At 40.6% G+C, this 144,179-nt stretch overlaps 1 protein-coding gene across 1 annotated transcript; it reads left to right on the top strand.

The window, feature by feature from the left end:
- Positions 1-53,604: 53,604 nt before the first annotated feature.
- Positions 53,605-143,694, top strand: PTCHD1 (patched domain containing 1). The gene is made up of 3 exons (XM_060770103.2): positions 53,605-54,541; positions 94,629-95,289; positions 128,712-143,694. The coding sequence occupies exons 1-3, from the start codon at positions 54,191-54,193 to the stop codon at positions 130,364-130,366; spliced, it is 2,667 nt and encodes an 888-aa protein (XP_060626086.1). The 5' UTR covers positions 53,605-54,190; the 3' UTR covers positions 130,367-143,694.
- The last annotated feature ends 485 nt before the right edge of the window (positions 143,695-144,179 follow it).

Below are 144,179 nucleotides of genomic sequence, written 5' to 3'. Positions count from 1 at the left end.
ATCGTTTGCAATTGCTGTTTAGGATATGCAATGTTAGCTAGGATTGTGTACCTGTTAGATAGGAATGTTAGATATGTTAGATAGGATGTTTAGTTAGGTTAGATAACATGCAGGTTAGGAGGATAGGTAGAATGCCTTTGCCTTAAGTTAGATTGGGTTAGAATAGATAGTTAGGTACAGGAAGGGAGAGTTAGATAAGAAAGAGCTCTCTTTATGAGAAACCCTTTCTTACAGATTTCAATTAGAAATTGAAAATCTTCCAGAAAGAACTTAAGGTGGGGAGGTATGTAATAAAACTACCTTTTTAGCTGGCTAGGCCGAAGCCTGCTTGGCAGTGGCTTGCCTCCTGGCTGTTGTACAGAGGAGGAGGAGGAGTCCGGCTGACTCCTGATTGGGTGTAACAATCAGGGGTGGAGTCAGCTGAATGGAGGGAAAGGAGCTGTCTTGCCTGACAGTAAGAGGAGAAGAGTCTGGGAGTTAGACAGAGAGAGTTGGATTTTGAGGAAGAGAGGGAACTGACAGAAAGGGAAGAGCTTTTAGCTAGTCTCTAGGTTTAAGGTATATGGAGAAGACATTAGGCTAGAGCTTTACTAGAGAGGCTAGTAAAGGAGAGCTGTGTCTTATTGAGCCTAAGAGAGGTTTCAAAGATACCTTATAGCCAGTTGAGAGAGGCAGACTGAGGTCTGTGCTCTGTGTAAAACTGTGTCTAATAATAGAACAGTTGGTTAAAGAGACTCAAGCTGGGAAAGCTATTCTGTCAGGAGAACTGTTTGTGTTCAAGCAACTAAGTTACTGCAACTGCATCAAGATTTTGTACCACTCATTCCAACGAGTTGTTGTTATTCTCAAGTTAAAATAAACTCTTTATTAGTTTACTTTTAACTGGTGTTCGCCTCAATCCATTCGTTTCCCTCAGAACTCACTCTCCCAATACATTTCTGAAGCCCAGTCAGCCATAAAAGTCTCAGTGCTCAAACATTCTTTTACTTATTATACTTCACACCCTTTTTGGTTCCTCAGGCCGGCAATTCTGAGGTGGTGGCAGCTATATTTCTACCAAGTACTTCGGTCACTTAGGGTCAGCCTTTTGTTCCACGCTATATCTAAGGGCATAGGTGGGATAGGTTGTTTCCCCCCTGCCCAGGTATCTCTAAATTTTATTATAGTATGTTATCAAGGACCCCAAGAAAGTCTTAATACCATTCTCTTTTCTGTGTCTATAATATGTATGTCATGTTTAAAATCTGGCCATCATCACTTGCCACAAAATCTATAAGCAGCATTTATAATTGTGCCTAGTCTTTGTTTTACTGATTTCTGTCCTGCATACATTGGTGCCTATACTGAAACATAGAGCTTTTGCTGGTATGTTTCATTTTTGTGTTCAGAAACACAACCTTAATGTGATATATTTCTTTTTTGTTGCGGTGAATTCTACAGTGTTATCTTATGCAGCAGGTTCATCTTGGACCAAAGTGTTCTATCTTTGTGTGGGCGGATAGCTGACTTAGTTGCCAAAGAAAATGTTACACACTCTGTCCCGCCCATGCAGAATACTACTAGTACAATAAATATTTTGAAAAGGATGGGAATGAGTGCTTTAACTGCACTGCAGAGCTGTACAAAGCAATTAATAGCTGCAAAAAAATATTGCTGGAAATGCTTGAGCTTCTGGCTCAAAAATTGACTCTCTCTTTTTCTCAATCTCTGTCTTGCTTGTTCTCATCATGCACACAAAAAAGCTTGTTCTCCAGGTGCAAATATTTATGAACTGAACTTCACCTGCTGTCTCCATGTACCACTACTCTGCCCTACATGAAGTGTTATCTACAAAAGTAAAATGAAGTTGCTGTTGCCTGGCTGCTCCTTGATACGTACTCTGAGATCTTGCTGCAGCTTTCCACCAGTAGCATTTTCCCTGCATAGTGTATAGATTTAATGACCTAAGCCTTTTCCTATGGCAAATAAAATATGCATATTATTTCAGAATTCCTATATCAGATCAATAAGAGCTAGGACTCTCAGCAAGTGAGCCATAGGTCTTCATCAAATATAACTTGATACCCACCATCTGCTAATGGGCTGCTATTAATGACATTGCCCTTACCACCTCATCACAAAGGGCTAAAATAGGTGGCATGTACCAGTTTAGCCCATATCACCAACGGACCCCATTGGCTACCATCAAACAATTCTGGAGGGGCTCTATGGGTGAAGTAGGGCAGAGCCGGTGCATACTGCCACCACAGCAACACGGGAGGCTTCCCGTGTTGCCATTGGACTGCATAGGGGGGAAAATGCACAATCCACACTTTCCCTCATGGGATCACCCTTTACTCAAACCAGATGATGTGGGGCATTCCCCATGCCCCCCAAGTATGTGAAATGATGTCCAGCAATTCCAGCAGCCATGTGACAATGTCATTACTCAATTGTCCGATTTCCCTGCTCACAGTAGGGACTAGGCAAAAAGAAAACCTTTAGAAGGAGAGAAAATTTCTGCCTGATCCAGAATTAACCAATAAAAACTCATACTGTTGTAAAAGCAGGAGGATGTGTCAATGCTTAGCCATGAAAGGAGCTAAGGGAGAGCATACTGGCCATAAGAAGGCTGTCAACTCATCACCATGTGAAGTTCTTGTGATGCCATCAAACAATCATCTTCCATCATATGGCTATGCCAATGATGGGAATTTGATGTTACACTGCATTTTAAATAATTTTGTGCATGAAATAATGTTTGTATAGATTGGGCCATCAGAAAGCAAAGGTGTTACTATCTCAGCAAACCATGTGGACAATTTCAGATTCTGGATTTCAGTGTTCCAGATAATGGATGCTCAACCTGTAATGAAATTCAACATTCCTAGAATCTAGCCTTATTATTTTAGCAATTCTGTTCAGATCCTATGAAAACAGAGAAATAAAAGACATACAATTCTATGAATTCAGCATTTACACTCAAATATAAAATTTTAAAAATGTCAGTGCTCTTGAAGCATCCGTGTTAAAGACAATAAACATGTGCACTAAAAGAAACTTTATTTTAGAATAAATGTTGTTCTTTCTAATCACCATCTCTGTCAGTTGACATAAAAATAGGTACATGAAGATCTTTCTATATTTGGTTGTTGCTCTCAGGAGTTAAGAGTGATGTTTCTCAGCCGGAGACGTTTTGGGAATGTATAAAATACCAAATTGTTTCCTGTTGATAGATTTAGTAAAGCTGAAACAGAAAGCAGTCAGAAAGGGGACATAAACTCATATTTTCCATACATATTATGCTCCAGTACAATACCTATATCTGTGGGACTTGTTTCTATGGTTACACCTATGGAGAGATATGGTCTATCATTAAATAACAAAGTCAGAATCACCTAGGCCATAGTATTTTCAGCTTCAATGTGTGTGTGTGTGTGTGTGAAAGCTGGACAGCAAAGAACACTGATAGTAAGGAAATATACTCATCTGAAATGTGGTGGTGGAGAAGGGTTCTATGGATACCATGGACTGCTCAAAAGAAAAAATCAAGCCTGAATTCACTCTTGAAGCAAAAGTGGCTAAACGGATGCTACTGTATTTTGAACATGACATAAGGTGTTTGGGCTCATTAGAAAATATGATAATGCTTGGTAAAAATAGAAGGCAATAGGAAGATTGAGTCAGAGCCATAAAGCCATGAATTTTCAAGACCTAAGCAGGGCATTTGACAATTAGAGCTCTTGGAGGTCTTATTCATAGGGTTGCAATAAATCAAACAACAACAAGGTTCAGAGCTGACCCCCTTCCCAGCACTTGAGCCCTACATAAACATGGATGCCAGCATGAATGCATTTTTGTTGTTGTTATTGTTGTTGTTGCTGCTGCTGCTGTTGTCATTAACTCTTTCCCTATTTTTGGGGGGGGGGGTGGCAATTTCAGTTGTCTACAATTTGTTTTTAAAATTTATTTTTATAGATCTGCCTTGAAACAGCAATTTTTAGAAATTTATATATAGAAATATATCTACCGTCATATAGATATATTTATTTATTATCATCCTAACAAATTTCAAAGAAGAAAGAAGGCATCTATATTGTATTGTTTCTTTACTTACCCATACATGTGTGATGGAACTTATGTAAAGAGTAGATTGAGAATCATAATCTCTTTTGCATTATGGGATAACACAAAGCACTTTAAAATAATCTGTTAATTAAACTACTAGTATTCCCATGATGCTTGTAAGTAAACAGAATTATTCCAGGTTTACAAGAATATGCAAACAAGAAGTCTAAGGAGACTTTCTCAAGATATTTTTGGGTACCTTAGAAGCTGCAGCCAAAATTAGAAGCATGAGAGCACTCCTATCTTCTGTTATATGAGAGAAGGGAGAGGGGTCACATATCTCTCCAGGAAGGAGATGTTCAAGCTGCCACTACCGCTGGACTCCACACATCTCTCCACTCAATGGTCTAGAACAGTGGTTCTCAACCTGTGGGTATCCAGATGTTTTGGCCTACAAGTCCCAGAAATCCCAGCCAGTTTACCAGCTGTAAGGATTTCTGGGAGTTCAAGACCAAAACATCTGGGGACCTACAGGTTGAGAATCACTGGTCTAGAACAAGCACTCTCGAACTAGGTGCTTTGGCCTCCAACCCCCAAAAGCCCTGGCCAGTTTGTTTAATGGTAAGGAATTCTGGGAGTTGAAGGCTCAAACAAATGGAAAGCTGAAGTTTGAGGATGTCTGGTCTAGAATGATCCTGCTCTTATTTTTGTCTAGAGTAGACCCATTTAACCAAAGGGGTTTACAATAATAGGTCAACTCTAGTTAAAGACTGAAGAAATAAGAAAGTCTTTGCCTACTAGCAAAAGGAGAGCAAATAGGAGAGCCATATAATTGATACTACTTTAACTGCTGTAAATCAATGCTATGGCATCATGGGAGTTGTAGTTTTACAACATCTTTAGCCTTCTCTGCCAAAGAGTTCTGGTAACTCACATATCCCAGTATTGCACTGTAGTATCAAGCTGCATTAATTCCACCATACAGATGCACACCTACGATCTTGTCACAAATGCTGTCGAAGGATCCCTGGATCGCTTTATCCCACTGGTGGTCATGCAAAGAGCGTGGGGACCCACTTCCCCACGCTCCATTCCATTATGGCTTCCCCCCTTTCTCATCACATGGGGGCAAGCCCTTTTTCAGTAGCTTGGCCCATCTTTCCTTATGGAAAGACAGGAAGCCTGCTGTTGTCTAGGGTAGCAGCAGCACTCCAGCCACAGAACCACCCCAGAAGTAGTTGGCTGGAGTGTGATGGGAGCCATCAAGCTTTGTGGCCGAAGTCCCAAAATGCCATAAAGCCATGTAAAATAAGGTATATGTGAATAGGTCCTTAGTCTTACTCTGCCCAGTAGATGTTCCAAAGCCTTCCAACAGTCATCAAAAAAAGTTCTGCCCTGTCTCCTCACCAAATAAGCCAGGTGGAGTAGAAAGAAAGACTTCCATTGAAATTTGTAAGACTCCACAGATATCTTTGGGAGATACAGACTTTCAGATAGTCTGAATCTAGGGTGCTGCCTGGTAAATCCAGATTGGTTGTATTAGTCCAGGAGATTCTGCTTTGCTACATAACTAAGGTAATTATGCAATTAAGTAGCTTTTTTTAGTGTCAGGAGCGACTTGAGAAACTGCAAGTCACTTCTGGTGTGAGAGAATTGGCAGTATGCAAGAACATTGTCACAGGACACCCAGATGTTTTACCATCCTGTGGGAGGTTTCTCTCATGTCCCCACATGGGAAGCTGGAACTGACAGATGGGAGCTCACCCCCTCCTCAGATTCAAACCACTGACCTTTCAGTCAGCAGTCCTGCTGGCACAAGGCTTTAACCCACTGTGCCACTGGGGGCTCCAATTAAGTAGCTGATCTAAAATTGTAGTCAGTTCCTGTTCGACAGTGGAATATTTGGAGTGTCTTGGTATCTCCTTCTCTGGAGATTTTCGAACAGAGGCTGGATGGCCACCTATCAGGAGTATTTTGATTGTGTATTCCTGTATGGCAGGGGGGTTGACTGAATGACTTGTGTGGTGTCTTTCAATGCTATGATTCTATGACCCTACAATTTCTTTCATAGTAAGAATTAGTAAAGACATAGGATTAACAGTCACTCACCTTTACAATAAGGAGTTGAATTCATTGCTTTTCACCTTCTTTTGGAAACCCATTGATTATAGTTATATTCCAGTTGTCAAGTACTTGAGGGTTTCCAATACTTCACGTTAATATTCTAAGCAAGCTGAAGAAACATAGATAAGGTACTGTGAAAATCAGGGCAAAAATATGACTTTTCCACAATGAAATGTGGTCACAATTATAAGTTTATCACCTTACCCTGATATAACCCCATCTGTTAGTTCTTTGCAGCATATTTTTCAATGTTAAAAAAAATAGTTTTAAGACTCAAGTAACACAAGAACAACAAAAATTCTACAGGTGAAAAACTTCCTAACAGTATTTTCAGAACACACTTTTTAAAGCAACTTCTCATAGCAATTAAATTTACATCATTAAATTATCTTCACAAAACAATTGTTTGCTGAGCATGTGGTATTTATGAAATACCAAATAACTTTTACATATGGCATTCTAAGCCACAAAATATCAAAACTGTCACTCTAAAGTAGATAAAGGATGCAATGGCTTCCCCACCAGCAAAAAGAGAAACTTATAAATCACAAACATGGCATTTTTTGCTTGTCTGTTTAGCAATATACTGCACCTAATATATAAATGTATGCTCCCAGAGCACCTAACAATATATATTACAATACTTTATTTAATCCAGGCACTCCTATTTTTGAAGCTTTAAATTTAGAAAGAAAAAAAATTCTTCTCATATTTTTCAGAATGTCCTTTGCATGTGTTTTTGTTTGTTTGTTTGTTTTGTGGTGCAATATTTCCTGTGGGGTGAGGAGGAAGTGTGAAGAAACCCAAAAGTCATATCGTCTTCATGAATCTATATTTCTATGTCCATGGACCCAATGGGGAGGCAGTGAAAGCAGGAACTGACACTTAGCTCAGCCAAATGGTAAACAGCCATTTGGCTAAGGCTAAGGACAAAATGGTGGAGGTTGGCAGCCAGTTGGGGTTGGGGACCTTCCTCCTGCTGCTGCTTTTCCTCTTATAGAGGTAAGATAGATTTAAAAAAAAAAAAAAAAAAGAGAATATAGGGCATCACTGAATATAAGGCACAACCCATTTTGAAAGTTCTTCAACTAAAAAAAATGTCTTAGATTCTTAGAACTGCAGTATTAAAATAATGTTATATACTAATTTAGACAAAAACTAAAAGCAGCATCTAAATTTGGTACAAATTACCAAATAACTCTGTTTCACCCAAGGCTTTCCACAAAGTCAAGGTCTATGACATACAGGGTTAGTCAAAATGCATAGGCCAATAAGCCATTGTATATTGAAGCAAATGTAGATACCATCTTCACTGTGAATTCTTAAATTTGCAGTGCATCCCAAATGAGCTTTCAATTGTGTTCAATTTTCTCAGCTGCATTCTCCCCACACCATGGACCCATCCATTTATTGGTTGATGGGCAGGAGAGGGAACAGCATACAAGCATCTAGCTGTTTTCCTATAGTTGGAGGCAGAGTAATGACATCATCCACAGCTGGATGCAGAGCAATGACATTCCTACAGATGCCTGAGCTTTCTCACAAATGCAGCACCTTGGCTTCAGTGTTGCTAAATCAACTACAGATTCAGCCAAAGAATACTGTGTTAAAAACTCCACATTCCAATTCTGTTATATGTGCTTTTATGGGCCCAGAAATGACAACATGCTGAGAAGCAAGCAAACAGCAGCAAATTTTGTCAATTTGCTTACAGCACGTTATTTGTTTTTCAACAAAACGATCGATTGCCAGTTGCAGCCTGAGGTTAAGTGTTCTTTTCTTTGAAGAATAGCAGTTTTGACTGAAATTATATTGTTTAGTTTGTGCAGCTAGAAAAGAACAATGCATAGCACTCTTTCACCAAACCTCATGGTGCCTGCTTGAAATCACACAAAGCAGACACTGCTCAGGCTTGGTAACATGTATGCACACAGGGTATCTATGCTGCCTTTTGTCATGATGTATTGTGAGCCATTCATGGACAGCTACACCCCATGCAGAACATCTAGTTTTTATTCCTCCACATTCATTCACATTTAAAGAGAAATTTGTAGTGAAGTGGAAAAGGATGAGGTTTCATGTGGTGAGAAAGAACAAGACATGCCATTCTTGCAAAAGTTTGTTCCTTGTCAGCTCAAAAGCCCAGAAATATCTCTATTATCTAGCTAAAGCACAGTTAAGTAGTGGAAGAGAAGCGGGTAGTAGAAATAGATAATTTCTTATTCTTAACAGCTTATTTTACTAGTACCATGGAAGCCATTGAATTCCTACTGACTAGAAATGACTAGTTGTTTACAAGTGTGAACTGCTGGCCACTCAACATAGGGAGCAACCCGTGCCACAGGGATGGGCAACTGTGAGGGGATGCAGAAGTTCTTTGCTCTCCCAGAAGTCCTTGGAAACACCCCTGTCTTGGCATTCTCCACCCCACCCCCATTTCATTAATTTTGTTTAAAAGGTCCTCTAGGGAGTGAAGGAACAAATGTTCTATATTTTGCCCTGTGGACCACATTATAATCACGAGTAGCCGTTTGCAACAAAGGGGGGGGGGCGGAATACTGTTCTGCATGACCCTGCAGCTCCCAAAATGGCCCTAATGCCCCCAGACATAGCCTGTAGGTTAAACCACTACTTCTTAGACTCTGGGCCCTGGCCCCAATATAAGTCCCTTTAGCTCAGTGTTGGGGTCTCAAAAAATTAAAGAGTTGCAGACTTTATGCAGCAACAAACAGTAACCAAAATTCCAATATAGTCATCAAAACTGTTGCAATCCAGAGCAGGAAATGAGGCCCTAAGATAACTGTCCACCACACTTGACTGTGAAAAAACAATCCTTTTTATTGAAGAAAAATGGTTACAAAATAAAGGAAAAATGCAAGTCAAAAGCCAAAGCAAAATCAGCAAACATGAATTTAAATGGACAAAAACAAAACCCAAAGCCACACTGTAAAATACTGGAACCTGTTAGCAATCCACTAACCATACTTGATATCCTAGAAATCTTTCAAGACTATGGCCAGGGAAACCGGGAGAACTGCCAAGGTCTTCATCAATCTGAAACTATGCCTGAACTGAGAAAGTCAGCCTGGGGGAAGGCACTTAAAGCCGAAGAATTGGTTCCGTGAACCGCCTCTCTGCTTTGAAGCTGTTGTTTGTATTTCTTTTAATCGGGAAGACCTTCGCAAGCTGAGTGATTTACTTCTGTCTTGCCAGATCTGGCCCCTTCTGTTCTCATTAAAGTTACCAGGTGCAGAAGGGAGTGAAAGGTCATGGCTTCCCTCTGAAACATTCTCATGAACACTGGTACTTTCATTTTCCAATCTACAGAAGTTTCTTCCTCACTAATTTCAGGAGCATTGGCATTTTCCAAATCTACAGAAGTTTCTTCCTCACTAATTTCAGGAGCATTGGCATCAAGAGGTACATTTTCATTAGCATCAGGAGGAACAAACAGAGAATCAGGTTCAAGTTCAAACTCAGGCTGAACCCCAACACAAACTGGCAGTCTGAAGATAGCAAAATTAATTAATTAATTAATTAATTTGCCACATTTATATGCCATCCCTCTCAGCCCAGAGGCGACTTGGAGCAATTCACAATTGGCAACAATTTGATGCCTCAACAATTATAACAAGTAAAACAATCATAAAATACTGTTAAAATCATTAGTATACAATATAAGAATATAAAAAACCATACAAAGCCTTAAAAACATTATCCTGAGAGTCTCCATGTCAATTCATTATTCAATTGTGTCGTCAAGTGGTTCCATGATTTCATATAACTATGCCATATTTGGGAAGGCCTGCTCAAACTCCCAGGTTTAAGTCAGAATCTAAAACACAGAAGTCCAAAGTTCAGTCCAGAGTCAACTACCTGCAACAAGACTGAAACCTTGAGAACCTTTTATCCTATGTTTTCAAGTGTTGCTAATTGTGCAGATCTGCAGGTTGCAGCACACTCTCATCTGTATTCTAAAAAGGATGGAGCACTTAACCCTTCAACAGCCTGCTTTGATGTACTGGCATCTGTTTGCTCCACCTGCTAGAAAGTGGTGTCTACTGCAATAACTAAGCTAGGTTGAAAGAGCTGCTGGGAGCAGCTGGTCACTGCAACACTGGCCCTTCCAACAAAACCTCATCCTCACTATCAGAGCTGACCAGGACAGACTCTGCAGAAAATGCAGAAAAGCCCTAAATAAATAAATAAATAAATAAATAAATCAGACCTTGAAAACCTGGTTGTTCTGGGCTTGCAGTGGAAGAAAAATGTGGTTGCACTCATTTGAGAGTGGGCTATCATTGATACACCTCACTCAGGCAAATTTAGTCCAGCTGGTTCTTTGTAGTTTCAAACACCTTTCAATTGTTAAATGACAACAGCAGAAGCGGCTCCTAGGACTTGAGAATTGTCATATAGTGGGAAAGCAGGGCACTACACACATGGACCTATGCAAAGATTGATGGATTTAGGGTTTTATCTGTGGCCACAAAGGCTTTCACAGCAGCTTACAAATGGTTACTTTGGTAGTTCCCTACCCTCAGGTTTGCAATCTAAAAAAGCCTATATGTTGTTGAGCCATGGCACTTCCCTCCCCAATTATTTATGGACATGAATGAGACTTCAAGCAAGAGATACGGTTGTTCAATTATTTAAAAAATATTTTCCACTCTTTTGACGTTTTGCAGTATCAAAACTGTTGGAAGCTCCAGAAGGGACCCGGTAACAACAAAACCCTTAATAAATGTATAAAAGGATAATTCTTGCATAGCTTGTATTGATTGTGTACTGTATCAATTCCTAAATGTATAAAATTGTATCAAATATATTATGAAGCATCAATTTCCCCCAGGGCCCCCTATTTATAAAACAGAGATGGCCAAACAGGTAAGGAGGTCCCTCCAGCAGTCTCCTAGATCTGATATAAACAGTTCCTTTGTATATAGAGGTGTGACACATAATCCCTTTATCACTAGGGCTGTTTGTATGCTTAAATATGACTATAGGTTCATAGCTCTCATGAAAGAAGAAGCTTAAAAAATATGAATACATTAGCCTTTTTAAAGGGCAGTCAAGTCTTTGGTCACTCAGAATTACCACCTTTTGTTTTCCAGGAATTGTACCTTTGTATTCACAGACCTGGACATTTAAATCAATCGAGGGATCATCGGCATACCCACATCATCTTCTTCTTCCGTTTTGCACCCTCCATGGGGGCATCTCTTTAAACCTACCAAAAATGAGCTGTTCTTCTTCCCACCATCAGAATCCCTCTTCCTGTCTGTAGTGTCAGAGAAACCTCAAGCCAATCCTTGTGTGGATCCTAGAGGAGGCACAGAAAATCTGAATAACTGTCAAAGGTTTATAAAATGTCTTGTATTTTTCAATGATGTTATGCTTGTATATTTTGAGCATTGGTTGGTACCTGCATCCCTTTTGGCCAAACTACAACAAACCTCTGCACTTTGCCTTCAGCCCAAAGTGCTTGTTCTCTGTCCTGGCTGATCTGGTTTAGTGGAAGCTCACCGGGCAGGGACCTTCTTATCCATGGTTCTAGCTAAAATCACTTCAAGGACACAGGAAGAAAGGGGAATGGCAGTGGGGAAGAGGATTGAATTCAGCCAGTTCTTCACTTCCTCCAAGGCCAGAGCAGTGAAAGTAAGTTTCTTCTGGACCTAGGCATGATGGAGCTATGTCTGTCACTTTTTGCCTTCCTGAGTCCAGGGAAATGGCAGTAAAGATGGAAAGAGGACTTTTCATGTTTTTCTGGACCTAGGCATGGTGGGGCTGTAGCTGCCTTTTCTTCACTTCCTGTGAGACCAGGTGAGTGGCAGGAGGGATGGAGAGAGGGCCTTTCGCCTATCTTTTGGACTTGGGCACGAAGGAGCTATGTTTGCCTCTTCTCTCCCTCTGAGGCTAGCATGTAGGATGTAAGATTGCTCCATAGAAAAATGACATAAATAAATATAAATTACTATGTGTTTATTAGTCAAAGTGGGAGTGCATATAGCCAAGTAATTACTCCCACCAATGCAAAATGGTTAAAACACACACAATAAATACAGCCAGGGTTGCATAAATGACTCAGGGATTGCAGTTTCCAGGGTAAATCAATATTAATATTATGATAAAACTTGGATCCTACAGCTTTCTGAATGTATTTGCATGTTTCACTTGGCTGTTTTGCATTAAGCTATCTGTTATGTTTGGCCCTGCTTCACTACAATATTTCTTGCCAATAGGTCTTAGGGGCCAGAGCAAGATTCCTTAAATGCTACTTTACAAAACTGTCTAAAATCAAGTTACTGAAAAGCTGCCAAATAGGAGGATTGTTTGTCCAGCCATTACCACCTGGATAGCAAAGCCATTATGGTATATTGGTCGAGAGTTGGACTAGGGTGTGGGAAATGTAGATTCAAGTTCAGAAGCTCCACTCTCTCAACCTGACATGGCTCTTGAGGTTCCTATGAGAATAAAGTTGGAAAGGGGAGAACAATGCACACCATCTTAGGCTATTTATTTATCGTGTCATCCGCAACCAGAACATTGTATTACATTTCTAACAGAACAAAACAAACAAACAGATTTAAAAAAGCACAGATTTTGGTAGCTGATTAAATGTCCTTTGACCAGTATCTGGCCACTTGGAGTGCCTCTGGTGTTGCCGCAAGAAGGTCCTCCATCGTGCATGTGGCAGGGCTCAGGTTGCATTGCAGCAGGTGGTCAGTGGCCAGAAGCAACCAGAGACCATCTTAGGCTGATTGCAATAAAGCCAAAATGTAAATTAAATTACTAAGTATTCTAAATTGTGTGAAATCAGTCCAATTTGTTCTGTGTTCTCTTAGTGCCCTTCCAGATAGGCCCTATATTCCAGGATCTGATCCCAGGTTTTCTGCTTTAAACTGGATCACATGAGTCCCCACTGATAGATAATCTGAGATAAACAGAAAACCTGGGATCAGATCCTGGGATATAGGGCCTGTCTGGAAGGGGCCTATGTTTCTTCAAGGGAGGAATAGATCTGTCTGAAGACACCAGGAATTAGACCTACAGCCTTTTATGTAAAGGCCTATACTTTGTTTGGGACCATTTTCTTAGGTAGCTACTACCCTCAAAAGATAGTCCCTGGGATATCGGACATTATAGGAGATTTAAAATCTTCCCTTGAAATTGCTTATACTTTCATAAGGAAATTGGCTCACATCAGATACTTTTATCAGGATAACTGCAGCTTTCCTCTATAATGACATGGTGACAGATGGAGGAGAGCTACTTTAAAAAGAAAAAAGTCCACCCAGCATCCCAAGTGTGCTTTCTTCACTGGTGTTTTAGTAGATGTAATCACTTCTCTTTGACGCACTAAAGTTGCATTGTAATGTTTGTTTTTCTTTTGGTCAGCTTACTCAATCTGTTCATGTTAATGATGCAATCAGAGGATCTCCCATCCAATTTTAGCATGGCTGCTGTCAGGAAAACAAGTTAATGGGCTATCTCAGAAATAGACCATGAAACTGCATTTTAGCTACCAAAGGCAGTTGATGAAAGGCACACAAACATATGCTTTATTAAAGATAAGTCATAATGTACTATTTTCTAGTAATCTGAATGAATCATTGAAATGGTTCCATGAATGACCGTTTTGGGGGGGGGGGGGCTAGTAAAGAATCAAGCACTTGTTGTTAGACTATTTTTTTAATGAGTCCTTGGTGAACTATACATCTTCGGGGGGGGGGGGGTGGTATTGTGGCTTGACAAGATGTAGAATCAGGATCTGGGGATATGTGGCCCTCCCGATGTTGAATTGCACCTCTCATTGGCCTTACCTAGCATAGATAAGAGTGAAAGATGTTTCCCACTATGATGTAGAGCTTGACATAGACCTTTAGCTGGTATCCTCAGAATGGCTCTGAGCTTTTTGTGCCAAGTAGAAATGACATAATCACACTGATGTTACACAAAGATTTATACAGTAAACAAATTCTTTGAGTTGCTCTTAGTTTAATATGAGTTATTCCTTAAAATAATTGGGGAAGGAATTAGCCTGTGTATAAGCAACTTCAAGTAGGGATCCTCAAACTTTTTAAGCAGAGGGTTGGTTCATGGTCCCTCAAAGTGTTGGGGGCACTGGACAATAATTTAGAAAAAACTTGGACAAATTCCTATGCACACTGCACATTTCTTGTTGGTATTGCAAAAAAAAATATATTAAAGAATAATACAAAATTTAAAATGAGGAACAATTTTAACCAACATAAATTTACCAGAATTTTAATGCGGAATGTGGGCCTCCTTCTAGCTGAAGAGATAGTCAAGTTAATTAGGATTGTTGTTGTTGTGTGTCTTCAAGTTGTTTCAGGCTTAGAACAATCCTAAGTCTAAAGTTCAGGGCAGGGGTTGAGTAAATGACCTTGGAGGGCCACTTTAAGGTCATGGGCCTTAGTTTGGGGACCCTTGACTTAGAGTGTATTTGGAGTGCTCTAAAGTTGATTTTGAGCACACCTTGACGAAGACCTACATTTCTTCCTCATAATTTAACCAAGTTTGAATAAGAGTGTGGTTGATTGATATTATGTATTCCGGGACCTTTCACATAAGGGACTCTCCACACCAACGAAGTTGGTGGGGGGAGCGATTTGCCCCTCCCCCTGAATGGAGAGAAATGGGAGGTTCCTATGGAACCTCTTGGAAGGAGGGCGGGGGCTGGCTGAGCTCTCGAGCCAGCCTCCTCCCTCAGTCTTTGAAGACTTGGGGGCGAAATAGACATTTGTCCCCAATCCGTGGCATAAATAGCTCAGACATGGAGGTATACGCAAGGCACCCCTTAAGGGTGGGGGCCATTGTGCAACAAACACTCACCTAGAGGTCAGCAAATGGGTGAGGGGACATCACTTGGCACAGAAAGAAGAGAGGCTGATATCAATAATCTGAGACAGGCTTCTCCAGACTTTTACCTTCAGGTGGCCCGGTTGGGGATCCAGGGCACACAGATATTACACACTACATAGCCGAGGACGCTGCCTCGGTTTGCCACCAAGTTCCTAGACACATAGTTTAGTTCAGGTAAAGTTTAAATAGGTAACAATTAATATAGTTCCGGGAGACTTCCGGTTCCGGTTTGTGGCTGGCAGCAAAGAACGCTGCGCTCCTCAGCCAAATTTCAATCTGGGGGAATCCTGAGCCCCCCCCCCCCTCGTCTACCACCCCCAAACTAAGGGGAGAGAGGACCCCAAACCTCAGGCTCCCGATGGAGGGGTGAAGAGCCGAGAAAGGTCCAGAGGAGACGGAGGAGACAGAGGGAAGGCGGAGAGAGAGAAGAGGGACGCCCGCCGCCATTTTACCGCGGCCGTCCTACCTTACCGCCAACTGGCTGCTGGCTGGGCTCTGTCGCATTGCCGCCAGGACCTAAGCTTGGCTGGTTTGGCGGGCTGGCCGGACCACCACCGGACCATTACCGGACCACCACCGCGGTCGCCGGGCCTCCGCCGCCGTCGCCCTTCTTTGGGGGCAGCTGCTAGGCCGGGCCGCCTCCGCTAAGCTGAGCTGCCGCCGCCGGGCTGCTGCCGCTGCCGCCGCCGAGTGGGGCCGAGGAGGCTAAGCCATCGCTGCTGTTTCGGCCAGGCCGCCATTGCCACCGCGGGGAGGCCGAACGCGGAGGGCAGACACCGCGAGGAGGCCGAGGCCGAGGAGGCCAAATCATCGCCGCGGGGGCCTACCACCCGCAGGGACTCCTGCCCCGTTGGGACGCTGCCGCTGCCGCCCTTGGCCATCGCCAGGCCACTGGAGCCGCCGTCGCGGGCCGGACGAAGCTGCCGACGCCCATTGTGGGGGCCAGGCTGCAGCCGAGCCGCCAGGCCGCGGCCGCTATTGGGCTGCCACCGCCAGGTCAGGCCGCTGCCGGACGAGACCCTGCCGCCTTCGGCGGGGCCTCTGTTGAGCCGCTGCCGCCACAGCCGTTGCTCCGTCGCTCCACCGGAACGGGTACGTTGCCACTGTGGGAGCTGGGAGCTGGGTTACCACCAGGCCGCCGCCGCCGGGGCTGCCGCTGCCGCTTCTGCCAGGCCGCTAGGCCGCTGTGGAACTGCAGCTTTTTCCTGCTGAGTCACTGCCGCCCAAGATTAGACTAGCGCAGCCCCGCCGTAGGGATCAAGCCACCGCTGAGCCACGGCCGCCTTTGCAGCTAGACCGCTGCCACCACCCAGACGAGTCTGCTGCCGCCCGGCCATTGCTGGGAGCCGTACAGGCCGCACCACCGCCGGACCATCTGAACGGCTTCCCATCCTTCCATCTGGACAGAGCAACGAGACTGCGGAGGGCCTGTCTGATGGACCCTGTGCAGACCCCTGGATAGACACTCTGTGCTGGCCTCTCTATGTCTGTGCTGGCCTCTCTGTGTAGACCTCAGATTGTGTTGACCTTCTCTTGTGTAGACCTTGTGTAGACCTTATATTGTGTTGGCCTTCCCTGTGTAGACCTCTGTGCAGACCTTTGTGTAGACCTCTGTGGAGACCTTTGTGCTGGCCTTGTATAGACCTCTGTGTAGACCTTTATGCCAGCCCTCTCTGTGCTAGTACAGAGTGTGTAATAGGGTAACCGACCAACTGTGCTGCCCCATTGCCGAGTTGCCATCTCCGGAAGCCCCATCCGCTTCATTCCAACCGTCTAGAGATTCCATCTGGGTCACAACAGTATTAGCTAACTTGTCATCATCTCAGCCCATAAGAGGGTGATTATATACCACCAGCTTGCACATTCCTGGGCTATTATCTGTTGATAATACGATATAGATACGAACTATAGCACTTTATGTAAGAGAGCACTTAAGGCGCCTGCCGCTGCCGCCAACTGCACTAGCACTTTCGCCCCCCCCCCCCCCCCCCCCGTCCCTCTGTGCTGCACTTTAACTACTTTAGCTACCGTCGAACCAATGCATGGGATTCATTGCACTTTAGATCTAGCACTTTACAAATGCGCCTAACGGCACGTAATTGCTAATTATATTATTGTTACTGACGGGGTTGCACCAAGACCTGTGCACTTTCTGAACTGTTCTATTGGTGTGGCCGGAAGATCTGACACCATCTGGTGTTGCTGCTATCCATGTGGTCCCCCATCCCCCTTTGTGTACTATCCCTGTTACTGCTGTATAGTGTAAAGGACAGAGGAGGATGTGGGCTGGAGCATGTAGATAAAAATGAGGGGAGGAGGGGGGAAGAGGAGGAGAAAGGCTACTGGCAAGGATTGAAAAATCAAATAACGAACAAAGCAGGAAGTAAGATCTTGTCTTTAGACTGCGGCATGGAGGGGGGGAGGTGTTCCATTAGCCGAGGGGCCCCCATAGAGGTCGTGGTGGGAAGGAGGAGATGCGGGAAAAGGAGACCCCGAATTCGGCCTAATTCGGACCGCTTATCCATATTAACAATTCCCAATCGGTCTCCTAAGGTAAATTGGTGTAACCAGGTGAGCGGGCCCTCTGGTTTGAAGGTGGTGTTGTTGAACGCCAGATCTGTCAACGGAAAAACAACCTGGATCCAGGACTTAATCCTGGAGGAGCGGGCAGATCTGGCGTGCATCACGGAGACCTGGCTGGATGAAGCGGGGGGCGTAAACCTCTCCCAGCTTTGTCCTCCAGGCTTCTCCGTGCAACACCAACCAAGAGCCGGAGGACGGGGAGGCGGGGTCGCAGTGGTCTATAGAGATTCCATCCATCTGACCAGGAGCCCCATCCCGCAGACCACAAACTTCGAATGCGTCCACCTGAGGGTGGGTGACCGGGACAGAATAGGGATTCTTGTAGTGTACCGTCCACCTCGCTGCACTACAGTCTCCCTGCCTGAGCTAGCGGGGGTGGTCTCGAGCCTGGTGGTGGAGTCCCAACGGCTTCTTGTGCTGGGGGACTTCAACATCCATGCCGAGGCAACCCTCACAGGAGCGGCTCAGGACTTCATGTCTGCCATGGCAACCATGGGGCTGTCCCAACAAATAACTGGCCCCACCCACTGTGCTGGACACACATTGGACTTGGTTTTCTGCCAGGGATGGGAGCAGGGTGGCGGTGTGGAGGAGTTGTCCATCTCTCCGTTGCCATGGACCGACCACTTCCTGATCAGATTTAGGCTCACTGCGCCCCCTAACCTCCGCAAAGGTGGAGGACCCATTAAGATGGTCCGCCCCAGGAGGCTTATGGATCAGAACGGATTCCTGACGGCTCTTGGGGATTTCCCCGCTACCTCGGTAGGTGACCATGTCGAGGCCTTGGTCGCTCTCTGGAATGGGGAGATGACCAGGGCAATTGACAGGATCGCTCCAGAACGTCCCCTCTCAAGTAACCGAGCTAAACCAGCTCCTTGGTTCACTGAGGAGCTGGCAGCGATGAAGCGAAGGAAGAGGGAACTGGAGAGCGTGTGGCGCTCGGACCCAAGCGAGCCAAATCGAGCACGGTTTGTGTCCTTTCTAAGGGCATATGCCGCGGCAATAAAAGCCGCAAAGAAAACTTTCTTTGCGGCCACTATTGTGTCTGCAAAAAACCGTCCAGCGGAGTTGTTTCGGGTTGTCAGAGGTCTTTTAACTCCCCCTACCTCAGGTGGGAGCCCTGACAACTCGGCCACGCGCTGTGAAGCATTTGCTCGGTTCTTTGCAGACAAAGTCGCTTTGATCCGCTCTGGGCTGGACGCCACTTTAAATGCAGTCTCCGTGGATGTGACACAAGCACCTGCTTGTCCTATTTTGATGGATTCTTTTCAGCTTGTGAAACCCGAGGATGTGGACAAGATACTTGGAGGAATGAGGCCTACCACGTCCATCCTAGACCCCTGCCCATCCTGGCTTCTGAAAGAGGCCAGAGGGGGATTGGCTGAGTGGGTAACGGTGGTGGTTAATGCCGCCCTTCGGGAAGGCAAGATTCCAGCGAGCCTAAAACAGGCTATTATAAAGCCGCTGTTGAAGAAACCATCATTGGATCCCACTAAATTTGACAACTTTCGGCCTGTTTCCAATCTTCCCTTTTTGGGCAAAGTCATGGAAAGCGTGGTGGCCTCACAACTCCAGGTATTCTTGAGAGACACGGATTATCTGGATCCGGCGCAGTCTGGTTTCAGACCGGGACATGGTACTGAGACGGTCTTGGTCGCCTTAGTGGATGATCTCCGCCGGGAGCTAGACAGGGGGAGTGTGTCCCTGTTGGTGCTCCTGGATCTCTCAGCGGCCTTCGATACCGTCGACCACGGTATTCTTCTGGGACGCCTTGCAGAGATGGGCCTTGGGGGCACCGCTTTGCGGTGGCTCCAGTCATTTCTGGAGGGTCGTACCCAGAAGGTGTTATTGGGGGACTCCTGTTCAACACCACAGCCTTTGACCTGTGGTGTTCCTCAGGGCTCCATACTGTCCCCCATGCTGTTTAACATCTACATGAAGCCGCTGGGTGAGATCATCCGGAGTTTCGGGGTGCGGTGTCACCTGTACGCAGATGACGTCCAACTCTGTCACTCCTTCCCACCTGCTACTAAGGAGGCTGTCGAAGTCCTGAACCGGTGCCTGGCCGCTGTAACGGTCTGGATGAGGGCGAACAAACTGAAATTAAATCCAGACAAGACAGAGGTACTCCTGGTCAGTCGCAAGGCCGAGCAGGGTATAGGGTTACAGCCTGTGCTGGACGGGGTCGCACTCCCCTTGAAGGCGCAGGTTCGCAGCTTGGGTGTGACCCTGGACTCATCGTTGAGCCTGGATCCCCAGGTTTCAGCGGTGACCAGGGGAGCATTTGCACAGCTTCGGCTCGTGCACCAGCTGCGCCCGTATCTTGGGAAGTCTGACTTGGCCACGGTGGTACACGCTTTGGTCACATCCCGCCTTGACTACTGCAACGCTCTCTACGTGGGGCTGCCCTTGAAGACGGCCCGGAAGCTCCAGCTAGTCCAGCGCGCGGCAGCCATGTTGTTAACCGGAGCGGGACGCAGGGAGCACACAACGCCCTTGCTGTCCCAGCTCCACTGGCTGCCGATTTGCTACCGGGCCCAATTTAAGGTGCTGGTGTTATCCTACAAAGCCCTAAACGGTTCCGGCCCAAAATACCTTGCGAACCGCATCTCGGCCTACGAGCCCACGAGGACCTTAAGATCATCTGGGGAGGCCCTTCTCTCGGTCCCGCCTGCCTCACAGGCACGCCTGGCGGGGACGAGAGAGCGGGCCTTCTCGGTGGTGGCCCCCGGCTATGGAACTCCCTCCCTGCTGAAATCAGACAGGCGCCTTCCCTCATGGCCTTCCGCAAGGGCCTGAAAACCTGGCTCTTTGAAAAGGCCTTCAGCTAGTGCTATGTTTTTTGGAATGATCACCGGAATGGATTATGACGATGAGACTGACTATGACCCCAAACTAGACGAAGTGGATTTTTATATGTTGTGTTATGGTTTTGTGCTACTGTAAATTGTCGTCTTTTTTATGTTCTGTACACCGCCACGAGTCGCCTCCGGGCTGAGAGTGGCGGTTAACAAGTGCAAATAATAAATAAATAAATAAATAAATAATAGTTGCCCAAATTTGAATCCATACCATTGTTGTCTGTCTCGTTATTTCAGGGGTTAAGGGGCAATGCAATTGTGTCACTATGATTCCACATGAACTGTCATGATTCCATCTCATGGAATTCAAGGATTTGTAATTTAAGGAAGGGTATTTGTAATTCTTGCCCATGATTCCATAGGATGTAACTACTGAAATTATTGTGCTATGTCTGTCTAATGCAAACAATTCCCTGATATGTGAGTGTGGCAAATCTCTCTATACAAATTATTTATTGGGGTTTCTTCCAGTGAGAACAACATTTTATAGTTTATTAATCTGGCTTTTGAATGACCCAGTGGTTGTATATCTGACAACTAATAAAACTTACATCATATTGGCTTTCACTGTCCATTAATACTAGAGTTTGTTGTAATATGTTCTATGTTTAGACACCAGTGATGTTATTCCATTCACCTGGGAGTTCTTGACAATGTATTTCATCCACCTTTTATGTATTTGCTATGAAAGCAACACCAATGTACAATAAATCATTTTCATCTGAAAAAGTGCCCAGACTTTGCAATAGGGATACTAGGAGTCAGACTAGATCGCATGTCTCAAACTCAAGGTTCATGGGCCAAATCTGGCCCACCATGTCATTTTATGTGGCCCTCCAGATGCTGAACTACAACTCCTGCGTTTCTCATCATTACACATCATGATTAGAGATGATGGGAGTTGTGATTTTGAAGGCTACTGTTTACTCTATTTAATTGGGATAGTGGAGTCTGAATTCAGATACAAGGTTTGTGGATATGATGTCTGACTTTAAAATGTCCTTTAACCCTTCCCTAATCTCAGAGCCACAAGTGCTGTTGTGTTTCAATTCCCATTTTCCTAGACTGCATGTCATATAAACAAAAGTGATGGGAGTTGTCATTCAGTAACACCTGAGGGCCCAAATTGGGTAAAAACTAAAGAGCACTTGACCACTGTGCAAATATATATAGTTGGCCCTCTGTATCCATGGATTCTCCATCCATTGATTCAATGGCCCTTTGAAGGCAACCATAAAGCTGATCTGGCACACAATAACCATGAGTTTGAAACCCCTGGACTAGATTATACTTTTAACAAGTTTTTAGAAGAAGTGCGCCTTTGCATGTTTGTCATAGCACATTATTTTCATCATCAACGTATCTGACATGCTTTGTTTTCTGATTGGCCATGGGAAGGTTGATACAGACTTCAATTTTAAGTCTGGTTGTTTAGGCATACCTGTTGTTAGGAGGGAAAGGAAAAGTTTTATCTTCTTAAATATTCATTCCCTTAACATCTAATTTGATTCTGAGCCAGAGTCTACAGTGCTGTAAGATCCTGAAAGCAATGAGTTAGTAGCTAAAGGTGGAACGATAAAAGTGCAGAGGTGGGAGAATAAAGTGTTATGAACAGTTTCCCATCCTAAAAGAACTTCATAAATTTGTGGGTATATTTTAGTGAACATTTTGTAATGGTATCTTCTTCTGAGAACTTGAGCACACCTTCAGTATTCTGTAATCAGGGTTTAAGATGAAAATGTGATGTTATTGTGTCTGAATGATAATTTTATTATCTTTCTAAATTCAATAACTCCTAAATTGATTTCTGAAGCCTTGTATATAAAGAAATTTATATCATGTATTATCACCCCTGACACCAGTTTTTGACGCCAAAAAACTTGTCCAGCCCTGGTGAAGGATGTGAGACGAATTAAGGAGTAGAAGTACCTATGATGGCTGCCTTTTCCATACATCCCACCATATCGACAAAAACAGGAAAATTCATCTCCCTACAGACATTTAATTTCCTCTTTTAGTAATGAGCCTTTGAAAGTGATATTGTAAATACGCTTGATAAGAATTTGTTCCTTTTTTAAAAAAAAAACCTGAAATGCCTCTTTGACACATGCAAAGACTCAATGTTCAAAATTATAATTCAAGCTATCAATTGGGATGTGAATAGATGACTAAAATCCACGCAGTGCATACAAAATATTCGACCAATAGCCCTGAAGACTTATTCATTACATTTAAATTGTTGGACTTCTGTTTTGAGCACATTATCTAACCATGCCATAAAAGGTAACACTGAATTTGTGACATTTGTAAATATTAATTGGCCCAAACCCAATTCCTAGTCTCAAGTACAGTGGATCAGTGGGAACCTGGTAAACCAACAAAATCCATAATGTTGGCCCTAAAACTTGTCCTTGACTTGTATGTGAGGTCAATTTATACACAAGCATATTACAGTATGGATAGCAATTGGATTTAGGTCTCCATATTCTAGTATGGTCATCTGTGAATGAAACTGCAATAGATCATAGTGATTTCCACAGCAATGAGAAATGCCTCATTTACATTCCTAGAAGCATATTAGATTACACATCCTCATCCTCAACTGCTACACTTCTAATTGTGGACATGACTGCTTTGTTGCAGAGGAAAGATAACAAGCTATGTAATTTTGAATGAATAACTGTGAGTGTGAGTCACTTGCTGGTGACCCAAGGTAAGCTAGCTATCCACTTTATGAAACAATAAATATTTTAAGAAGTAGATACTGCACAATCAGAATTTTTAAAAACATTACAAAAATATTTACTGCTTTAGACACAATTCCACTCCCATGTGTGCATCCTCTTTTACATACATTTATCATTATCATTCATCCTAAGGATGTCCTGACATCACAAATGAGTGCTGGAACAATTGAGTGATAACCTGCCTATTGAAGCATGACCCACTTCACAAGGTATGAACACCCTTGTTCCGATTTTATGTGTTAATTGTGTGCTGAATGGGACTAAAAGGTGTGAATACTTCACATTCATCATTCACGGGTATTAACTTTATAGCTTTTGCTCTGCTTTCAGCATCTCAGTTGCCTTTAAAAAGCATGTGTCTGGCAAAACCTCATCTGTGCCAAAAATCTGTATTACAGTTCCTTCTATGGATCAGCAGAAGCCTCCAAAAAGTGTCTACTTTGCTCCTCTCCACATAAGATTCCATCAATATGATTATATAGGTTTCTATTTAGCAATACTGTGACATTCTACCAAGTTCAAGATTCTTTTCCTCTAATGAAATAAAGTTAGATTCCAGTTCGGCAACTGCCACAATCTCCACAAAAGGTTGAGCAAACTTGGAGTGCAAGGCTCCCCTTGAATGTATGCCAGGATTACAAAATGGAAAGTAGCCACAGACTTTTGTCTGTCCAAACAATGTGCTATAGGCAGCAGTAGAAAAAGTCATACAGAGTGTATTGTTTGTTTGGAGGAGAAGCATATTGTTTGGGAAAAGAAGGGCATCTGATACAGTGTGTGTACCAACCACTTTCCTCTGCTCTCTTTAAAAAATACTGGTGATAAGAACTGAAGATTAAAAAATAGAGCCCTTTAACATGCCAAATAGTGCTGTGAGTAACAACTCTACCATTTTCACCAGACTTGAGATTGCACGAGTATGCAATATCTCCCAGAATACTTCCAAATGCATAGTACTGCCTTTACTCTCAAAACCCATTTATTGAGTGTTACATTTCCTAACAAAGAAAAGCTTCTACAGCTCTTGCTGTTATGTGCCTTCAAGTCAGCTCTGGCTTATGGTATCTCTATCATGACTTTTTCTCAGGAAGGGTTATTTGGAGAGGGTTGTAATTGCCTTCCTCTAAGCTTAAGACACTGTGGAACTCTTCACACAGATTTCTTTTAACAGCTGCAGCAGAGTTTTGTAAGTTTGGCCATGGAGTCCAATGGCTCCCATTACAACCAGTAAAACTACTTCCAGGGTGGCTCTGTAACCAAACTTGGGGGGGGGGGGGCTCCCACCTCTGAAAATAAGCAGCAGATGATAGGTGATTCCCTGTCTTTTCATTAGGAAAGATGGGTTGAGCCAGATTAGGGAGCCCCCCCCCCCCATTGTGATGAGTCAAGGGGGAAGCCACGATGGTGCCGGTGTGGGGTGAGAGGTCCCTATGGCCCCTCTGTGGGCACTGCCAAGATCGCCACAATCCACGGCATGACTGGCCAATTTCAGTGGCATGTGCAACAAGGTTCTGTGATTTGCCCTAAGTCACTCAGTGGGTTTCCATGACTGAGTGGAGATTCAAATCTGGTCTTCTAAAGTCCTAGTCCACCACGCAAAACACTGCACCACTGGAGATTTTCTCTATCATGATTATGCCACACTCTCTGCCTCAGTGTGTGGTCAAAGCTCCTTCCTTGGAAGCTTTTAAACAGAGGCTAGATGGCTCTCTGTCGGGGGTACTTTAATTGTACTTTTCCTGCATGGCAGGGGGTTGGACTCGATGGCCCATATGGTCTCTTCCAACTCTATGATTCTTTTATTCTACAGTGCCCAAAGGGTTCCAGTCTCCATTTGTTTTGTTTTGTTTTGTTTAATAAAGGTTTTGGTATATTTTTTCAATGCAAAAAGTTTCAAAAGGAGTTTGAGTTTTTTTCTCAGTAGCTTCATTTTGACAATTTTGCTGTTGGTACAGTTATTGGGGTGGGAATGCACCATACTTTCAGAATAAGTAAACAAGACATTCTCATGGGATGTCTGGCTTATCCCAAGAATTGACATTTTACACATACACTTTGTACATCAGACACAACACATCTCTATACCTGAATGCCTGTCATATAATCTAGTTCCCAAATGGTACCACTTCATAAATCTAACAGAATTTTATTTTAGCATCCGGTGTAACTTCTTTCAAGATCTAATGTTTCAGACAGTTGGTATTTTCTCTCTTCTTGAATGTCCCTTTTTCAAATTCCCTTCTGCTGCATTATTTACCATTTTGTTTCCATCATCTCCTGCATGCTTCATATTGTCAGCTTCCTTCTCTCCATTTCCCCATCTCATTGCATTGCCATCTCTGCATGTTCTTAATTAGGTTTGTAAGGTCTCTAGGAACAGGAGATGTCATTATGTGTTTTGTAAAACATTGTGTGCTGTTAAGCAATACGATGAATAAATAACAGGAATCCTTCTTTCCCTCTGGAAAAAAAATCTAGGCCAATTGCCATTTAAAGATTTTCAGTTAATTAATAATCTTACTATTACATAATTAATTGACTTAATAAAATTTTAATGTTACTACCCAAAACTGAATACCTTTCTTTAAAAAATATGGATGAAAGGGAACATATTTCAACACATTAAAATGTAATAAACAAAAGATTCACTATTAGAAGGAACGGCCATCTTTAGCATGACACCTAACAATCTGCTTGCTGAATGTAATTCTACAGCATTCTGTCTCCAGAATTTGACATCAGAGAATCCTGAGATTTGCTATGTGAACAGCATGAAAATACTTCATGTATTGATGTGTTTAACTGAAGTACAGGCAGCCCCCAGGTTACAAACAAGATCTGTGGGTTTGTTCTTAAGTGAATTGGTATGTAAGTCAAAACAGGTATAACTGCACAGAGAGAGACAGAGAGAGAGAGAGATACACACACATGCATACATACATACATACACACACATATTTTGGTTACAATAGGGAAGGGCTAACAGCCCTGCAATGTTTGTTTTGCTGTCTATGCCTCTGCTGAGAAGATTTCACCTCACTTTCTGTCCCTGTGATAATTGGATTTTGAAAAAGTTGGCTTGTTATGGAAACAAGGTTTGGGCATAAAGCTTCAGTGAAATTACCTTTTCCCCATAATAACTCTTTCAGAAGTAAATTTCCCTTCTGAGGGGTAGATTTCTCTCACTTCCTGTTGTCTCACCCCTGTTCTTAACTATGAGTTGTTTGTAAGATGGATATGTGTAACTCAGGGACTGCCTATTATTAAACCGTAAACATTGTTGGTCCAGTCAGGATGTCAGCTATGGTGCATAACAAAGGAGGAAAGGCTTAATGCAAGATTTAAAACTGCATGGAGCTTAATCGTCTAAAAATAGATGGGTTCCACAGGGATGGGTTATTGCAATCAGAAGGTATGGCCAGTGGGCACTATGCCACTATCTACCTTCACTTTGATTGAAAGTGTGGGACAAAGAAATACAATCTGTACCTTCAAGTCCACCCGAAGCAATGCTGTCCATCAATACAGGCCAGAACACAGAATCAATTTCTCATTTGCTGAACTATTTTTTTAAACCATCATTTTTAACACTGGCTTTTGATTCTCCAGTAAGGAGACTGATTTTAATGGGGATTAACTTGATTTAGTGATAAAAACTCACTTATTTATGTGAATATTTTCCGATTTTCACTATACTGAGTTAAGAATGTTGGAGTTATTTTTTCCCCAAGGACTTGCTGCTTGTTAAATCATCTTTTTAATTCTAAAATATCTGAAATGAAACTTGCATGATGTGACATAGCCAGTCCATGAATTAAATAGAGTACATTTTCATAAGGTACTATCTTTAAAAGCATGCAGGCAGATCTTGGTTGTTGATGCAGGCTTCCCATTCATTTGGGAGTTTTTTCCACATTGAAGTTTGGGAGCACAAGATTGTTACTGATGATGTAGAAAATCCTGCTTTAAATAATATTGTATTACTTTGTATCTACACTACAGAATTATATCTGTATCTTGCTACTTCCCCTATATGGTCCCATCGTATGGAAGTTTGGGATTTGTAGTGTGGCAAAGTACTAAAATAAATTTCTACAGGGCTTAACTGACTGCCTTGAAATATATCAACATGCCCCACCAAACAGATAATACCAGGATTCTATCAGATAGACCCATTGGAAGAAAAATGGTATGAAAATGATATAACTGTGTAAATGTATGTTGTCATCGTTTATATGCTTATGTAATGTTTATTTGTTCTGATCTATAAAGCCCCACACCCATTGGGTCCAGATTATCTGAAGGACGCTATATTTTGATATGATCATGCTCTAGTTTTAACATCCTTCAGTCCTTCCACCATCGTAGGAACATTTGTTGAGGATCCAGGACGGAGCCTTCTCAGTGTCTGCTATGACACTCTGTAACTCCCTAGACTGGTGCCCCATCTTGTAATTTCTTCTGTAGACATGCAAAGACATTTCTTGTTTCAACAGACATCTGAGAACTAAGTGTTTTTGTGGGGAGGCCTTTAAAATGTGCTATATTTTCTATATCTGCTGTTTTATTCTTTTTTAATGGACATGTTTTTCATTGCTTTTAATTTTATTGATAGTTTCATTATATTTTAACTTTTGTATAAGATGTGAATTTAGTTGTATCTGTTTTAACTTTTGTAAACTACTTTCAGTCTCAGGGCTGTGGAAAAAGCATAATAATGAGGAGGAGGAGGACCAGCATGGAAGCTGCATCCATGGTATAACGGTTCCATATTTTCAAGCTTTTACAAAATATAACCACTTGCCATGAATAAAGAGTAGATTGCTATGCCTTCTGCAAAGGAAAATAAAGAAAGCCTACAAACATCAGAAGAAAAGTTGTTCAGATATAATTTTGTATGGCTGCAATGAATAATGCAATGCAAAAAAAATCAGTCTGTGTTTACAGACTGGGTAATAGCATTTTGATGGAAGGACTCAGAGCAAACTACTACAATCAGAGTTAGAGATACAGCAAACATACTCTTTGACTATAGATACTGGTGGGAATGATATCATGGCTCAGTAATAAAAAAAAATTCACATTACGGTTCCAGGTCCAAATTCTGACATCTCTCTGACTCACATAAGATGTTATTGCAAAGTTTGCTACTAGTAGCTCTAGTAAATAAATAGATGGTCATTATAGGCAATATTTGTTTTCAGAAACTGCCTGTCTAGCCTTGCTTGAGACAGTTTTGAGCTATTTTTGTCCTGAGCATCCTTGAAAAACAAATCATACCATAAACACGGTAGAGAATTAATGAGGAATTTCAATGCACTGGCAGGGCTTAATAGTTTTTTCCACTTGTGCAATAGATTACACATTTGTTCTTGTGGTCTCTTAGCATGCTGCCTTGTGTCTAGGCAACTGCACCGTCTATAGTGTTTGCACAATTGGTTGTATATCCAGATGCAGAGTTAGACATTCCATTAGGTTCCCCCTTCTCCTTTTCATGTAATCCAAAACTAGGCATGAAGAAACAGAGTATCATTTGTGCTAACTAAATGATAGTGTTCTATGTTGTTCATTGGTTGCTTTCATCCTTAAAAGCAGAGGTTGTTAACCTAAGGCAGGAATGGGCATAATATAGACCTACAAATGTTACTGAACTGCATTTCCCAGTTCATTAATTTAGCCCATTAGTTGTATATATTGTAAGAAATACTAAATACATCCTAAGACCACCATTTTTTTCTGAAAGGAAGCGACAAAAAACATACCCTTGACTTCTGTGGCTGCCTCTTTCTACATTTTGCTTATCCACATCCAAGCTCATGCATGTTAATAGGAAATTTATGGAAATAAATTACCATATTGATACAGTGGATAATGAGGATTAACTATGAATTAATTAAGAAAATTGATACACTAAGGGTGTCTAATGCTGAAGAGTAGAGCCTTGTAATTCAGAAATGGATTGGCTATTAGACCTTTGTCAACTGGCTGGTTGCAAGGAATTATCTAATTAACTTTTTTCTTGTATAAGGAGCAAATGGATGCCATTCACATCAGCAGGCGTTTCGTGAATGACTTTACTGGGCATTGGATCTGACATTCAGGAGCCTGTGTCTTAATTTTCTGAGACAAAGCTACATTAGCATATTTGGAAATAATAGGTTCATTTATTTACAAAAGTAGTAGGGAAGAACCCTTCTATTCCATGTCCACAGGAAGAATTATGGAACAGGCCTGTTGCTGTCTCTGGTGGCTTTTTTCTAAACGCCTTCTGCCACTTTGTCTGTACAAACTCTATTTTTTCTTGTCTTCCCTATTTTGTAACCCCCTGACATCATCATTTAATAAATATATTTTCTGCCTGACATCATCATTTAATAAATATATTTTCTGCAGATACTGCAAAACTCACAATCTCTAGTGTCCAGACTTATATCTTTACTGAACAAGAAGCAGACTCCACTGAACACAGTAGGACTTATTTCCAGGTAAACAAGCTTAAGAAAATGCTACATGCTAGTTTTTTTTAAAAAAAAAAAACAATGTGTAATAGATTACCATTTATGTGATGCCTTTTTGATCATATATATATATATACACACACACACACACATACACTTCTGGTTTTAGCTCTTCTGCTTGGTAACAGAATTTCTGATTTGAGATATTTTAGACACAATTTTTTCATGGTTCATGTGCACTATATCTTGTTGTGTTAGGCAATCAATTCTTCATTGTCCAAGTATGATGGCCTTCCAAGTTCTTAGGAGACACCTGTGCGTGAGTTTTTTTAATGTGTGGAGGTTGGTACACGGAGTATAGAGTCTGGATCGAGGGAAGTCATAATCCCACTCTATTCTGCTTTAGACAGACCTCATCTGAGTAAATACTGTGTTCATTGCAATTCAAAAGGATATTGACAAGCTGGAACATGTCAGAGAAGACTCAAGTGATCAAAGGTTTTGAAACCAAGTCCTATGAGGAATGGCTGAGGGAGCTGGGTATGTTTAGCTTGGAGAAGAGAAGGGTGAGAGGGGACATGATAGGCATGTTTAAATATTTGAAAGGATGTTACATTGAGGAGGGGGCAAGATTGTTTTCTGCTGCTCTGGAGACTAGACATAGAGCAATGGATTCAAACTGCAGGGAGAGAGATTCTTGACAGTAAGAGCTGTTCAACAGTGCTGCTTTGGAATGTGGTCTCCTTCACTAGAGGTTTTTAAGCAAAGGGTGGAAGGCCATCAGTCTTGAGTGCTTCGATTCTGTGTTCCTGCATGGCAAAGGGTAGGACTGGATGGCCCTTCTGGTCTCTTCCAATTGTTTGTTTCTACAATTTATACACAACATTTTTAATAATCCTGTACAAGAAACAAAGTTTGTGTACATTGAACCATCAGAAAGGAAATGTGTCTCTACCTCAGTAACATATGTGGACAATTTGGGATTTGGAGATACTTTGTATTTTGGAATTCCAGATAAGAGATGCTTGACATGTATTACATTTACTAAAGCGAGTTAAGAACTCTTCAATCATCACATTAATACACAGTGATCAAGGGCCTACATCAGTCAGGTAAATTATGACACTGTGCCCATTCAGTTTCGTGTCTTCCCACTTGCATATGTGTTATTCCACTGCTGTCATGCCGTCCAGGTAATGACCACTCCTATTACTGCTGGTGCTGTTGCTTTCTGGTGAGGAAAGAGATCAAAAAGACCATTGAGATGGCTGAGATCTGCTAGTTTTGATAGGGGAAGGAAATGGGAGTGTATTCACAGATTGAGTGCCCTCTCTCTTGTCCCTTCTCCTTGGATACTTAGTTGAAATGCCTCCCTGGTTTCTTCCCTTCCCATCAGCAAATCGCATTAGCAGAAACCCTGTCTAGGGCTTGACAGCTGTGGGTGAATATTGCTCAAATGGATACAGAATAGCAATGTTTACTCCACTCAAAACAGAGATGTATGCTAATATAAGCCACACTTAAATGTCCATCAGCAACTAACAGAATTCCAGCCAATGACTTTCTAAGAGATGATAAAATGAAGTATGATATACCCATACTTACTTGAGTCTAATGCACCATCAAATCTATGTGCACCTCAATTTTCAAAACCCTGAAACCAAAAAAAGTATTTGCTGCCTAATATAATGTGCAGCAACAAAAAGTGTGCTCTTTGCAATTTGGCCAAAAAAGGTGTGCAGTACAGCTGTTGTTGTTCATTCGTTCAGTCGTCTCCGACTCTTCGTGACCTCATGGACCAGCCCACGCCAGAGCTCCCTGTCGGCCGTCACCACCCCCAGCTCCCTCAAGGTCAGTCCAGTCACTTCAAGGATGCCATCCATCCATCTTGCCCTTGGTCGGCCCCTCTTCCTTTTGCCTTCCACTTTCCCCAGCATAATTGTCTTCTCTAGGCTTTGCTGTCTCCTCATGATGTGGCCAAAGTACTTCAACTTTGTCTCTAGTATCTTTCCCTCCAGTGAGCAGTCGGGCTTTATTTCCTGGAGGATGGACTGGTTGGATCTTCTTGCAGTCCAAGGCACTCTCAGCACTTTCCTCCAGCACCACAGCTCAAAAGCATCGATCTTCCTTCGCTCAGCCTTCCCTAAGGTCCAGCTCTCACATCCGTAGGTGACTACAGGGAATACCATGGCTTTGACTAGGCGGATCTTTGTTGCCAGTCTGATGTCTCTACTCTTTACTATTTTATCGAGATTTATCGAGATTTATCCCAAGAAGTAAGCGTCTTCTGATTTCCTGGCCACGGTCTGCATCTGCAGTAATCTTTGCACCTAGAAATACAAAGTCTGTCACGGCCTCCACGGTTTCTCCCTCTATTTTCCAGTTGTCAATCATTCTTGTTGCCATAATCTTGGTTTTTTTGACGTTTAGCTGCGCTTTCTTCTTTCGCCTTGATTAGAAGGCTCCTCAGCTCCTCCTCGCTTTCGGCCATCAGAGTGGTGTCATCTGCATATCTGAGGTTGTTAATGTTTCTTCCAGCAATTTTCACCCCAGCTTTGCATTCATCCAGCCCCGCACATCGCATGATGTGTTCTGCATACAAGTTAAAAAGGTTGAGTGAGAGGATGCAGCCTTGCCGGACGCCTTTCCCAATCTTGAACCAGTCTGTTGTTCCGTGGTCAGTTCTTACTGTTGCTACTTGGTCCTTGTACAGATTCCTCAGGAGAGAGACAAGGTGGCTTGGGATGCCCATCCCACTAAGAACTTGCCACAATTTATTATGATCCACACAGTCAAAGGCTTTAGAATAGTCAATGAAGCAGAAGCAGATGTTTTTCTGAAACTCCCTGCCTTTCTCCATTATCCAGCGGATATTGGCAATTTGGTCTCTCGTTCCTCTACCTTTTCTAAACCCAGCTTGAACATCTGGCAACTCTCGCTCCATGTATTGCTGGAGTCTTCCTTGCAGGATCTTGAGCATTACCTTACTGGCATGAGAAATAAGGGCCACTGTACGGAAGTTTGAGCAGTCTTTCGCATTTCCCTTTTTTGGTATGGGGATATAAGTTGATTTTTTCCAGTCTGATGGCCATTCTTGTGTTTTCCATATTTGCTGGCAAATGGCATGCATCACCTTGACAGCATCATCTTTTAAGATTTTAAACAGTTCAGCTGGGATCCCGTCGTCTCCTGCTGCCTTGTTGTTAGCAATGCTTCTTAAGGCCCATTCAACCTCACTCCTCAGGATGTCTGGTTCTAATTCATTCACCACACTGTCAAAACTATCCTCAATATTATTATCCTTCCTATACAGATCTTCTGTATAGTCTCGCCACCTTCTCTTGATCTCTTCAGCTTCTGTTAGGTCCCTGCCATCTTTGTTTCTTATCATACCAATTTTTGCCTGAAATTTACCTCCAATGTTTCTAATTTTCTGGAAGAGGTCTCGTGTCCTTCCTATTCTGTTGTCTTCTTCCACTTCCATGCATTGCTTATTTAAAAATAGTTCCTTATCTCTTCTGGCAAACCTCTGGAATTGAGCATTTAACTGGGCATATCTCCCCTTATCCCTGTTACCTTTGGCTTTCCTCCTTTCTTGGGCTACTTCCAGTGTCTCAGCAGACAACCATTTTGCCTTCTTGGTTTTCTTTTTCTTTGAGATGTACTTTGTTGCCGCCTCCTGAACAATGTCTCGGACTTCTGTCCATAGTTCTTCTGGGACTCTGTTTACTAAATCTAGTCCTTCAAATCTGTTCTTCATTTCCACTGTATATTCGCTAGGAATGTTAGTGAGATCATATCTAACTGGTCTGTGTATTTTCCCTGATCTCTTTAGTTTTATTCTAAATTGGGCAATAAGAAGTTCGTGATCTGAGCTACAGTCAGCCCCAGGTCTTGTTTTCACCGACTGGATGGATGTCCGCCACCTTTGGCTGCAAAGGATGTAGTCAATCTGATTTCGGTGTTGACCGTCTGGTGAGGTCCATGTGTAAAGCCGTCTTTTAGGTTGTTGGAAGAGAGTATTCGTTATACACAGTGAGTTTTCCTGGCAAAATTCTATCAGCATGCGTCCCGCTTCATTTTGTTCTCCCAGACCATGCTTGCCTGTGATCCCTGTTGTCATTTGCCTTCCCACCTTGGCATTCCAGTCTCCTGTAATGAAAATAATGTCTCTTTTTGGTGTATTATCCAGTAGGTCCTGCAGATCCTCATAGAATTGATCTACTTCTGCTTCTTCAGCAGCTGTGGTTGGGGCGTATATTTGGATCACTGTGATGTTGAAAGGCTTTCCTTGCACTCGAATTGAGATCATTCTGTCATTTTTGGGTTGTATCCAAGCACTGCTTTAGTGAATTTCTTATTAATTATGAAGGCTACTCCATTTCTTCGATGTTCCTCTTGTCCGCAGTAGTAGATCTGGTGGTCATCTGATGTGAAGTGGCCCATTCCAGTCCATTTCAGTTCGCTGACCCCCAGAATGTCTATCTTTAGTCTTGACATCTCGCCAATAACAACATCCAATTTGCCCTGGCTCATAGATCTTACATTCCAGGTTCCTATGGTGTGTTGATCTTTAGAGCCTCGGATTCGTCGTTCACCTCCAGTACCGTCGGCCGCTAGCCTTCCTTTCGGCTTTGAGCTAGCTGCGTCATCACATCTGGGGCTAGTTGAACTTATCCTCTGCTCCTCCCCAGTAGCATTTTGGCCATCTTCCGACCTGGGAGTCCCATCTTCCAATGGCATACCGACATATCTCTGGTTGTACTGGTCCATTTAGTTTTCTTGGCAAGGATACTGGAGTGGTTTGCCATTGCCTTCCCCAGGGATCACGCTTGGTCTGACCTCTCTGCCACAACCGTCCCGTCTTGGGTGTCCCTTCACGGTTTTGCTCATAACATCATTGAGGTGCTCAAGCTCCAGCGCCCCGACAAGGCGGTGATGCTTTGCTGGAGGTACAGCTGTTACCTGCTTGGAATTCCTCTTTTAAAAAACAAAGTGTTAGGTTACCAAAGCTTCCAGCGATGAAAAATAAAATATTGGGTGCATCTATGCTGTAAGATAAATCCACTTTAATTGCCTTGGTTCAATGCTATGGAGTCTTGGGGACTGTAGTTTTACAAGATTTTGAGCCTTCTCTGCTAAAGAATGCTGATGCCTCACCAAACTACAAATCCCAGCATTGCATAGCAAGGAGCCCTGGCCATTTAGAGATGGTGTCCCTCAAAGAGGAGCTCCAGATGCACCTCCTGACACAGCTTCCCTTTTTGGTTTGGCTCAGCACTAAGGTGACTATATTACACGAATTTAATGCTCACTCTTATTTCAGGAAGATGATTTAGCCAAAAAGGGTGAGCATTACATTCAAGTGAATATGTTAAATGTTTGGCCACAAATTATATTAATATATTGACACAGCCATCTAACATCTAAATAATTATTCAATAATGTACCAACATTTTTCACCTTTCCAAAATATTTTCCCAATGCTGTGTCAAAATTTATTCATGGGCAGGTTTGGTTTTGTGGTTCCTTAACAGCAGGATGGTTCCTTCAATAACCCTCATTTGTTCTTTCAATTTTCACACACACAAGCAATGGAGCCTTACATGAATGGGGCATGTACATATATCTGGTGGGCTACATAAGCAGTGTGAGCAGCAGTGAAGAGTTGAAGTGTTCAACATAAATTTATAACCCCCCTGTTTGTTAGAAAAAATGCATTCATTACAGCATAAGTGAGAGCATTTACCCTCCAAGTGTTGTTGAACTAAAAACACACACATCTTGGGAGTTCCATGTTCCTCATCCATGAGTTATACTTCCCTCCTATGAGAATATAATCAGTCAGGGCATTCATTTGAACAAATAATAGTTGTACATCTCTTCTAATTTCCTTTTCTTGCTGAACTGAGCTTCAATATGTTTGTGACACAGCTTATCCACAATTCTGTAACAGTTTAGTGCTGTAGCTGTCCACCTGTGAAAAGGCTCTTGGTATTGATAGTTTGATTAAAGAGATCCCAGGATACCAAACAGATCTACAGTAAGGTTACCCTAAGAGGGAATACGATAGTAAACCAATTACATTTGTAACACACATCTTGAGGATAGTATAAGAGGAAAGCCTCTTTTAGAGGAAAATATCTGATATTTCTTAAAGCTATCTTCTATTACATAAAATTGAGCAGGGAGTGGGAGGACCAAATAATTGGGTACGTTTGGGTTTGGTTCTGTTCAGCATGGAAAAAAACAGAAAGGGAAGAACACAGAAAACACTTAAGACTGTGGTCACAAAACATATTTATTTCTCATTATTTTATCAGATATTCTATAAAACAATAAGGTAGTTTTCAAACCTCAAATACTATGAAATAATCATAAACAGAAATAAAAATAAACAGACAATGTTATAAAATCATTTATGGTAAATGTATAAAAGCAGAAATAATCAAATCTTTAAGGACATAGTCCAAGAAAAGAATAATAACTCCAGTTTTTATTTCAGGAATGAAATGGTTTTTACTCTCTTTGAAATAACAAGCCAAAAGCAAGAGAATCTCTCCTGGAGCTGTTTGAAATTTTGATTGCACAACAAGAACTAAAGGTAAATAAGGAAAAGTACTTAGAAATTGTGTGACAGTGCAAATTCCAAATATAAAACAATCTCAATTTGGTATCCAAAATGTGACTGGTAGTGTGTTCCCTCTGGTATAATAAATAAAAAGAACACAAGCAAAATAATGTGGAAGAGGCAGTACTATTGTTCCAAGTACATCAGCAGACTCTCCTTTTCCTGCCTATTTGTTTGACAGATTGACTACCAACAAATAAGCAATTCCATCAAATTTAAAAGAAGTAATTATAAGTTAACCCATTTGAAAACTTCAGTCAGTTTAGGATGCTAATGCTAAATTTTATTTTGATGTTTTTAGAGTTCATGGCAAATTACTATATTATGAAATGCATTGATTGTTGATTTCCTAGCCCACTGCAAGACACTGGTTAGTTTTTTAGTGTAATTGAGTGAGGATTAAACAACTTCTTGTTAAATCACCATCTCCTGCTGTTTGAGTCTTTGTTGTTGTTTGTCTTCAAGTTATCTCCTACTTATGGTTATTCGAAGGAAAAATTGCTTTGGAGGGTACTTTTGACTTCCTCTGAAGATGAGAGTGGGACTTGCCTAAGATTACCCAGTGTGTTTCCATGATCAAGTGGATATTTGAATCCTGGTCTATAGAGTCCATGTCCAATACACAAACTATATCACACTGACTATTTTGTTTACATTATCTTTAAATTCCACCAGGATATTTTTCAGGTTGTATTTTATTTATTTATTTATTTATTTATTTATTTATGCGCTTGTATACCGCTAATATCTCAGCCTAAGTCGGCGACTCATTGCGGTTTACAACAACTAAAAAGTTAAAAACAATTAAAAGCAGTATTCAATTTAAAACATGAAACACATATACAATACAAATTATTGGGCCACCAATAATAATCCCATGCATCTCGTAACTAAAATCACAATCCAAAATTCGTCGTCCATGATTACCAGTCCTTTAGTCATCAAAATTCGTTGCAACGGATTAACCGAATGCTTGTTTAAACATCCATGTCTTCAGTCTCTTCCGAAACACCATCAGCGAGGAGGCTGATCGTACCTCTATAGGGAGGGTGTTCCAAAGCCGAGGGGCCACCACAGAGAAGGCCCTGTCTCTCGTTCCCACCAGCCGCACTTGTGAAGCCGGCGGGATAGAGAGCAGGGACTCTCCAGAAGATCTTAGGGTCCTGGTGGGCTGATAGGCTGAGATACGTTCGGATAGATAAGTTGGGCCAGAACCGTTTAGGGCTTTAAAGGCCAACGCCAGCACTTTGAATTGAGCCCGGTGGCATATCGGCAGCCAGTGGAGCTGGTGCAGCAGAGGAGTTGTGTGCTCCCTGCGCCCCGCTCCTGTTAGTATCATGGCTGCCGCCCGTTGGACTAATTGGAGCTTCCGGGCTGTCTTCAAAGGCAACCCCACGTAGAGAGCGTTGCAGTAGTCAAGACGGGATGTAACCAGAGCGTGGACTACCGTGGCTAAGTCAGACTTCCCAAGGTACGGTCGCAGTTGGCGCACAAGTTTTAACTGTGCGAATGCTCCCCTGGTCACCGCCGAAACCTGGGGTTCCAGGCTCAGCGATGAGTCCAGGATCACACCCAAACTGCGAACCTGCGTCTTCAGGGGGAGTGCGACCCCATCTAACACAGGCTGTAACCCTATACCCTGTTCGGCCTTGCGACTAACCAGGAGTACCTCTGTCTTGTCTGGATTCAATTTCAATTTGTTCGCCCCCATCCAGACCGTCACAGCGGCCAAGCACCGGTTCAGGACCTCGACAGCCTCCTTAGTAGCAGGTGGAAAGGAGTGACAGAGTTGAACATCATCTGCGTACAGATGACATCGCAATCCGAAACTTCGGATGATCTCGCCCAGCGGCTTCATGTAGAGGAACCCCACAAGACAAAGGTTGTGGGGTTGAACAGGAGTCTCCCAGTAACACCTTCTGAGACCGACCCTCGAGGAATGAGCGAAGCCACTGCAGAACAGTACCTCCAAGACCCATCCCCGCGAGGCGTCCCAGAAGGATACCGTGGTCGACGGTATCGAAGGCCGCTGAGAGGTTGAGCAGCACCAACAGGGACACACTCCCCCTGTTGAGCTCCCGACGCAGATCATCCACTAAGGCGACCAAAGCTGTCTCAGTACCATGCCCCAGCCTAAAGCCAGACTGTGCCGGATCCAGATAATCCGTGTCTACCAAGAATGCCTGGAGTTGTGAGGCCACCACACGTTCTATGACTTTGCCCAAAAAGGGGAGATTGGAAACAGGCCGATAGTTGACGAATTGAGTGGGGTCCAGTGATGGTTTCTTCAACAGCGGTTTTATCACAGCTTGCTTTAAGCTGGCTGGAATTTTGCCCTCCCGAAGGGAGGCATTAACCACCACCTTCACCCACTCGGCCAATCCCCCTCTGGCCTCCTTTAGAAGCCAGGATGGGCAGGGGTCTAGGATGCATGTGGTAGCTCTCATTTCTCCAAGCACCTTGTCCACATCCTCGGATTGAACCAATTGAAATGAATCCATCAAAACCGGACAAGCGGATGCTCGTGTTACATCCTCAGATACTGCCGTTAATATGGTATCCAGTCCAGAGCGGATCAAAGCGACTTTGTCTGCGAAGAACCGAGCAAAGGCTTTGCAGCGAGCTGCCGAGTCATCAGGGCACCCATCCTGAGTGGCGGGTTTTAATAGGCCTCTGACAACTCGGAACAGTTCGGCCGGACGGTTCTTTGCAGACGCAATAGTGGCCGCAAAGAAAGTTTTCTTTGCGGCTTTTATTGCCGCGGCATATGCCCTTAAAAAGGACACAAACCGTGTTTGATTTGGCTCGCTCGGATCCGAATGCCACACGCTCTCTAGTTCCCTCTTCTTTCGCTTCAACGCTGCCAGCTCCTCGGTGAACCAAGGAGCTGGTTTAGCTCGGCTACTTGAGAGGGGACGTTCTGGAGCGATCGTTTCTATTGCCCTAGTCATCTCCCCATTCCAGAGAGCGACCAGAGCATCAACAGGATCACCAACCGAGGTGGCGGGAAATTCCCCAAGAGCCGTCAGGAATCCATCCGGATCCATAAGCCTCCTGGGGCGGACCAATTTAATGGGTCCTCCACCTCTGCGGAGGTTGGGGGGTGCAGTGAGTCTAAAGCTGACCAGGTGGTGGTCGGTCCATGGCAACGGAGAGATGGATAACTCCTCAACACCGCCACCTTCCTCCCATCCCTGGCAGAAAACCAAGTCCAATGTATGTCCCGCACTGTGGGTGGGGCCAGATACCTGTTGGGACAGCCCCATGGTTGCCATGGTAGACATGAAGTCCTGAGCCGCTCCCGATAAGGCGGTCTCGGCATGGACATTGAAGTCCCCCAGCACAAGCAGCCGTTGGGATTCCAACGCCAGGTCTGAGACCACCCCCGCTAGCTCAGTCAGGGAGTCTGTAGTGCAGCGAGGTGGACGGTACACTAACAGAATCCCTAATCTGTCCCGGTCACCCACCCTCAGGTGGACGCATTCAAAATTTGTTGACTGCGGGATGGGGGCCCTGGTCAGAAGAATGGAATCTCTATAGACCACTGCAACTCCGTCTCCCCGCCCTCCGGATCTCGGTTGGTGCTGCACAGAGAAACCTGGTGGGCAAAGCTGGGTTAAATTTACACCTCCCGCTTCGTCCAACCAGGTCTCTGTGATGCACGCCAGATCTGCCCGTTCGTCCAGGATTAAATCCTGGATGAAAGTTGTTTTACCGTTGACAGATCTGGCGTTCAACAGCACCACTTTCAATTCGGAGAGACCGCCATCCTGGTTACACCGACTTACCATATCAGGAGACCGATTTGGGATTACTAATGTTGTTCCACATTCCCTAGGCCGAATTAAAGGTCTCCTTTTCCCGTATCTCCCCCTCCCCACCACGACTTCTATGGGGGCTCCCCGGTTAACTGAACCCTCTCCCTCCTCCATGACGCATTCAGTAGCCAAGATATCTGCCCGTAATTCATTATAGACTGTATGATATGTTATAGTTCCAGAATACCATAGTCCTGCCTTCCGTTCATTTCGTACTCCTATTATATTAAACTCCGGTCTTTCTAATCTACTCCGTTCCCTTTCTCTACCAGAAACAATTAGCAGCAAGATTAACAGATGCCAGGGAAGGGGTAGTGACATGGATAGTAACTATTAACACTGTCAACGGAGTTCTTAAAGTGCAGGAGTTAAAGTGCAGGAGTTCTTAAAGTGCAGATAGATAACTGAATCAGCATACACGATGGTATCAATAATTAAAGTGCAGTAGCTTGGTCAGTTGGCTCTAAAGTGCTCAATTAAAGTGCGTCATGGAGGACTGACTTTAATGCTAGACGGTTTAATCGATTAAAGTGCTGCGGCTCAGTAAAGCTAATATATCACTGAGATAGTAAGTTAAGGTGCTGGTAGAGTAAGTGCTAGAGTCACACAAGATATTTGTCCACTATGCTTACCAACGGTACAACAATTAGTTCTTAAACTCTCCGTTCAGTCAGCACAATGGTCAGCACAGTCAAGGATAGTGGTCAGCACAGTCAGAAATGAACAGCACAGTCACAAGAGGTCAACACAGGTGAAGACGGTCAGCATAATCAAAAGGGATGGTCCACACAGTTAAAGGAGGTCAACACAGACGGATAACGATGGTCAACACAATCTATCCAGAACTGGAAAACACGAGATGCCAGAAGATGGTAATAATCAGGCCAAAAGGTGGTCAACACGATCTTCCAGAGTTGATGGTTACCAAACGAGGTGATGGAGTCTCGTGCGATGGCGGCAGATTGAACCCGGGAGGGCGAGGGGAGCTGGAGCGCTGGGCACCGGCACACCAGAGGTCGGCTCGATGGAAGAGCTCAGCTGAGCGCTAGGCTGGAGGGCGGCAGCCGCTGGGCTGGAGCTGGGACGCCAGGGGGACAGCGGAAAGACAGCAGGAAGCAAGCGCACACTGGCCGGCGCGATGGAAGGCTCCACGATGGAAGGCTCCGTTGAGCGCTAAGCCAGATGGTAGCAGCGGACCGCTGGGCCCAGCAGCCGCTGAGCAGGAGCTGGAGCTGGAGCGCCGGGAGGGCACTTGTGTCTGGAGGCGCTGAAGATCACAGGGCGCTAGAGCGCTGAAGTAGCAAGTTTCTAGTCACTTTTGAATCAGCTGGAAACTGCGGGGCGTCTGCTGGAACCGGGCTGAAGAGCAGGCTCGTATCAGCAACAATGGCGGCCCCAGCAGCCCCGGCTGCAGCACAGGCTGCCCAGCACTGCAGGCCCCTCAGGCATGCACCAGAGCCAACAGCGGCGGGGCGGCGGCCAGGCAAGGCCGCAAAGCGAGGCCGCAAAGCAGGGCAGCGAAGCAGGCTGCCAGGCGAGGTCGCGAAGCGTCAAGCCGTAGCTCAGTGGCAATGGCGGTGGTCCGGTGCTCCAGTCCAAGCCAGGCAGGAATGAAAAAAAGCAGGATGGCACCAGTCCCCCTCTCAAGCGGCCACAATCCCGTCGGCAGCGTCGGCAGCGACGGGGCTGGAAGCAGAGGCGTAGATACAGCTCAGGGGAGTGAGGAGGGAGCGTGCTTGTAAACCCGCAATGGCGGCGAGCCAGCCGCTCAACCTCCTTCTTCCCAGACCTTTTCCGGCTCTTCCTTTTGGCATGATAGTTGATTTTATGTTGTTAGCTTTACTCTAATGTAAGTATCAGCAGTTTGTAGTCTGTCACAATCTGTTCCCGTTTTCGTTTTTTGCACAGAATGGAATTCCTCATCTTTTGTTTCCAATTATGCAATTTCTTTAACTTCTATATTGACCATCACATAGTGTCCATGCATATAATCACCTCTTTGGTTGCTTGAAGAATATGTTTGTGATGTTCTCCTGCTTGATTTCTTGATTCCCAGGCCAAGCTTCTCTACAATCGTTCATTCTGCTCTGTTTCCTATTCTTGCACTCTAGTCACCTATGTGTCCTGTTTTGGTGATTGATCAATCTTGATTCCAGCACACCATCTTTCACTTTCTTCTTCTAGCTCTGTAATTGAAGCATAAACTTGGCTTACAATTATATTGATGAGTTTTCCATAAGGTTTTACTAACAGGAGACAGGGGGCTGGATTGGATGACCCTTGTAGTCTCTTCCAACACTCTTTTTATCGTGTCAGAAGCAGCCTGAGAAACTGCAAGTCACTTCTTGTGTGAGAGAATTGGCCGTCTTCAGATATGTTGTCCAGGGGTCACCTGGATGTGTTACTATCTTATGGGAGGCTTGTCTCATGTCCCCACATGGGAAGATGGAGCTGACAGATGGGAACTCACCCCATCTCACAAATTTGAACCACTGACCTTCAGGGCAGCAGTTCAGCCAGCACAAGGGTTTAACCTATTGCATCACCATGGCTTTTTCCAACTCTATGAGTCTATATTATTCAGTCAGACTTTACATTTAATATTTTGACTGCCTTTACTACATTTCTCCTTGCTATTAATGCCACCCCATTTTTTCTTAGATTTTCATTTCCCGAGTAAAACACTGTGTAATTTTCTGCCTCTGCCCCAAGTATTGCAATGTTTATATGTACTATTTGTTGTTTTATTGTGTCTAACCTCCTCTGCTTTATGCTTTCCAAATTCCATGTTCCCATAATATGTGCTGTGCTGTTTCAGACTTTCCTTTTGACTCTGGCCATTTCAACAGCTGAACATACTTTTTGCTTGAGTTCAGTTGAGTCATCAGCCACAGAGCAACTTCTAGTTGTCTTCTGCTGTACCTCAGCAGTTCACTGAGTGCCATCAGATTGAGAGTTTTATCTTCTGGCACTATCTCTAGTTTCATTTTGAATTGACTCATTATAAGTTTTTTGTGATAAAAGACATTCCTTCTGCACAGTTAGCTGTGGTGTCACTGCTTTTGCCTGCAAGAGAACGCCTGTCAGAGTCACCCTCCACTACAGCTGATGCCAGTAGCTGTTTGGAACATTTAATGTGGTTCCTTGGCAAAAGCCTGTCTGGCATGGGAGATCCTTCCAACAGCAATGTTGCCATCAGCATAATATACTTGTTTCACATGAGCACACGATCTACCACAGCAGAAAGCTAGTACCATTGGAGTATTTAAAGGCTGAAATAGTTGCTGTGGCACTTGCAGAAATTATACATAATTAATAATTACATTTGGCCAATGAGTACACCTTATATATACCCCTGCCTTATTAAACAAAATCGCAAGAGCGGATTGTCTACATAAAAAGGAAGAAGCTGGCAGGTCCTGGCACACTGAATGGATTTCAGAATTCAATACATAGAATTGTAAGGAAGAGGTAAAAATATGAGGAACCATAGGAAACTGATATATTGTCATAGGGAACTTTTTCATTTTCTTGGGAGGGAAATGAAAGACCTCAGTAGCAAAGTAATTCATAGAGTAAGTGAATGAAGGAGGGAGAAAAAGAGATTGAAACAGAAATAATATTGCTAGCCATGCATGCTGAATTAATTCAAGTCATTTAGACTTTTGTGATATTCAACTCAAGTACCTTAAATAGCAGGGAATTCTAAAACCACATTTCTCATGTATGAATTAACAATCAAATTAACCAAAGCTGGAAGCATAATACAGATATTAGAAAATGAAACATCTGTGATATTCATCCTATTTTATTCAACAGAGTATGAAACTGAAGTTATCTTTGCTTTTCTTCTGTGCATTTTATATCTCTGACTTTCAAGTTAATTGCTATATCTTAGTCCATATTCTTATTTTATATTTATCAAACTTATAATCATATATTTATATTCAGAAATTTGAATGTTAATAATTATATTCCAAAAACTGGAAATCTAATTATATTTTCCAAATTCAGCTTCAGCTATCGTTTTAGCTTATTCTTCTTGCTTACTCACTGTAGCTACAGATTATAATATCAATAAAGCTACACACTAGAATGATCTTTTGGTCTTTTATTAAGTAAGCAATACGCAGAGATATGTGGAATGAAATTTCTAAAAGGTTCAGTTATTTTATTATTATTATTTTATTTAGAGCTCTTATAACCCCGTCTTCTCGACCTCGGAAGAGGGACTCAGGCCGGCTAACAGCAGAAAATTCAACACAAATATAGTAAACATAATAGCATCATAATACATTAATACAAAATAGATTAAAATACAGATCATACAATATCATACAATTACAAAAGCCAGGTCATCAGAATAAAATCACAAAATCATCACCATCTGTCGGTGTGGTTAGCAGTTATTGACTCGATCATCATTCTGCAAATGCTATATTCCAAAGCCAGGTTTTTACCAGCTTTCTTAAAGTCAGGAGGGAAGGGGCAGACCTAATCTCCAATGGGAGAGAGTTCCAGAGGCGAGGGGCCACCACCAAGAAGGCCCTGTCCCTTGTCCCCACCAGACGCGATTGCGAACGTGGTGGGACCGAGAGCAGGGCCCCTCCAGAAGATCTTAACAACCTTGATGGTTCATAGGGGAGAATCCGTTCAAACAGGTAAACTACAAATTTAGGGATTTGTAGGTCGACACCAGCACTTTGAATTGTGCTCAGAAGCTAATTGGCAGCCAGTGGAGCTGACACAGCAGAGAAGTAGTATGCTCTCTGTACCCCGCTCCTGTTAGTAATCTGGCTGCCACTCGTTGGACTAGTTGAAGCTTCCGGGCAGTCTTCAGAGGCAACCCCACGTAGAGAGTGTTGCAGTAGTCTATACGGGATGTAACCAGAGCGTGGACCACCAAGTCAGACTTCCCAAGGTACGGGCACAGCTGGTGCACAAGTTTTAATTGTGCAAAAGCTCCCCTAACCACCACCAAGACCTGGGGTTCCAGGTTCAGCAATGAGTCCAGGATCACTCCCAAGCTGCAAACCTGCGCCTTCAGGGGGGAGTGTAACCCCATCAAGCACCGGCTGTAGCCGGGGGGGGGGGGCTTGAGGGGCTTCACCCCCCCCCCCGAAATTTTCATGGTGGATTGCGAAAAGGTCTTACTGGTGCATTATTTAAACTGTTATGTTTATTCATATCATGATCTGATCACCGAAAAACATTCACCCCCCCCCCCCCAAACAAAATCCTGGCTATGAGCCTGGCTGTAGCCCTATGGCCTGTTCGGCCTTTCGACTGACCAGGAGTACCTCTGTCTTGTCTAGATTTAGTTTCAATCTGTTGGCCCTCATCCAGTCCGTTTCAGCGGCCAAGCACCGGTTCAGGACTTGAACAGCCTCCTTAGTAGCAGGTGGAAAGGAGTAACAGAGTTGGACATCATCTGCGTACAGATGACACTGAACCCCAAAACTCCGGATGATCTCTCCCAATTTTGGAAGATTTTCCATGGAAACGGGTTTTATAATTCTTCAATAAAATATAAAAAATATCTACAATCTCAAAGTCTAGTTAAAAAAACACTTGCCAACCCATATTTTGGTATTGCTGAAGAGTCTCTTATCTTTGTCCCATTACCCTCAAAGGTATATCTTGGAGAGGGCCTTCTCAGCAGCTACCCACAGACTCTGGAACTCCCTTCCCAAAGAAGTTAGACGAGCACCCTCCTTGCTTTCTTATCACACACAACTAAAGACTTTTCTGTTTACACAGGCATTTAATGAGTGACTCTATAGCCCCATGTCATCTTAACACTGCATTTGACCTTTCTAATTGTTGTGTTGGAATGTGTGTGCATGTACCAATATACTCATGTATAAGTTGGCCTCATGCATAAATCAAGGGCAGCTTTTGTGACCAACATTATTAATTTTGATGTGATAAGTCGATGGTCATTCCATGAAGAAGGGAAAATACCAATGCTACCTTAAGGGGCCAGCCACCCCATGCCACTATTGCTGCCATTTGCCCAACCAGGTATTCAAAATTTACATTTTTACTTTTGTCTTCTGTTAATTTTTAGCAATGTAATGTTTAATGTAGTAAGCCACTGTGTGTCCTGCTGGGGAAAGAGTGGGATAGAAATCAAGATTATTTTAAAAGATTAAGGTGGCTGAGTGATCATGATACTAATAAAACCCACCATTGTTCAGGATACTATAATTACATTTAATGAGATTTACTTTGCAGTTTATATAGTGTATAGAGCAGTGCAATTAACAGATTTGGAATATATGGAATGACAATGGAACGGCTTGGACTACAACTATGGATGGCATGATTTTAATATTGAATGTAATGTTTTTGAATGTTTAGTATGTTTTTAATTTAACTTTTGGAATTGTATGTGTTTAAAGGGATTGAATAATTGCCTCTATTAAAGCCACCTTGAGTCCCCTTCGGGGTAGAAAAAGGCGTGGTATAAATAGAGTAAATAAATAAATAAATAACCTTCATATCCATGCGACTGGTATCTACAGTTTCATTTATCCACCTCTGACAAAATATGGCCTCTCTGGGCATTTTCTAGGCTCTCCAGGATGAATACAGTTCATTACTACCTATGGTTTCAGGTATTCATGCAAATTCCAGCAAGGTGTCCCCTTGTGGATATAAATGAATTACAGAGTGCTTAGGACTGTAGGATAGGGTGGTCAAAGAGATTTAGATTTCTGAGATAAAGGTCAAGGTGGTAAGCCAACCAGATTGGCAGATAAAATACTATCTTTTGTCCTACCTCAGAATAGTCATATTGTTTAGAAATTTCAGAACAGCCACATATGCTGATTCCCAGGATCCAAAGCAGCTAATGCTGCTTAATGATAAAAATTGTACCCTACCTAATGGTAGGGCCAGTCCTAAAACATGAAAGGTACAGTATAAAATCTTTTTTTGGCATACTGATCCCAAGAAAGTGCAAAAAATGAAGAATGCTGTAGGGAGTGTTCTGAGACTGGAGATTTCATACATGTAAGACCGTCTTATTTGCTGCAATGGGATTCAAAAAGACAAAATATGCCAAAATACTATCTGGTGTCCTTCTATTACATAAAGGAAAATTGGATAAAATCTATACTGCATTTGCTAAAGGCAATAAGAGCTACAATAACAACCTCTGTAAAGATCTGATGTGGAGAAAGGCAGGATAGTTTGCACCTGACTCATTCAGAATTCAATACAGGTTAGCAGTTTCTATGCCAGTGAAAACTGTGAATTCCCTCTTTATTTTAGTTCAAACCTTATGTCAGATGTTGGTTTCAGCACCTCGGATAGCTCCTTTCAAATATTGACTGCCTGATTCTGTTAGAAATAAATCTGATTATCTGCCAGCAAACTAGACTGACCGTTTCTCAATCCCTTTGTCATGATTTAAGCACTAAAATACAAATGCTCGTATAACAGGAAATAGTAAAATGATTTCCATAACTTATGTATCACATTTTAATTTTAAGTATTTACTTCCTTAAGTACGAAATGTGTTTATGCCAAATATCCACGGCTATTTATTTGACCTGCCAGACCACCAGAGTCCAAATAGACTGGGGATTTCCCCCTCGGAAGAACATAGGAAGATGTTTTTGACTAAAGCATATCATTGGTTCATCTAGTTCAGCATTAACAACTCTGCCCATGGACCTTCTGGATTTCACACAGTGGAGGATCTCCAGAGTCCATGTTTTTCTTCTAAGCCTGTGCAAAAACTTCTGCTAATGCTAACAATATCCCCAAGTGCTCTCCCAGCCAAATACTCACCAGGGGACCATTCATGCTACAGAATTATGATGCTATTACTCCACTTTAACTGGTTACATCCTATGGAATCTTAGGATAGGTAATTTTGGGATGGGTGTTTAGATTTCACAACCAAAGTGCTCCATATCAAACTACAAACCCCAAGATCCCATAACATGAAACCATGGCAGTCTAACTGGAATACTCATATCATTCTGCAGAATCAACAGGTCCCAGGTCTGCTCCTTCATAGTTTCTAATGGGATGAGGTGTCTTCAAGGTATACAACCTCCATTTCAAGACAGAAATTATCTGCCATCATAAAACCATTTGTGGAAACTCTGAATACTGAAATAAATGTTGGATGTTTTGTCTGTTTATAATGTGTCATTTTATTTCCTGAGGTGTATGCCTTCTTTGGTTTGTAGTTTCCTTTGCTCTATGTACTTGAGGCAGCAGGAGGGGCTGCAAATCATGTGACTGTTTAGAATGCAGTTGAATAAGGGTGACATTTGAGGAATGACAGTTGAGTCTTGAGTCAGTTTTTCAGTCAGATGTCAGTGTGGGAAGTTAGAAACCAGTTGAGCCTTGAGTCAGCTTGAGTACGGAGGTCTGTTTGCGTACAGCAGCCAGTGTTAGATGTTAGAAAACTGTTGAAGTTTGAGTTCCTTTGAAAGTAGACTGTTATGAAAGAGAACTGTACAGAACCATATAGTTTTGAAGAGATTGTTAAAGACTATTACTTCAAGATACAAACCAAAACATTTTAAAGTTTAACCTGGCAAGAAATGTGCCTGTATATTTAAATACATGAAGTTGTGAGTAAAACAAACATGTTATTTTTAAAGAAATCTACATGAATCTTTGTCTGCTGAGAGCATCAAATACGAACAAGATATGTACGTGCCCAGTGATCACCCATTATCCAATAAACTAAAGAAATACTTCCGAAACTCTGCTACTCAATAGGTTATAATCCTAACAGGTCATAATCCATCTCCCAATAATAAGTTTGTCAAATTATTTTGATTAAAAACAGTTGTTTATTTCTTTCGTGTTGCTTCCCATTTCTCCCATGTTCTTCCTAATGTAAAACTGGAGTTGATTTGATACTTTATATTAGTGCAAGGATCTATCTTGCCTTTATATCAGGGCATGGGAGAGGACTGAAAATGACATCAGCCAGACTGAGTCCAGTCATGGTGTGGAAATTTTGGGGGGAAATGTCTTCTTCATGGGATCCTCTGTTCCTTCTAAATCTAGGTTGAATAGGGTGAGTCACAGCAGCTACTCGTAAACACGTAAAGAAAGCACATTCTAGGCTGGCCAAGTCCTCAGGGCAGGACAAGCTGTCTGGCATCTTTTATATTCATTCAAATATGGCCATTTGACTTCACCACTTTTGAAATCATGTAATGATGGAAAATCTCACTAACCAAAAGGAAAAAATGTCAACTTACTTCTCTCATTTTATTAATGAATATTTCCATTATTATTCGCTATTAAAGATGGCTAAAAATGGTATACTATTAGAGTTCTACATCACATATCTGTTGTGTGCAGGCTTTGGGCTTCTCTCTTCTTCTCACCACCCACCCATTCCTCTTTTATTAAAACAGAATTTTGCCAGTTGAAATCAGGTACATTTTCCCAAGAGGACAGAGCAAAAGATGGAATCCAACTGCACCAGCCTGAAAACAGTTGGGTGCCAGAAGCAAAAAAAGGACAAAGTTGTTTCTTCTACCATTTCAAGTACAGAAGCCAACCAGAAAGGCAGCAGACAAGTTTGCAGGATGTAGGGAACCCATTGTGTGATCTTGGGGAAGGCAAGCTCTCTCAGCCTTGGAGGAAGGCAAAAGCAGACCTCACAATAAACCTTGCCAAGATCACCCTGTGATGGGTTTGCTTCAGAGTAGCCATACATCTGAAATGTCTTGAAGGCACATGTGGAGGAGGATGAAGGAAAAGATGAAGAGGAGGATAAAGAAGGGGGGAGAAGGGGGAGAAGAAGAAAAGAAAGGGAAAAGGGGAGGAAAAGAAAACTAGGAGAAGGGGAAAGAAGAAGAGAAGGAAAAAATGAAAAAGAGGGAGAAAGAAGGGGAAGGGAAAAGAGGAAGGGAAGGGAAGAAGAGGGAGGGGAATGGAGAGGAAGAAGGAAGGGGGAAGAAAAGAAGGAGGAGTAAGAAGAAGAAAAAGATGGGGAGATGAAGAAGGAGAGAAGAAGAAAGGAGGAGAAGGGAAAAGAGGAAGGGAAGGGAAGAAGAGAGAGGGGGAAAGAGAGGAAGAATAGAAGAGGAGGAGGAAAAGAAGGATGGGGAGATGAAGAAGGGGGAGGAGAAAGGAGGAGAAAGAAGAGGAGGAGGAGAAGGAAGAAAAAAGGAAAAAAATATGAGGAGGAAAATTAAGACTAGGAGGTAGAAGAGGAGGGTGGAAAGAAAAAGAATAAAAAGAAAAAAGAGGGAGAGGGGGAAAGAAGAAGAGGAAAAGGGGAAAGAGTAAGAAAAGGAAAGAAGAGAGAGGGGAAGAAAGAGGGGAAGAAGAAGAGGAAGAAGAAGAAGAGGAGAGGAGGAGGCAGAAAAGAAGGACGGAGGAGAGGAAGGGGAGTGGAGAAGAAAGGAGGAATAGGTAAACAAGTAAAGAAAATGTGGAGAAAAAAGAAGACTAGGAGGAGGTAGAAGAGGAGAAGAAAAGAAGGAAAAGGAAAGAGAGAGACGGGCGAAGAAGAGAAGGGAAAAGAGGAAGAAAATGAAAGGGCAGAAGAGAGGAGGATAAAGGGAGAGAGAAAGAAGAGGAAGAGGAAGAAGAAAAGAAAGACAGAGAAGAGGAACGGGGAGAAGGAGGAAGATGATGTTAAAAAAGTAAGGAAATGAGGAGGAAAAGAAGACTAGGAGGAGGTAGAAGAGGAGGAGGAGAAGGAAAAGGAAAAAGAGAGGGGGGAAAGAACAGAAGGGAAAAAAGGAAGAAAAGGAAAGGGAAGAAGAGAAGGGGATGAAGGGAGAGAGGAAGAAGAGGAGGAAGAGAAGAAAGATGGAGAAGAGGAAGAAGAGGGGGAGGGAGAAGAAGGACGAAGGGAGGAGGAGACAGGTGTGACAGTGAGGAGTCTCTCTTGCACTGAAGACAGCCTCCCCTCTCACTGAAGAGAGCCTCCCTTCTCCTCCCCTTCCCTGGCTCTCTTAGTGAGAAGGACCCTGGAGAGGAGAGGAGGCTTGGGGAGCTGCGGCCAGACGTGCTTTTCCAGCCCGTCTCCCACCTCCAGTTGCCCTTCCTTTGCGGCGGGCCATGCCACCCTGTTGTGCTCCCAAGAGGTTTCTTCCCCGCTCCGCTCCCCCCGCCCTTCCTCTCCTCCTCAAGGTCTCCTTGCCTCCACCGCCCAGGTGTCAAAAGATCGGGTCCTTGTGCCTGTCTCCCGGGCGCCCTTTTCCCATCGGGGCCAAACAGGTGTCTGCCTGGGAGAGGGGAGGGGGGGAGAGAAGGGGTTGGAGGTGCGCTGCGGGCAAAGGGTTAAGGGCGCCCGCTTCCGCGCGGTTTCCCGTCCTCAATGGGCATGTGCGAGGAGGCATCCGCACATGCCCATTCAGGCTGGAGCCTGGGCAGTTTCTCTCCTCCTCGCACCGCCGGGAGAGCAAGAGCATCGAAGCAGCATCGTACGGAGAGAAGGAGAGACAAAAAAGGAAGGAAGGAAGGCAGGAGGCAGACGGAGTCAAGCGAGCGCGAGACAGAGGGAGGAGGGAAATCGCCGAGGCGTCTCTCCAGCCCCGCCATGGCTTGAGCGCGAGGAAGAGGCGCGCGCCCGCCCGCAGCCCGGCCCCCCAGGACACCCTCGACGTCGGGTCTGGGCGCGGAGCGAGACGCCTTGGGAAGGAGGCTGCAAACTTTGCCATGCGCCAGGTGTCCACCCGCCTCCCGCCGCTCCCTTCTCCCTCTCGGCCCTGGGCAACGCCTCCTCCGCCGGCATGGATCTGACTTGAAGTAGGATCGGATCGGGGCCAGAGATTTTCTGGGGGGGAAAAGAAACCCCAATCACAACTCCAGTCAGCCACCGAGGAGGAAGGAAGGAAGGAAGGAAGGAAGGAAGGAAGGATCCTTGCCCTAGTGATTAATCACTGGCCATTGGGAGAGACTTCCACCTAAGTTGCAGGTAACGGATTTCCCGGTTCGCTTTCCGTGGGGAGGTTGGATCCAGCTCAAACTGACAGCGAGCCTTCTGGATCCCACAGAAGAGCGGCGGCGGGGGGGGGGGGTGATGGGCCGAGGAAAGGGCGCCACTCCTCCTCGCCGCTAGCCCGCCGCGCGCCCCAAGGCGCCAGAAAGAGAGAGAGAGAGGACCCGCGCGGAGGGGAGGGCCCGGGTGCCCCCCCCCCTCCAGCCCTTCCTCCCGCTCTGCAGGTGCGCCACCCGGATCTCCTCCTGGGCGGGTCCGCCGCCTCCCTCCTCTCGCCACCGAATAGCAGCAGGTTCCTCATCCTGAGGCAGCCACAGTCCCCGATTCAGCGCTCTTGCGATCTCTCTCCATACATGTGTGAATGGTGGCTTAACCCGTTTCTCCCTCCTCCATTCCTTCCCTCCGAGTCGCATTAGTCAGCAAGCGTGCCTCGCCCCCTCCTCACACACCTCCACTTCCTTCCCTTCGGCTGCTTTTTTTAACAACCCCCCCCCCCCCCATTTCCACACACTCCCCCTTCCAAGGGCAGCGCCAATCACAATACCCGCTAGCTTCCTCAGACACTTCCACCTTTCTCCTTTGGGCTGTATTATTGAAAACCTCCAAATTTCCACTCCTTCCATTAACCCCCCCCCCCAAATAGGTGCCACCCTCACACACTTCCACCTTTTTCCTTTGGGCTGTATTTTTTAAATCTCCAAATTCCCGCTCCTTCCATTACAAAAATACAACCCAGGTAGGTTCCCCGCACATTCCACTCCCTTCCCTTGGACTGGCATCTTTAAAAAAAATCCCCAAATTTCTCCACACTACTCCTTCCAAGAGCAGCCATCATATTAAAAAAAAAAACCCCAAACAGGTGCCACCCTCAACACAAGCTTGGATCCCCGCATACTCCTCCTCCTTCCAAGAGTAGCCAGCCTCAAATAAAACCCCCAAATAGATGTCACCAGCTCGATTCCCCCTCACACTTCCACCTCCCTCTCTTGAACCGCTTTAAAAAAAAAACCCAAATTTTCACACAAGAGCAGCCACTCTATTTAAATAACCAAATAGGCACCACCTTCAACACAAGCTTGGTTCCCCTCACAATCTCTTTCCTTCCCTTGGACTGGCTTTTTTAAAAAAGCCCAAACAAACCGAAATTTCTCCATCCTACTCCTTCCAAGAGCAGCCACCATATATATATATATTTAAAAAAAAACCCAAATAGGTATCACTCTGAAGGCGAGCTTGATTCCCCTCACAATCCACTCCTTTCTCTTGGACTGGCTTTAAAAATTCCCCAATTTTTTCCACACTATTCCTTCCATGAGCAGTCATCATTTAAAAAAAAACTCAGATAGGTGTCACTCTCAATTCAAGCTCACAATCCACCCCCTTCCCTTGGACTGGGTTTTTTAAAAACCCGAATTTCTCCACCAACTTGCCCCCCCCCCCACACACACACACACACGACTCCTTCCAGGAGCAGCCAGCCTAAAACAACCCCCCACCCCCAAAAATAGGTGTCGCCAGCTTGATTGCCCCTCACCCTTAAACCTCCCTCCCTTGGACTGCTTTGAGAGGGAAATTTTGACACAAGAGGAGCAGCTACCATAAGAAGAAGGCCAGCCCCATTGAGGGCTTGGGCGCCCCTCGGTTCCCCCTTGGCTCCTCCTCTTTCCTCCTCCTCCTCCTCCTCCTCCTCCTCGCGCGCCTGCTTTCCCCCCTCCCCTGCTCCTTCCCCTCCTCCTCCTCCTCCTCCTCCTCCTCGCTTTCCTCCCTTTCTCCCTCGAGAGTCTTTGTTGCTGTTTAAAGTCAGACAATGAGGCGCGGGGAAACTCCCCTCATGAGCCGCCGGAGGGGAGGCGGCGCCGCGCTGTAGCGCCCACCACAAAGGAGGAAGGAGGGAGGGAGGGCGAGGGAGAGGGAGGGGAAGCTTGGCGGCCGGCTGGCTCTCCCTCTGCCGCCCTCCGGCCCCTCCATGCTGTGGGCCGCTCTCCTCCCGGAGCGCCCGGCCGGAGCCTTCCTCCCTCCTCCTCCTCCTCCTCTTCCTCCTCCTCCTGCTCCTCCGCCCGGCCCCCCCGGAGCTGCTGCTGCGCCTGCCCTAGAATGTTGCGGCAGGTCCTGCACAGGGGGCTGAGATCGTCGTTCGCCAGACTCGGGCACTTCGTGGCCAGCCACCCGGTCTTCTTCGCCTCGGCGCCCGTCCTGCTCTCCATCTTGCTGGGCGCCAGCTTCAGCCGCTACCGGGTGGAGGGCAGCGTGGAGCACCTGCTGGCCCCCAAGCACAGCCTGGCCAGGATCGAGCGCAACCTGGTCAACAGCCTCTTCCCGGTCAACCGCTCCAAGCACCGGCTCTACTCCGACCTGCAGACGCCCGGCCGCTACGGGAGGGTCGTCGTCACCTCCTTCGTCAAGGCCAACATGCTGGACCAGCACCACGCCGACCTGATCCTCAAGGTAAGGAAGACGGCCACGGGATCGGGGCCCTTCCCGGCCTTGCCTGCCTCCTCTTCTCAGCCAGAGCACCCTCCTCTCTCCGTCTCGCATCCTTTCCTGTGTGCCTCGCTTGGTGGGTGTTTCTTTGAGTTTCCAAGTCACATCCCTGCAACAGTTGGGTTGACTACCGGTTGCAGAGCAGAGCAGACCTTCCCTTGGCTTTAGGGACGTTTCAACCTGGGAAGGGGGGATTTTGTGAATGAAGGAAGCCTGCTGTCTAAACACACACACACAGGTCCTCCTCTTTCTCCCCTCCCCTGCTCAAGTTGAGTCATGACAACTAGTTTGCCTGAATGGCCCTGGAATCTGAACTTCCAAACAGGAGGCAATTTGTTGTCAAAGGTCTTCATGACTTGAATCAATAGGGTGCTGTGAATTTTCAGGGCTACGTGGCCATTTTCCAGAAGCATCCTCTCCTGACGTTTTGCCCACATCTGTGGCAGGCATCCTCAGAGGTTGAGGGGTCTGTTGACGATTTGTCATGGGTTTCCACACGGGAAGCAAAAGAAATCACACCAAATTTTGATCTCCTCTGTATTTTGTTTGAGATACATTGCTTTGCATTTTGACCATTGACTCAACCCCTTCCCCTCCCTCTACTTCTTTTACCCACACACACAAGTGCGCACAAGACATACTATTTCAAATCAAAGGCACCACTCCAAATCCAAAGGAAGGAAGGATAAACATTTGAATGGCATGACTTGGTGGATGTTTACTGTAATACAATGCTAGAAATTTTATAAAGACTTGTCTTTTTTGGGCAATGTGAGAGGTATTGCTTATTCCAGTATGTTGTTGGTTTTCCTTTTTTTTTGGTTTTTTTCTAGGGAAACCTTCTGTTTTAATATAAGTGATACCATAATTTGTAAAGTAGAACCATAGGAAAACTATATTGGTGGGTTGCTGTGAGTTTTCCAGGCTGAATGGGCATGTTCCAGAAGCATTCTCCCCAGATGTTTCACCCACATCTATGGCAGGCATCTACAGAGGTTGTGAGGTCTGTTGGAAACTAGGCAAGGCCATTCAACGCTAATCAGAGTGTCCAATTGCTACATTAACAATTGCATCCAGCAGGCAAGAGTTCTTTCTCCCCCTCTGGACATTCCACAGATATATAAACCCCACTTGCCTAGTTTCCAACAGATCCCCTCAACCTCTAAGGATGCCTGCCATAGGTGTGGATGAAACATCAGGAAAGAATGCTTCTGGAACATGGCCACACAGCCCAGAAAACTCACAGGAACCCAATGATTCCGGCCATGAAAGCTTTCAACAACACAAATATATTGGTGGGTTGAAAAGAAGGAGCAAATTTGTTAAAGGGGGAATAAATGAATTTCTGAATCTTGGACAAATGTTTTAGAGGAGTGGCTAGGAGCCACAACACACATGCTTGATATCACTAGACAACTGCACTGCATGTTTATGTTGCTTCCTTTGGAAAGTACCAGACAATGTCTTGGGGGCTGGTGAAGTGGGACCTTGATAAGCCTTCGAAACATACTGCAAAGTAATCTTCAGTGTCCTGACGGTTGCTGTCTCTCAAATGTATATTCATACAGGTCCTATCATTTGTTTTAAAACACCCCTTGCCAAGAATTCCATGAGCCATTTAAAAAAAAACAATCTGTGGTGTTAGCAATTATGACTCTAACATCCAGTGTTTTTATGTGTGTGAATATTTGCCTGTTGGCACAGAAACATCAACAAGATGTAGTTGCTCTCTTCCCATTGAGAAATTTCTGGCAAATAAGAAAATCTCCAAAATATTATGTCCTTTCTGAAATACATTTATTTAGAAATGGGCGTAGAACTACAATGGATTTTCTACTGGTGTGCTATGTCTGGAAATCTTAGTTTATTACTAAGGAGACCCCTAATTCTGGATGTTTTCCCAAGTAAAAGAAAATGTAAATAAGTATGTATTGGTGCCATACAGAATTACTTGTTCTGGTAGAAGGCATGATCATTCTATAAATATTCTATAGAGTCTAATTTTTATATGTTAAAATTTAGCCACTGACCATTTATTGTGCATTTGATAAGATGTTGGTAAACCAGAGTCCATTATCGTTTTGAGACCATGAATTCTTGCAATTAGCCTGAAGTCCTCAAGCATAACAATGCTCTCTGTTGCTATGTGGAAGTCTTCTAGTCAAACAAGCACCTCTGTTTAAATTGTTTTCCTTTGGGAAGTGCATTATTTTGGAGTAAATGTGTGGTAAAGTCTTTGAAAGAGGCTGGAAGTCTGCATTATTCAAGCAGAGGCGGAAAATGCAGTTCTTGACATGTGGTGGTGTGGTGTTGCATTATGCAAGTAGCAGGTGGAGGGAAGATGCAGGTACTAAAGCTGTAATCGTAAAACCACTTCCTAAGGAATAAGCCATATCTAACATGGTGGGACTTTCTTCCAAGTATGCATCTGTGGGCCTTTCTTCAATGTGTACAGCCATATTACAAAAAAGGAGTGTTTCACTCTCTAGCCCACAGGCAACAGTGCCAAAGGGGATCCTAATGGCCAGGAAAAAAATCACTTTTACTAGATCTGAACATCCTTTCTATCTGGAATTGTTCTTTCTCCCCACTTTTTCTCCTGTACTTTCTCTATTTCCCCAAAAATTGCAATGACACCAATGATGCAACCGATAAATTGAAGGTATCTATCATCGCATTGTCTTAAGGAATTGAGTGGTTCCATCTACTCATTGAAAGATCTGCTAAGTGGAAATTCTCCCTCATTGTTGTAAGTATGACAAGAGGTTCACCTTTCCATCCGTTTAGATTTAAATCAATTGTGGTTTGATGAGAAGAAGAAACCAAATGCTCTGGGATTCTAAATTGTTTAGTTTCAGCACTGTTTTCTGACAATGCTTTTGTTTATTTCTTTCATGATTAATGTTAATGAATCCTACCTGGTGGAGAAAAGTAAAATAACACACATGGAGATAGAGTTAGCAATTGAAGGTTCCCTAGTACCAGTAGGTATCTCACATAAGTGTTACATCAACTGCTTGCTCTCTACCGTCAAGTACGTCATGTAGTGTCTAGCATACTGTATTGGCTTCTTGCATGAGCAACTCTAGATTGAAAATGTTCTAGATCTGGCTGATCTTGGAAGTAAAACAGTGTCAGCGGTGGTTAGCGCTTGGATAGGAGACTGCCAAAAAATACCAGGTGCTGTGGGCTATATTTTAGGGCAATGAACTGGCAAAACCACATAAGAAAACCCTTTTAAAAGTAATACATTTTTTATTTTAAAATTGCAGTACACCCACAATATACATTACAAACATGTACACATATGCATACATAGACAACCCGACACCCACAATGCAATTACCCTTCAATCCACCCCCAGTGCAACCCACCACCTTGGCTTCTGTCACTGATCCTCATAGGTTGACAGGTGACACAGATGCACAAAAGCTGAATCCAGTTTGGACATTGCTGATTTTCCCTTAATAGAATACCTTAAAGGATTTCTGTTTACTTAAAACTTTTACAATATGGAAGTGAAAAAAATATAATGCACTTTTAAATTTCGTTATCTACATGGCAATCTCATCTAATTTTAAATTTTATTACAAGCCTATAGCTATACTTCAAACTCCCACATGGAAGTAAATTTGGGTAACTGCAATAGCTCCTGCTTTGCAAACTGAATTCCCTTTTTTAAACAAGCAAAATAATGGGAAAAGAAACTGCTACTTACCCTGAGTTACTAAGTTACCTTTTCTCTTGGCAGAGAGTAATCTAATAATGAAAAGAGATGGTTTTTTAAATGCCGACGCTAATAATATTTTCACAAGAAAAGTAGGAATATCACTGGACTTCGGTACCACAGCTTTGCAATGGAAAAATACTCTAACTTGTGACTCTTGAGTAAAATACAATTGGTCTTCCATTAATATTTTGTAACAGGAAACCTAATAAAACTTAAAATTGGGAGGGAGGACTATTATAAAGAGATGTTCTGTATAATATCATACGACCAGCACAATTCTCTGTGGTGATTTCAATGAGGCATAGGGTTTCTTTGGCCACATTAACTCTTCAAATAATTCTGAAAAGGCTTTGTAAAGCTACCATATTCCTTCTAGCTCAACCAGACACATAATCAGTCTTACGCTATTCAGAAAGGTGGTGGCTGTCTTGATAAATTCATAATGGTCTGGTGGGATTACATGTTTTTGATTTCTTATTTGGCTAGAGGCAAGTCAAACTCATGGGGGGAAAGGAGCCAAGACTGAAGTCTTGCCTATAGGAATATTATTTCATGTGGGTAGGCTGATAATACCAAAAAATAAAATGCACGGGGGCTTAATTTCTACCATGTTTACAAGCTAAATGGGTTTCACTGAATAGCAGTAAGAGAAACATGTCATTTTAGCATTGGAAATAGCCTGAAGCACAGAAAAGGCAGGGAAGTCACGCTTGCATAAAATTTCTTATATGAATATGGGGCACTAGCCATCTCTCTCACAGTCTGAGTGGAAGGCCAAGACACAGAGGAGAATGTAAACATCAACCCCAATAACTTGCACTGGTGTCAAAAGGCTACGAAGGATGAAATGTTAAAGATTGCATTGATAGTTAATAGCTTTTATCTACAAATTTCTCTTTGACTCTTTGCAAAAAAAAAAAACCCCAAAACTTAAGTTGGCAGTTTTGTATAGTACATTGATTTGCTTTTTGACCAACCTCAGTTAAAATATTTCAATTGATAAATGATTTATTTAGAACTTAAAATAACTTTTTAAAAGATTATATAGTCTTCAAAATTCTGAATATAATCAACTATAATCATGCTGTATTCTGTCTTAATCTAGAAAAGATATTCAGCCTTCAAGACGGTCAACACTGCTAAACATTCCAACATGGTTGAATTCTAGTTTCATTCCACTTCAAGACAGTATAGGTTTTGTATGATATAATCAAACCAGAAAGCTGACTTTGGTCTTATAGCCAAATTTTCTATGGTAAAGCCATTTGTATTATCTTAAACATAAAAGTAGATATGGCTATAAATACTGTATAAAATGATTACATTGTGTTGCATCCAGTGCTTGGAAATAATTTTTAAAAATTCAGCTTTACTTGTTGAATGATTGATTGATTGATTGATTGATTGGCATAGTGACACATTTGTTGCTGTACTTTAACTGTTACTTGCAAGCATCACACTAGTGAAACATTTATAACATGGTATTTTTAAATTGCTTATTGATCTAATCCTTGAAAAAAAAACACTTTAAAATACAAGATTCTCCCCAAATCACCCCAAATATGCCTCCTAAATCCAATATTTTTAAAGTAATAAATACATGTTACTTGTTATATTAAAAAGTAACAACATTTTCAGTTACACTGTTTTGTAAAATAGATGTTTTATTATAATAGTATAATTAAACTTTATTTGTATAGCGTCCTATCTCCTCAAAGGGACTCAGGACGGTTTCCAACATATATTATTATCCCAAAAAAGAGTATGTTAAGTGGTCTCATCATTAATTGTAACATATATAGCACGTTTCAAGTACTAATTCTGGTCATAACAAACTTGATCATAATAAACTCAACTATTTTATTTATTTATACCCCATTTTATCTCTCCCAAAGGAGACTCAACTCCCATTGATGCAAATGTGTCTCATCAATATGGAGATTGGATTTAGATCCAACCCAGCATTACATGACATTTTGCCAGTATGGGAGGAAACACAGCGAAAATAGATGATACAACATATCATTAAAATATATAATTCAACAATTAAAAGAAAAATTCCATTCATGTCACCTATTGCCACTCTACTGACTTTTTGTTGGCCACTTCACAAATCAAGGGCCCTTCCAGACAGGCCCTATATCCCAGGATCTGATTCCAGGTTTTCTGTTTATCCCGGGTTATCTGGCATTGCGGACTCATATAATCCAGTTTAAAGCAGAAAGCCTGGGATCATATCCTAAGATATAGGGCCTGTCTGAAAGGGCCCATAGTCATCAATATTTAATTCATCACTGATTGGATTTCTACCTCTAAAAGGCAGGCATAGCCAAATCTTGGCCCTAAGACTGCCATGTAGCCTTCAGCCTGATATTATATATCCCTCTGCTTAACCTCAAAATTCCTTTGCAAGATGTTTATTCAGACCATTGCAAGAACAATCTGTCCCTTTTCTAGTAGCCCACTAAGTCTTGTGGGGAAGAGAGCAGAGGAGAAATGGGTAGTTGAGAGAGGGATTGGCTCACATTCCTTTGACTTATTCTCTTCCTACCACCCTTTAGCCACATGTTGTCTCCAACAAATTAGCCCTAACGCGGTGGCGCAATGCGTTAAACTCTTATGCTGGCAGGACTGAAGACCAAAAGGTCGAAGGTTCAAATCTGTGGAAAGCACAAGTGAGCTCACTCTCTCAGCTCCAGCTCCCCATAAAGATGGTAAAACATCAAAATATCCGGGTGTCCCCTGGGCAACATCCTTGCAGATGGCCAGTTCTCTCACACCAGAAGCGACTTGAGAACAAGTCGCTCCTGACATGAAAAAAACCCCTATGGGAAGATAGTCTTAGAGAGAGGAAATTTTCCCACACTAGTAAGGATGGATTGAGGCTATTTCAGGTGCTGAATACTCATACTTTTTGGTTTTGATTTTAAGGTATTAATTTTTTTATTTAAAGTTCCATACAAATTAGCTACCCACATGTAAATTGGATTTAAAATTAGCTACATTAAAAAATAATTTCCTTATTACATATTATTACATTTCTTACATGTCCTCCCCTTATTATTAACACCTAAAATATCCTACTCACCTTTGATTAATTGTTATTAAATTTCTGTCTAGATATAGATGAAGTTTCAATGTACTTCAGCTGACTTTAATTAATAGGATATTGACTCTGATATTGACTACTGATATTGAACTAAAGAGAACTAAATTGATGAGAATATTGATGGTACCTTTGACCACAGACATCAACTGCATTCCCCCCTGACACTGGGGTCTAGTTCATTAACTAACTGCAAGACCGTATCAATTTTAAAAAATCTGGGGATTGTGGAAGGGCCTAGAAAGATAGCCTGAAGGATGTGAGCCTCACACAGATCCACTTTGCCTACCTTTGCTGTTAAGAGAATTAATTTTCATGACCCATGTGCTAGCCATTTCCAGAAAAATGCCTAAAGCCAACTCATCCCATGGATCTTGGAAACTAAGCAGGATCAAACCTGGTTAGGACTTGGATGGAACACTGTCAACAAATACCAGATGTTATAAGGTAACTTTCAGAGGAAGGACCTAACAAAGCCACCTCTGAATATTTCTTACCTAAGAAAAGGCTATAAATTGTATGGGCTTGCCAGAATTCATCAGGTGACTTGATGTCACATAAATGCACCCATGTTAACCATAAGATCAGAGTTGAAGTAACTAGCCTGAATAAGAAGAAGAAAAATTGAATTTTGTTGTAAGACTTTCCTTTGGAGTTGTTTGTTAGCAGTACAAACAGCCAACCTTCTTTCACTAGTGAATTCTCAAGATGTGCCTTGGGCAATGTGTCCATTTCACTCCTCTTCAAAAATGCTACGTGTTTTCATTGTTGTTGCTTTGTGTTGTTGTATGAAGGACTGGCAGCTCTGGGCAAAATATTAGAAATATAGATCCTGCAATAGCCTTGGTGGATATTGAGAAGGGAGGAGCACTTGGACATGGACAGACAGTGTTAGTACACTGCAGATGTAATGCATTAAGCTTCTATTCTCCCATCTTATTTCATTAAACATTTCAAACAGGAATGCAAAGAGGGCACAGTATATGAGCCTGGAAAAACGTCAAAGCACAATGTTGGTTTTGTGTGACTCTGACTCATTTTCTCTGGGGCCAGCCAGCAATATAACTACTCTTCATTCATCTTCTTAAGTCTCTGCTCATACATTGCACCAAATTAGGACTGCTTTCAGTTTCTTCAACTCTCCCATCTCTTAGTGCCGCAATTTGACATCAGAGCAATGGGCATAACTTGCTTAGTTGATTCAGACACCACACCAAATTATGCTTGTTAAGAATATTTTATTATGGATTACCATGAAATTCAATAGTTTAAAAGTGGTTTGCAATAATCTGGCAAGATATAATGGAGAATCCATGATCCTAAATGGGTTTTGTTTTCCAAGTTACAACCCTACACTCTGGTGCATTTCTGTGCTTGGATGGTGTTCGATAAATTGTCCTGAGTCCAAGCTATAATAGGCAATGGGAATGTGTGGATGTGCTCCAGAAGCTGTGCTTTCCTACCCAAATTGGTGTCCTAAGTCATCAATTTAACAGAAACAGAATTGGGTTTTGTTTTTTTCTGGAAGATAAACCTCCTACTAAATGAAAATTAATAAATCAAGACTCAACCCAAACAAGTCAGCCATTTTGGTGGTAGGGCTTCTAAGTGGGCTGGGGTTTGATTGATTTTATGTTCATGATAAGGTTATGTATGTGTCCCTTTACCTTCATTATGAGGTGTATAATTTTCTGAAATCAAGAATTTTAGGAAATCTTGTTTCTATTTGCTGGAAGTTCAGATCATAAAAGTTAAGACTTTTAATGAAATCCAATATATTGTTATAAGATTAACAACGTATGGCTGAGAGGTTTGTCTGTTAACATCTCAGAATTGTATGATAAAGCATACGCTTAGCATTATTTTTGTTGCACATTTTGATATGTGAGCCATGAAGTATCATAAATGAGATTAAGGCAACTGGTAATCTGCATAGTAAAGGAAACATAGTCACAGGGCATTTTCACCATGTAAGCATGCCTTAAATTTTGGTGCTTAGGGGCCATAGTTGCACAGCGGGTTAAATCGCTAAGTTGCAGAACTTGCTGACTGGAAGGTCAGCAATTTGAATCTGCTGGATGGGGTGAGCTCCTGTTGTTAGCCCCAGCTTCTGCCAACTTAGCAGTTCGCAATCATGCTAATGTGAGTAGATCAATAGATACTGCTTCGGTGGGAAGGTAATAGCGCTCCATGCAGTCATGCTGGCCACACGACCTTGGAGATGTCTATGGACAATGCAGGCTCATCGACTTAGAAATGGAGATGAGCACCACCCCCAGAGTTGGACACAATTAGACTTAATGTCAAGGGGAAACCTTTACCTTTTTAGATGGATGTTAGAAATGCTAAATCCTAGTCTTTGTGCCACATCATGAGGAGACAGCAAAGCCTAGAGAAGACAATTATGCTGGGGAAAGTGGAAGGTAAAAGGAAGAGGGGCCGACCAAGGGCAAGATGGATGGATGGCATCCTTGAAGTGACTGGACTGACCTTGAAGGAGCTGGGGGTGGTGACGGCCGACAGGGAGCTCTGGCGTGGGCTGGTCCATGAGGTCACGAAGAGTCGGAGACGACTGAATGAATGAACAACAACAAGTCTTTGTGCAAAATTCAGATATGCTATATAGCCAATGTTTTTTCCTCTTTACTATAAGGTGAAAGTGAAAAAAGATATCCTACTGCAACCAGTGGGAAGATACTACATTACAGCTTGCTGTCATATTGTTTCCCTAAAATGTCCTTATAAAGGGGGAGGGGAATCAAAAGACCGCTTCCTAGCTGTTTCCTACAGAAAGCAAAACTCTGATTCTTACGAGTAGTCCCAACTAGAATAGATCCATTGATTCAATTGTTCAATTAACACTTACGTAAATTCCAGTGATGAACTTTAGAACAAATTTACTATCTACTCCGACTGGTAAAGCATTTGAAGGGCCTGAACAAGATACAGTATAATCTACTTTGGCCGTTGGGTGAAAGTATGCTGTCTTGTTGATCTGGCAGGGTCTCTGTTGGAGTTTGTTTCTGAAGCTACATAGTAATGACGTTCTCGCTTGTCATTTCTCCAGTCACTGATTTGAAGCCTGCAGTTATCTCTCAAGTTTTGATATGTCACTATCACCAATGAAAGACATTTTGCTCAGTAATGCCAATCTTAACAGGTGTTTGCTACCCAACTCTGGACACTTGAATGAAATACATTTCTTGCTTTTAACTTTATTTTGCTTTTTATAACAGATCTTGGTCACCCAGAAGATAGCTATATAGGGAATGAAAGAGAGAGAAAGAGAACACAGAGGAAACCCTTCTGTTTTTTCTTGGGCCTCTTAGAGCCTTTTAATCTTAACCAGCCATTGCATCCACTATATCTTATTTGTCTTTAGTTTAGCTGGAAGTTTTCTTTCTTATTTGGTTTGATTTGCAGCTTTAACATTGACAGGATAGTGAAGGAGTGCTGGAGAAAGTCATATTTTCAGAGAGAGATATGCAAGAATGGGATTTTACTCTAGAGCAGCATTTCTTAATCTGGGAGTCGGGACCCCTGGGGAAAGTCGCAAAGACCATCAGAAAACAAATATTTCTGATGGTCTTAGGAACCCCTTTGGCAGAGAAGGCTGAAGCTCTCTCCGCCTGTCCATCTCTTCCGTTTTGGAAACAGACAGTGAATCCTCCCACCGAAAGCTCTCCTCCCCTGTGATTGGCCTGCCTCTCAGCCAGCATCTTAGCCAAGGGGAGGGCTGGTTCTGAGACTCCAAGTGGGGAGGGGAGAGAAAGCGTGCTCGGTGCATGGCAGCGTGATGGTCATGTGCAGGCAAGAGAGAGCATGTGAGGCCCGAGGGAGGCTTGCACCAGTAAGTTTCTTCAAGGCATGGGGGTTCTGTGTGGGAAGTTTGACCCAATACTATTGTTGGTGAGGTTCAGAATACTCATTGATTGTAGGTGAACTATAAATCCTAGCAACTACAACTCCCAAACTTCAAGGTCGTTTTTCCCCAAACTCCACCAGTGTCCACATTTGGGCATATTGAGTATTTGTGCCAAGTTTGGTCCAGATCAATTGTTTGAGTCCACAGTGCTCTCTGGATGTAGGTGAACTACAACTCTGTAATTTTGCTGTTGTATTTCAGTATTTTCTCTTGGTCATGGGAGTTCTGTGTGCCAAGTTTGGTTCAATTACATCATTGGTGAAGTTCAGAATGCTCTTTGATTGTAGGTGAATTATAAATCCCAGCAACTACAACTCCCAAATGACAAAATCAACCCCCACCCCACCAGTATTCAAATTTGAGCATATTGGGTATTTGTGCCAAATTTGGTCCAGTGAATGAAAATACATCTTGCATATCGGAAATTTACATTACAATTCATAACAGTAGCAAAATTACAGTTATAAAGTAGCAGTGAAAATAGGTCACCACAACATGAGGCACTGTATTAACTATATTAAGGGGTCACAGCATTAAGAAGTTGAGAAACACTGCTCTAGCACTGCTTCTTAAACTGTGGTCCCGACCCCAAATGGGTTTTTTTAGCCCAATGTTGGGGTCACAAAAATTTGTCAACAGTAAAAAGTTTCTGAATGCCACCTAGACATTTATATGAAACTGTTAGCAGCAACTTACCATGGTCTCTGCTTTAGTTGTACTTCATAAAAAGGAAAATCGGTCTGTTTAGCAAGCTTTGTTGATTTGTAATCACTAAATGTTTGATTTTTATACCTATTTTATATATCTGTATATGGATGGGGTTACATAAAAATGTCTTGGGTATAAAGGGAGGGGTCACAAGTGGAAACCATTTAAGAAGCCCTGCTTTAGGGAATCCTACTGTAGTTAGGGGTGCTTATAATACTTCCAGAACCACTTACTAAGGAAGTGTAAAAGAGCAAAAGAAAAAGCAGATGAGCCTACCTGACTAGCTACTCTTTTTTTTTTAAAGTACTTGCTATTGAAGAGTAATAGCACAAACAAATAATGTGTGTGTGTATACACACACACACACACACACTACACATTTAGCCTTCTGCTACTGGATTTCCCTTTATTTAGACAACGCACATTAGAATTAATGAAGGGAAATCCGATTGGACTGTTCCCTCCTACTGGGGCTGCTTTCTTTGAAGGGCGGAAAATGTGCTGGTGGTCGGGGAAGGTTTTTACAAGGCCCTAGTGCAAACATAGCGACAGGAACTGGATTCCCCATATACACCTTCCCCTCTTCTTCGGCTTTCCCCCGCCCGCTTTCTACCCATAGAGGAACCGAGGCTCCAGCAGGGCAGGACATGTACACCATAGACCCCCTTCTCCTCCCTCACTCACAGCTGTATCTCTCACTCACTGCACTGTCTCGCACACATCTTCCCTTCGTGAGTTCTGACCCGCGGTGTGCAACCAGCGTAGGGTCCCACCTATCATACTTTTGCCCTAATTTATAAATACCACAATTGACAAATGCCAACTTCATTATTATAACAAAGTACTAAACAAGTCCCAATATTTTTTTGAATTTGGATAAATATTTCTCCTTTGTTAGCCTAGTCCATTTATCCATATCTGCTAATTTACAAATCTTCATCAGCCATTCTTGCCATCCTTCTTCTTCTCTTCCCCAATATGCAAGAATAGCCTGACCAGCTACTCATCCCACAAAGTAGTTCGCAAAAAAAAAAAAAATGATATGTGTGTGCTTTCAAGTTTTCTGTCGACTTACGGTGAGTTCATAAATTCCCTGAAGTTTTCTTAGTAAATGAATACACAGAGGTATTTTTTCCAGCTCTTTCCTCTGAAATAGAGCCTACAGCACCTGATAGTTATTACCCCATCCAAGTACTAACCAGGGCTGATTCTGCTTAGCTTTCAAGTTCAAACAGGATCTGGTACCATTATAGTATTTAGACCAGAAGATTTAAAATGTTTGTTTAGTTATACAAGGTGTACCTGATTTAGTTGATATACTTCACATGTGCAAAATGTTTATTGTAATTAATAAATGCACTGGAACATGTTGAGCTGCTCCTCTTTGTGTTGAAGTATTCTATTCCTATTAATTCTATATTATTTCTGTCTCTGATACCAATATCTGTGTGAAGAAGTGAAGTCCAGGAACATACCTCTTTCATTAATTAAGATATACCTACATACTGCAGTCATTGCAGTTCTAGTTGGATGGATGACTCCCTAAGGTAGAAATTCGAAATACTGGCAGTGTGCTGGCAGCACACTAAGAGGGAGCCCTGGGGAGTTGGGTGACCAGTCATCTCCTCATTGAAGAAGCTGGGGTGATCACGGAAACATCATAGGATGGCAGCCCACAACCCACAACAGTAAGGGGACAAAGCTGAGCACTGCCATGTGGTTTCCCACACTGCCCCCAGGCTTCTGGACCTCTATGTGATGAGGTCCTCTTCTTTCCTTCGAAGGTGGAGCTGTGGACACTCTGTCTTAATGTCTTTGAACAGTAATTGATTCCATGAGGGCCAGTCAAGATGAAAATTAATCTAGACAGGAAGGAGTTGCCACTAGGTGGTGATTATTCTGTCCTGCAGAATGGTTTTCATCGTATCCAGGAGGAGCATCCCGTGTGTGTGTGTGTATTCTCGAGTATAAGCCAACCCAAATATAAGTCGAGTATAAGCCGAGGGTAGGGAATGTAGCTGCAACTGGTAAATTTTAAAATAAAAATAGATACAAATACAATTACATTAATTGAGGCATCAGTAGGTTAAATGGTTTTGAATATTTACATTAAAATGTAATTTAAGGTAAGACTGCCCAACTCTGATTAAACCATTATTCTAACCTTCTTCAATGTAAATGTACTTAAGTATTCTTCCAATAATAATAAAGAGTAAAATAATAAACATCATAAAATAAAAATAGAGTAAAATAAGGTAAATGTAATAATAACAATAATAGAGTGAAATAATGAATGTAAAAATAATAAATAGGGTTAAATAATAAATGTAATAATAATAGAGAAAAATAATGTAAATGTAATAAAAATAAGAGTAAAATGATAAATAACTTTTACTCGAGTATAAGCCAAGGAGACCTTTTCAGTCTAAAAAAGACTGAAAAAAACTTGGCTTATACTTGAATATATATGGTATGTTACTTTCTGAAAGTCACTGGGAGTGAGAAAAAACCCTTAAATTTGATAAGATAATAAAATAAATTGGAATGAAAAATCAATTCAAAATATCTATTAAAATATCCCTTTAAAATATGTTTTGAAAGTTACTAGAATTTATTGTTTGTTACGCTAATAACGAATGCTAATCTTTTTCATTATTTTATTTTAGAAACATAGTTTTTTAAAATACTCTTTGCCCAAAATAGTTAGCTAGTTCTGTTTATTCTTTGGCTTTAAAATATTTAGTTGATTTAATCAGCTTTGAATTTTAACAGTCTATTTAATGTTTATATTTTTATTGTTTTGTGTTTTAAGAATTTATAAACTGAGTAGAAGAATAAGTTGAGTGGCCAGTATATACATGTGAATAGAGGGTGGGAGAGAGGGAGGGGGAGAGGGAGAGAGAATCCCTGGTTAGTCAAGTGAGCCTTGAATGTTAGACAGAAAATCCATGCAGTTCTTCTTCTGCAGCCTAACAGTAAAAATACGGCATTTCAAAATTTCATTAGCTGTCACTGTAGACCTCAAGAACATCACTCCAAAATTGTTACCTTACTCTGCTTAAGGGTAGCTGGATCCACCTCCTTCAGATAAAAAGTTTTCTTTGACTCTTTCCAGATGTACGACCCAACTCTACTCACACATGTAAAGACAAATACTTTTTACCACATTGAGTCCAAATTCACCAGTTAAAGACCAATGAGATATAGGAAAACAAGACTTGTAATACCTTAACCAAACATAGCACCTAAAGAAAAGGTATATCCTGAAGGCTTCAGAGCCCATCTGACCCTGGAGGCTACACAGGGTCAGCCTCAACGAGGCATTGATGGGATAGCTCCAATGAATATCAGATATTGCAGGCTGTACTGAGGCTGGATCTACACTGCCCTGCATCCCAGAATCTAATCCTAGATTATCTGCTTCGAACTGGATGATGTGAGTCTACACTCACATCAGATAATCCTCAAACAATCTGGGATAAGCAGATAATCTGGTATATTATATCCTGTGATATAGGGCAGTGTAGATCCAGCCTTAGAGGATCGAACCCACCTCTGAGGCCCCATCTATAAAATTCAGTTTGAAGTGGACTGTATGGTCAGTATAGGCTCATATAATGCACATTGAACATAAATGAAATAGATTATATAAGTCTACTTCCATATGATCCAGTTTAAAACTGCATTATATGGAAGTGTAAATGAGACCTGAGAAAACAGTATAAAATTCATCTGGTTGCTGTAAGTTTACAGGTGGCTTGAAGATTTTTCTGATTTTAGCTTCAGATATTTATTTTTCTTATAGTGAAAGCACCTACTGAATACCGATCACCATTAGTGAAATAATCCATTTCTGATTCATCTCAAATGGCCACGTCAGGCTTTTTATCATATAAACATGTCCAGGATAGTGATACAAAGTTTCATTCATATGTAACTGAAATGAACAAATATCATAGCAAACTATAAAAGATAGAACATCTATGTAAAAAGATTGAAAGAATATCAAAATAAAAAACCAACCGTCCATGATTAGAAACACCCAAAAACTTACATTTTGAGCTTTAAAAAAATCAGGGGGGAAATGGCACCATGTAGGTCTGCCTGGGAAGGACATTCGTAAAACAAAATACCATCAACGAAAGACACACTCCTAGTCATTCCATGGAGGCATCTAGAGAAAGAATTCTGGGCAAGATCTCATGCACAGAGTAGGGCCATATGGTAGGAGACCATAGTTCAGATAGCCTGGCTGGAATGTATTTAGGGATTAAAATGCAAATCCTTTGATTTAACCTGAGGGTTAATCCAAGCATTCCTGGGCTTGGAAACAAACTGGGGAACTGTGCAGATGATGAAACACACACACAAAAACAGGGTTCTACTGATGACAGGAGAAAATGACAGCCATCTGAGAAGTAGACTGAAGTTCTCTGATTAGCACCATAAGAAAAGAGAACAGTCAAAGTTGGGTTGGAGTGGTTAAATAATCAGGTTCAAATCCTATTTAATCATGAACTCATCTGGGGTAGTCATTGTTTTTTTCAGGCTACCTGTCCCATAGATGCTTCATAATACATGGGAAGAACTATGTACAACACATTAAATTGCTTGTAGGAAAGATGACATGTGGATTCTATCTCTGTATTTCTATCATTGGCAAACTGAGCCTGAATCCAGAGTCATTTACATCTGAAATTTATGCACTCATACATCTTTGCACAATTTATTCTGCTCTTGCTGGTCAAGAGTAAGGTCAAAAATCCAAACAGAGCAACTTACTAAAGCCTGTTTACCTCCCAATAGTTTCTGCAAATTCACCATATAATTCCCACATGTACTTAAAAGTTGTCTTAAGGACAACTAATTTGCACAATATAAAACATTATGGCCAGTATTCTATATCAGTTACTTAGTTAAATATGCTTTATTAAAAAGTATATTAAACTGTATTTACTTGAGTATAAGCCTAGTTTTTCAGCCCCCTTTTAGGTTGAAAAGGTCTCCCTCCATTTATAATTGAGTCAGGGTTATTTATTATTTTACTCTGTTATTATTTTATTACATTTATTATTTTACTCTATTATTTTTATTATTGCATTTTACTCTATTATTGCTGTTATTATTACATTTATTATTTTCATCTTTATTATTATTGGAAGGAGACATAAGCACATTTACATTGAAGAAGGATAGAATAATGGTTTAATCGGAGTTGGGCAGTCTTATCTTAAATTACAGTTTTATGTAAATATTCAAAAACACTTAAGCTTCTGATGCCTCAGTTAATGTAATTGTATTGGTATCTATTTTTATTTTGAAATTTACCAGTAGTTGCTGCATTCCCCCCCCCCCCCTCGGCTTATAATCGAGTCAATCAATTTTCCCAGTTTTTTATGGTAAAATTACGTGCCTCAGCTTATATTGGGGTCAGCTTATACTTAAGTATATATGGTAACGAAGAGTTTTACTACATAAATTTGCTGTTCTGTTCCATTCCTGTGACCAGAGAATTGGCAGCTTCCCCATATAATGACCCTCAGTATCGCATGTTTCCATACATCACGCTACTGCAACACTTTGCAGTTCTGTAGCCATACTTCATGGTAGCAGGATAACTCTGTCTCCACATATCTCTGCTGTTCTGGTAGTTAATTCTTATTATTATTTTTAATCTTAGTAGAAGCAACATTGTGATTGCTGTGAAGGTTAAGTTTAAAAACAAAAACAAAAATAAATTTAATTGTATCAATTATTGCCAATGGAATGTGGGAGGAGAGCAATTCCAATGATACCCCAGCACAGAAGTGGATTGGGAAATCATCACACAAGTACATTGTGACACTGTAATGTGATCAGGATGTATTGATGGGTTTTGTTTGAAAGTTAGCCAGTGACAGCTTTGTCCCATAAAAAAGTCCTGGTAGCTTATAATAAAGGCAAAATTTGATGTGTTTGGCTCTAAAACTCATCAAAGATCTGTTTCCTCACCCACTCTCCAAACCACTTCCACCATGATAAAGCTACAAATGTTCAGAATCTGAGATGGTAAAACAAAGCCATATACTACTGCAGGGGAAGTCTTCATTAGGGTGCAATAGAAGAAAGGGAATACTTTTTTTAACTTCCCCTCTTGTGAAATTGCCTCATCCCCAACTGGTCAGGCAACAGGGAAAATCTTCTTGGGAAATGGCAATGCACTGCAATATTTTATTACAGGTCTCAATTGCATATAAAGAGCAATGTTCATTCTAAGTCAATATTAAAATCATTGGTGGATTTCAACAGTAGCAATGTCTCCGGTGTCAATAGAATAACAAATCTGTTCTGGGTTTTAGTTTGAACTTTAAAGGAGCTATCCACAGTTCTTAGCCATATCTCCAAAATATGTTTCACATATTTGGGTGCATCTACACTGTAGAACTGCAACAGTTTGACACCACTTCAACTGCCATGGATTGATGCCATGGAATCATGAGAGTTGTATTTTTACGAGAACTTTAGCATTCTCTGCTGTGCCTCACCAAACTACAAACCACAGGTTTCATGCATTGAACCATGACTGTTAAAGTGGTGCCAAACTGCACTAACTACATCTGTTTGAGTTCTATTGTTTGAAATGCCTTATAAAAAGAAGCTAAAGAAACACATCATTCATACTTCCTGTGCACTTCAGTGGAGCCCCCCCCCCCCAAAGAAGTCAACCTTTTTGAACTCAGGTGATTTGAAAATCACTAAGGCAGAATCTCTGAAATAGATTTGTTTTTCAAACAGCTTCTTAAATTTTGCCTTCTGGGATGCCTGCCACTGACATTTGCAACATTTCCCCCCCTCAAAGCTCTGAGGAGATAATTTTTCTCTTTAATGAGAGAACCTGAGGTTCTCCTGTAATGCTCTCATATAATGACATGGCTCCAGGGGGTTCAGGCTTTGTAAAGAAAAATGTCTCCCGTCATGAGAGTTTTTAACCCTAGCAAGATGCAGCTTCCTTTTTAGTTTTCCTAACCACAGGTTGCTCTTTGTCCTTGGCCTCAAAGTCAATCTGTAAACAACAGAGGGCAGAATTTATAGTTCTGCTCTGGTATCACAAGTGTCAGGCTGTCATATCGGCAATGTTTTTCTATTTTTGTCAGATTACTCACTGTGCTGGAACAAAATATATCCATCACACTAATTTTATATAGCGAGCTATTTATTGCCACATGTCTAGTGACACAGCACAACTTGGAGTAATGATGTACCATATTTCCCCACAAAATGCCACGTACAATGTTGTGAAAACAAAAGCAGAAACAAACATATTTTTCAAATGGTTGAAAGCAGGTAAACTGCCAGGTTGTAGATGCGAAAGCTGTTGCACAAAAGGCAAAAAATCTCTCATTCCTCACTGCTGCCCAAATTAGCTTGGCATTGTGTTATCTAAACCTATCACTGCTAGCCATCCGCATCCCACAGCTTTTAATTCCAACATGTTAACATTGGAATGAAGACCAAAATTAAGCCAGAGGATCTAGTTACAAGCTCCAACCCTTCAGTGTCGTGTTGGCTCCACATTTTTGGGAAGCTTTGAGGGATCCCTTCCTGCTCTCTGCAGTTGCCCAGTTACTGGCCCTCTATGGGGCAAGTCCTGACCATGAAGGCTTTGGGATTCTGGCAATAATATTCCCCAAAACCCCACTGAACAAGATGGCTAAGGAAGTGATAAGGGCAGGATTAACAAGAGTAGAGATAGATGGTAGATGGCTCTAGGGGTGAGCAATGGAACTCCTGATGAAGCATGCAATTTGACCTTTCCCAGCAATGGCAATCCCTAATACCACTCATCCCAAAGTATCTGAGGTAGTATCTTTTATAAGATTTAATAAGCATATTCAGAATCATTAGCCGCAAATTGTTCCTTCTCTCATGCATACATTTATTTTAAAATGGGTGTTGCTGCTCTAACCAACAGGTGCAGTGGGATTCAGGGTCAATTGGAAGAGATTCAAATCTTTCACAATTGTATTGCTTGAATAAGCTTTGGGAGCAGATTTTAGTTGTGAACTTTTAAGTTTTATCTTCAAACTCCCTATAAAATTGACATTATTCAGGAGGGGGCTTGCTGGAGCTTTTCATTCTGTTGTTTTTTAACCACGGATTTGAAAGTAGCATTGTGTTGTACAAGATTTACTGGCTTTCAAAGATTATATAACTGTGCAAAGGAATGCGCCTGATCTTCCCCAGTTGGAATGCAACTTGTTTACCTAAAAGGGATAGAATAGACTATAATGCAATCCGGACTTCCGGTGTGGTTCATGGCGGCAAGACGGGTTTCTTGAGAGTTCCGCAAGCCTCTCAAGCCCCAGCGTCTTTTTCGGCTGACGAGGTGAGCCAGAAGGCTCCCCCTATCCAGTGGATGGAGACTGGGGAGGACGCAAACCCATAGGGGGGCCAGCCGATGGTCTAAGCCCCCTCTCCCCTCAAGGGTGAGGGGCAAAAGATCCGGCAGTGGCCCCCGTAGGGTAGCGATCGCCGAAACGCGAGCCGGCCGGCTGCTTAAGCGGGCTCCGGCATTTTGCCGCCACCCACACTCACACTTCTGAAGAAAAGAGCAGCAAAAGAACTGTGAGTAAACACTGCCTCTTCCATGGATTTCTCCAAGAATGAAAGGAAGAAATAACAGCGTAGATGCCTATCAAATGCCACACTTACAAACTGGCAAACTTGTATAATAGTGGAAGGGTGGAGTACTGGGACCCCCGCTAACTGATCGTGGGGACAGTGAGCAATATAGACAACAGACCAGCCTACCACCCTACTACCCTATTACCCTATTACTACTAATACTCTACTACTCTACTACTACTCTACTATTCTATCATCCCACTACCTGACCTGTGATATTTTTGGCTGGCTGTATGCAGTTCCCGTCGATTATTGCAACTGGCTTCTCGATACTCGCTATTTGCACTCGGAGGCTAGGCAACTTGGACTTATATCAACACCAATATTATGACTAACTGACTGAAGCAGCCCATGAACTAAATTGAGAGATATTAGGCCCGAGCTAAAATATCGGCGAACTACAAATCATTAACTCCCCCCCTCCTCCCCTCTCTGTTTGCCTAGCTCGGATGGCTTGAACTGTGGGAGAGCTGCGAGAAACTCTCTTATGCGCCCTTCCCCCCTTTGTTTTCTTCTCTTATTGACCCGGGAGAAACAACGTGTAGTGGAAACCCAGAGAAAGAGAAAGACAAAGAGCAGCTCAAAGTAATCTAAAGCAGCTCTGTAATTCGGTAACTGCCCGAAATACGACCATACTACTATATTACTATAGCAGCATATATCCCACTTATTGCCATCAACCTGCCTATCCACAACTACAATCTAATACAGATTACACCAACCTAACACAGATTTAACCATCAATTAAGGCAATTACAGCTAACAAGATAATTAAGGCAAGTAGACAGACCCTACCATCCCCGGAGTTGATTCTCAGCTGCGCCACATCTTCTTGGCGGACGCGCCTCTGGAGAGCGGCGGAGCGGCAGCGTGGAAGCAAGATATCGCGAGACGGGGAGTCCGCGAGAGGCTGCGAGACTTGGCAAGAGAGCTGGAAATAAGGAAGAAAGGACACAGAGAGAACGAAGAGAAAGGAGAAAGGAACCATAGCAGGGGTCTGGAGAAAATAAGAACCAGAAGAAGATACTGGAAGAGGACGGCGAAGAAGAAAGTAAGTACTCAAGAATCAGTACAAATCAATACAAAGTACAATAAAATAAAATTAAAATTAAATAAATAAAGGTCTAAAAGAGAAACAACATAGGACTGAAGAGGTGACTTCAGAACACCTTAAGGGGGATAAGAGTGATAAGAGAGTTCAAGAGAGGCAAGAGCACCACCCTTCGGAGGTGGAGGGGAAAGAAGAAAAAAAAGAGAAAAGAAGGACGAAATAGGAATGAAAGAAATTCTCCCACAGGACTTACAAAGGATTCCAAAAGAGCATTAAAAAAAAAGGACACCAGGATAATAAAACTTCAGAGAGAACAGAAGGGAGAGGGGTAGGTACAAGAGAATAGAAGCGGATATTGGATTGAAGAGAAGGGGGTCAAGGAAGGAAGAGAAGGAAGCAGATGAAGAGGAAGAAAAAACAAGGAAGAAGAAAGAAGACACTAAGGAAATCAAACTTGGCAGGGGCTCTAAAGCTAGGAAATTCAAAGATGGCAACACCAAAGAACAAAGGAGATAAAGGAGAAAAAGGAGAAAAGGACAAGGAGGGGGATAAGAAACTCCTCCCCCTAATAGTTGGCACAAATAAAAGGGGTTCAGTCTCGGAAGAGTCAATCATGAAAAAGATCCTGGAAGAGGTACAAGGAATCTCAGCAAAACAAGATGTCCATCAAGAAGATCTAAAAAAAACTATCAGAAAAACAAGACGCTCATCAAGAGGAACTAAAGAAGATGCGCAAGGAAATGGCAGAAGAATTAAATATGATGAAAAAGGACATACACACATTTCAACAAGAAATGAAAGAAATGAAGACAGCGAAGCTGGAAATGTCTCGTAAACAGGAACAATGTGAGAAGAAGCTAGATGAGCTGGCAGAAAAAAGTCTGAGGTTGGAAAGGCAACAGGAGAAACTGGAAGCTAATGAACTTGAGTTCCAACTACGATACAGAAATATAGTAGAAGATCCAAAAGAAGATATAAGACAAATAATGATCGACTTAACAGCGAAACTGATGGAATGCCCAAAGGAAGACATGGAGAATCAGATTGATCGGGTGTATCGTATCTCTACTAATTATGCAAAAAGAAATAAAGTGGAACGAGATGTGATAGTAAACCTTACAAAGAAGACGACTAGGGATGGAATACTCAAAAGAAACAACTTGAGCCAAATGTTGCATAAAGGTAAAAAGATTGCCATTATGAAGGAAATTCCACAAACTGCCCTACAAAAAAGGAAAAAATATCTATTCCTGACAGAAGAACTAAAACAATTAAACATAAGATTCCGCTGGGAAAGAACGGAAGGGATCATGGTTACATACAAAGGAGAGAGATACTGGATTACATCAGAAGAAAAAGCGCAAGACTTCCATAAGAGACAAAAAAGAAACAGAAACAGATGACCAACCCCACAAAGGACAAAAACAAGGAGTTAAACGGGCAAGACAAACATCGCCGGGAGGAACATCATATGTAAAGGAGCTGACGGGGTGGGAACCGGACGCAAAGGAGGCAAGGAAGGTAGAAGAAAACAGAGAAGGAAATCATGATGGAGTGGAATCTTAAATGTATATCCTACAACATTAATGGCATGAACTCCCCCTCCAAGAGAAGGAAGATATTTAATTATATTAAGAAAGGACATTATGATATAATCTTATTTCAAGAAACACACATTTGTCAGAAACATGTCGCACATCTCACCCAAAAGGGATTAAAAGCATTCTACTCAGCCGCGGAGGGAAAAACAAGAGCTATGTTAAAGAATCGATAACAGCAAGGCAAACATTCAAAGATACAGAGGGTAGAATGATAGGGGTGACGGTGGAAAGAGGGGGATGGAAAGGGTTGTTCTGTAATATATACGCACCAAACGGGGCGAAAACCAAATTTGTAAATAAACTTAAAAATTCACTAATGGAGCAGGAGTATGACGATCTTATTCTGCTGGGGGATTTCAATGGCATTTTAGATACCACTCTAGACAAAAGCCCAAGAGACAAAGAGAGGAAAAAAGACAGAGGAGGAAAACTACCAGATAGTTTCCTTAAGATACAAACAGACCTTGGCCTACAGGATATCTGGAGAGCCCATAACAAAAACGAAAGGGACTATACATTCTACTCCGATAGACATAAAAGATGGAGTAGAATCGACATGGTATGGGCCACAAAAACGCTAATAGGAAGGGTCAACAGAATAAATATCCTACCACGACATCACTCTGACCATTGCCCAGTAGAAGTAGATATAAACCATAAAAATAACAGGATAAGATGGCGACTAAGTGAAAATCTACTGAGAACGGAGGAAGACATCAAGAGAAACATGGAACTACTCACAGAATTCTTCAAATTAAACAATACTGATAATATAGCAAAAAAAATCATATGGGACACTAGCAAGGCCTATATGAGAGGCATGTTTATTCAACAAAACAGTAAGGAACACAAGAAAAAAAAGCAGAAGGAGAAAGAAATAAATGAAAAAATAGAGGAGCAGGAGAGCAAATTTAAAAAAGACCCAAAGGATGAGAAAATTAAATTAGAACTACAACTACTTAACAAACAAAGGGAACATCTAGAACTTGAACAAATGGCACGAAATCTCCTATATGTGAAGCAAGACCACTTCCAAAACGCTAATAAAGCGGGGAAATGGCTATCGAGAAGAATCAAAAGGAAAAAATGCGAACAGAACATTACCCAAATCCAAGACGAAGCTAGGATATGTACTAAAAACGAGGAAATAATAGCTCAGTTCCATAAATTTTATAAGAACCTGTATAAAAGAGATCTGATTAGCAGAGAAAAGGTTAACGAATATCTGGGGAAACAAAACCTAATAAGACTGTCAGAAACACAAAGAGAAGCCTTAAACAAAGAGATAACGACAGAGGAGATAGAGAGCGCGATAAAAAGATTAGATACCAGGAAAGCACCAGGACCTGACGGACTGTCCATGGTGTACTATAGAAAGCTAAAAGAGATCATAATACCACATCTTAGAATAATAATGAATGAAGTGCTAGAAACTGGAAACATGCCTGACTCCTGGAAAGAAGCTAATATAGTCATGATTCACAAAGAAGGCATGGACCCTCTTAGCGTTAAAAATTATAGACCGATTTCGCTTTTAAATAGCGACTATAAAATCTTTGCAACAATTCTAGCGGAACGACTAAAAGGGTTCTTAACATCATGGATAAAAGAGGAACAGACAGGATTTCTGCCAGGTAGGAAAATGAAAGACAATGTTAGAAACATCCTGAACATTATAGAATACCATGAAGGACACTTCCAAAAGGAGCTGGCAATCCTATCTGTCGACGCGGAGAAGGCATTCGACAATCTTAACTGGTTCTTCTTCAAGTCAATATTTAGAGAAATGGGTGTGGGATTTAATTTTTTGAATGCTTTAGACGCCATTTACGTGGGTCAAAAAGCCACGATAAGAGTGAACGGACAGGACTCAGAGGGATTGGATATAGAAAAGGGCACGAGACAGGGCTGCCCCCTGTCCCCCCTAATCTTTATTTTGGTACTTGAAGTGCTACTAAATGGGATTAGAGAAGACACCAGACTGAAAGGGGTGACCATCCAAAAAGAATCTTATAAGGTTAGAGCCTTTGCCGATGACTTAATTTGTACGATACAAGATCCTTTAAGTAACATCGAGCTGTGGATCGAGAAGATAGAGGAATTCGGCAAAATTTCAGGTTTTAAAATCAATAAATCCAAGTCTAATATACTTACTAAAAACATCCCTAAGGACAGAAAGGAGAAGCTGACAGAACTCTCGGGCTTGCAAATAACATCCAAAATCAAGTACCTAGGTATCTATATAACAGCGAAAAACTCCCAGCTCCTAAAAAATAATTACGAATTAAAATGGAGAGAAATAAAGAAAGATCTGAGAGACTGGCAGCATATTAAACTATCCCTATTGGGCAGAATATCAGTAGTTAAATCAAATATCTTCCCAAAGATACTACACTTATTCCAAAACCTTCCTATAATTAGAAAAAAACAGCTATTTACAGATTGGCACCGGGACATTTCGAAATTTATCTGGAATGGAAAAAAACCCAGAATTAATCTTACAAATTTGACAGATGAAAGAAAAAGAGGAGGCTTGGGCTTGCCGAATCTAAAATTATACTTTGAAGCAAGCTGTATGGATTGGATCAGAGACTGGATATTATTAAAAAACAAAAAACTACTAATACTAGAAGGCCACGACTTAAGAACTGGGTGGCATGCCTATTTATGGCACAGCAAAGCAAAGGTAGAAAAAAACTTTCGGAACCACTTTATCCGGGCCGCACTTTTAAAAGTATGGGATCAGTATAAAGGAAGGATATACCCCAAAACGCCATTCTGGGTATCCCCTCTGGAAGCCCACCAAAGGAAAGAACTGGGATGGAGCTCCTGGCCAACGTATAAAGATCTATTAGTTAAGGAGGGAATGGAACTGAGGATAAAACCACAGGAAATACTAAAAACACAGTACAACAACATCACCTGGCTTCAGCATTGGCAGATAAACGAATACTTCAGGAAAGACAGTCAAATAGGATTTATGGACAACCCAACTGCCTGGGATAGGCTCTTAGACAGCTCAAAAAAATTCATCACGAAAGCATATAAGCTGTTATTGGAATGGTCCACGGAGGAAGAACGGGTCAAAGAATACATGATTAAGTGGGCTAGGTTAATAGGGAGATCTATATCATTAGATGAATGGAGCACAATATGGAATAGAAAAACAAACTACTCGTACTCCTACTATATTAAAGAACATTGGGTGAAAATGACCCATCAGTGGTATCTAACCCCGGCAACAATAGCAAAATTCTCCAAACACACATGCAACAAGTGCTGGAAGTGCGGGGAAGAGGAGGGAACGTATAAGCACATGTGGTGGTCCTGTAAGAGAGTAAGATCGTTCTGGAAACTAATCCAAGAGAGGTGCCAAAAAATATTTTAAAAAAACATTCCCTTAAGACCAGAATGCTTCCTTTTAGGTTTAACGGAAGGGGTGTGGGACAAAGAGACGGACAAACTCTTCGTGTACCTGATAACGGCGGCTCGCCTACTACTGGCTAAAGTTTGGAGGCAAAAGACAATGCCATCGGAGGAAGAATGGACAGAGGAAATAACAGATATAATGAATGCAGATCACCTGACTTACATAATGTCAGCCTCACGAAACATGTCTATAACCCCAACAAATTGGACCCCGGTCAAAGAATGGCTTAGGGCAAAGAAGATAAAATGGTTGATAAACTAATATTATACTACAAGAAATCAGGAACCAATAGGTTCCTAAAGGTCTGGGATCCTAGATAGGAGTATCTTGAAGAAACTGAAGAAATTGAAGAACGGGAAAAAAATATAAGAATTAGATAGTTTGAGAGAATGGAGGAACAAGAGTATATGACATACATGATATATAGATAATGAAGAATATAACGATTTATCTTACTTTTTTTCCCTCTCTTTGTATTTATAAACTTGAATAAATAAATAATTATACATTGTTAAAGATGTAATAGTAGACTGATAAGAGAAGGCATGATAGGAAGTAGAAGAGAATCAAAAACTATGTAAATACAGGACAGATAATGTCATTGTAATACCATGGAAGAGAGAGACGGAGGTCTGCTGCTGCAGCGGGCACCCTCTTTTTAAATTTACCTGTAGTCAATATGTTATGTTAGCTTATTGATGTTAGTTAGCTATGTCTCAGGGCGTGTTTACCGCGTTCCTACGTATGTGTATGTAAGTCTATGTCCATAGTTATGTGTTGTTATGTTCGGTGTGTCTTTTTTATCATTGTAATAATAAAACCTAATAAAAAAAAGACTATAATGCAATCCAATATTGTATGTGTACTTTCAAAAACACCCACCAGTTTCCCAGATGATACTTTTTTGTGTGCCGTACTTTGACATTGTGAATGTTGGGAGATCATTTTCTTTTATGTTTTCGAGTATCTTGCTAATAGGGCTGAGAACAAGAAGAGCACCTCCTGCAACAGATTCTCAGCAGACACCCAAATGTTCCCTATTTGTCTTTAGTTTCAGCCATGTTCTTTCATATAAGTACCTTGTTGAAGCACAGACTCAACTGAAAATGAAGAGAACAACTAGTTAACAAGAGTTATACTCTTGGGGTGCATAAAGATATATGCAGTTTGAGTAGTGAGATTGCTTTGGAAGCACACACATACTGGTTTTAGATGTGCCATTTTCTTTCATGGATTGAGCTCATAGGAAACTGATTCAGTGCATTTTGGCACATGACTTGAGAAATCACCTATGCACAGTATTGATTGTCTGGAAATTTCTTGTGGCACTTGCCTATCTTTTTTGAAGCAGTTTTCAAGGCTTTTGAAATTGTCTGCTTTTGATTTCCTTGTGTGTTTATTCTTCGAAGCCAGGCCCGTAGCCAGGATTTTGATTAGGGGAGGGGGGCTGAGTTTGTTTCAGGGGGGGAGGGGGCTGAGTCTGAGTGAAAGAGGGCCTACCCTAGCAAACCTTTTGTATCGTTATCCCAATACCCTCATGCATATGGGATATATTGAGTATGGTGATCAGATCATGATATGAATAAACATAACAGTTTAAATAATGCACCAGTAAGGCCTTTTCGCGAACCACCATGAGAATTTCGGGGGGGGGGGTGAAGTCCTACAAGCCCCCCCCCCCCCCCCCGCTACATGCCTGTTTGAAGCTAAGATAAAACAAAACTGTCTTTATTAGATATATGTGTATATGAGGGGTTTTTTTTTAAAAAAAGGAGAGGGACCTCATTCTCCTGGAGCAGAATGGAACAGGAGAAAAAAGGACAACTAAATCAATTTGATTTGTTGACCAGTATGTCTATCTAATAATACATTAGGAAAGCCAAGTTCAGGCAGTGTGGGAAAAGAGAAAAATAGCCAACCCCTTAGTTATCTTGAGGGAGAAGAGCCAAGAATAATTCCCATGGACCTTATGTTATTGTTACGCTTTTTACAGATTTCTTTCTTATCTCCTCTTACATCAGGTGAACTAGTACAGTTTCCTTTAGCCTCTGAAAGAACTAAGTAAGGCGTTTCCAAACATAAAAATGTCTTACGTAAGAACTGATATCACTGTGGGGTCATACATTATGAAAAAGTGTAAGGTCAGAAACAAGTCATGGTTTTTATTTTCAGAGAGATTTGAAGCAGCACAGAGCAGAGATTACACAAAATTTGAGAGAACAGAGCATCTTTCTATGGGGGCATGCATTGCTTTTAAGAGTCATATAATACAGGTTGATAAATAGATAAAGCATTTACCTGCAATGGCAGGAAAAGTATTGTGTGTTGGTTAGTATTGGTTGGTTACTGTGATATCAGAACAGATTAAGCACCCAGCTGGCATCTTAACCACCAGTTGCCAGTGATGTTGATTCAGTATGTTATGAGCCTCAATCCAGTTTTGTTTAAAGATGCCAATTTTTAGTAGAAAAATATAACTCCTATCATATGTTTTTCCAGATTATCTGCTTTGATAATCTGGATTATGTGGCAGTGTAGAATGGGCCACAGATAAATAAGACTGACAAAACCCATAAGGAAACAAAATTATTTTGTGTCTAACTTAAAATGACTCATAGTTAGAATAGGGGTGAGACAACAGGAAGTGAGTGAAAACTAGTCCTAGGAAGGGAAAATCACTTCTAAAAGAGTTTTTATGGTAAAAAGATGTCTCTGCTGAAGCTTTATTACCCATCCTTGTTTCCGCAACAAGCCAATTTTTTCAAACTCCAGTTGTCACAGGGACAGAAAGTGGGGTGAGATCAGGGGCATAGACAGCAAAACAAACACCATGTGGGTGTCAGCCCTTCCATTTGCGATCCATAGATAGATAGATAGACAGCCAGCCAGCCTGCCAGCCAGCAAGCAGCTGGAGTTACACTTTTAAAATGTGTGTGAGGGATAGAAAATATGTATAAGCAGAAAAATAACACTAGATGCCAAAAGTATGTTAGGTTGTATTGAATAATATGCATCTGCTGTAAAACAATGTATAACAAATGTATTAAACCATGATAAAACAACAAAAATATTTAAAAAATAAAATGTGCCTATTCCAACTTACATAAAAATTCAACTTAAGAACAAACCTGCAGAGCTTATCTTGTCGTAACTTGGGGACTGCCTGTACATGTAGAACTCTGTATCTATAGAGTGCACCCACATTCTGGAAAATGAAGCCACATATATCTTGTATTTCTTATATTTTTGTGTTAAGAAAGATTAAAGTACAAAATAAGCTCAGATTTTGGAGGTCAGGAATAGACCAGTTGGTTTGGGAGTCTGTCTTCAGAAACTTAGAAAACAGTAGCATTAACAAGTTAATAATACACAAAGCACTTGGTTAACGTTTAGAGCTAGTTACCATTCCAAACCAGATTCCATTAAAATGGGCAACATACACAGTTACATTTTGCTAATAATATTTCAAACTTTGATTAAAATATTCCTGTTCTCAACAAGGCAAGGATTGTAGGAACTATAGGTCTTTCCCTTCCAAAGCTATAATAATCTGTGTCTGTTAATTATCCTAGAGTGTACTTGCAATCACTACTGTCACTACTCTTGTAAATGAAAGCAAAATCAGAAGTAATATCATGTTCTTTAAAAAAAATCAAATATTTGGTGCAAATTATCTGATGCAGACTTCTTATAACTGCTGCTAAATATTTACTTCAAAAAACTGTGTCACTGGAATGGAATTATTTCACATAATAGTCAAATTGATCCTTTCTGTAACCTGTAGTGAGCCCTATCTCCAGGTAGCTAAATTGTACTTCTTAATTGAAGCCATAAGCTACTTACTCAAATAATAATCTATTTGAGAATTTATACTTATCTAAAATTACAAAACAGGTATCTTTAGACAGGCTTTTAAAACATTTGCTAAAATGTGATCTACACCAGTGGTTCTCAAACTTTTGGTCACCATGGACCCCTTTTAAATATCTTTTGTGACTGCAGACTCCCAAGACTTTACTCAAGATTGAAGGCACTGGGCTGCAACAAATAATTATTTCAATTTATTCATGAAGGTCCTTCAAATTTAGAGAGAAGGGGGTATAAATTAATCTGTTAATGCACACACTCCTATTATAATATAATATTTTGATTATAATGATGCCATATGAATTTAAAATAATACTATCAACACTAATAATAGTTAATAATTAAATCCTTCGCAGACACCCTCTGATGACATTGCCTCCGCTGGGGTCCCTGAACCCCTCGTTGAGAACCACTGATCTACACTATTGTCGGGTAGCAGCCTAAAATAAAGTGATGTTCTCCTTCCTACTTACTAACATGCAGCTTCTGGTCTCTGGAGTTGGCCTGAGGTTAAAAGCATTACCAATACACTACCTCTCTTCAGTCACTGAGAAGAAAAGATGAGTAATACAAATCTTACATTATTGGTAATCATCCTCTCTTTTAAAATGAGAGAGAAAAACCAAAACATTCAAAATTTAAAAAAACAAACAAACTCGTATTAGTCACTAAAAGAGAACAGAGAGCAATGAGCCATTGGCTGGATGTCCAGATTAGATTCTTGGGTTTCCAATTCCCTATCATGAGCAATGTAGGGACCATATTTACTCAAATGTAATTCGCCATCTAATCTAATTCACACCTCAATTTTCAAAACCCTGAAACCCAAAAAATTGTTTACCATATGGCACGAATCTTAATCATAGCCTAATTTAGGAAAGGTAATTTAGTCAAAAAAGGTGAGCATTAGAATCGAGTAAATACAGTATTAGAAAAATAGAGGAGATTTGGCATGACAGTTGTAGCTATTGCCTTGCCAACACACATATGCACTTAATTTGCCAAGGTGAACTTTTCCATGTTTTCATCAGTGAATATTTTGAAACATATCTTAGAGGGGGTTACTTGGCATTTAAATGAGGGACTGGGAGGAACATGCAAGATATCCTGCCAAATGATAGCATTGTAAAATCCTCGGTGCTGCAGTGTGTTAGTGAGAATGCAGTGTTCTTGTGTCCAAAGTTATTTATACTGAACAAACTCCTAAATTATGATCAATGACTAAGCAGAGTTAGCCACTTTTTTGCCTCTCGGTAGCAAGTTCTTCGTATAGATTAGAATAAAAACCTATTTAATCTTCCCTTTATAACATTTACTTAAAAAAAAACTTTTATTGAGAGCAATGATTTTGAATAATAAAACATCTCAATCACTGTAAGTCCTTCCATTGCACCATTTTCAAATCCCGCATTCACATATAACAATTCATTGTTGATTAAGTATACCCTAATACTTCCCCAATTAAGCATCTTTAGTTGTCATTAAATGAAAAAGCTCCTGGGAAATTGCTTTAATATACTGTGTCCAACTAAATTAGTATGTACTATAGTAATTTACATTTATAACACCTTTCATGTTTTATGTATCATGTTTTATTGTCTTATTTATATCAGACAAAGAAGACATTGAAATTATTTCATTTTTAAAAAATGAGCTATTGAAACTAAAATAACAAGGGAAAATTAAATGCAGTTTTTTGCTATTCAGAATGGGAAGGACTTGCACAAGTTGGGAAAGAAATATACCTCCAGGTCCCAAATCCACTGGGTTTCCCTAATTATAATGAGTCAGCAGTTGTTGGCAACTGTTAGCAAGGAGGGATTCTCCAATGTAATAGGCTGTATGATATGGCTAACATACTGAATGAGAGAATAGCAGCACTCACAAACACACATAACTTTCATGCATCGTCATTTTTCCCCATGACAGTTGGTGAACTGAAGATCTGTATCCAATCCCAAACCACATGCTCAGAACAAAGCAGATAGACATGGACAGTTGTTTTTACCTCTCCACCCAGTTCATGAAATATTATTATTCCCACTCAGGTGAGATTTTTACATGTGTGATTTATGCATACATTCATGCAACAAAACTACTGACAATCACTTCTATTACAGAAAAGCAGCTGAGGGGAATTCATTCTGGATGCTTCCAGACAGTGTCAAAATGCGGGACAAATAAGTGTAATAAGAATCATGGTACCTGACAGCAAGTCCACAAATGCAGAGCTGTCAGTCACAGTCAGTGGATTTTAGAAATCCACAAGATGGATAGGGGACATCCATTGGAAGTTTGACACTCTGAGATGCGCTGGACATCATATGCGTTCATGTGGATATCTAAATTAACACACAAGCAGATTTCTTAATATCTCTCCTCAGCCTACTGTAAATTCAAGCTCTGTTTAATTTCATAAAGATCAGAACAAAGAACTGGTTGCAGAGTGTTCTCATTGTAATTGTTTTCCATTTGCCCTTCCATTTAGCAATGTGTTTGTCTCTGGCTCCATTTGTTTACAGCCCAGATCAGCTGTTTTGGGATTTTAAAATGTGTATATGCACTCGCGTATATGAATGAAATCACGTGTTTTCCTTGACTGCAGGGATATACAGTCATATGAATATGTACATTTTTCAGCCGAAATTGAGTTTTAAGCACAGTTTTTTAAAATGTGTTTTTCAGCTGTTAATCTGAATCAACGTACATTTTCCTTAAACGTCATTTAGCCACCACTGCCACCACTCTTTATCCCGGGTTCTTCTGTGTTTTAGGGCCTGTGTAGAAGGGCCCTCTAAGAAGTAATTTGTCTATTATGCTAATTAATATATGCATATTATTAATTTGCATTCTAACTATGCAAATTCAACACAATAATTAGTGCATTAATATTTGAAAAACACCTAGTATACTGTTTAAAATGCTGGACTCTGAACAGACCTCAACCTAAAATTAATGCTTGGTCATTGAATTTACAGTTGTGTTTGGCCATCACTGCCTCTCATTATGTCAAAGGGAATATGACATAATGCCAATTTTTTTAACTTTGTGGGTTTTTTGTACATTATAACTGTGTTCTCAATTTGCTTTTGATATGATAAATAAACTGCCTTTCAGCAGTTCTACCTCCTGGGTTGTTGTAGTGATAAATAGTGATGATGACGATGATGATGATAGTAATAATAGTAGTAGCTTTGGTAGCCATCACAAATTGGCAAAGTACCTAAAAAAAATCACTATGCCTAGAAATACCACTACTCAGAGCATCCCGCCTTATCCAATGGTATGTAATTCCATAGATTCTTTGATAGAATGTAAATCAATGATGGTCCAAAATTTCACTCAGTAACATCTTCTAGACCACAACTTCTTAAACTCTGGGGTCCCTTTAGCTCAATTTTGAGCTCAGTAAAATGCTTTTGAAAATTCAACACAATTCAATCCATTTACACAAATCTGTTAGCAGCAATGTATAGTCTTTACAGTGGACTCTGCAAAAAAATGCTTCAGCTGTACTCCATAAAAAGTAAACCCAGAATTTAACAAGCCTTAGAAATGCTGCTTTATTATCAGTAAATGTTTAATTTTTATACCAATTTTATATTCTTCTATACCAGAGGTCACATAAATTATCTCAGGCCTAAAAGGGTCACAAATGGAAAAACTTAAGAAGCCCTGTTATAGCCTGTGAAAATGAATATAATAAGAACAACCTTCTCCCATGCACTTTCAGTGCTACTCTATTATCAGATTTTGCAAAAAGGGAGTGATCTATGAACATATCACAGGAAGGCCAAGAATGACTGGTACTGATTAATGGGGGTGGGGCACTTGATTCTCCCATCCCATCATCCATTCTTGTCTCCTCTTGGCCATCTTCTGTGTTTTACATTTTCTGCCATCTTATTCTCTTGCACTTTGAACTTCTAACTTTCTCTTCATCCCTTTCAATACCATGCCTTGCCTTAACACCTTCACCCTGCCTCCTTCAATTGCTACATATACTCTGCTGCTTGCACATTTCCACCATTCCTACTTTCCACTCCTTTTTTCCTCGCTCCAAGCTGTCACACCTCCCTTCTCTCCTTGTCATGGCATCATCTGCTTTCCTTCATTTCCCTTAGCTTACTTCGTGTCCTGTGCCATTCTTCATTCTCTTCCAGCTTCAGTTGCAAATCCCTTTTCCCTTTGTCTTCTCACTTCTCATGAAGGTGTAGTCAAAATGATTGAATATGCAATTAAGAACCATAATCTTGCCCCAAAAAATTCCTGTTTCTGCAGTAGATAAAATCTGCTAGAATTAGTTATTAGATGTGCATCAACACAGCTGCTTGAAGTTTTGAATTCTCCTTAGGAATGTAGCTATAGGGACTGTCAAGACAGTCTTTAGCTCCACGGTGTACCACTACACCTGTAGTGATACACAATCCCCCTGTGATTATACCAGTACTTTTCTTTATTTAAAAAACCAAATTTAGTGCGTACATGTTAGTAGCATGTCAGCAGAATTGTTCTCATTAACTAGTTTCCTTCAATGGCAGCTTTTTAAGCAAAGTGTTGGAATTGCAAATGTATTTGCAGAATTTTTTTCCCTCTGCTTCTCAACATCACAATCATCAAGCTACTAATAATCACCATGTAATTTTGGAAGGGGTAGATGATATGATGATGATGATGATGATGATGATGATTATACCCTAATACTTCTGATTCTGATTATATGAATGGTAATAAGTGTCATTGTGGTTCAGCAATACAATGGGATGTTAAGGTGAGCTTGCCTCACATTACCACAAATCAACCTCTTGCTGCCACTCTGATCCTAATATAAACCAATCTGTGTGATCAGTGTAAGTTCGGCCTATATTTTTCCAGTCTGCATAGAACTAAAGTCTACAGTAATATAAAGCAGATTTCTTTTCATGGTCTAATTTAATATTGATACTGTATACCAGAGCAATAGCTCCACAGCCATCTTGTCTAGACTCCTCCTTTTAAAGTTGCCTGTACTGGCTTACTTCCTGTATCAGCCCATCCTGAACTCTCAAGGAGTTTCTATGACCAACCTGATTGGGCATGGGTTAAAGTCCCCACACCTCCCCCCAAAACCTGCACTTTCCTGGTGGAAGAAGTGTCTAGATGCCCTGCAGACTTTCTAGCAGGGCACCCAGACACCAAACAACTAACCCCCCCCCCCCAAGAAAAGGGCTAAAAATAAAAAAAACTCACCTGACTGCCATTAAACTGCTGCTGGAGTCCTCCTGGTGTATAGAAATGACACGCAAGGAGAGGGGGGACAAGGAGCCAATTTCCTCCTCACCCTCCTTCTCCTGACATGTCATTTCTATGCGGGATGGCTGTGGGGAATTGCCCCTGGTGTCGTGGAACCCACAGGTCTAACGCTTCATTAGACCCGGGCCTTTCAGGAAGGCCTGGATCTAATGAGGTATTTAATTGATTTAGAATAAACCAAGGGATCCTTGGTTTGTTTGGAATTAATTCATTTTTACTGGAGGCATTGTTTGGAAACCACTGGTAAATTCCAAGACAGGTCCTGTATTTTGGGCCTGACTGTGGATGGACTCTTACAGGGTTTTCTTGGGGAAGTTGCCTTTCTGTGAGACTGAAGAGTGTGATTTTTCCAAGGTAACCCAGTGGATTTTATGGTTGAGTGGGGGTTTGAATCCTGGCCTACAGAGTTGTAATTTAATGTACAAATCACTATATCACACTGGTTATCTTCTAAAAGGTATATATAATATAAGTCATGCAGTATACTTCAGGGACTTACAATTAGTATCAATAAACGGATTTGTAAATTGCCAGCTATAAATAAGATCAAAGGATGTTCTCTAAATAAGTAATTAAAATGTTACACTTCCAAAATGCAATTTGCATAGTAGACTGTCTACTTATCTTAGTTTGAAAAGGCAGCTTGTGCAATGTAAGAGATTCCCAAACCTTTGAAACCCACGGCTCTGAGTTATTCAAAATCTAGCTGTAAAGCTTCAACCACTTTGTACAAAACAGTCAAAAACATCCTATATGGAGAAGAAATTGATTTAATTTAGTAATATAAAGGCTAGTTTCAAATTGATTTGATGGTTACTTTACTACATGGCAAGGCGTGGTGTGATATATCCTTTACTACTTTATAAAATATACACTTTCCTGACAACTTTCTTCCAAAACAATAAATTATATTTTGTTCCCGCTATAAGTAGCCATATGTTCTAAATTCCAGGACAAAAGGCTTAGAATGTCACTTCTACAATTACAATTACAGAACTACAGCTGTAGTTTGGAGGTAAATTGACATTAAAGCCAGAATAATATCTTGTTATTATTTTCTCCATTGTTTGTCCAGATCAGTCACAACCCCTTAGCAAAAAAAGAAAAGTACAGAATGTTTGTCCTAAAGTAACATCAGTATTTATTAGATTTTGCAAGAGAATACCTTTCAAATTGGATGAGTATATTATACCAAATACCAACCTGTAACTACCAAAATATGGTCACCAGGAGCACTCACTGACCTCACGCTTTATCATCTGGGTTAACTGAGCCCTCTGAGCCATCATTCATCACCACAAACACACTGGCCTTTTTCCAAATAGTAAATAATGTAAACCAATTCCTTCCTTGCGACAAATTCAGTGTGATAATCGAGTTGTGTCAGTGGAGACCAACCCAAGGCTAAGTGAGTAGCATGCTCAGAATCTAAAAAGGAGAAATGGCTACCTCTAATAAATTTTATTACAGGTGCTCTGCAACACTAAAAGACTACAACAGTTATTCATAAGAATCAATTGTTCCATTGGCTGTTCTGTTTTTAAACCAAGATCAGCCATAACAAGGAAAATAACTTTCCAGATGCAAAATTGCTATGCTCCTTATAACAAGAGACATTCACAGCTCAACACATATAGACACAGATCAGGAGTGCATTTACACTGTAGAATTAATGCAGCTCGGCACCATTTTAACTGCCATGGCTTAATACTGTGGACTCCTAGAATTTGTAGATTAGTGAGCTACCGCCACTCTTTGACAGAGAAGGCTAAAGACTGTGCTAATACAATAGCTCCTGTTATTCCATAGCATTGAGTATAGCATAGCAAAGTTAAAGTGGTCTTAAACTGCATTAATTCAACAGTGTAGATGCACCCCAGGAAATCTTCTGAACCAAGGTCTAATGCCAAGTCCCAATGAAATGGCACATCCCCTGAAACAAAACAAAAAAGCATGCTGAGGAAAACATTTGCATGTAATAGTGGCAATTCCTGCTGATCAGAAATGGCACAGCTTCTTGTGTTCAGATGGCTCCGTGTAATCATCATCCTCAAAAGGACATAAATACGTTTTTATAATGCAACAGAGCAACTGAAACAACTCCCCTAGGGTGTTTACGAGCTTATTAGCTGAGTTAAATGGGGGCATGTTCTTCAACTTCAACAAAAGCCAAAAAGTGAGGTTATATTTATCATTTCCAACATTTGTAGATTAGTTTTGTAACCTAAGGCAAAACCAGTTTATCCAAATTCTTTTCAATTTCAGGTTAAAGTGGTAAGATTTCTCCCTCTAAAAATTGAGGGAATGGAAGACTAGCTAGGGAGGGGAGGAGTAAAAAAGAAGTCTATCTAGAAAAAGGAAAAAGCTAGTAAGTTCTGCCTTCTCATTTTGTATTTTCACTTTGAGAAGGTAAAATGTATTGTGTATTGCTCAGCACATGCAATTGTATTGTTTAGTGTAATGAAATGTAAACATCTAAATGATTTATTTCTTTTAATCAAACAATAATGACAAAGAATGTAGTTCCAATGTAGCAGCTTGCTGTCACACTTACAATATCTAGGTATACCTTTATTTTAATGGTGTTGGGAAAATGGGGGGGGGGGGGAGACCTGAAATTGGAAAGTGTCAACCTTGTAGTAATTACAAATACAGTGTTGCCTCGCTACTTCACGGTTCGCTTTCCGCGGACTCAATGTTTTGCGGAGAAGGAGGAAGAGGGCTTGCTTCCTTTTCTTCTTTCCCATGCAAGCGGGGAAGGAGGAGGGGAGGGGGAAAGAGGAGCATCCCTACTTCATGGATTTTCACTTATCGCGGGTGGTCCTGGAACGTAACACGTGCAATTAGTGAGGGAACACTGTACATACATTTTTGTTATCTGGACTTAAAAACAAGTAACCTCCTTTCTTTATTATAAGCTTTATATAGAAACAGAGGAAATATTGTGAATAGTATTGTATATGCCAAACTTTATATTCCATATTCACAGTGTTTCCAATCTAACAATATTAAAGGACTATTAGTAAACCTGGTTATTGAGTTGAATGTTATTATAATACTGACACATCCATAAGTATCATAGAAGACAAAATTAATCATTTCAAATCTAGAGAATATGGTTTTTAATCATAAATAATTCATATCTTCTCAAGTACAACCTTCTCATGATTCTTTAATCAGATGTAATCTCTGAAATACTAATTCAGAACAAGCCGCCCCCTGTATACCTCAGAGTACTGAAGGTTTGCATCAATAGGAACATGCTTCCCTTCTGATCCACAATTTAGCTTATTTTTTTGGTTTGGTGTATATTTACAAATAGAAATCAGTTGGCATCTTGACCCAGCAAGATATCTCATGATTCCATTCAGATGCCCAAGGGCCACAAAGCCTGTCTCTCCTGGACTTCCCTGACATTCTTAGTCTGTTACCTTAAAAGCTCTGCCATCTTTAAACCTACAACCTTCTTTTACCTATAGTTTATTTTAAAGGTTTACGTCTCACCTTTCCAAAGGACAAAGTAGCTTCCAACAAAATGAACATCAATAGCAAGTGCAAAACGGCAGTTCAAGAAGACAGTCTCATAAACCAATGTCACTGCAGCATGCAATTTGTATTCAGACATCTGAAAAGTCCACTTAGCTTCCACAGACCTTTTGCCAGAGGTACATTTTACATCCTCATCATCTCTTCTGTGCTGCAGGAGAGAGGGAAAACAATTGTGTTCAGGCATCTCTTACAGATATGGGCAGAAGATGTACAGACAGTCCCCAAGTTACAAACAAGATAGGTTCTTTAGGTTTGTTCTGAAGTTGAATAATGGAAAAGAATACCGTTAAACTAAGGTCAGAATTCACTGGTGTGCATCTGATGATGGAACCAGAGGTTTTCCAAAAGTTGCAAAATGCGATCACTCCTCCAAATTCATCTTCCCTTCAATTCCTCAAAATCCAAGGATTAGGAAACCAGCTGGTCCTGGTAGTAAGTAAGTAGTAAGGAGCTCATCACAAGTGATGAGAGTTCTGCTGCACAAATCAGCCAGCTGCCGTTGTGATGTTGGCATTATCCTTAAGAGTAGAATTCTAAGCAAAAATACTTATAGGTTTTGGTGTGGTGCTAATCATTACTTCTTTCACAAAACATTGCTTAGAACATCCCACTTTATGGATGCTTTATGTCAATTTTCCTAAGGCAATATTCTTCACGATTTCAGAATCACTGTAGTAATACAACTATTCAAAAAGACATGGAGAGATCATTTCTTTTGTTTGCTTTGAAGATTATTTTTGATTCAGTTTTTACAAAGTTGCTGTTTGATCTACTACATTTTCTTTTGCTTTAATAAATGGATAAATTGTAAATCCAAATAAAGTTGTTTATATAAGAATTGAGATGAAAAAAATACAGAGCAAGCAACTGAGGCATACATTATTTCTTTCTGCTGGCATGTAATTGAGGTATGGTAGTGATGTTGGGGAATGATAACAATAGTTTAATGCATATTTTCCATTTTCAGGAGGTACTTCTGATTACTACTGCCATTATGGAAAAACCTTCTTTCTTAGTTAGATAAGTAGAGTCAGACTGTGTTGATGAAGCTACTGCTGCTGTTCTGTTAGCTATAATACAAGATTATCAGATGATAAATAATGTGTGTGATTTTTCTCTCCCTTGTAGTTGCACTCTGCTGTGACCAGGATCCAAGTACAAAGACCAGGTTTCAATTACACATTTGCCCATATCTGCATCCTAAATAATGACAAGTCTTGCATCGTGGATGACATTGTGCACATCCTGAAAGAACTGAAGGCTGCTCGCATGTCTAATCAAACAAATTTTGCTATCACATACCCAATCACGCATTTAAAGGATGGCAGGGAAGTGTACAATGGACACCAACTTGGCGGTGTCACCGTCCACAGCAAAGACCGGGTGAAGTCTGCCGAAGCCATTCAACTCACATATTATTTGCAGGCAATCAACTCTCTGAATGATATGGTGGCAGAAAAATGGGAATCGAATTTCTGTGACACGGTTGAACTTTTCCAGAAATCAAACCAGAATGTCACAATGTATCCTTTCACTTCATCATCTCTTCAAGAAGATTTCCAGAAGACAAGCATAGTGTCAGAACGCTACCTGACCACAAGCTTGGTCCTTGTGGTAACATTGGCCATGCTTTGTTGTTCCATGCAAGACTGTGTCCGCAGCAAACCCTGGCTTGGTCTCCTTGGATTGTTAACTGTGAGTTTGGCCACTCTCACAGCAGCTGGAATCATTAATCTGACTGGTGGGAAATACAATTCTACTTTCCTGGGAATTCCCTTCATCGTATTAGGTAACTATATCTTATTCTGTTTTTCTGTTAAGCCTATCTGTATGAAATAATTATCTGTATCAAGCCATTTTTCAAACCAAGGCTGCCAAAAGCAATGCAAAGTGCAGGGCAACATGAGAATCCAAGCCATTTGGATGTGCTACAGTTGTTTATTCATTAATATTCAGAATTGATGGACCTGACTTGTGCTATGTTTGCAGCCAACAAATTCTCAGAATGCCACTCAGCCTTCCTACATTCTCTCTCATTATATACTGCATATTGGTCCATGTATCACGCAGAATACTTAGACTATCATTTATTCTTTAGTCATTTACTCCTGAGTTGATCCATAGGATAGTTTTGAAAAATGCAGATATTCAGACATAATATGAGGCAGTAGAAGGTGGTGGACAGTCAAACCAAATAGTTCTCTGTAGAATACTTAGTATGATTTTGCACTTTGCTTCATAACAGAATCATATGGTTTTAGCCTGAAGAAATGTGTATCTGCTTCTAGACTGAAGAAATATGAAGGCTCTTGCATTTCTGTAGTTCAGATTTTGCAAACGAATACAACACTGTTCAACAGGTTCTGGACTAACCTTTTGCTATACCTCCTTGAGTTATGGTGGGAGTGGGAAACCTCTATTATTCCCTGGTTTAGATGGTCCACAGATGAATTACTAAAATAAGGCATGGCTTTCAGGTTTTTCTCCCCTATATCAGATGCAAATGTATCTGGCGCGAAAATGGAATATAAGATATAAGTAGCAGGTATCTGCTTCAATGACTCTGTCTCTTAAAACTGTTTGTCTGAAGTAAATATTTCACAATAGGAAGATCCCCTGAGTGAATTTTCTGTACTGATCAACTGCAGATACCTTCTGATAAATACATTTTTGTGATCTACTATTCAACTAAAACATATTGCCAATTCTACCCATATACAGTTATGAATTAACATATGCAAAATTTATCAATTTCTCAAGAGGTCAGGGAGAAAGGTAGTGATGTTTCTTACCAATGTATCTAAAAAGAAACAAAGCATTTTGAAGAACTGATACTATTAATTTTTGAAGCAGCTTCCCAGTTAATCTATTTCACCTCAAAAAAAGGGGGGGGGGAATCTTACGACTTCTTTAACAAATTAATTTTAGCACAAAGATTTGTAGATTACTATCTACTTCTCAGGTCCAGTGTCTTTGAAGATTGCATCTTTAAAAATGCAATTGTGATTCATGAAAGTGCATGCTAAAACAAATGTGCTAGTATTATAGATGCCACAAGAGACCTTTTTCTCCAAGTCTACAAAAGCATCTTTGTAAGTAGAGGGATTTTTTTTACATAAGAGTGGAGGCTGGTATGAAATGATCTTCTGAAATACCCTCAATTATTATTTTAGAAAGCCCTTAGGTTGATTTTGCTTTATTCATAAGTGCTAGTGGGGAAACACAACTGCAAACTACTGATACCTCCTTGCTAACAACAATTAAAGAATATTCAGTACAGTGATTTGATAAAGGTTTTGCAGCCTTGCATATGTTTTAGCATAAGTGAGCTCATATTGCTTCATCACATCTTGTAGCTGTGTTTTACATTTCTCAGGTGGGTTTCTTGATTTGGCCCAAAAATTTAATTCAGACTGAATATTAGTTTTGCAAATATGTGCACATGATATATGCATGCTTGTCTTTTAATTTTTAACTAAAAAGTAGTACAAATATCAACCCATATTTCACACCAGCTCTTTTTTGACAGAGGAATTTTAGTAGAAATAAGGCAATCAGGCTATTGTTTTATCCTATTTCCAAATGGCATCCAAATTGCCTAGATAAATACAATACCATCTAAAGGTATTGTAGTAATTTGTTGCCAGGAATTTGTTGTCAGGAAACTAGTTAATTGCTGTAAATTTGTCAGTATGCAATCTGATAATGCCTTGATCATAATGTGGCAATCTATATCAAACATATCCTCCCACATGCAGAATCTTTGTTACAGAAATATAAATATTGGCGGTAGAAATTTAATCTATAAATCTACCCATAGACTATGCCACATAGAGTATTTTTTTTAGAATGGTGTCAGGGGAAAAATGATCAAGATACTTGAGGACAATCTTTCAAATTGTTAATTGGTTGCCAATGAATATAGTTTAATCCTTACTTTATTGTGGGTTAAAATTAACCTTGGCAAATCTTGCCGTTCTGAGTATGCCATTGTTCACAGCAGATACAGTCTTCTTCTTTCTTTTTTTCTTTTTCTTTTTTGTTCCCTCAAGGAACGAATTTTAAGCAAGCAATTCAATTCAAAATAATTGTCATAATAAAACCACCCAGATCATTTGAATCCTTCCAGTGGCTTGCATGGCTTAATAAAAACTGACAAAGACTAGACTGCAGAGTGAAGGGACAGTGTGTAGCAAGGTCTCAAGAAGCTTTAATTAGAATCTATTCTGCCTGGGAGAAGGCTTTATCTCTCTACAAAATATAATATTTGGTACTAGGTATCAATAATTTAGATGTTTACTAGAGACAAGAAAGTTGTCTATTTCAAAGCAGTAGAAAGCGTTCAAACCCATCACATCTTTATTCAAACAGCCCTATTGTCCAGGAGCCCTGTGTGACTTTTCCCTAATCAGTGGTTTGCCTCCATCTTCCAACATTCTAGTTTCCTTATTGCCATGAATGTATTTTAAAATTTCCCATTTAATGTTTTCTTTTGATTGAACACACCCTTCACATTCTGCATAGAAGCAATACTACTTTTCTAGTACTATGTGATTTTGCAGTTAGGATGGTTTATATCACCATATGCACACACACACACACACTAAAAAGAAACCCTCCAGGCACACACTAGGGGCTAACTGACACTTCACAATTATATCACTATGATTCCACTTCAATTGCCATGCCAATATCCTATGGAATCCTAAGTTCTGCAGTGTGATGAAGCACAACAGGTATCTGGAAAGGTATTTTTCATACCTCCTCCTTAAACTGCAATATCAAGGGTCTATAGAGCATTATTGTAACAGGAAAAGTGGAATTAGCAGTGTGGGTGAAGGTGGTGGTTCATGCCTCCTTACAAGTGGGCAAGATTCCAGTCAGCTTAGAACAAGCTGTAATAAAACTGGTATTGAAAATACCATCACTTGACCCCACTCAATTTGTCAATTTTTGGCCAGTTTCCAATTTCTTCTTTTTGGGCAAAGTCCTGGAACATGTGGGGGCCTCACAACCCCAGGTGTTCTTGGACGACACAGATTATATAAATCCGGCACAATCTGGCTTTAGACTGGGACATGGAACTTAAACAGCCTTGATCACCTTAGTGGATGATCTATGCTGGGAACTGGACAGGGGGAGTGTGTCCCTGTTGGTTCTGCTGGACCTCTCAGCAGCCTTCAAGATCGTAGACCACAGTATCCTTCTGGGATGCCTGGCGGGAATGGGTCTCGGAAGTACTGTTCTGCAGTGGCTCCAGTCCTTCCTGGAGGACCATTCCCAGAAGGTGTTATTGGGGATCACCTGCTCAGCCCCACAGCCATTGTCCTGTGGGGTCTCACAGGGTTCAGTACTGCCTCCCATGTTGTTTAACATCTACATAAAGCCCCTGGGAGAGATCATTCACAGTTTTGGAGTTCAATGTCATCTGTACACAGATGATGTTCAGCTCTATAACTCCTTCCCACCTTCAACTAAGGAGGCTGTTCAGGTCCTGAACCAGTGTTTGGCAGCTGTGATGGTCTGGATGAACAGGGTATAGTGTTACAACCTGTGCTGGATGGGGATACACTCCTCCTGAAGATGCAGATTTGCAGCTTGGGAGTGCTCCTGGACTCATCATTGAGCCTGGAACCTCAGGTCTCGGCAGTTGCCAGGGGCGCTTTTACATAATTAAAGCTTGTGCGCCAGCTGCACCCATACCTTGGGAAATTTTACTTGGGAACGGTGGTTCATGCTCTGGTTACATCCCATATAGATTACTGCAATGTGCTCTATGTGGGGTTGCCTTTGAAAACTGTTCTGAAGCTTCAACTGGTCCAGTGAGCGGCAGCCAAGTTGCTCATTGGAGTGGCGTTCAGGGAGTACACACACCCCTGTTATGTCAGCTCCACTGGCTGCCAGTCTGCTATCGAGCACAATTCAAAGTACTGGCTTTACCCTAAAAAGCCCTAAATGGTTCTGGCCCAGACTACCTGGCTGAATTTATCTTCCCCTACAAACCAGCTTGGAGACTAAGATCATTTGGGGAGGCTCTGCTCTCAGTCCCACCTTTCTCGCAAGCACAGCTGTTGGGGACAAGGGACAGAGCCTTCTCAATGGTGGTCCCTCAGTTGTGGAACTCTCTCCCTAGCAACATCAGATCAGCTCCCTCCCTATTAGCCTTCAGGCCTCTGGGAGCAGGCTTTCGAAAAATAGAACAGTGCAGTAATCGTAATGTGGAATTATGCTCAATTGATCACAAAATGGCTTTAGACCTTGAACTCTGGGTGGCGTTTTTAACCTTGAATGTATTTTAATCATTTTTATTATGTTGTAATTTTAATACAAATCATTTTTAGATTAATTTTGTCTGTTTTGAGGCACCTTGAGTCCCCCTTGGGGTAGAGTTAGGCAGGATATAAATATGGTAAATAAATAAATAAATATACCATCATAATTGTGTAATGTGAATGGGCCATAGGTGAGTATCTGAACAGGGAGTAGGACTATTACCAACCAGTCTCATCCTTGGCAGTGTGCATACTAATTTTCCTTGCTGCCTGGAATATGTGCAACTGATGAAAACATCTCTGGTACAGAATTCTTCTAATGATCTAGAGGCCAGCAAAATCCATATTCATGTGAATGTCTTCTTCCATATGGCTGCAAACACAGACTCCCACACTGCAGATGCTCATGCTGGATTTGGACATGGACTTCAGAAGTGGGGCAAGGCAACAAATAAAACATCAGTAACAGGGCAAGGAACGTCAAAGGAACATATCAAACTTCCTTATAAAGGGAACTAATGATTTGAATCCCCTACTAGTTGTCGGTCTGGCAAACGATTACAGTATTGGGCTTGCAGGTAATTTATAAATCAAAATATAATTGTAAATTTATATGAATGGGACAAAGGGCATAGAAGTACAGGTTGAGCATCCATTATGCAGAATTCTACAATCTGAAATATATTCAAACTCCAAAATTGTCCACATGAATAATTGAAATAGTGACACCTTTGCATTCTAATAGCATGTCAAATTTTGGGATCACACTATCTTTGTCTGTTCTATTCCAAACTACTAATGAATTTCCAGGAGTGTTTAGATTCTTATTCAGTCTTTTTATAATAATAAAACTTTATTTATACCCCACTCCATCTTCCCCAGGGGGACTCGGTGCGGCTTACATGAGGCCATGTAAGTACACAGCAATATAACACAAAAACATAATAAATCTTAAAAAATACATAAAATGTAAAACCAATATAATAAGCAAGACAACAATATAAAATCAGACATTAAAACACAAAAGATTTCACTGGGCAGGACCAAATTCAGGATAAAATTTTAAAACACAGGGAGATAGGACAATGTCAAACATCGGGAGGAGGATCCGGAGATGAGAAAGGATTTAATTGCATGAACCATAAATAAAGTGCTTCTGAGGTCATTTTGTGCAAAATTTGGTCAGGGAGTATCTTACGTTCAATCACTGAAGGTACATTGGAATAACCAGATATCTCTTAAATCTAAATATGAACAATATTTATTGTACATTCAAGATTTGGCTAAGTCCAAAGCATATCTTTGGTCTGTCTCATGCCAAAGGAAAAGACCAACTCTCTCTCAGTATGATATAAGCAGGCTGTTGCTTTACCACAAGTAAAGTAGAGACCAGTAGTCTTAATTTCTAAATTTCTAGTCTTCTGTCAGAAATTTCTTTTTCTATTCCAACTTCAAGAAATGTAAAAACAAGATAACAAAAATGAAAAGCCAGCATGGAGCTTTGAAACTACATCTATGGGGAAGAAATGAATGTCTGTTTCTTGTCCTTTTACCATATTGTGTTAATATATTCTTGCAGAAGGAAAAAAATCCTTTATATGTGATAGAATCATAGAGTTGAAATGGACCACAAGGGCCATCCAGTCCAATCCCATTCTGCCATGCAGGAACACAACATCAGAGCACTCCTGACAGATTGCTATCCAGCCCTAACCCTAACCCTCTGCTTTTTAAAACTCCAAAGAAAGATACTCTGCCAGATTCCGAGGCAGCAGCGTATTTTAGTGCTGAACAGTTCTTACCATTAGGAAGATTTTCCCCTAATGTTTATGTGGAATCTCTTTTCCTGCAGTTTGAACCATTGCTGTATGTCCAACAGCCTCATCACACTAGAGCATGTATCTACTTTAAATCTGGTTTCTGCCTCTTGCAGAATTCTGGGGTTTGTAGTTTAGTGAGGCTCAGGACCTGTCTGGCTAAGCGGTTTGAAGGCCCCTCTCTAAACTACAAGCCCCAGAATTCTGAGGAGGCAGAAACAGGATTTAAAGTGGATCCATTCTCTAGTGTGATGAGGTCTCTAGTCTCTAGAACAACAGAAAACAAGCTTGCTGGCAGCTTACAGTGTAAGTTCCACATTTATCATCCAGCAGTGTACTGTTGTAGCTATATTTTATAACTCTCTCCATTAGCCCTATTTGCTAGTGTTGCCTTAGGTGTGTTAAGAAGAGCACTGCAAAGTTTAAGAGACACTGTGTGCATGCAACGGGCACAGATCCAATTTCCCCTCTTCCCTTCTAGGCTTTCTAGACTGCAGGAGGAGTTGAGTCAATGCTGCAAGACATTGCTCTGCACCATAAAGAACCACAGTTGCTGCAAAATTTCAGCAGTAACTGCAACAGTTACAAGGTCCCCAGCAATGGCTATTTAATAGAAATTGTGCTGGTCCACTCTTGGGTTATGTTCACTATAGTCTTCTGCTCCTTGGGACATTTCCTGAACATTTTACCCTTTCAGTGTATCTGAGAACTTCAGTTTGTTCCACAACAAGCAGATTCAGGAAATCAAACATGCATGTTTAAAGCAAAGCAGGAAAATAAATACAACATTGGGATTTATTTGGCACGAGAAGATACAGGGCTTCCAGAATAAAAACTGGAGATTATCTCCCATACCTTTAATGGTTGTGTAGAACAGAGAATTCCAGCAGAATTATTGCTTGCATGACAAGCAATACCTGCTGACATTTACTCTTCTAAACAACCATTAATGGTACGGGAATCAACTACAGATTTTAATCTGGCAACCCTAGTGTTACATGATAATTAAAACACCGTTTCTCCATTTTTAGATTGACATTCGCTCTCTGGGTGCATTCAGACTGATTGAAAAGTCTCAGATTTTGTCTCTGTTCTTTCAAATGTATTGGTGTTTGACTTCAAATTGTTTCTGACCTATGATGACCATAAGATCACAGGATATTCTTGGCTAGATTTGTTCAGAAGGGGTTTGTCTTTGTAATTTTTTACTGTGTTAAAAAAAATGGAAACCCTCTGGTAGGAGAAAATGTTCTGAGATAAACCAGACATGTATGGATCTCCAAGATAATGTCATAAAGAACAGGAACAACATCTGGGACTTTATAGTCTTTTTAATCAGTCTGGATACAGCCTCTGCCACTAGAATAAGCATTTTAGTCATAACATTCAAATAAGAGATGTGTCAAAATTTATGGTTTGATCAATATGATTTAATCCTGATGGCTAAGTTTTCACCTTCAAATCTATGAGGCATACCTAGTTCTTTTATCTATTTTTCTGTTTTAGGTATGCTGTGTTTTATTTTTTTTCTCCTTTGGTTTCTTTCTTGAATTATGTTTTGTGTATAATTTTTCACTCATATATCTTACTTCACATGTCCTTTCTTAACAGTCTCCCTCCCACTAGATACAGACTATCAAATAACCACACATGCATACTGATCCAACCGTTTCTCCTTCTGTTTGTTCTATTACTGTTCTCGTCTCCTACAGTGTTTATTCTTGGAAACCCTGTTTGCTGCCACAGCTTTGCTTTACATTTTTTCTTACATTTACTTCTCGTTTTATTCTACATTCTGTCAAATTATCTGCTCGTCAGTGCTAATACAATGCTCATTCTTTTAGCTTCTCTCATGCACTGAATTCTCTGCTAAGGTCCATTTCTGCACTCCCTCCACCCCAGTTCTTTCCCGCAGTTCACATGCCGACAAAACATAACTTCTCAATTTTTCTCAACTAGCTTTGTATTCTCTGCCTCCCGAGTTTTCCCAATCTCTTCCCAATCAGTACTCGTCTCCTGTCAGCTTTCTTGTTAATGTCACAAACCACTCCTGAGGAGATAAACATGCTTATATTTCAACCTGGCAAGGTCCAAAGTGAGTGGCATAAAATTATTCATAAAGAACTTTAAACTGCCACAACACTCTTTCTTTTTCTTGTAGGGGTTCTGCCTGATATTTCAGGATCCTCAGTCAGTATTTTTAAATTTCGTTGCTGTTAAGATAGTGGCAGTAGGAAAGACAATGTTATTCACAATAGAAATCATGAATTTTATTTGATATTATTTTTAAAACATTTATTTATTCCAAAAGATTTTATCCTCTCCTTTAAGGCCACCATTTTATTGATTCAAACTACTTGTGCAATGGACAGTATAAGGTCATTTCTGGCTTATGGTGATTTCATGAACCTGTCATTGAGCTCTTTTTTTTTTTTTGCAAGATTTAGTCAGAGGGAATTGGTCTTTGCCATCCTCTGAGATGGTTTGTTTGTCTCTAGACTGGTAGTCCAGTGCTCAAACCCCTACACCACACAAACACATTCATTTCTTTACCACATAAAGGTATGTTATTAAATAGGGTGCACATCTAGCCAACCAAGGCAACAAATTACGTAACCGAAGTATGGTTGTTCAGAAGACTCTGGTCCCATTTACACTGCCATATAATGAACATTGTAGTATCACACTGTATTATATAGCTGTGTAGATGGGGCCCTTTTCGCTTCTCCTTAACAGCATCTCTGCCATATTCAAAAGAAAGGTATTGTTTATTTCACATACATACTTGCACACATTTTCAACCTTGCACAAATGAGTGTGGGGGAAAATAGTCCCTGAGTTAACCAGAATCTAAACTATTTAGGATTTAAAGTTTTCTTCGAAGAAATCATACTGTGTGATTGGCAGAATCACATAATTAGTCATAAGTGATACATTTCTGTGAATTCACTATTGCAAATTTATAAACTACTTTCCCTTTTAAAAGTACTGTTTCACCAGAGGATACTGTGCATTTATAAAACAGACTATCCAACAAAAGATCCAACCAGTCCATACTTCAGGAAATAAAGCCTGACTGCTCATTGGAGTGAAGGATATTAGAGACAAAGATGAAGTATTTTGGCCACATAATGAGAAGACAGGAAAGCTTAGAGAAGACAATTATGCTGGGGAAAATGGAAGGAAAAAAGGAAGAGGGGCTGACCAAGGGCAAGGTGGATTGATGGCATCCTTGAAGTGACTTGCTTGACTTTGGGAGTTGGGAGTGGTGACGGCCGACAGGGAGCTCTGGCGTGGGCTGGTCCATGAGGTCACGAAGAGTCGGAAGTGACTGAACGAATGAACAACAACGTTAGACATAACTGGTTAGAGCATGTATCTATTTGTTCTACACTTGTCACAATTCCACAAAATTGAGGGCTGAGAATCTTGAGAAACCAGACAATCTCAGGCTTTACCACTACAGGGCACGCAATGCCATTCTGTCCTCTTACTTTTAGTTTAACAAAGATTGTAATCCTATGAACACTTTCCTTGGATTCTCATAAATTCAGGACAACCTACTTTTGAATAGATAAGCTTCAAAAACATATGATTCTTCCGTCTGATTTGCCATTGCTTGCAGGCGCTTTCTTTGGGAGGGGAAGCTAATTGTGATTCAGCAGGGAGCAAAGAGTTAAATCCCCTCTCCTATATTCCAAACCAGAGTCCCAGTCTGGATTAGATCCTACTCCAACACACACAAATAGATCCTTTACTCAAGGGTGACACATGCTGTTTAGCCATAATTCTAGAAATAAAACACATTTGGTTTAAGAGATGGAAACAGAAAGTTAAGATATCCATCAGGCCATCCAAGCCAAAATATATATTCTCACATATTTCTTTTATTTAGAACAGCACACTCCAGGTTTTTCAGCTCCATTCTCATCCTCTCTGTAGTAGCCGAACTCTTCCATTTCCAGACACAAATCAAAAGCCCTGTTTTTTATATGCACACACTCAAACATGTGTGTAGCAGTAAAGGAGTAGCACCGCTCTCTCATTTATGCAAGAGACGTGATGGGCAAAAACTGTGCAGTGCAAATACATTTCTAATTATATAGCTGTTTTATTCCTGCCACGCATACAGACAAGCACTCTTCCCCTTCTTCCTCTGTCTCTGTCTCTTTCATACACATACATACTCCAGACGTCCTCCCTCTGTCTGTTTCTCTGGCTCTGTGAGAAAACAGATGGGGAAAATTCTACTAGAGTTTCCAACATTTGTAGCTGTGGTTCTTGAGGGTTTTGAAAAAGGAAAGAAAGAAAGAAATAAAGACAAAAAGAAATCCAACTGACTTTTATGTTATCCTGGCTATTCTTGGAAATAGCTATTAATTTTATTCCCATCCTCAGAAAAGTCTCAAGGGGCACATGTATATCTCACATGTATATCTACTGTTGTGGCTCATGCAGATGTTTTTGGCCTCCTGCAGTGATGTGTGTCATGAGAAAGGCTAAAATATTTGCATGGAGCTTGATAGTGGGGAGAGAAAACTCTTTTGTTGTCCTCTCCGCTTTACTCCTTAATTTGTTTTTTGTAGACTCAGAGCACCATAGTACAATATTGAAATAGCACTTTCACACTAAAATGGTCTGAATCTGCAAAAAGTGGACTGAATCTGCAAAACCTTATGCTATTGAGTTTGTTCTCTCAGTCTGTAGTGTGCTACAAGATCCCTTTGTACACAAAAATGTTGTTTTAGTATTATTTATTTATTTGACTTGTATACTGCTACTCCCAATTTGGCTTGGAGCAGTAGATTAAAACAATACAATTAACTTTAAAATACAATAAAAACAAGAACAGACATAGTCCCGAGTTATTCACCCATCAAAAGCTTGTCGGAAGAGAAAGGTTTTACAGGCTTTCGGAAAAGCAAGTAGGTCTCGGATAGATCGGGTTTCAACTGGCAAGGCATTCCATAAATAAGGGGCTACAATCAAGAAGGCTCTCTGCCTAGTAGAGGACAGATGATAAGTCTGGATGTTGGGGACTTCAAGCAAATTTTGGTCTTCAGACCGAAGTAATCTCTGGGGTTAGTAGGGGGATAAGTGGGCCCTCAGGTACGCTGGCCCCACACCATATAAGGCCTTAAAGGTTAATACCAGCACCTTGAAAGTAATCCAGTACTCAATCGGTAGCCAGTGCAGCTGTTGTAGAATTGGGGTGATACAGCACCTCGCCGGCACCCCAGTGAGAAGACGAGCCGCCGCATTTTGCACCAGCTTCCGTTTCTGGATCACTGACAAAGGAAGGCCAATGTAGAGGGCATTACAGTAGTCAAGTCTCGAGATGACCGTCGCCTGGATCACCGTAGCCAGGTCATTCCTAGATAGGAAGGGAGCCAGTCACTGATGCACAAGAAGAATTTTAAAAATACATTTCAGAAACATCAAAATGCATTCCCTGAACAAACCACACATCCAGGTTTTTTTAAAATATACCTACTTCCCAATAATAAACAGTTGCCACCTTCCCTCAACCCCCCCCCCCCAAATAGCAAAAAAGATCCTATTGACATAGATGTGACAACAGTGGATTGTTGTAAGTTTTTCAGGCTGTATGACCATGTTGCAGAAGCATTCTCTCTTGATGTTTCACCTGTATCTATTGCAGGCATCCTTAGAGGTTGTGACAACAGCTGGCAATATTTGGCACAAAGGAGCTACACTATCAGAGCTCCTACTTCTTTAGATCAATTTGGGAGGAAACTTCTATCAATGTTTTTCTTCCTCTTTATATTTGAAGACCACTTTGCTTCAATGCAAAAAATGCCAGTTATAATTAAAATAGGAATTTTCAAAACTTCAGGAATATTCAAATCAATAGAAGAGAGATTAGGTCATAAACAAAGACTAAAATGAATCAAATCTAAATATGTAATGTAGTCATTCTTCATCATATCTCTCTCAGGTTCTATCACTTGCCACATACATTTTCCAAACCAAATTTCATATGAACAGGATCTCTGTCACATTTTGAAGAGAACATTCAAACTTTATAAAAATGAAACACAAGAGAAATAAAATTCCCTAATTGTGGAACTACTCCTTTGGCTCCATTATTTTGTTAGGTTGTGCATCTCTGCCCACAGATTTCCTGGCATTTCAGGAAACTCTCATGCCAGTGTCTGATCTTAGAATTTTGCAAACAGAGTGCTGCAACTGACAAAAGCTGAACAACAGAGTCTCCCAATCTCTATCCCTTGGATACTAAATAAAACGTTAGAAAGGACTTGAGGAGAAACTGCAAAAACAGGAACATCGAATATGTTTGGGAGATTCTCCTTTTGGAGAATAGTTTGCATAAGCTCTCAATCAATTAAAATCTTATTTCTGTTGTAAGCTAATTCAACACAAGCAAGACTGTTGGGAATCAAATGTGAAATATGTTTGTTTGCTGTCTAAAATGTATTTACATTTCTAATCTCCATACTTCCCAAGGCTCAGGGAACATAGTTATTATCTAAAAATAACTCAAAATGCAACACACAACAGAAGACAATGAAAATAAAATGAAATTAGCAACTCAAGGGAACCTGTACTTATCTTAGAGCAAAGGTAGAAATCATGTAGTCCTCCAGATGTTGTTAAACTTTGATTATTAACATTGGCTATGCTGGAAAAGGGCTATTTGCACTTGCAGTGGAGGACTGCATGAGTCTAACCTATCGCAGACCATTAAAGCCTACTTCCTAATGTTATGTGAACATATTATTCATCAACACATACTCAAGTGAAATTCTGTATTCCAAGTAACAATTGAGAGTGAGTATACATGGGCATGAAAATCCTTAGTTGGCTCCAGACTATCTTCATAATGTTCCTGGACTGCCAGTGCATATTACAGATTACGCTGGAAGTGCAAGAACTTTGTGACAGTCTGGAGTTTGCTTGAAACTCTGGAGCATAGTTTTGGGGTAGTATAGATTAGATCTGATTCGGACCAGTCTGCTGCCCACATGGGACATTGCAGCCATCACCTTGTCCCTGCCGAAGTTCATGCAGGAAAAATGATACGGTTCATGCGAGCTCCTGGCCCTTGTAAGCACCCAGTTGCAACATCAACAGAGGCACTCAGATAATCAGGAAGGTGATTAGCCCCTCCTTCCCAGTTACAGGTCCCTCGGCTGATGTCAGAGCAGGGCCCTCAAGATGACCAAAAGCTCACATGGAGTTCTGAAAATGGCAACCATGATACAGTAGGTGAGGTGATGGTCCAACAGGGCAGATGCGCTCTTGCCCCAGCCAGTCAATGTGGGTGCCAGACCACCACTGCAGGAGGTTCAATATGGTCTGTATGCATCCCTCTGGGGGTAATCTGGAACTTTTCTTCTCTGGGCTAGACCAGATTTATTGACTAGTGTAATTTGCCAAATGTCAAGCATTTAGTTCTTCTTTTCACAGTTCAGAAAAGATTCTTTTACAAGTTACAGCTCCCTGTAACTTGCATTGTAAGAGCTATAATCTACAGGCAACATCTCACAGCTTTGCTGTTTCCCATCAGAAGCCCACTGCAATTCCAGTACAATTCCATAGGTCCGTGCAAATTTTAGAGTTTGGTTACTTGTTGTTTACCCAACATAAATCAACCATAAACTACTAGTATTTTGTTTTGTTTTAGTTGAGGTTGAAAATGAAACATAAGAACGCATCTGGGAATTTGAAATATATTTTAATGTTCTGTCACACTGAATGATTGATGGTTTCATTTTTTCCTTTAGCTGTTTTTGTACATGGTTGCATCCCCTACAGTGCCTTAAACTCAATTGGGTTCACCTGAGAGCATTTGTGGTATGTGTGAAGGTTATAGTTCACTAGAAAAGCTTTCATATTATAGCTCAAACTGGAAAATGAATTGAATTTACTTTTAAGATAAAATTCATTTTAAAAGAAATTTAACACAGCACTCAGTGCATGGATTAGATATTGTGAGCCACATTGGTGTCCCTTAGGGTTACTGTCCATATTGTGAGCCACATTGGTTCCACTTAAGGTTACTACAGTTTAATGTACAGAATGTGTTCCCATCACACACACACACACACACACACTGGATATCAGAAACCATGAATAATAACCAAATTATACTTTGACTATATTTGGGTCAGGGTCATACTGCAGGCTATAGAGAAGCTCATAACACTTGGAGAGGGAGTTTGTTTTTGGCTCATTGGATATCAAAGCTGTGAATAAGGGGGCCATATTGTATTGTTATATGTATTTTCCACCATTTCCCCAAAGAAATCTGAAAGCGTAGATGAAATTAGTGTACTTTATCTTTGGCACATTCATATCAGGTAAGCTTTCCTGTTGCATAGTGATTTGCCCAGGACCGCCTACTGTGTTTCACAGCTATAAAGAAATGGTGACAGCAATGGAATTGCCCTGGTTTCTTTACATTCTAACTGGAAAAGCTGCCCTAATGGTACTTCCGAGTAAGTAGTCATGCAAGCAGTTCCCACTCAACTCCTGCTAAAGTATCAATGTGAGTAGCCTTTCTCTTTGTTCAAATCCAAGAAAAAACACCTAAGAGAAAGGACATAGGAAGCCTTCCAAAATGCCTCTTCTTTCCCAAGCTCCATTCAAGTTGCCTAGCAACCCACCATTCTGAAGAATCATTCCATGCTACCAACCCATTTGTCAGGAAACAACGTATGTCTCTGCACCTTAGGCATTTTATGAGCCAGATTCATGGGCTCATCCATCTCTGCTGCAGCATTCAATCCCAGCTTATCATCCATGTATTCATTACTGTGGCAACATGCATGTATCTCTTTCTATAGTCTGCAGTATTCTCTATACCTTCATAACATTTCGCCAATGAAGTATTGGCTAGAAGGGAAAAGATTCCTAATGGGAAAGACAGAGAATACGAGCCAGAATAGACAGCACTGTCTTCCTGAATGCGGCTCCATAGCAAGCTGTGGTATGAAGCATCCCGTAAACATATGGATGCTCAGCGGAGGAGAGCCGCACTTGCGCTTGAACTCTTAAGAGCAAAGAAAAGTGTGGGCTGACAGGAGGGAATTTCCTGCACTGTAAATCACTTTCCTTTCCAGCTTTCTCTCCTTACCCAGTCTTTTCTCCTGGCTTCTTTCCTTTACATGTAGTATTATTATTATTATTATTATTATTATTATTATTGTTATAACTTTATTTGTACCCCGCTAGCATCTCCCAAGGGATTCGATGCGGCTTACACAGGCTGAAGCCTCAAAACACAATACAACAATACAATACCTAAAGCAAATTAAAAACAGTTAAGCAGAGTAAACAATAACAGTAACAATACAACGAGACACTATTAAAACTGGGCCGGCCAGAGTAGTGGGTACAGGATTAAAAGTGCTGATGTGGTGGGAGGAATGTAGGATTATAAAATAGGTGCAGTGTGCGGTGTGCAGTGATCTTGGTTCTACTAAAGTGCTTCTAGGACTTAGTATTGGAGGTTCCTAATCTGTAAAGGCACATCGAAGCAGCCAGGTTTTCAAATTCTTTCTGAAGACTGCCAATGTGGGGGCCTGTCTGAGATCTTTTGGGAGGGCGTTCCAAAGTTGGGGGGCCACCACAGAAAAGGCCCTGTCTCGCGTCCCCACCAAGCGCGCTTGCGACGCGGGCGGGATCACGAGCAGGGCCTCTCCAGATGACCGAAGTGAGCATGTGGGTTCGTAGACGGAGATGCGGTCACGCAGGTAGGGTGGTCCCAAACCATTCAGGGCTTTGTAGGTAAGCACCTGCACCTTAAATTGGGCTCAGAAAATAAACGGCAGCCAGTGGAGCTCCTTAAACAGGAGGGTTGACCTCTCTCTGTAATGAGACCCAATTAACATCCTGGCTGCTGCCTGTTGGACCAGTTGGAATTTCCGAGCCGTTTTCAAGGGCAGCCCTACATAGAGCGCATTGCAGTAATCCAATCTAGAGGTGACCAAGGCATGGACCACCCCAGCCAGATCAGCCTTCGCGAGGTACGGTCGCAGCTGGCGCACAAGTCTAAGTTGTGCAAAAGCCCTCCCGGACACCACCGACGCCTGAGCCTCAAGCGTGAGCGATGAGTCCAAAAGGACTCCCAAACTGCGGACCTGTGGCTTCAGGGGGAGTGTAACTCTGTCCAACACAGGTAGCCACCCTATACCCCGATCCGGTTTGCAGTCGACCAGGAGGACCTCTGTCTTGTCAGGATTGATCTTCAGCTTGTTCTTCCTCATACAGATAGACACAGCGGTCAGGCACCCGTCCAGCACCCGAGAGGCCTCCTTGGAATTAGGTGGAAAAGAGTAGTAGAGTTGTGCATCATCTGCGTAGAGATGGCACCCAACTCCAAAACTCTGGATGACCTCTCCCAGCGGTTTCATGTAGATGTTAAAGAGCATGGGAGACAGAATAGAGCCTTGCGGGACCCCACAGGTCAAAGGCCTCTTCTCTAAAAGGAAGAGCGCTTAGATCATGGGTACAAATGGTAATGTTCACTAATTGTATAAAGCCAGTACCAAATTGCTCAGTTCTATATATGGTGTGCCATGGAAAATAAATGGACAAGCAAAAGTTGAATACATATTCCTCTGATAAAATTGAGAAGGAGGAAATTCATGTCTGAGGCAACACATATTCTAAGTCCTGGTGGGCTCAGGCCAGCTAGAATGAAGTGCTACCCTCCCAAAATACCACTGAGATAGGCCTTTTTCCACTTTAATTCCCTCTTTTCATAATAGGTTTTGATTCCTTTCCCTTTTTCCTGGTTCCAAAAAAAGGGAAAGGCTGGTGATTTCTATATATGTATACATGCAAATGCACATACACAAACACTTATGTGGGTCTCCAGAAAATAAAGCAGCTTTAATTTGGTGGATTCAAAGTCTCCCATAAAGTCTTCCCCTGCCTCCAAGAAAAGCCCTTTCGACTTCGCAAGTCTCAGTCTATTGGTAATATAAACCAGAGAAAACCTACCAAACCATTTTGATTTACATAGATGATGTTGTCATCATTCATTTGGTGGAGCTGCCGTGGAATTCATGTCCAACCCCACTGCCTCCAGTGACCTGCTACCCAAACTGTGACAATCAGCAAATTGCCACCAGTAGTACCAATGTTACTGTTAATATTGCCACCATTACCCCCATGTAGATCCTGCTGTTGCACACAGTTCCCCACTGTTGCTTACTTTTAGCACACAGATGTTAATGCTGTGTCTTCTGCATGCAGAAAGCATTGTATCTTATAGCAGATATTCTGTCAGCCACTTGCACATGACTTGCAGTCCATGAAGGGTATACCTCACCCTAAATTTGTGTGGTGAAGTGCTATCCTCCCAAACTACCAATGAATAATAATGCTGTACTGGCTCAAATAGCAGACACTCCAGAATACCAAAACAAAAACTACCCATGTGCCATTGATTGTCATGAACACCTCAATTTTGAAGTGGACATTGCAAAAAAAAAAAAAGGAATTGTTGTCAAATGTAATGTGCAGCTTTCCCTTGCCTGTCGGCCATTCTTCTGCCCATCTTGGAACAGTCGACAGGCAAGAGGAATCTCTATCTCTCCATCAGGCTGAGGCTGGCAAACTCCCAGCCTTGGCATGACAGACAAGTGGCAGCTTCCCAACTAAGGCCTCATTCACAAGGCCTTCAAACCCAAAGGGGAGGCTTTCAAAACCTCATGAATGAAGCCAATTGGAAAGGTGTGCCTTTTGGTTAGGCTGAAGCTAGTGAGTGTGTCAGTCTTGGCCTAATAGAGGGGTGCAGGCAGGTTTACCTGCTCAATTCTAATGCACCATCGAATCTAATGCACATCTCACATTTGGCTCTGTAATTTAGCCAAACAAAAGTGAGTGTAAAATTTGAGTAGATACATGTTTACTGAAATGTTAATGGACTGACTATTTCCAGAAGAGGTGATGGGTGGGGAAGCTTGTGAAGAAAATGCAAGTGTTGTAGGGAAAAAAATAATGGGAAAGGATTCTGTAAAGTTCATCTCATCAGGATGAGAAATACTATGGGAAGCTTTTTTCCCTCTGAGATTCATAATCCAGAAGTGGCCCCTTCTACAAAGCTGAATAAAATCCCACAATATCTGCTTTGAACGGGAATATATGGCAGTGTGGCCTCAGATAACCCTCAGATAATCCAGATATTGTGGGCTTTTTGGCCTTGATAATCTGGGTTATATGGCTGTGTGAAAGGTCCCGAGTAACTTTTCCTTGTTACCATTTCCTTGCAAGAGCCTACTGCTACCATTGAAGCCACAGATTTCTAGTTCTTGTTGATGACTTCTCTTTTTCCATTGCTATCATCTTTAATTCAGTGTCGACGTGTGCTGAAAACTGGGAGGATGAAAAAGAGATGGCTTTTCAATGCCTGTAATGGGAGTCTGTTAATTCAGATATTCAGTTAATTCAGATATAAGTGAGGACAAATAAAAAATGACTGCTGTTGTACTGAACAAATGAAAGTGATAACTCTAGCTCTTTTGGTTTCAGTCCCATTGCTCAGCTCATATAGCCCCCAACAGGTCAACCATTAGTGAACATGGCCTTCAGGGAGAGAAGAGAAAAGGCTGAGAAGCTTGTGCTTCACAGCGGGCTTTGTTCTGCTAAATGCATATTATAGACTCTCAGACTGTCCCAATTTGGCAGGGACAGAGCTGATTAATCTTCTTTCATCCTACTTTTTCAACTGGTTTTAAAATGCCCCAGTCTCTGGGCCCATCCACACAGCAATTATATCCCAAAATATCAAGGCATAAAATCCCACAATATCTGCTTCGAACGGCCATATATTCCAGTTCAAAGCAGATGTGAGATTTTATTCAGCTGCATAGAAGGGCCCTCACTGTCCTTTCACTTTCCCTCTTTGTCTTCCACTTACTTGAATTGCTGTGAAACTTGTACTCAGGACCCTTCCACACAGCCATATAACCCAGAATATCAAGGCAGAAAATTATACAATATTGGTTTTGAACTAGGATATGTGAGTCCGCATTGACATATGTTGTTGTTTATTCGCTTCCAACTCTTTGTGATGTCATGGACCAGCCCACGCCAAAGCTGTGGCCACCCCCAGCTCCTTCAAAGCCAAGGCAGTCACTTCAAGGATACCATCCATCCAACTTGCCTTTGGTCGGCCCCTCTTCCTTTTTCCTTCCAGTTTCCCCAGCATCATTGTCTTCTCCAAGCTTTCCTGTCTTCTCATGTTGTGGCCAAAGTACTTCATCTTTGCCTCTAATATCCATCTCTCTAGTGAGCAGTCAGGCTTTATTTCCTGAATCTTCTGGATCTTCTGGTTGGATCTGGTTGCCATATAAACCATATCAAAGCAAATAATCTGGGATTTTATTCAGCTGTGTGGAAGGCACCTCAGTTTGGCAGGAGAGGAGGGGTGGGCTGTTTTCCAGTAGACTCAGGCAAAGGAAACTTCTGCAGCCACTTCTAGAGTGCCCATTCTTCCTTATTAATAATGTTGACATCTCAATCACATTCTTATGTTGCTTGGTAACACATATCCCCATTTCCATCTGTGAAATGTCGTAACCCCAATTAAGGGCCACAGTTGCCTACAAATGCAGCCTAAGAGTGAATAATCTTGCTACTACTCAATATTTAGATAAACAAAACTACTGTTATACTGATGTATATAAAATAAGACAAATAGCTGCAGTTTGGAACAATCACTGAGCCAACTAGAACAAAGGTGGCTATTTGTTTGATCCCCAGCAGTGCAAAATGTTAAGTGTAGTTGTCAATTACAAAAAGCTTTTCAACTGAACTGAAAACGAAAGCAGAAAGTTGCCTAGAAAAGTTCAACATGGTGACATTTACTACAAAAGGAAGAAACTTCTTTTAAAAAATAAATGTTATTAGAGAGGGGAAAGTTGAAAGAAAGAGTTAGGAGGGTCAACCCTCTCCAGGACATTTTTATAGGCTACTTAAAAGCACTATAATAAGAAGCTTAGATTAGATACAAACAAACCCAAAGCTTTCTAGCATGGTTAACAAGCAGTGTTGAGGAAGCTGGATAAGGATCTCATTAAGAAGTGTGAAAGTATTGCCCCAAAAAGGAAGAATTAAAAACAAAAACCGGCAAAGCAAATGTCAGTTGCATTAACACAAACAAAAAATAACCTGTGGTGCAACCTGCCAGCAGTTAAAGCAAGCTGAAAAACCAGAATATATTCCATTACAGCAGAATCAGAAAAAGGGCATGGAGTCTTGAACAATTAGATAAAGGTTTTTCTTTTAAGAATCATCAAATTATACTAGAAATATTAAACAAATATTAATGATTTGGATTGATATTGATTCTCTAAGCAGGCACACATTTCTAGCTCCAGAATATATATATTTTTTTTAAAAAATAGAAACTGGAAAACTACCACGAAAGCTTTCTACTCAGAAGTATGGCACACTGTTTGGTTGAGATTACTCTTAAATATTTATTATTTATTTATTTACAACATTTCTAACCCGCCCTTCTCAACCCCCAAGGGGGGACTCAAAGTGGCTAACACTGACAACGATTCAATGCCACAATATGACAATGTACCAACAATATAAAACCATAAATACACAATAGATTAATAACAACATTAGTTATACAATCATATAGCTGTTTCTATTATTGAAACAATCAAAGGGTCCAGTTCAATGTCCAAAGTGCCATAATGTCTGCTAGCCAAAGGCCTGGTTCCATAACCACGATTTCAGTGCTTTCCTGAAGGAAAGGAGGGAGGATGCCGATCTAATCGTGCTGCAGAGTGATCTCCACAAGTGGAGGGGGTCACCACCGAGAAGGCCCTGTCCCTCGTCCCCACCAGACGCATTTGCAAGGCTGGTGGGACCTAAAGCAGGGCCTCCCCGATAGATCTTAAACTACGAGGTGAAACGTAGAGACTGTAAATATGTATCAGGTTCCAGCCTTAGTCAAACAGGTATGAAAAGATAGAGCTTTCAGCCAAAGCAGCTGGTGGTTCTGGTGCCATTGCTGTTCCATCTCCCAGGAGCCTGATTTGCCTTATTTTATAGTTACTTGAGGTTGCTTCCTCTTGCATTTTTCCCAGGGCTGCTGCAGCCTTGCAAGAGTCCTAAAGAGTATCAGAGTATACAGGCGTCTTTGCAACCATTGGCTTAGAGAGCAGCTCTTTGAGTTTAGGGATCGCCTTTTCTTCCAGGGAAAGACCTCCATTTTAGACTCTCCCCTGCCTTTTCAGTTTGAGGAAAGACTTCAGGACGTGCTGATGGCTAAGCAGTTAGCTCTGGGAAAACCATTGCAAAAACTACTTTATAGATAAACTGAATAAGCTATATTGAGTTAATATAGATAGTATATTGTGTATTGAGCTGTATTGAGATATTTTAGACAGTTAAGCTTAGTTGAGAAGATTGAGTTATATAGTTATAGAGAGAGAGTTGTGACTCCTTTGTCTCCAGGACTGACCTTAAGTTATAGATAGCGAAAAAGCCTGCCTTTTTCTAAACCACAACAGCTTAAGGTTAGGGTGTTAAGATTTCAGGATCTTATCTGCCATCTGGAGAAAGGGTTGCCTCTGTAACTATAGAAAAGAAAGAATATTTTTGTAGCTTCATCTATTGACTGTTTATTTGCAACTGTGATGATCTGTGCCAAGTCTTCAAGGACTTTGAATGAATAAATATCCTTTTTTGATGTTTAAAACCCGTGATAGTCTCAATTGCTGAGTATCTCAAGCTTCTCAATATAGACACTTGCAGTTCGCTCAGGCAAAGAGAGAAGCACATCGCAGTTTTATTTTTTATATCATCTGGGCGGACAGCACAATTGCAATGGTAAATCTGCCCAGGGTTTTACTCTGAACTTTGAAAGGTATACAGGGTTGGTACCTTGGAACAAATTCTTGTGTAGCCCATAAATCAAGGAGATTTGCTTCCCCATAAATTCAGAACTCTTGGATGCCTATAGTTCTAGAGGTTATTGAGAAATTGAAAATTAGCAAGTCTCCAAGTATGATACTTTAAAAATATAGAATCTACAAGGAGTTATATCTTTAATGGCCAACCAGAATGCACAGCATACATCAAACTAGCTTTCAAAACTCAACTGGTTTCTTCATCGTGCAAAATGTGTTTTAAAATATCATACAGAAGAAAGGTGATGATGGTAGAGTCATAGGTCTATATTTTCTATTAGATGTTGCATTTGTGTAATGCAGATGTTTTGGAATGATCTTGGTGTAGGCAACAAAGATAAAACTCTTTCAATTTGAACAATTTTACCTGTATAGCTCCCAAACCTTTTTACAGATGTAACAGTACAGACAATTAACCTTCTATGCCTAGGAAAGCAGCAGTTAGCTTTGCACAAAAAAGGGACCACCTGCGTTCCAAGGGAAGTTACTTTTCTGTTGCTAGTGGATTTGAAATTTTATCGCCTGATTTTTACTGTCCTTTGGTCCCATGGTCAAGATGGGGAGTAGCCTTTGTCTGCATTGGGATCCCACCAGAACAACTGAATGTGACTTACCCAAGATCACCCAGTGGGTTTCCATAGACAAAGTAGGACAAGGACGATGTTCAGGTACTGTCCTTAGGTTCAGACGTAGTTCGGTGAAATTCCATTTCACTTTCAGCTATTTGTCCTTCTAGAATAACCTACAAGTGAACATTAAGCGGGTGCCCTGACATTTTAGACAACAAATAAATTTTGGTCTGGGCTTGAGTATGTGCAGATTAGTTTCAGAGGGCTACGAATGCACTTGGGAGAAAGCCCTGCTGGACGGTAAAATTGCCAACAAGGCAAGCATGGAACTGTATTACATGACATGGAATTGGCAAGGGAGATATTTGTCACTTAGAAATATGTCTTTTCCTCCAATAAAAAGAGATTTCTTTCCTATATTGAAAAGGCTGACTCATCAGCAGATCCTAGCCAGCAGGGCTGTTTTGCCACCTTGGATGGCAAATCTCTAAGATCAGCCACCAGAAGAGAGATCTGAAACAGACAAACATCTCTTGCTTTCAGATTATTGCATTTCTGCCTTATAAGAAGAGTATTGTGCTCAATACGAACCCTTTACAGCTGGGGAAACTTTTCTATGAGAAGGAATGCACTCTACTGTATTAAGGATTTAACTGTAGGCTAAATAAGCTGTGGCTGCAGGTCTTTCTTAAACCTTCTCCCGTCTGTTCTACACAGATGTACTTTGATTTCAGTGAATGTACTGGCATCGCACGTAAGTTCAGAAGAACGTCATCTGACTCATTTTAAAGGGCAAATATTGTATTTCTCTATTTATAAAATTATTTATGAGTCAACTTTCAATCTTAAAAAAGAGCCCCAAGGCAATATACTAATTTTGAAAATGTAAAACTATATCATATGAGCAATTTTTTAAAAAAAGGAGATGACCATCCCCGAAAACAAAGAAAGAATTTGATTAAAAGACAGAGCAGAATAGAAAAGCCTTAACATATCATTTAAAACCAACCAATGACCTGAAAATTCAGAACTGTTTGAAATATACAAGTACAACATAATACTGTATCCTCAAAGTCATTTGTTAAATTAAAATCATTAATATTTTGTGAAGTATGCCTCAAATTTTAAGCATTAACATTTGTGTAAAAAAAGTGGGAAGGACATACCACCAAATTGAAAAAACAGCTATGAGACAGTTGAACTATCTCTGACATAATTAACATCATTGCTCTTTGGATGGTAAAAAATTGGACATATTCTAAAAAGCCATGGTATATTAATGACAGCTTTCTTAGCTTCATCTTATAATGGCTGACTAGTATGATTTTGGGAATATAACACTGAAGGCATTAATTAATGCATGACTCCATTATCAGAACAGTTGTATAAAACCTGTATGGCTGTAAAATAATGTAAAATATTTGCCCATTTTGTTGTACAAATGCACAAGCTTGATCACAGAGTCACCAGATATTTTTAACTAACAGGACTAAAACAGTAAACATAGGAGATGTTTGGAACCAAATCATCAGCTATCTATCTCCAGAACATCCTAAACATGTGATTGTTGATTTATTTTGAGCACTGATATTTAGACTTGGGTTGACATCCAGAACATTCATTGTGTAAGTTTAGGATTGACTGGCAAATGCTGAGATCAGTTATAACTCGCTTTCTTCTGCATCACTTACTACTACCGTCTTAGCCAACAGAACAGTTCTGTCAGCGGATCTCTGGAAACAGCCATTAGAAGAGCATTTATTCTGGCAAGAAAGGGCTGGTGTCTAATCTTAAACCCCAATAGTTGTGACCTATAAAACCCTATATGGCTCAGGTCCAACCTGTTTGGCAGATTGTTCCTCTCTGTATGAGCCAGCTGGGACTCTGAGGTCATTAGAAAAGACCCTTATCTCAATCTCAGCACAATGACAAGCCCAGATACAAGTGGGTGGCATTCCTGAGACTCAGGAATTCTCTTCCTAGGGTGGCCATAATGGTCCCCTTTCTGTTGTTCTTACAGCAGTACGCTAACTGGGGGAGGGGGGGTTAATTCAGGAAGGCTTCTAACCCAAAAATATTTTTAATGGTTTAATAGATGTTGCATTGTTTCAATAATTGTTTTATTCTATTACCCTTTGAATATTTTAGTTGTATTGCTTTTTTAAACTTAAGCTGTTTGGGTCAAAATCTTGGGGAGAAAGCAGGAAATAAATAGATAATAGAGTTGGTGCTTTTTTTAGTTAGAAATGCTTCATGCCGCACTACAATGCTATTATAAACTGTCACAGAACGAGGATGCATGCACCATAGTCTTGTACTGGGGAGGGTGGGAGGCACTATATAAAGAGGAAGATCACATTATGGGCGGATTGATTCTGTCTAAGGACATTTCCAGACAGGGCTTAAACACATGGCGAAGCAGGAAACCCACTTCAGTGTGGGTTTAAGTCCCCATGCCACCCCCCAAAAAATAGGCTTTCCTGGTGGGATGTCTAGATGCCCTCCCAATTTAATTTGCTTTACCTGAGGCATCATTTAGGTGCCTCAGATAAAAATCCAACAGGCCCCGCATTTTGGGGCCTGTCTGGATGGGCCCTAAGAAGCTATGAATATGAGATTGCAAAGGTCAGAGCTAAATTGAAAACAAATAACATCAGCAAACCATTTTCAATACCATTAGCAGATTAATTATTCTTAATATTATTAACAAATTTTAAAGTAGGATTAAACACAAAACTTTACAATGCATAATAGTTGTATTTTATTCAGAGGAAGGGAATTTAACAATATGAACTCTATTGCTGCTAGGGCATATGTATATAGTCTCTATATATAGTAGACTCTCCATATTTTCACATTTGACTTTTGTAATTTATTATTTGTGAAGTTGTTTTAAACTTTCTCTATAGGAAATTTAGGTCCTCCAGTATGACTGACAGTATGAACTTCCACCAGACATTGACCATAGAGTCATGTTGGAGATCTAGACATTCTTAGAATGCCTCTGTAGGAATCTACAGATTATTAATTGCGATTCTACAATCAACTTCTGGGTTGGAAGACTTCTGGATTCCAACAGGTTAAAAATAGGTTTTTAAATTCAGTTTTCCCAATTCCACATAGGTTTTGCACCTCTAACCCCAGTGGATGCGGCGGGTGGACTGTGTTTTATTGCATTTTCATGAGGAACTCTGAGAAAATGTTTATTGCATAAGGCAAGCTCTACTCCATCAGTAAAGAACTGACTAGACATCAGCAAGAATTGAAGAGGGAACCACAATGCAACTCAGGCCCCTTCTTCACTGCCCTATATCCCAAGATCTGATCCCAGATTATCTGCTTATCCCAGATTATCTGGCATATAATCCAGTTTGAAGTAGATAACCTGGAATCTGATCCTGGGTTATAAAGACAGAATAGAAGGGGCCTCAGGGCAAAGATATCTAGCCAGCTCCCTTTTCTAAATGCGGGAACTGGTCTGACTAATAATTAAGTATTTTTAGTCACTACTACAACAGGATTTTTTCCCCACCATTTGGGGGGAAGCAGGCTAACAAGGAACCCATTTGATATTTCCCCATCATTCATAATTGTTCAGTTTCCCATTCCTAAATAGGAATACTACTTCTCAAGTAGATTCCTACCTCCTCAGCAATAGACGACCCTCCACTGCTCTAGTGTTGCTCTGTCAGAGTGGGCCATGAGTGTTTTCTGAAGTATTATTCAGGAAAGTCTGGTGTGTGTGCCTTTTGCTTCATACCACAGTGCTTTTGTATTCATGTACATATGCCAACACAGTGGTCGAGCTTTTTCTACAATCTACAGCTAGCTCTACCAATCGAAACACCCTGTAGGTTTGTGAATAATCGGATGCCTTAGGTACCTGCATGTGTTCTCCTTTTCTCCTGCCCCAGGGGCAAGTTCATGTCCCTAATCAGGAAGCTCTTCTTCATTGGTCTTTGAATATAAGAACTGTGTATCTGCTTTTAAAGGAAAAATGTGGGCTCGGGCTGTATGAAATGTATTCTCTATTTCCTAGAGGTAACAATGGGGTATGCTTTTCTTACTTTAACTGCTCAGTGTTTAATGTCTGTTCAGTTAGAGATGAATTATTTATTCAAGCATGCAAGAGGGAAAAGCATTGAAAGTGAGCAATATCAAGAGAGGCAGATGTGTTAGATTTTGAAGACTTTTTAATCCAGCTCCTTCTCCTTGCTTCCCTCCCTCTCTCCTGCTTCTTCCAATGTTCTTGGAATATCTATAACACTGTGATCTTTTTGTCCATCTTGTGCTCCCACATCTCTTATCAGAAGATCAGATTTTTCTCTTTCTCTATATAAAAGGTTCTCTGTAGTTGGGGCACTGCAGAACTGCTCCAAAATGTTGAGGAAATATTATCTTCCATGGAGTAGAAAGAGGAATTCTCAAGAAAAGCTATGAAAGGGGGATAATCTAGTGTGGTAAACAGAAAGATCATCAGCTTGGCATCTATGGAGTTTTTTCCATATGTATGGAAATTGGATATTTCAAGTTTTAAAAAAAGGAAACTTTGGTGAATTGTTTGTGATTGTGCAATGGAAGGTAGTCAAAAGGCCAAATTATTTAGCTCTGTTAGCAACCCTGACTGAGAGTAAAGAGAATCTGATGTGTACTATTGATGGCCCAGTGAAGTATTTTGAGGAGTGATACTGTTCACAAGATAGGGCTTTTGCATAATGACCTGATATTCACTGGAGTGGCAAATGTCATGTCAAAATAGACCGACTTCTCAGTAGTAAAACCTAATGATCATCTCATCCTGACTGAAATAGTTACTGTCAGCACCACTTAATTAGACTGAAATTTTTACCTCTTGGTGCAGTGAGAATGAATTAGTAAGGACAGAAAGACAGAACATTAAGAATAAAATTTTAACACTGAGGACTAAATGCATTTGGTGACCTCAGTTAAAGCAGACCTGTTCAATCAACCACTGAATAGCAAGCCAATACAAAAAGCATTGATTTTACTCTTGATGGGTATCAGTAATTGCATTAGACCAGAGCATCCAGCGAGAACATAAAATATGTCTTTCCATGACATTCTTAATGTATTTCTGTTGCTCTGGAAAAACATTAGGTACTCTATAGTGTACAGTATAGTACATATTATATTATAACTCCTACAGTGGACTACCCCCCCCCCTTTTCTTTTCTTTTGTTTTCTTTTTTAATTTCATTCATTTGCTATTATGAGTAGCAAATGTGAATATCTTACTGAACCAATTGTGGACCATGAAAATGATTTTATTATAATATTTAGACAGGAAAACTTAGAGAAGACAATGATGCTGGAGAAAATTGAAGGAAAAAGGAAGAGGGGCCGACCAAGGGTAAGATGGATGGATGGTATCCTTGAAGTGACTGGCTTGACTCTGAAGGAGCTGGGGGTGGCAACAGCCAAAAGGGAGCTCTGGCATGGGCTGGTCCATGAGGTCACAAAGAGTCGGAAGCGACTGAACAAATAAGCAACAACAAAATAATGTTTAGTAACAATAGAACAGTACTTTTATTTTGATATATAGAATTTTTAAAATTATAATTCAATCCCTGGAAGTTGCCAATTGTTAGATGACTTGTAGAAGAAATAAAGAAGTAGAATTTGTGGATGCTTTTGAAGATATTGGCTGTTAATGATTACATAGTGTGGTACCCTAATGCTGTGGCTGTGATTTCGCAACTTTACCTTGGCCTAAAACAATATTAATGATGTTGATGATTTCCAAGACTGGGATTAGTTTACAAATTTAAATGACAAAAAGAGTCAACATTAAAGCAAAAATAAAACTATTAACCATATTAAAACAATTTAAAACATATACTATTAAAATTTATAGAAACAGTTAAAACAATACAGTTTACTTTAAAATAATTTAGCACTCTCTTGTAGCCCTTTTTCAAAAAGCTGTCACTTCTACAAAACTGAACAGAACTCTTGACCTGCCAATGGAAGGAGAGGAAGGACAAAGGTATTCCAAAGTCTCTTTCATGATCCCACCAACGGTACCTGTGAAGGTTGTGGGAGGCAAAGAAGAGCCTCTCCTGCAAATTTCAAGGGCAGGGCAGCGCAGGAATTTATTTACACCATTTCTTCAGCTTCCAGGTTGTGAGTGTTTTTTGCTTATGTAACCAAAAGCCACTGCACAGGACATAATCTATACACATTAGCAGATTTTGGGTGGTGGGTGGGGGAGCAGACAAATAACCTTGGGGCAGGGGCAGACTAAAGAAACTAATCCAGACAAGAACACCTACACGGGAGAGGAAGGCTACACTTTAGACGAGACATCCAGAGCATCCTAAACTACCCTACATTATCCATTACTAAGAAAGTGAGAAATGAGGATAAAGTACAACTTATTTCAGGATATTAATAGAAACTTAATATTCTTTTTCTTCTGTTAACAAAATAGTTAACAAACTAATAAACCTCTCAGGTTTTATGTTATTCAATGAAAATAGCAAAGATAGGTATTTTTCAGAAGTGCAGGACATGTAACAGTAATTTTAGATATAAAGCAAACTGTTTTGTGCCATGAGATTTTTGTGTGGGATAAAGGATTGCGGAATTGATGTGCTATGGCCCTATATTCCAACAACTGTGTGTGTGTGTGTGTGCGCGCCTTCAAATCATCTATTAAGTTATGGTATGGTTGCTGATGACACAATAAATAAAATCTATTAGGTTATGGGAACTCCACAAATTTCATGACTTTTTTAAGTAGATGATACTCAGAGATGGTTTTGCCAGTAGCATTATCTGATATTTGTGGTGGCCTCCCATCCAAGTAGTAACCAAGGCAGACCTCGCCTAGCTTCCAAGATCAGATGGCACATAGCGTCTTTAAGATGCCAGAACTCAACTGGCATCCATCACCCAGAGGACCTTTTCATCTACTGCCCCAAGACTGTGGAATAACCTACCAGGAGAGCTCCGACAGCTAAATCAGCTGTCAGAATTTTAGATGCAGTTGAAGACCTATCTCTTCTAGCAGGCCTATCCAGCCAAACCTAACTTGTGAATTTTAACCTGTATTTTACTGGTAATTTTAATCTGCATTTCACCTGTGTATATCATCATCATCTTTAGTTGTTTACTGCCCTATCTCCCCAAAGGGACTCAGAACTTTTTCCAACATTTAAGGTAACCATTCAATTGCCAGAAAGAAACCATACTGACAATTACATCAAAATAAACACATTTTACAATGTAACACAACCTAATTAAACTTAATAGACAAAATAAAATAATTTTTAAATGTATTTTAATAGTATTCTTTATTATCATGTTGTATCCTGCCTCAAACCTCATCATCATTATTAAAGCCAGGATCAAATTTGTACTGGGCTCCCCAAATTGAGCTCCTTGTTGGAGAAAAAACTGGGCTATAAATAAATATAATAATAATAATAATAACAGCAACAACAACAACAATATTTAGGTTCTTAGCTGTGAAACAACATGGGACCCTTTCACACTATAGAAACTCGGCAGGCTATTGAGATACATTATAATTCTGAGATTAAGGGCTCTAGTGCTTCACTGAACTAAAAACCCTAGTATTTCATAGGATGGGGCCATGGCAGTTTAAGTAGAATCATAGTGCTAGAACTGTATAATATAAAATAAGCAGATAAAAACTGAATATGTTTAGAAACAACAAAATGCTGATTTTACACTTTAGAACAAGTTTCCTCAAGTTCTGATCCTCCAGCCGTTTTATACAGTGCAATTTTCATATCCACAGAGATATTCCCGAATTTACCCTGGGGGAAAATGGGTAATAGCAAACTTATTATGAAGAACTTAAATAAATCATAGAAAGGATACTTTTCTAGGAATTTTCTAGGTCTTGCAAGATAATGTTGTGGTAATTTCCAGTGGAAACATACCATAAAATCACCACGTGGACCTGGAAAATATGTTAATGGCTTTGGGTCGGTGAAACTACAGGTACTAGTCCCATGGGTAAAGCATTTTTTTCCTATAATCTAGTCTGAACATTTATATGGCAGAAGAAATATAATTCAAAGGTTATCAGACTGAAGTTTCCAGCCCACGATTGACTATCCTGATTCAACCACCAATAAGAAGATGCAAATATTTCTTCCTAAAGAATTTCCTAAATACTTCTGTCTGTACCTATAACTCAAAATCTTATCCCAAAGAGTTCCCCTCTTATTTTTGATGTTTATGGTGGGGAATAATAAATACTTACCCACAAGTCTAAATTTAAAATGCCAGAATTGCACCATGTTAGGAATGTTTATGTTTTGTTTGTCTTGCAACTATTAGGACCTCGTAAGTGTAGTGGTTGGATTGATGAATTGTAGGTTTCTGTGGTCCCATCCACACTGTATTTTAATACAATTTCAGAATGCAGTTTAATTGCATTGAACTGCATTATATGGCAATGTAGACTCATATAATGCAATTCAATGCCGTTAAACTGCATTATACGGCAGTGTAGATGTGGCCTTGGAGACTACTCCTTGGCCATGCAATTCATACTTTCTCAGCCTCAGAGAAAGACAGGGACAATCTCCTTCAGAACAAAACCCTCTGTGATAGGTTTGGCAAAGGCTCTTCATAACTCACAATGTGAAGACACACAGCACACATGTGTAAATTAATACAGATATTATACATGATTTTATATATCAGGCCTTATAACAGGGATAGGTAAAGCTAAAGGTAATCCCCTGACATTAAGTCCAGTCATGTCTGACTCTGGGGTGTGGTGCTCATCTCCATTTCTAAGCCGAAGAGCCAGCGTTGTCTGTAGACACCTCCAAGGTCATGTGGCCAGCATGACTGCATGGAGCGCTGTTAACAGGGATACCTTTTGCATAAAATTATAACAAACTGCATCTTAAACTTCTGGCACAACAAAGTTATAATTTGCTTTTAGAATGATTTATTCAGTAAAAGACAGATTCTTCTGGATGGAACATAGAATTTTCAGGCAGAGTTGTTTGCAGTATGTAAGGAAACTATAAAAGGATTAAACTTCTTGGTTCCTATTTTGGCAGGGAGTCTGTTTTTCTTTTCTTTCCCTTTCCTTTTTTTAAAAGGTCAGTCTGCCTTTATGAAGGCAGTGGAAGAGAGCTTAATAGTTTTCCCTACTGTGAATAGAACATAACTATTTAAAACATAATTAACAATGGGATGTCAGTCACCGGTTGTACTTTTTGCTAGATTTTTCTGTCTGGGGAGTTTCAGTGCTCCCAATTAGCTTTAATGGGGGCACTGTGCTAGTTATCAAATTGACAGTCATGACCTGCCCGGTGGAAGCAGCTATAAAATAGTTTGGAAAATGAAGATGAATAGCAAATGTCTCACTGCAAATAGGATGCAAATGTTATTTAAATATCTATTTGTGTTTTCATACGACAAGGTTACAAATTACGATGACCCCATAGCATTCCAAAGAGACAGGAACGGAAACCATGCTTTTGACAATGTGAGGTCATTATAATGAAACCTGCTTCATATCCTAGCTGTCTCTGTGCTCTCCTCAGTGAACCTATGAAAAGGTGGAATTACCTTAGTATCTGCATGATCTGATTGCAGGTTTCTTTTAGTTCAGGAATGCCTGTAGATATGAAACCTGGACTCTGGCATTATCAGATTAAGAGGTGCTGCCCAGAGGCTTTGGTGCCATGCAGGATTTTTGATAACGTAGTCAGAAACTTGGACCTATTATAAAGTCTTCCAGATTCATTACAGTTTTAGAACAACTCTCTCCTTTGAGGAAAGGGTATAATGTTCAGAGATCTTTCGCTTCGATTTAAAAAATAAGTAAAGGAAGACATCAAAAATACGCATAACATTATTTATAGCATGGAAAAGGTAGAAAGGAAGATACTTTCTCTGTCACTTTCCCAGTCTACCAGATGTTACCAACAGGAATTTTGGACCATTAATGATTTGTGTTTTATCAGAGAACCTCAGGTTTGAACCTATGATGTTTTTAAAAAACATTTTTAAATGTAAGTATTGAGAAATTTCCTTTTAAAATCACACAAATTCTCAAGATTCCCCTTTGCTTTAGCATTGTAGAGGGAGAAATAGCTTCATTCTGGAACTGTACTTATAATTGTCACACTGAGCATATTAGTTAAACTGAAGTACATCGGGACAGATTGTCTTGATTTTATAATTTAGTCTGACCACACTACACACACAAAAAATGATTCACTGTACCTGGGGTCTTCTCATTTATAGAATGTTGCTTTTTAAAAAGGGAGGGCTACATTAATACATCCAGTGTTTTCCTTAGAAATCAATAGCATATAGTTAGAATAGTCTTAACTTAGACAACTCTTAAATCTTCTCAATGAAAACATGGCATTTAAAATGTCTTCTTTCGGTAACGGACATGTTAGCATAAGTCTTCTTGACACTAAACTTGGCTCCCTTCTTGTGCAGCATATCACCTGCACTGATTCGTACAGAGTCCCGGGAGGACCATTGCTTCTCCAATTAGCCCATGTAAATGAATGTACAGTTCATTGGACATATTCGTCCTTGTTAGTTCTGTCCTTCCTTTCTTAAGATTAAATAGTGGCTTTCTTCTCTCTTCCAGGTCATGGATTATATGGAACTTTTGAAATGTTGTCCTCCTGGAGGAAAACTAGAGAAGACCAACACGTGAAAGAGAGAACTGCAGCCGTGTTTGCAGACTCCATGCTTTCCTTTTCTCTCACCACTGCCATGTATCTGGTCACTTTTGGAATAGGTGCCAGCCCCTTCACTAACATTGAAGCAGCCAGGCTCTTCTGCTGCAATTCCTGTATTGCAATTTTCTTCAACTACCTCTATGTGCTCTCCTTTTATGGTTCCAGCCTCGTGTTTACTGGCTACATAGAAAACAACTACCAGCATAGCATCTTCTGCAGAAAGGTACCAAAGCCAGAGGTCTTGCAAGAGAAGCCTGCCTGGTATAGGTTTCTTCTGACAGCCAAATTCAGCGAGGACACTGCAGAGTCAGAGGAGACAAACAGTTATGAAAGTCACCTTTTGGTGTGTTTCCTCAAGCGTTATTACTGCGACTGGATAACGAACACATATGTCAAGCCTTTTGTAGTTCTCTTTTACCTTATTTATATTTCCTTTGCCTTAATGGGCTACCTGCAGGTCAATGAAGAGTCAGACCTTAGGAACATCGTAGCAACTGCAACACGAACAATGGAGTACACTGCAGCTCAGCAGAAGTACTTTAGCAATTACAGCCCGGTCATTGGGTTTTATATCTATGAATCCATAGAATACTGGAACATAACCGTTCAAGAGGACATGCTAGAGTACACCAAGGGGTTTGTGCGGATATCTTGGTTTGAGAGCTATTTAAATTACCTTAGAAAACTCAACATATCAACTGGATTACCCAAAAAGAATTTCACAGATATGCTAAGGAACTCCTTCCTGAAAGCACCCCAGTTTGCCCATTTTTCAGAGGATATCATTTTTTCCAAGAAATACAACAATGAAGTCGACATTGTGGCCTCTCGAATGTTCCTGGTGGCTAAGACTATGGATACCAAACGAGAAGAGCTTTATCATCTCCTGGAAACCTTAAGAAAGCTCTCTCTCAAATCCAAGGTTAAATTCATTGTTTTCAACCCATCATTTGTATACATGGATCGTTATGCCTCCTATATGGGAGCCCCCTTGCAAAACTCCTGCATTAGTGCTTTATTCCTGCTCTTCTTCTCTGCGTTTCTGGTGGCAGATTCTCTCATCAATGTATGGCTCACGCTCACTGTTGCCTCAGTCGAATTTGGAGTTATAGGTTTTATGACCTTGTGGAAAGTCGACTTGGACTGTATTTCTGTATTGTGCTTAATTTATGGGATTAATTATACAGTTGACAACTGTGCACCTCTCTTGTCAACCTTTGTCCTGGGCAAAGATTTCACAAGAACTAAATGGGTAAAGAATGCCCTGGAAGTGCACGGGGTAGCTATTTTACAGAGCTACCTCTGCTACATTGTTGGTCTAATTCCTCTCGCAGCTGTGCCTTCAAATCTGACCCGTACACTGTTCAGGTGCTTGTTTTTGATAGCATTAGTCACCTTCTTTCATTGCTTTGCCATTTTACCTGTGATACTGACTTTTGTGCCACCATCCAAGAAAAAACGGAAAGAGAAGAAAACTCCTGAGAACCGGGAGGAAATAGAGTGCGTTGAAATGGTGGATATGGATAGTACCCGAGTGGTTGACCAAATCACAACAGTCTGACTAGTTGGTTTGTTTTCCTTTTTTAAAAACCCTAGGTATTACCAAGAGAAGAAAATCATATTGATTATATAACAAAGGGATTTGGATGTCTGTTTTCAAATTAAAACCAGGAGCATCCAAAACAGCCTGTGAAGGCGGGAAGGGGATAACTGCGCATCGGTTGGCCTTCACATTGAAAGTATAGTGAAATTTACATTCACCCAATACAATGCAAATGTCAATTTGAGTTGCTACCTGAGATAAGATAATAGAGGTGGGTGATTAAATAGGATACCGCTGTGTCTACCCTGCAGATGCCGCTGCCCTTGCGGCAGTATGCCAGCACATTGAAAGGTCAACTGTCAAGGCTGAAGGAGCAGTAAGTGTACATTTTGGACACAGAGGCTATGGAAAGCATTCAGTCTAGCAATAACTCAAGTCCATGAGTCATCTATTATGGATCTTAGCCATCACATTGAATTTTTTTTTCTTCCCCCCCCCCCTTTTTTTTCCAAATGGAAATATATATGCAATTATGTAAAAAAAACACACACAAAACAAAAATAAGAAAGACCAAGAATATCAAATTGACCTAAGGATAAATACAGCTATTACTATCAAGATAGGGTCATGTTGCAGTTGCCTTTTTTCTGAATAGATATTTTAAAGTGTAATGAATTCCCAGTATATTTTTAATATAACATGGTTTTGTAGCATTTCCTTTTTTATAAAAAAAAATCGTAAGAATTAATCATATGTTTAAGACATATACATGCACATGGTCTTAGTTCTCTAATACAGCTCCAGTCTCTGAATGTGTTTGCATCATTTAAGAGAGCTGTTTTACTGATGCTATATTTTGTAGCACTCTCTTCAGTATGCTTGGGATTTAGTGGCATGTTAGAGGAAGAAGTATTTCATTACCAGAATCCATGAAACAAGCCTCAGATGCCTAAATTTCATCAAGGAAATGTGAATGTTGGGACACCTTTCAAAAGAAGAGCCATTTACTAGTAGTTCATGCTAAGAGGATCAACGTGCTGTGCTGCTTTATGTAGGCCACAATCCTTAGATAGTAATTTCTATTTCTGTAATCTCTACTATAGACTATGAGTCATGGAAATAAGTTGAGCTACTTTGGAAGAAGTGGCTTTTGAACTCTAAAATATTGCAATCTTCCCTAAGGTAACGTTAAAAGTAGATGCCCTAAAAATAATGGATAAGAATGGATTCCATCCCTCTTCTTATGAAAGATCCCTTTATTATAGAAGCCAAAGACAGATAGAAACCAGTTTTGTGGACAGATATTTAATATCCTGGAAATGATCTATACCATAAAAGTTTACATCTCTGAAACTTTCAAAGAAGAGTAGCATAATACTATATTTCCTTACAATACTCATACCTAGTGACCTATAAGAAATTATGTTGAGCTTTAATGACAGTTAGCAACCAATTCCTGTAATGTTTATAACGATACTACAAAATACTGTTAAGAGCATCAGGGATAGAATATGGTGATTATTCACTTCCCTTGAAGTAGATACCAGTATAATTGTACTGGTCTGCTGATCTATCAGATCTATAGCCAGCCGTCCACAGTTGCTGGGGTTAGGGACACAGGACCCCTGTGAAAGTGAAAAAATGAATAAAGAAATTGCTATTTTTTAACTTAAGAGAACACCTGTCTAGGGAGTTCTAGGTTTTCCAGCACAACACTATGATCAAATTCAGCTGGAAGCTGAACATAGAATCGCACTGGAGGACCTACAGATTTCTAGAAAAGTATTCTCTCTAAAAAGAATCTCAAGGTTTTCCAACAAGACTAGAGGACGTTTGCATTGGCAAACTTTGGCCTTCCAGATGTTTTGGACTTCAACTCCTGGAAATGCCAGCCAACTTACTTGCTGTTATGAATGGTTATGAATGGTAGCAGTTGAAGTCCAAAACACCCGGAGAGCCAAAGTTTGACCATGTTTGATATAGTCACACTGGAGGACCTAAAAAATCCTTAAAGAGAACATTTTAATCAAACCCATAAATAATCAAATCTGCAAAAGTCAAAACTACAAATGGATGTCAAACCGATTTTCTTCAAGTTCTGTCTTTCACTTAGTCCTCCATTTGGCTTGTAAAGCCTTCTGCTTATCTTTCTTGTGCAAGAAATGGTCACGATACCGCTTGATTGTTTCCAATGGTTTCTGCTAATTTCACACAGGTAAGAGCTTCTGCACTGGGTCACTTACAGTTGTTTTCATATATAATTGCCACTGCAGTGAATCAGACTGATTATTAATGCCACAGATGAGAAACTGTATTGACTGTTAGACTTCCACAAATAGCTTCCCAGTGAAAAAGAATATTTTCACTAGAGGAAAAAGCTGGAATGAGCTTTTGTTTATTATTAGTGCTTCATTTGGAGTTTTCTCCAAATGACTTGTTAAGGGCTTTAAATGAGCTATAAATTATTTCCTATAATTCTAGAAACTAACAAAAAAATTGACTTTCCTGATAGGTGTTCCCGAGAGCCTGTGGTTTATACAGAGTTGAAGGCTGAACAGATTGCACCAATGGCTACAATGAATTGATGTGGTGGTTAGCAACAGTCTTTTTTGTTCATTTTTCCACTTTGATAGTGGAGCTTGTTTTGTCACTGTTCATCTCTTGGGTATCTGTACATATGTACAAGTTATGATATTTTGTTTCGATCAAAAATATGTTATCATTATTGCCAGCATGAAAGGTGTACACACAGGAAAATTTGGGGTCCTTGCCAAGCATTTCTTCTTCACAAAATGGAAATCTCTCTCTTCCCAGAGATTTGACAAGTTGCTATGATGAATATGCAGTACCAACCAGAAACTGTGATGCAAGTTCTCTCCTTGAAATCTCAATGAATTTGGTAGCATCTTTGTTCTTCGTGGAGAAGAACTGAATCTAGTACAAATTATGATTTGAGAAGTGAAGTTCTCCCTCCAAATGTATGCCCTGGAAAATAATGTATGTGTCATGAGAGTGGGTGAAAATTTAAAACGATTCATATCATCATCATTGCCATTTACAGTTCCTGTTCTGCATTGCCCAGATTATGTTCCATCTAAACCTTTAGTCAACAGAAATTGATGTTTGTTTTTCAAACTTAAAAAATCTTGGCACAGACTCACATACAAACATGCCTGTTCCTAAGCTGCATGCTGACAGTATTTCAAATTTGGTCCCAAAACAGAGAGCAAGGAACTCAATGGTAGTACATTCACCCTTAAATCTCAGTGGAATTAATGGGGCTTTTTGCTGGATTGTGGCCACTGAGTTTACATTTTACACTATCTGTAATCTGTCTTTGTATTTTCAAAGTATTACCCACTTTGCCTAAATGCTTTTAGCTTAAAAGGCCACTTTTACATTAAGCATTCACATTTACTATAACTCATTGGCCTGAGCAGAATTTGCATTTTTCCCTTGTGATCAAAAAAGTAAACCTAATTACCATACAGCCCAGAAAACTCACAGCTACTGACTAATTGACTCTGTTTAGCAAGTTCATTCACACTAGTCTTTCTAGACATGTCATTGCCTATGGAGGCTTCTGTGCAAGTTCATTGTCAGTGTATACAAGCAGTCTGAATCAATTGGGAAATGAAGCAGCAAAAAAAACTATGCTCAGAAATTTTGTTGTAAGAAATCTAAATTAAAGAGGGCTGAACTCAAAAGATCTGAAAAAAAGCTTTTTGGCGAAGGAAAAAGGAACCCTTTTTCCAGTTCCAACAGACCTCACCTCTGAGGATGCTTGCCATAGATGCAGGCGAAACGTCAGGAGAAATGCTTCTAGAACATGGCCATATAGCCCGAAAAAACCCACAAGAACCTAGGAAAATTGTTTGTTTGTTTTTTCAAAAAGCCAAACTTTCTAAATCAGGGATCCTCAAACTAAGGCCCGAGGGCCAAATACGGCCCTCCAAGGTCATTTACCCGGCCCTCGCTCAGGGTCAACCTAAGTCTGAAACGACTTGAAAGCACACAACAACAACAACAACAATCCTGTCTCACCAGCCAAAAGCAGGCCAACACTTCCCAATGAAATATTAATAAGTTTATATTTGTTAAAATTGTTCTTCATTGTAATTATTGTATTGTTTTTAAGTGTTTTTGCACTGCACATAAGATATGTGCAGTGTGCATAGGAATTCATATTTTTTTCCAATTATAATTCGGCCCTCCAACAGTTTGAGGGATTGTGACCTGGCCCTCTGTTTAAAACGTTTGAAGACCCCTGTTCTAAATAAATCTAGACCTAGAAAAGCATACTGATATCTAGAACAGAATGTTTTTGCATCCTCAAGTGACACAAAACCAATTTTAATAATGTTTTATTTCATTCCAAAATCAACATTTGGAGTCAACATTTGGAAAGCCAAGTTGCAAAAGAGAGTAGTCACTGCTACATTCAATCCCATTTTAAAATTGGGATTGAAATCCTCGAAGTCACCCACTCACTGTCACCTCACTGGATCTACTTAGTTTAGTGTTTGTAGAAGCATGAAATTGCACAGTAAATCTATCAGAAGGGTTTGGAAGCATAAAGATTGAAACCATAAGAAGTGCTATGTTGGATCAGAGTAAAAGCCTATTTAGTCCAGTATTGTGTCCACAGTCCAATCAGGTAGCTATGGCTATCTCTATAGCAGCACAAAGGTACAGGACTTTCTTTCAGCACTTGTTCTTCACCAGGCATGCACACTCCCTCTGATGTTTGCAATATGACTTGAGTATCCCTTACCTGGAATTACAAAATATGAAATACTCCAAAACACAGAATAGTCCAAATAGGTGCTGAGAAAGTGACACCTTCACTTCCTATTGGTTCAATTGTGTATAAAATTACTGTTCTGCTATGTGTATAAGGTATATAACATCAGACTATTTGTATAAGAGTTCCATCTCCAAGATATGTCCTTATATCCGTATATGCAAATTTTACAAAATCTGGAGGAAAAAAATTATAAATGCTGAACACCTCTAGTCCCATGCATTTCAGATAAGGGATATTAAATCTAGACCTCGTGACTTTTAGTTTTTGAGAGATTTATCTCCAATGAGATTACTTCTGTTATATGGGAAGGGACTGCCAAGAATGCAAGCTAAAAACTCAAGACATGAGTTTTGAAGTATTTATTTACTTGTAATGCTATACATTTTTCAATGTTAATGTCAATCTCCTAAACATACCTCCAACACAATTAAAAATAATTAGTATTTATGCTAGTTGTGGCAAGACCCACAATGGTTACTCATTATATCACAAATGTTGCCACACACACACAGTATTACTGGGTCATTTTTAACCCTGGGATCCCTATTCATTGCACATAGCATAGAGCTAAGGTTTTAGTTTAAATCTCATGTTTCCATCTTTCTGACCAACAATGAGAATTGGAATTTTTAGAAGAGCCAGCATGATCTACAGGAATGTTGGACTACAGCTATGGACACCAGGATTTGAATCCCCACTCCACCATGTAAACTCATGGGGTGGCTCAGAGCAAATAAATTTATTTATTTATTTACTATATTTGTATACCACTCTTCTCAGCCCTCGGGTGACTCAGAGCGGTTAACAATAGCCAAATTCAATGCTCAAAAACACCATAAAACAATTAAAAGTAATTAAAACATTAGCATAAATTACATTCTCTCAGCCTTAAAGGAAGGCCATGGCAAATTCCCTCTGAATTTTCAACTCTTGTTTTGGAGAATTGGCAATTACTCAGGGGTTGACAAAACCAGAAGTAAACTTCTCATCACTTTCGGTTTGGGAAGTAGTTTTAGCCTTCAGTATGTCCAATTGTAAGAATATAAGACCAGCACAACTACTACAAAATACTCCAGGAGACCCCCTGGAAGTACTAGTAGCTTTATTCGAGAGAACACAATTTGTGTGACTTGTATCCAATTAGGTTTCTATGGGAAGTGTTGGAAAGATCAGGAGAATAGACTACAGAAACTGCAAGAGACACTAAAGGTGGCTAAGTGGCTGTAATGACTAAAATTTTGGGATCATTTTTTACAAGTTACTTTCATACACGCCATTTGTAAATTCAGAATAGCATGTAATGCAATGAAATACATTCTTTGTAAAGTTTCAACTTATTTTTAAGGTATGGATGAACTGCTTTCATTACATCCACATAAGCTCCAATGTCAAGAGTGATCGATTCAAATTCTTCCCATAGTATAAAAATGCTAATAATTTATCTACCACAGCCATCAAATGAATTTTAAAAACACACCATCAAACAAGGTCATGAGCAGACTTTAAATATATGTCAATAAGAACTATATTTAAACCACCAAATCCTTTTCTAAATAGCCCTTGTCAGAGCCAGGCCTATCATGTAGTCTCTAGTGAGGCAGCTACCACAAACAGCAGATGTTAGACAGTCAGAAGTAGACCAGGGATCTGTTGGACAACATGAGTTATTCTTATGCTCTTTTAGCTACGACCGTGCCCGCAAGTGCTGTGGAAGACATTGGTCCTTCATTAGCAATAAGACTCCAGTTGTAGCCTTGTTGGCTGCAGTACATAGAATACTTGTCCTTTAATTCAAAGAGTTAGCAGGCAAGTAATTCCACTCTGAATTTTACTCTGAAGTTTAAAGGAAATATCTAAAATGCTGGACTTCTTTGTTGGAATAGGATTTGACGTATTGGAGAGGGTTCTTTTTTTAAGTTCAGACTAAAACCTAGACTAGATTCATCCCCCATTGATATGGTAGCCACAAAGAAATGCCACATCAATGCCAAAACAATTTGAGTTTGTGGGAAAAGTAGACTTCCATAGACAAAGGACTCTAGAAGAATCAGGATGCATTTGATATTGTCCTTGTTTGCACAGGGTGTCTATAGCATCTCTGAATTCAAATTTCAACTACTCTTTAATTTCATTTCTTCTTCCACACATGAATAGGAACAACTGAAACCTTATGGCTCTGAACCTTATTGCTTAATGAGAGAACCAGTCATTGAGGCCCATTAAACCTCCGCCTGATAGAACCAAAAGACTCCAAGATGTTCTCGGTTCCCCCAGATTACAGCTAGGAATATAAGACATTGGAAGCTGTAGTATCTAGCATCTCCAATAACAGAACCAGAGAAGGAATCAGAAAAAAAAACTTCAATCGGTTATTTGCTATATGGAGCTGAAGCAATTGTATTGTTTCCTGAACCAGAAACAAGGTTAAAGCTGTGAACTACCTTCTTGACCAAAATACATAATCTATAGAAATAGCATTTCACACAACTACAGTTAATTCAGAGTAGCACAAAATCCAATGTGAGTTGTAGGATTAATGAAGCAGCAAGCAAAACTGAAGGGTTTTGCAAAACACCAAAAAAGTGTCATTCACAGGTTATAGAGCATGAAAGCACAAAATAAATGCCAGGTAAATAGAAAGATGAAAAATGACTTTTTTATGGAGAGGGATTATAAAATAATTGCAACAATATGCTTTCCAGTGGGACTTGGAGCAGAAACATCTACCAGTGCTTGCCATCTTCCAGTTCATCTGTCTAGGTTAGGGCTAGACAAAATTCAGCTTATGGGATTGATGGGGTCCCCAGGACCACAGTGCCCCCACCAAGTTCCTTTCTAGTTTGAACAGCAACTTGCTCGAGTGCTTCTGAGGCACAGTTTACCACTGATTTTTTATTTTAATATTATTTATTTATTTATTATGATTGTTATTATTATATGGAATGGTTGATGATAGCAAAGTCAGTACTGATAGACCAGTCTAGAGGAGGCAAAATTCCCTTCGAAATTGCCCATCTTCAGTGGTAAACATCTATTCCATTCCTTCAAAATAATTGTACATGATATAAATTAATTCCATTCCGGGTGACCTTAGTCAACATTCTTGTTGGAAACTATGGGAACAAATCCAGACTAAATTTCTTCTACCAGCTGAATTAGAATGAAAGTCATAAGTCCCATCTATTTGTTTTGCTTTTCAGTAATAATATATCAAAACTGTTTAGGTTTGATGACATCTTCTTTAACACACTCAACACATAGCTGTTGTGAGGGAAAGGATATCGTTGCTCAGATGCCTGGATATTTATATTAGTGTGTCCCTGCAGAACAGGTTCTCATTCTCTGTTAACTATTGTTGTGTGCCTTCAGTTGTTTGCGACCTATTTCAACCCTAAGGTGAACCTGTAATGGGGCTTTCTTGACAAGATTTGTTTAGAGGGGGTTTGCCTTTGCCTTCCTCTGACTGTTACTTTCCAAAGCCACCGAATGGGTTTCCATGACTCAGTTGGGATTTAAATCCTAGTCTCCAAGGTCACAATGCAGTACTGGAGCCACCAGTATCCATTCCACCATAGCCTTCATCCACCTCCTTCTCCACCTCAATAAGGCAGGTATCAGCAAATACTAGTAATTCTCCCATTGCAAGCTACTCATCTGGTGATCAGTAGCATTAGTTTCCAGGAGTAGCATATGATCAAACCGCTGCCCAAAGAAAGGAGGCATGCAGCTCTGTCTCTTGCCACCTGTTAATCAAACAAGTAAATGGGGTGGCAAATTGATTTGTCAGCAGTAGCAGCTGGTCACCTTGGTCCGTCCAACCACATGACAGTTCAAGTTGGCAGGTGATGGCTCCTTGCAACCACCACCCCCCACCCTCACAACTCACAAAATCCTGACACCCTTCAGCACATGCTTAGCTTGGATAGTGATCAGCGGGCAGGAATGCATGGTGCCCACTAGACAGAAAAGGTACTGTTTACCCTGTTCTCTCTTTATGAGAGAGGAGGCATCACAGTTGCCAAATGGTGGCATAGCGTTTTCCAGATGGTGGTAATGACAGCAAACTCTAGGGGACAGTAAGAAACATCCAAATGCTCTTGGACAGCAAATCCAAGCAGCCGGGCCAGCATAGCTGATGGTGATGTTTGCTACAACCTGTGTGCCAATATCTAGAAGATTCCCACCCCTCTATAAGGCAAGTGTGGAGAACATGTGACAAATAAATGAAATGTAGACGCCAGCCTGCCTTCCATCCAGTGCTGTCTTCTCTTCTATTTATGTATCTATTTACAAAATTAAGGCAAAAGAGTTGGGATCACTGCCCAAGGCGTGTTGACCAAGATCCCCTCCTGAAAGAAGTTGAAGCACAGTGGCCAGTGTGAAAATTGTGTTTATAAAAAGTCAATGCTTAATCATGTATTCCTTAATTTATCGGGGGCAGAACATTGACCAACTATTTCATGTTCATTCTAGATTAATCTGAATAGAGTCACCTTCTGAAGCCACATTTAAACTACAATTTTCAAGATTTCTTTTTTCATTCCAAATTACCCAAATTGGCCTTGAAATTTAGTACTAATTAATTCTTGCTTTTCCTAAAATCATAGAGTTGAAAGGGATAGCAAGAGCCATCTAGCCCAATATCTGTCATGGAGAAATGCATTACTAAAGCACCCCAGAGAGATTAGCATTAACCTTCTGTTTAAACATCCAAAGTAGGAGAACCCACCACACTCCAAGATAGCAAATGGACTGTCAAACAGACCTTCCTGTCACAAAGTTCTCCCTAATGTTAAGGTGAAGTCTTTTTTTTTCTTGTAATTTGAATCCACTGATTTGTGTTCTAGTCTGTATTGCAGCAAAACTTATACCATTTTCTGTGTTACACCCATTTACATATTTAAAGACACTATTAGTATGACTTTAGATATAACCTCTTTCTTTTCTTAGCAGTATATCTCCATCTGAAGCAATCTGAAGGTAAATCCAATTGTTAGTCCCACTGAATCAGTACATCAATACCTAATTACATTTTACAGATTCAATAATCTAATCTTCTCAGAGTTCAGATCAGAGTACTGAGCCACACAAGTTTATGATTATTCCTCTGTGGCATCAATTTGTTTTGAAGGAAAATCTTGAGGGTAAGAGGTAGGAGCAACCTCCATTTTCTTTTGGAATTTGGCAAGCAGAAGCTCCTCTTCAGGAAGAATTAGACCCTCAAGAACAGTGCTATAGTGCAAACAGTGACAGTGAAGAACTCGATGTAACGTTCATTCAGACAATGAATCTAGTTTATCACTTTCCCTTGTCCTTCAGGAGGAAATGGAGCCTGGCTATTTTTAAACATTGGCTTGCTCTATACTTTGCCAAATACAATATTCTAGTCAAACACATGCAGGAAATTTCCACTGGGCAAATTAGTATGGTGGTTCAAACATAGCACCTCTGTGGGTGATAGTCCACCAAAATATATGTAGGAACTTGCTTTGTGACCATCACCTCTAGGCACTAAGGCTAAAGTCTGGTTGAATGCCATGCCCTCTGCTTTGGAAAAGACCTTTTCCTTTGCTTTAAGTCTGTAGTGACAAGTTTGCTGTTGCTCACTAATGAGTGTAAGTTGCTGCAAGAATGCTTATGCTTTCTTCTATTTTTATTTTAAACTATCCTAAAATCTCATCTTGATTGCAAGGCCTTGTCCCAGTTCTAAAAAAGCAAAAGAATTTGCATAGTTGAAGCATGGGCATGCCACCCAACTCAATCTATAAAGCAACTAGCATGGGTGTAAATTTTATCGTGCCTATGCCAAATATTTTGTTTGTTTGGTTTTTTTTTTGCTTATATTAATATATCACCTTTCTTTGAAAATATGGGGGACAGTACAGGTTGAGTATCTCATCCAAAATGCTAGGAACCAAACATGTTCCATATTTCTGAGATTTAACCCTATTTTTGAATACTTTCATATACATAATGAAAGTATTTTGGAGATGGCATCCAAGTCTAAAGAGGAAATTAATTTGTTTCATGTATGCCATATGCACATAACCTGAAGGTAAATTGTTACACAGTTTTTTTCCAATAATTTTGTGCATGAAATGAAGTTTGTGTATATTGTGAACTATCAGAATACAAAGGTGTCACTCAGCCACCCAAGAGGGCAATTTTGGATATTTCAGATTCAGATACTCAACCTGTGTACAACAGAAACATAAACTATAAGATAACATACATAAACAGAAAACAACACAAATATTTAAGATACCCTCAAAGGTCAAGTTACAAAAATGCATCTTGAAACTTGCTTAAAACAGGCAACCTTGTCAGTGTGTGAAGGAACTGTTTTGGGAGTAACAAGAGAGGGGTTCCTTTCGTATTGGATGGCAGATAACTGTATCTGGAAGTAACACAATCAAAGGGACTTTAATAATTGGATGGGTTCATCATGAAACAGGTTCTCTCTTAGATTAGATGTCCATTTGGTGCACCTACACCTTCATATGTCAAGATAAACTGATTGTGGTCCCTGGAACCCTAGATTGACTCTGAGCATAATTTTATTTCTTATCTTTTCAACAAGCCAGACATGATTTTAAAGGATGGTCTTTTGTCTTCTACTAGTTTTCCTATAAGGCTAAGACAAAAGTAATTCTCTAAAATCTCTGTGACAAGCACTTCCTTCTTAAGCTGTGCAAACTGTTGCAAGGTGCATGACAAAGAAACCACCACTTCCACTCCTGAAATCTAACTTTGGAATCCTTTCAGATGACCTTTCATGAGCAGCCTACTATGTCATCAATTGTGAATTGAATTGTAAATTTATTGTGAGTCAGATATTGACTAACGATTATTTTGGTGGTGTGGAGCATGGAGAAATCTTGGTGTTGCCAGCCCATGATCTAACAATGATTCTTGCTTCCCTTTGATCCATGAATTAATGCTTCAGTCATTGTGCATTGCATTGCTGTGCTGGTGTGTCCAAAAGGATTTAATTCAGAATCCTTTCAACAGCCCTGTTCCCCAATGTGAACAGCTACAGGATAAAACTGTGTCGTGAAAAGAACATGAAAAATGGAATATAGTTCTTCAATACAATGTTAAGGAATAAGAAATCTTTGCATTTAACCCATGTAAAGCAGGAGCAGAAAATATGTTGATCATCAGCTTTTCTTGGATTGCCATCCCCAACAGCCAAAAAACAGTCAGTTGTCAGGCATCATGGGAGTTGCAGTCCAACAGCATTCAGAAACACATTCCTCACCCTAGGGCAATATGACATCAACATTCACATAGCAAGCGTTGATTGTCTGACACTTCCTACCATCGTTGATCAAGAATTATTCAGTGAATTGATCAGAATGAGTTTCGTTTACCAACAGCAGTCCTCAACTGCTTGGTCTGATTAATCCTAGCCTTTTAAGGGACTGATCATATTGAAGAATGTTTTCTGAATGTTGTGGCTTCTAAAGCAAGAGGTGAAATCCAGCAAGTGAGCCGGCTGTAAACAAAAAGCACTTACTGGAAAAGTATAAGTAGAAAAACCTATCTAAATTGGCTAGATCTGGTGCATACTGTTTATGTTGAAGAGTAACAACCAGAGATTTCTGGAACCTTGGCAGTTGACCTTCCATTGGTAAGAACATTGGAGATGTGTAAACCCTGTACAGTGGCTGATCATAACCCTCCTCCTCATGCTTTGTGAAAAACATAAGATTGCTGGGCACTTGTATGCAATGCACATAAAGATCTGGGTCTGCTCAACCTGGATTGCAGAACCAGATGTTAGGAGCATGAAGGTACAATGTTAGACTTGCTCTACAAAGGCAATACCGAACCTAGTCGTCATTGTGCACCTACCTTCCTGAATTGTCAAACTCATTCTGTCATTCATGTTGAGTAGACCCAGGGATGAAATTTTAATCTCCCTTGAATGCTCTTGTGCATCCAAAATTAATTCCATGAATATTAATATTGTCAAGCTTTCAGTGAGCATGAAGGAGGAAAATCTCAGGTGACAAAGTAATACAATGAAATTATTATTATTATTATTATGCTAGGAAGTTTTGGGAATTCTTCAGCCACTGGGGAAAGATAATAGTATCCTTGCAAGGGGGGGGGGGGATAAGTTTCAAAAGGCTGCAGTTTATTTTATGTCTTGAAAGAGTATGTTTCTTATGATTTTTTTTCTTCTCCCTTTCAAAATCCCCAGGATTTAGCCACTATGGTTCAATGGCTCCCCTAACTCTCTTTTGCAATTGTAAGCACTCAGGGGTTTCACTGAAAAAGGGTGGCTGGATGCAGCTTCAGGACTTATTGTATCCTACAGAGTTATGTAATTATGCACCAACAGCTGAAAGGACACAATTTTAAGTCAACCTGTTGTGACAGACACTGTGTAATGTCATACAATCAAATGCAATGTTTAGTAAACATAAATCTCTTTGTCATTTTGTATTTATTTATACAAGTTTAAAAAATAAAGCACACATTTAAAAAACCGTTTTCTGATATATTTATGCATTACATACTTTTATCCAAGATTCATATGTAGGCCAATGCCCTTTATGAAGCAGGATGCCACTATTATGTTACAGTTAAGCTTCAAAAAGTAAAACATACTTTTCTTGGGCTCTCAATACAAATTGGGCAACCATTTGAAACACATAGAAATGTGTGTAAACACAGAGAGCCAATATAGATTACTGCCTTTGAAAAGTAAGTTGAGGATTTTTTAACGCTTCTTTGTTTTTCTTTTGCTACACATTCAAGTCATCTACTGACACAAATACTTGACTCTAACATGGACCTTTGCCTCCATCTATGACTCCAGGAAGCATTTCTGGACTCCAAAGCCATAGAAATCTTGATGTTAAGCACTTTACATGTTTGTGTGCTAATGAAAATATTCATATATCCTCCAATTGTCTCAGTGTGGGATGGTCCAAACTCATCTTCTATTGTTCCATTATTCAGCTGCTTTTAAAATGTCTGTTTCACTTTCCTCCTCCCTCTTTTTTGCTTTTA

This window comes from Anolis sagrei, chromosome 3 (assembly GCF_037176765.1).
Source record: "Anolis sagrei isolate rAnoSag1 chromosome 3, rAnoSag1.mat, whole genome shotgun sequence".
In the NCBI taxonomy this organism is placed as follows: Eukaryota; Metazoa; Chordata; class Lepidosauria; order Squamata; family Dactyloidae; genus Anolis; species Anolis sagrei.
This window is presented reverse-complemented; position numbering and strand designations above follow the sequence as displayed.

Bases quoted from the DNA above. Each gene is read 5' to 3' on its own strand.
- PTCHD1 (XM_060770103.2), top strand. From the start codon at position 54,191: ATGTTGCGGCAGGTCCTGCACAGGGGGCTGAGATCGTCGTTCGCCAGA. The intron at 54,542-94,628 runs GTAAGGAAGACG...TCTCCCTTGTAG, and splicing joins ACGCCGACCTGATCCTCAAG to TTGCACTCTGCTGTGACCAG. The intron at 95,290-128,711 runs GTAACTATATCT...TCTCTCTTCCAG, and splicing joins AATTCCCTTCATCGTATTAG to GTCATGGATTATATGGAACT.